This window comes from Leucopleurus acutus (genome assembly GCF_964270905.1).
Source record: "Leucopleurus acutus genome assembly, chromosome: 19".
NCBI lineage: Eukaryota > Metazoa > Chordata > Mammalia > Artiodactyla > Delphinidae > Leucopleurus > Leucopleurus acutus.
This window is the reverse complement of record NC_139161.1, coordinates 1609166-1751916: the sequence shown is the minus strand read 5'-3', so window position 1 is coordinate 1751916 and position 142751 is coordinate 1609166. Positions and strand designations below refer to the sequence as shown.

Here is a 142751-nt window from a genome sequence, read left to right as displayed (position 1 = left end):
TGAATATATAATTCAGACCTCTTTCAAGGCCCGGGGGGGAGGGGCGATGGGGAGATGGTGGGGGGATAGGGGGATGGGGAAGTGGGGTTGGGAGGAGGCCAGTTGCCAGGCCCCAGTTTTCACATGAGAGCGTGATGCTCAGGCCTGCTTAAATGTTAACCTGCTGGCCTGCCCAGCCTCTTGCCTCTGGAAGCAAGATGCCAGGCTGGATGGAAAGAGCTGTTTCTACATCTGTTCCAAGGGCTTCCTGGAAACACAGAAGAAAGGAAAAGAAAGCCCGGGCCCTTGAGTCCCAGCCTGCTTCTCTCCAGGGAGCTGTGAGTCACCCTTGGGAAATAGTGTGAAGAGCCCACCAGAGCATCCCGAACTTTTACCTGATGGTCTTGACCGTGGCATCGCCTCCCCAGCTGTCTGACCTTCCCAGGGCTGCTGCTATAACAAAGTACCAACACTGGGTGACTTCAAACAGTGGAAATGAACTGTCTCCATTCTGGGGGCTACGCGTCCTAATTCAAGTGTGGCCAGGGCCACGCTCTCTCTGACGGCTCTAGGGGAGCATGCTTCTTTGCTTCTTCCAGCATCTGGTGTTTGCCAGCACTCTGGGCACCCCTTGCTTGTACACGCATCACTCGGCTCCCATGGCCATCGTCCTCCTTCCGTCCAAATTTCCCCTTTTTATAAAGACGCCAGTCATATTGGGTTAGGGTCCATCTGACCTCATTTTAATTTGATTTTCTCTGTACAGACCGTGTTTCCTAATAAGGTCACATTCTCAAGTAGTGGGTGTCAGAACTTGGGCATATCTTTTTTTTTTTTTTAATATGCTCAATGTGATTCTTTTTTAAAAATTTTATTTATTTTTGACCGTGTTAGGTGTTCGTTGCTGCGCACGAGCTTTTTTTTTTTTCTCTAGTTGCGGCGAGCAGGGGCTACTCTTCGTTGCAGTGCACAGGCTTCTCACTGCAGTGGCTTCTCTCGTTGGGAGCACGGGGTCTAGGCGCGCGGGCTTCAGTAGTTGTGGCACGCGGGCTCAGTAGTTGTGGCTCACAGGCTCTAGAGCACAGGCTCAGTAGTTGTGGCGCACGGGCTTAGTTGCTCCGCGGCATGTGGGATCTTCCTGGACCAGCGCTTGAACCCGTGTCCCCTGCGTTGGCAGGCGGATTCTTAACCACTGTGCCACCAGGGAAGCCCTTGGGCATAACTTCTTTGGGGACACAATTGGACTCATATCACTGGTCTTACCAGGCTATTCTTGGCAAGCCCAGTAGCCAAGGGAGAAGGGGACAGGGAGACAGGGACAGAGACAGGATGGAGCAGGGTCAAGAAGGAGATAGCAGGAAACAGACTCAAGTGCACACACATGACCTATATGGGAAGAGAATCTAAATGAGAGTGGGTATATATGTACAGGCATAGCTGATTCACTGTGCTGTAGAGCAGAAACTGACACAACATTGTAAATCAACTCTACTCCAATAAAAATTAATTTAAAAGAAAAAGAGCACACACAGCTGGAGGTGGTGGCCTTGAACAGGAGAAACGGCCCCTTACCCTCTGGCAGAATCCTCCAGCCGCGTTGCCTACAGAAACAGGGGTGGAGGTCTGGTCGGGCACTAGGGAAGAGCGCTAGCGTGGAGAAGGGTGGCAGAGGGATCCGCCAAGTTCAAGGGGGGACATGTAGTTTGAGGACTCAAGTGAGCTGGCAGCCTCGGTGACAAGGCTGACGGGTGTCACAGCCGGGCTTTCCTCAGCTTCCCTTATGCTCTTGCATGTAGGTTTCCGCTCGCCTGGGGGATGTGCAGGCACGTCTGTGGGCGGCAGGGCCCACGAGGCTCTGAGAAGTCAGTTCACCTGCTGACCTGGGGCCCTGTGAAGGAGGTGGGTAGCGTGGCCGCCGGGGCCCGGTGTCCCGAGGGGCTGGGCGGGGCGTGCCCTGGCCTTTCCGGGCCTGGAGAGGGGAGCGAGGGAGGGAGAGCCGGAGGGCCCGGAAGCCGGCTCGCAGGGCCAGAAGCTGGAATCCAGTATTTGGAGGCTGCACATTTCTGGGTGAGGACAAGGTCCAGGGTGTGGCTCTGGGGGGTGGGGGGTGGCCAGAACGAAGGGGCAGCAGGGGTCCTTGGGGGTCTGTGAGGTGGAGAAGTGCGATGGGTCACCCAGGGGCCTGAGCACAAGAGGCTGGACACAGGGAAGACACCTGGCGGCCATGCCTGGTACCTGCGTGGCTGGAAAGAGGCGGAGCTGGGTGGCGCGCGCCCCCGAGGAGAGGGGCCTGTACGTCTGAGCGCGGGCGTGTCCGGCGGAGCTAGGAGGGGCCTCTGGGCCGGGCTGGGCCGGGCAGGTGGGGAGCCCCTAGGGAGTGGCCCCTCGACGGCTGCTGCCTTTCAGTGTGGAGTTCTGGGGGGCGGAAGGCAGTTTGTTTAGGAAGGGGGTCCCATGGGGGCGCGGGTGGAGAGTGTGCGATGCCGGGGCAGGATGAGGGGTCTCGGGAAGCTGTCCCAGAGGGGCCAGGGTTCCCCGGAAGCTGTGTGTCACATGCAGGCACGAGCCAGCCCCAGCGAAGGGGAAGGAAGCGTGGCTCCGACCGGGGCGCAGGGGGCTTCGGGCCCGCAGCAACGGTCAAAGATGTGGACGTGCGGGCGGGGATTCAGGCCGAGGAGGAGCAAACCAGTTCAGCTAGGCAACTGGTTCGACGAGTGCCCAGGACAAAGCCGGCCGCCTGAAATGACCAAAGAACAGTGTGTTCGGGAGGGTTAGGGAGCACCAATGGCTGGAAAACTAGCGCAGATCCTGGGCCGGCCACGAGAGGGCGCCGGCTTCCTCCCGGAGGTACGGGATGCTAGCAGTCCCCGCGGAAGATAACTTCTGAGTTTGGATCGAAAAAGAGAAAAAAGTTTGGTGTCTGCAGGGCAGCCTTGGCGTTGATCCTGGAAAAGCTGCCTACCCAAGAAGAGAAAGGAGACCAAAGGGTAGGACTGCTGCTTCCAAGGTCAAGGTGCTCACTACTGTCACTGGGGAAAGAGAGAGAAGGGGTGGAGAGGCGGGGAGAAGAGGGCAGGAACGGGAGGGAGAGAGAGAAGCGGTGCTGAGATCCACACGGGGAGCAAAGAGAAGTAAGGGCGAGGGAGGCGGGGGCTGAAACTCCGCGTCTAAAGAAAGAAAGTGAAACTGGTGGATGTGGAACGGAATCTTCGCAGGTGCCTCTGCTTTCATTTCCTTCGCTCTCCTGCATCAGTCAGCTTCCTGAGCCCTTCCAGAGGGGCTCTTCCCAGGAAAGTCAGAGCCCGAAGGCAGCCGGGTGGGAACTGGAAAATCCCTGACTTGGGAAAGTCACAGTTGGAAGGACGTGGAAATAACACTTTTCTTTCTGATAGGGGCTAAGTTGGAGACCTGAGCTTCGTCTGAGGGTCAAACGGGCCTGCGGAAGCCACAGCGAGACAGGATCTCCCACCTGGTCCAGGGCAGGGCTCCTCGGGGTGGGCAATGCAAAAGAGATGCCGCCTGGATGGGAAGGCGCGGGGGGGGGGGGGGGGGCGGGGAGCAGCAGCCTGGAGGGGAGAGGAGCCTTCTCCGTTCAGCTACGCCTCGCCTCCTGCATCTTTATTCCACAGACATTTACACCACACTTCACGGGGTGGGGGTGGGGGTGGGGCGTTGCAATGCAGTATAGCAGTTACGCTGTGGACTTTGGTGCTGCACTGCTAGGCCGGAATCCTACCTCTGCTACTTCCTAGTTCTGTGCCAGGCCTCACGGGGCCTCTAGGTTCTCCCCTGAACGGTGGGCAGGGTATCCAGTTGACATGAAGATTGTCTTTAAAAAACACACCAGTGCCTGGCTCACGATAGCTTGGCCCTATGAGTTTTGTTGTCATTATCATTATTATCATCTGGAAGGTTTCGGGGGGGGGGGGTTCCGGCACTCCAGGAACAGAAAGGCCCTTGTGCCACCTTATGTAAAGTGATTGCAATGACGTGTCCGTGCATCCAAGGACAGGCAGCAAAATCAATGGACAGCAGGGCCTATGAGAGCTGAAGAGACAGAAACTGAGACTCCTGGGCCCCGGGGTCCCTCATTTCTGTTCTCTGTGAGTCTTTCTGAATCTCCTTCTCTCACATATTGACTAAGAGCCTCCTCTACCCCAAGTGCTGGGAATAGCAATGTGGATAAGAGAATCAGGTCCCTGCCCTCATGGGGCTGAGGGCCCGGTTAGGAAGACAGACAGACGGTACCGAGAGACTCACATAATGATCAACCATGTTGGAGCACGTGCCAGATTTTCCTCCTTTTGAAGGCTGAATAATATTCCATTATATGCACGTATTACGTTTTATTTACCCATTCATCCATTGATGGACGTTTGGGTTGTTTCCACCTTTGGGCTACTGTGACTGACACTACTATGAAAGTTGGGTGTGGGGGCCTTGCCTGGTGGCGCAGTGGTTGAGAGTCTGCCTGCCAATGCAGGGGACACGGGTTCGAGCCCTGGTCTGGGAAGATCCCACATGCCGCGGAGCAACTGGGCCTGTGAACCATAACTACTGAGCCTGCGCGTCTGGAGCCTGTGCTCCGCAACAAGAGAGGCCGCGATAGTGAGAGGCCCGCACATCGCGCTGAAGAGTGGCCCCCGCTCGCCACAACTAGAGAAAGCACAGAAACGAAGACCCAACGCAGCCATAAATAAATAAATAATAAAAATAAAGAAATTCCCTTAAAAAAAGAAAAAAAGAAAGTTGGGTGTGCAAATCCAACCTTTTCCTTTTACAAGTGAAAAGAATTATAGTTGTGGAAAGTTGACCAAGAAGAGGCAGAGTTGAAGGACCTAACCCAGTCTGGGGAGGCAGTCAGGGAAGGTTTTCGGCTGAGGAAGTGTCGTTTTGGCTGGAACCCCAAACATGAGAAGTTAGCCAGGTGCAAAAGTAAATGGAGCTCTTTCCCTTCGGCGCGGTGAGTAGTCGGCGGTTGTGGCTCGTGCGGTGCCCTCGCCATTTCTCTCCTCTAGTTCAAGGCCTGTCTTCGACTGCTCTTTCGATCTTGTATGTTTTGTTGCAGCCACTGAAGATCTTGGTGTCGCCATGGGCCGCCGCCCCGCCCGCTGTTACCGGTATTGCAAGAACAAGCCATACCCCAAAGTCTCGCTTCTGCCGAGGTGTCCCTGATGCTAAGACCCGCATCTTTGACCTGGGGCGGAAGAAGGCAAAAGTGGATGCGTTCCCACTCTGTGGCCACATGGTGTCGGATGAATATGAGCAGCTCTCCTCTGAAGCCCTGGAGGCTGCCCGTATCTGTGCCAACAAGTACATGGTGAAAAGCTGCGGCAAAGATGGTTTTCACATCCGAGTGCGGCTCCACCCCTTCCATGTCATCCGCATCAACAAGATGTTGTCCTGTGCTGGAGCTGATAGGCTCCAGACGGGTATGCGTGGTGCCTTTGGAAAGCCCCAGGGCACAGTGGCCAGGGTCCACATTGGCCAGGTCATAATGTCCATCCGCACCAAGCTGCAGAACAAGGAGCATGTGATTGAGGCCCTCCGCAGGGCCAAGTTCAAGTTCCCTGGCCGCCAGAAGATCCACATCTCCAAGAAGTGGGGATTTACTAAGTTTAATGCGGATGAGTTTGAAAAGCCGCAGAAAAGCGGCTCATTCCGGATGGCTGTGGGGTCAAGTACATCCCTAATCGTGGCCCCCTGGACAAATGGCGGGCCCTGCACTCGTGAGAGCCTTGGCGCTGCCCCCTCCCCACCTATGGCCACTAATAAACTCTACTTTCTTCAAAAAAGTAAATGAAGAAGAGTTTTGGCCGCACGTGACAGCCCTGGGACAGAAGGAGGCTTGGGTTGTTCTAGGAATGGAAAGGGGGCCGGTGTGGCAGGGGCATAGTGAAGAAGGGGGCGACAGGCGGGGTGCACCTGAGGGGTCTTGCAGCACTCATTACAGACGGGCTTTTTCCTAAGAGCCTGGTGGACAACAGAAGCCCTCGAAGCAGAAGAGCAAAATGTCCAGATACGGAGTTAAAACAAAAAATGGCTCCTGTCACAGTGGGAGGAGTGAATTGGAGTTTGGCCAGGTAAGGGGTCAGGAGAGAGCACCACCCCCTTAGACAGCGTCATAGTTGCCCAGGCAAGCAGTGCTGGTGGCCCCAGTCCGCCCTTTTCCCTCCTACCTCCCCAGTCACTCACACTTCTTTTCCCAGATTAGCTATTACCAAAATTTAAAAAATTCACTTCTCTCTATTCCCAGATTTTCAGTAGTGAGCATATATTTATAGTGGGAGAAAGAGACTTGTAAAAGCAAAGGCGTCACTATTATGAAGGAGAATCCCCCTGACTCCTGTATAAGGGAGGTAGAATGTGATTTCTTATGGGGGACAGAGGCTGGGACAGTATGGCCCTATTTGTCTTTGTTAGCGTCTAGCAAGTGTTTCCGGGAAATTTCCGCCCTGGACTCACTGCAGGGACTCTACTCCTTAGCATGGTGAGGATGGAGGGAAACATTCCTTATTGGGGGGGATGAACTGGGGGCGAATAGGAGGTCTCACTTAGCTCAGATGATTGTGTGTGAAATTCCTGCAGTCCTGGCAGCCAGCCACCTCCCTCCATTCCTTCCCGCTTCCTCCTTCCCTCACTTGCTCACGCATCTCCCCTGGAAGTTATGTGGATGCAGGGGGGAGAGAGGAGATCTCAAGTTGCAGGAACGAGACATCCTTTTACTTCCCAGCCAAGCTGATCAATTTAGATGGACAGGCGTGATCTAATCAATTGTCTTGTAAGGAAAGCAAGGTGTTCATCAAATTCGAATACATTTTCACCACACTGTTCTCCCTCTCACACGTTATCTTGGGCTCGAATTAAACAGTGTAGATTGGACAAATATCTGGATAAATACAGTCACTTATCTTGAAGACCCTTGAGATTGTACACTTCTTTCCTTTCTCCCCCACCTTGTCTCTCCCACTCATTACTCATATGATTTATGTAATTAATTTATATCCCAAGTCATTCCAAAAAGGAGTTGTTGTGGCTTACCAAATGACAAAACCCAGATAATAAAACCGATGATATATGAACTCAAATAGGAAAACAGATTGGAGAAAAACATTAAAAACCAAAAGTTCATTCCAGTTACTCCAAGGGACCCTAATGCCAGATTTGAAGTGTTTTGCTGATCAGGGTGAGAAAGGAAACTGGATACACATCTCTCTTGATCAGAGAAAAGGATACATTGTGATTTTCTTTTTCAGGGAAGACTTAGCTTTTCTTGGTGCTAAACTTGGAAAGAAATTTCTCCTACAGTACCTGGTAGAGAGACAGAATGGACACTATCTTGACAACCGTTTGGGGTCAAGTCAGAATGTTTTTCTAAAAGAAATTCATATGACTTATTCCAATAATGACTTTTGGTAATAGTCAAAATCCCTGACGCTGCAGATTTACCCAGAGATGCTGATTCAGTGTGGGCATTTGAAAGCACGCTGGCGGAAGCTCAGACTGCCAAGAATTTTTGGAGGCGAAGGCAATTTTCTAATGTATTAGCCATTCTTTTATTTTGCATCTTTGAAAATGTAAACATTATGTCACCAGTGTTGTCATCCAAATCATTATGATTTTTAATAGGATGCAATTTTGGGTAAATCCTGTGACATGCAACTATAGACCTATCTCCATGATTAAGGAAGAACTGGGGATTTGATCATTCAGACACGAGTTCACTTAAGCTAATTCTCATCTGAACGATGTATTCATTTATACCATGTCTCTTTTCACAGTTGGGCCAATGGGGCATACAGGAGATGCGTAATATAAAATGGTCAGCTATAAATTAAAAATCAAGGCAAGGGAAACATTAACTATGGAGTCAAGACCAGGGTGGGTATAGGGTGAGGTTGGACAGAGTGCAGATATGATGGCAACACAATCCTACTGTTGCTACAGATTGGTTGCAAATTTGTTTTGGGCTTTGGGGGTCGGGCAGTGATAAAGTTCACTTTTCCCCTGTGGACCACAAACGTCTTGCTGAAACACAACTATACCGTATCTCCATCATTCTCCTGATCTGTAGCCCGTTACCTCCACGAAAAACTAACTAGAGACAGTGCGATTTGCTCTTTGCCAACAAGGGCCCCCGGGGCCTTCACTTACGTTTGTGAGAGCTCTTGGGGTCTGTCTGTCTTGCTCTGTGCAGCTGTTCCGTTCTCACTTCTACCCCAGGCTTCCTTCCGCTGCTCAGACTTTGTCCCCCTGCCCCCACCCCCGACTTTAGCTCACCTATGGCTTTGCCCCACCATGGGCCCGATTCCACCTCAGGGCTTCTTTTCAGATCTGGCCGCCTCTACTACTGGCTCACGTGGTTCCTCCAAGAGTGACAATCTGGTTGGTCCAGTTCATCATTTGACACTTGGCCATGTTACAGGTTGTTGGCCTCTCTATGGACTGGTGGCCTGGGTCAGGTGCTCCAGTGCCCCCGGTCCAGTTAGCCATGGGTCAAGTCACATGGTCGAAAATATGAGCCAGGGAGTGGGGGGAAGGGACGTGGAGGGACCTGTAGGTGAAACCATTTTCCTCGTGGCGACGTTCAAGTCCTGCGGTGGGCTGGCTCTGAACTCGGATTCGCCACTCCCTCTTGCATCTCCAGCCAGTTGTGGAACCTTTTCCCCATCTTATCAGTGAGGATACTGCACCCTCCTTGTGCTTCTTCTTTGGGGGGGGGCTTGGTTTTGGTTTTAAGATTACTGAGCTACTACATATGATCTCACTTATAGGTGGAATCTAAAAAGTGACACAAATGAACTTATTTAGAGAACAGAAACAGACTCACAGACACAGAAAACAAACTTGTGGTTACCAAAGGGGAAAGGGGTGGGGATAAATTAGGAGTTCGGGATTAACAGGTACACAAGACTATATATAAAATAGACAATCAACCAGGACCTACTGGATAGCACAGGGAACTCTACTTGATATTCTGTAATAACCTATATGGGAAAAGAATCTGAACAAGAATGGCTATATGTATACGTATAACTGAATCACCTTGCTGTACACCTGAAACTAACACAACATTGTAAATCAACTATACTCCAACATAAAATAAAAAATTTTTAAAAAGCACTTAGAACCAGGACTGACAAGTGTCCTAGATGAGGGGGACATTGTAGGGTGGGGGACACGAATATGACTGGGACTCAGGACACCTGGATTCTGATCCCAAATCCATTGCTGATCCACTGGGGGACGTCAGGCAAGGCACAGGTGACACAAAGTGATACAGGCGGCCACTCTAGATATCTAAAGTTCTTTTCTAGTTTACAGAGCCCTCTCACATCTGTTAAGTAACTTACACAGCATAAATATCCAATGACTAGATGATCTTAAAGTTCTAGCTTTTCAATAAAATCCGATTCTCCAGTAAACACACACACACACACACACACACACACACACACACACACACAATCTCATAATAGACAAATCACCATCTAACCTAATTGAGAAAAAAGAGAGAAAGCCCAAATCAACAAGAGAATGAGGAAACAATTACAGACACACATCAATTTAAAATGATTCTGAAATTACTTTGCCCGTCCTGATGAATTTGGGAACCTGGACGAAATGGGCGGTTTCTCGCCCTCTGTCACGCACCATCGCGGCGGCCTCGCCAGGGAGGGCGCTGCATCTCATTGCTTTCTGGCAAGTCATTTCCCTGTGAATCAACCAGACCTCAGAGTCTGGTTTCTGAAACGCTTATACTAGCACTTTAACCCAGAGCTAAGATGTCAGAGTGGCGTGGCAGGAACTCAGCTCTTCCGCTGAGATGGGAACCAGATTATCAGAAGACTTGTTTGCTGACTGCCCCTCTGACGGCAGCTGCCCACCTGCCCTCTTCTGACGTCAGCATTATCTGCCACGCTCGGGCGCCCAGCTCTACAACGAAAAACAGTCAAGTCCCTGGCCCTGAGAATCCTGCCTGTTAGACCTGGGAGGTCTCACCCTGTCGGAGACTGGTTAGCTCTAGTCCCTCCTTTATAGATGAATAAATTGAGGACAGGGGAATGATGTGGTTGTCAAGTTGAGACTATTTTCATTCATTTTGTGCTCTTTCTATTACACTATCTTTAATGATACTAATATTAATAATAGTAACAACTGATATCTATTGATTTGTATACTCCTTTACCTCCCCTTAACAACCCTGTTATGTAGGCGGTCATTGTGCCATTCCCATTTTACAGAAACTGAAGCACAGAGGGATTAAGTAACTTGCCCAAAGTCACACAGTTTGTTCATTAGTAAACAGCAGAGTTGAGATTTGATCCCACGTAATCTGACTCCAGAGTCTGTACTCTTACCTCCATTGACTACTCCAAGACTTCTTGTATTATTCTGAGATAATATAGGTCTCGGACTATGGGTATAAAGAAGACACTAGGAATGGTAATTTTTAAGAATCCCAAGAGACATAAGAGAAACTATGGTTTATTTGACATTCACCGTGTGTCAGTCACGGTTCTGTTTTTTTTTTTAATTTAATTTTTACTTTATATTGGAGTACAGTTGATTTACAACGTTGGGTTAGTTTCAGGTGTACAACAAAGTGATTCCGTTATACAGATACATATATCCATTCTTTTTCAGGTTCTTTTCCCATATAGGTTATTACAGAATATTGAGTACAGGTCCCTGTGCTATCCAGTGGGTCCTTGTTGATCATCTCTTTTGTTAATATGTATAGCAGTGTGTATATGTTAATCCCAACCTCCTAATTTATCCCCACCCCTTTCCCTTTGGTAACCGTAAGTTTGTTTTCTGTGTCTGTGAGTCTGTTTCTGTTTTGTAAATAAGTTCATTTGTATCATTTTTTTTAGATTCCACCTATAAGTGAGATCATATGATATTGTCTAAGTGCTTTTTACATGTATTAGCTCAGTAATGTTAAACCCAAATCAACCCCCCCCCCCCCCACACACACACAAAGAAAAAGCACAGGGAGTGTGCACCATCCTCATTGACAAGATAGGGAAAAGGTTCCGTAACTGGCTTGAAACCGCACAGCCAGTGGAAATTCCGGGTTCGGAGCCAGCCCATCTGAGGAGCCGGGGCAGCATTCCTCCCCGCCAACCACACTCCACTGCCGGTTAGCCCGGTTACTCATTCCGTCCTCATAGTACCTGACACGCAGGTGTCCCTTCCAACCCACTCACTTGCTTTTCTCCCGTGAGAAGAGGAGACCGATGCTCTTACGCAGTTTGCTAAGGCCCATGCAGGGAGCTGGTGGCAGCCCAGCCAGGGGGCCAAGGCCCGTGATGCACTGTTTTCGCTCCCCGGGCTTTGGTGCTGCGGTCCAAGCTCATCCCCTGCCGCAGAGCCTCCCACGCGGGTCCCGGGCGCGCGGGGCTCACCTGCGGCTCCGCGGGCCTAGGCGGAGCCTGACACCGCCCCCTGGCGGCGGGTGGGCGCCGGCGCAGAGCACGCCCGGCCCGCGGCGCGGCGCGCTGATTGGCCGGCGCGGATTCGGGCAGCTTCCCGGGGGCGCCGCAGGCCGCACCACCCGGCCCTCGCACGGGGACGCCGGCGCGCTCTCCGGGGGCTTCCTCTTCCCTCCAGTGGTGTCCAGGTTCTGCGTCCGCCAGGGTCCAGGATGACAATCCGACACCAAGGTCAGCAGTACAGGCCGAGGATGGCATTTCTGCGGAAGGTGAGCGCGGCCCCATCACCTGGGCCCGGGAGGGGCGCGGGGACCAACTCCGGGAAGTGCCGGCGGCGATGTGGGCAGGGGCGGGGGGCAGCCCTTGTGGTCTTAATAACCACAGGATCTCAGTTTCCAGGCTGCCTCTTGGTCCATGTAGGGCGGTGAGGAGCCCGTTACCAGAAGCTTCCTCCCCACTGGGGCCGCACTGTCCTGGGGGTGTTCTGCCCTCCACTCTCTTGTTCCCAGAGGCTCCCTGTAACCCCAGTGACCCACGGAGGCGGGGGGGAGCCTGCACACCTGCACAGGAATGCACGGGGTATTGCCCTTCTTTCTTTCCCCGGCTCCCTTTCCAACCCCTACGGCCACTTCTGGGTGTCAGTCCTCCCACTGACACTACAGCGATAGATTTGACAATTATCCCCATTTTACAGGTAAGGAAACTGAGGCGAGTAAGGACCAGCACTGGAAGAACGGTCGGTGTGATACAGTGAAGCTGGTCTCGCTACAATGCTAGGAACATAAAGTACAGAGTCTAGTGGGCAGGGGCTTCAGATTCTACTCCAGGAGCCGGGGAGGCCCAGCAGACCCTTGAATCTAAGACTGAAGGATGCTGCATCGGGGCTTCTGCTGGGCCCAGAAGAGGCGGAAGGAGACCCAGGCAGCGGGAGCAGCGTGCGTCAGAGCAGAGGTGTGTGCGAGTCTGGTGTGTTTAACGCAAGTTGTTCCTTGTTGCTGAGATTTTTATACACGGGGAGTGTGAGGTCAGACAGGCAGGCAAAGATACATGGTAAAAATCTCCTGTGCCTTTCAAAGGTGGTCTGATTTTTCCCAAAAGAAGCCACGGAGGAATATGAAGCAGGCAAGCAATGTCAGATTCAAGTTCAAAGGACCACTCGGCTGTGAGCCAGAGGAATGGATGGGGTCACTTTTCCCTGAGCTTAGAGAGTTTGCTCAGGGTCCTCCGGTGTCCACTCCAAGTCCAGCTGCTTAGGAAATGACAGGCTTGTGACAGGGCTGGGGGGAATGGTGCTGGTCAGAAGGGCCCTTCTTTCTCCTGTGGCTCCCAGGCTGCCCTCTCGGGCCCAGTGCCACCCCTACGTGGTCGTGACCACCAGCCCCACGTCTGATTTCTTTTTGCACAGCCTGGTGATGGGCGCCCACCACGGAGGGTCCTGGGCTTGTTTAAGATGTGGCAGAAAGAGGTGGGGCATCCAAAGCCAGGAGCTTCACCTGGTGGAGTAGCTGATGACACACAGTGTCCGCAGAATGTGGCCTCCGGCACCTTCAGGGCTCTGTTCCCGGCCTAGGCTGTCATTTCCTGTGTCCCGGCAGCCCTGACCATCTAGGGGGAGGTGGGAAAAAACTTGCTGCAGCCCTCCGAAAAGCTTTCCTCTTGATTTAGGGAAAAAGGTGGTCCTCGGCGAGGACTGCAAGGAATCGGGGTCATAATGAGGCTTTTGGGCTGATTTATTTATTTACTTATTGAAGTGCAGGTGATTTATAATGTTGTGTTAGTTTCAGGTGTACAGAACAGTGATACATACATCTAATATATATGTGTATATATATACACATGTGGCCTTTCTCTGAGCCCCCCATCATCTCTGTGTTCTGTGTGCATCCCTCCTGCGGGTCTCCTTTCATCAGAGACAGGGATGACCCCCTGTGTCTGGCCCTTTCCTAACACACAGACACACACACACACACACACACACACACACACACACACACACCCCGAACTGACCCTGCTTTTTCAGATTCTTTTTCAGATTCTTTTCCCTTACTCTACAAAATACTGAGTAGAGTTTCCTATGCTGTGCAGTAGGTCCTTGTTGGTTAGCTCTTTTATATACAGTAGTGTGTATATGTTAATCCTAGACTCCTAATTTATCCTTCCCCCCCTTTCCCCTTTGGTGACCACAAGTTTGTTTTCTATGTCTGTGGGTCTATTTCTGTTTTGTAAATAAGTTCATTTGTATCTTTTTCTTTTTTTAAGATTCCGCGTATAAGCGATATCATATGATACTTGTCTTTCTCTGTCTGACTTACTTCACTTAGTATGATCATCTCTAGGTCCATCCATGTTGCTGCAAATGGCACGATTTCATTCGTTTTTATGGCTGAGTAATAGTCCCTAGTATATACATATACATATGTATACATGCACCACATCGTCTCTATCCGTTCCTATGTCGATGAGCATTTAGGCTGCGTCCATGTCTTGGCTGTTGTGAATAGTGCTGCTATGCACATTGGTATGCATGTATCTTTTCAAATTATAGTATAGGGTTGGGCTGATTTAGAATTGCTGGTATCATTTATACAATCCTCCCACAACAAGCATTTATTAAGCACCTACTGTGTGTCAGACATCGTTAGATGCTGGATAACAAAGACAGTGGGGCCGTGGTCCCTGTCCTCAAGTGGCTTCTAGTCTAGTAGTGGGAGGCGGTCACGTACACCAAGCCTGTGGCACATCACGGGTGCAGTGGCAAATGCCTGGCGGGTAGAGGAAGCGCCCTTGCAGGCATTCACCTTATCCTGGGTGGAGTGTCACAGAAGGGTTCTGGAAGATTTGGTGGTGGCTTAGCTGGAGCTTGGAGGATGTTCTTGAGGCCGGAAGAGGACCAGGACACAGGAGGAGGGATGTGCACAGCGCCGTGGATCTGTGGCCTGTGTGTTGTTGACTGGGGCCCAATGGCGATGGCCAACAGGCAGTTCTGTTTCTAGAGGGAGGCCCTGGAAGACTCGACAGTGGTTCTCAGTGGTTATTGGGGATGTAACAAAAGTTTTATTGAGGCTGGATGCAGCTAAGAGGCCACATGGTGGGGGGCTTGGGCATTCGGGCTGTGGACGGCAGCGCTGTGGTTGGGACACGAGCCCTTATGAGGAAAGAAGGATCACTGCTTACAGCTTTGCACAGCAAAGGACGTGATGAGTCTTGTCGGCAGGGAGCCCTCTCTGGTTTATGGGAGCTCCGCTCGCTGAGAGCTCGTGGAGAGTGACAGCCACGTAATGTGAGGAGAAACCATGAGTGTGGGCAGATGGGTGTTGAAGCCATGGCTTCTGATACTTTGAGTGACTGGGTTCCTTGAAATGCTTGATGTCATACCTCAGTGAGCTGGAATCAGAGTGGAGACGCTAGGCCTACTGTGGGGTCTGACAGGCCAACGATGACCTCTTGTTACAGCCGGGAAGCTGAGGCTGTGGTCTGGTCAACTGTGTGTGTGTGTGTGTGTGTGTGTGTGTGTGTGTCTGTGTGTGTGTGTGTGTGTCTGTGTGTTGGGAAAGGGCTGGGGGGTCTTCCCTGTGTCTGATGAAAGGAGACCTGCAGGAGGGATGCACACAGAACACAGAGATGATGGGGGGCTCGGAGAAAGGCCACAGCATCATCCTTTCTGAAGAGCTTTAAAATCAAGGCAGTTTTCTGTTGTTGGTGGACAGAGTTTCTGCTTCAGAAAAGGAGGTGGCTGAGGCTGCCTCTCTGAGAGCCTAGGGGTCAGTCATATTTTGTTTTGCACTTTACATTTATTATAACTTTTTCAAAGGGAACCACTTAAGTGAATTTACCGAGGAAATTATTCTGTGCCCTAATGGGAAGACTCCTGTCTGAGTCCATTGGAGCTGCTGTAACAAAATACCACAGCCTGGGTAGCTTCCAAACAACAGACATTTATTTCTCCCTCTTCTGGAGGCTGGAGGTCTGAGATCAGGGTACCAGCAAGCAGGGTTGGGCTCTGGTGAGGACCCTCTTCCTGGTCGCAGACTTCTGGCTGTGTTCTCACATGGTAGAAGGGGCGAGGGAGCTTCCGGGTCTCCTTTATACGGGCACTGATCCCACACGTGAGGATTCCACCCTCGTCACCCCACCTACTGTGGGAGATGATTGCTTTGGGGGTTAGGTTGAATCTGGGGGGACACAAACATTCAGACCACGGTAACTCCCTAAGAACATACACGGTGCACACGTTCCCCTCTTCCTGGCAAACCCTTTGTGCAAAGTGGGCCCTCCCTGCTGGAAAGAAATTTGTCTCTGTTGCGTTTTTGAAAATAGCTCTTGTTAATTCCCTTTGAAGGGTTTCAAATTCTTTGTAGATTGATTTTTTTTAACACAAAGGGAAAGGAATGAGCCTGCTGATTTTTTTTTTTTCATCAGAGGAGGTTACATTTCTAACTGGCAAAGCAGGTAAAACGCCGAACTAGCTCCCCCTGAGTTTCTACTAAGAAGCTGGTGGCTTCACCCAGCGAAGTACAGTATTTTCAGGAAGAGTTGTGTATAACTTGCAAAGCTGTGAGGGAGAGGATGGAGCTCTAAGCCCTGTCACCAGAAATGAGCGTAACAGTTGTGTGTGTGCGTGTGTGTGTGTGTGTGTGTGTGTGTGTGTTGGGGAAGGAGTGACCCCCCTGCCGCCCCTCGGTCCCCGCCCGCGTCCGGGGGAAGCAGCCGCCCTCCGGCCACCTCCTGGGGTGTCCCGCGCCCCCTTCTCCGCTGGGAGCCGCTCGGTGCCCCCGTGGCCCGAGACGCCCCCAGGCCCCGACCTTGCAGGAGGCCAAGCACTGCAGCTCCGAGTGGAGCGGAAACGCGTCATTTCTGCTCCAGAAGGATCCCGCGAGCCGAGAGCGCGTCTGTGCGGACGGGCTCGCGCTGGGTCTTGCACGAGGAGCCCCGGGCGGCCCTGGGCCCCGGCCGGTCCCGCGGGCAGCTGAGGGGCCGGTGCTGGGCCCGGAGCGGCCGTGACCTTTGCCCCTGATCTCGGCCGCTTCTCGGGATTGTGGTTCTGCTGCCGGTGCCGGTTTAGCAGCAGGTGGAAATAGGACAGCCCAGCCCTCGGCGCTGACCTAGGACGTCGTGTGTCCCCCCTCCTCCCGCCCTGGGGACGTGGGGGGCTGCCAGCCTCCGGGGTGGCGGGTGGCGTGTCTCCAGTTCAGGGCTCCCCGCCTGACCTTTCACCTCCAGCGCACCCTGGCCTGGCCACATCGTGGGCTCCCTTCAAAGTCCACTCCCTCCAGGAAGCACCCGTTGACCATGCAGAAGATCTCCGCTCCCTCTGAGCCCCTGTGCAGTACCCCCGTACGCCCAGCTGCGACACGCTTTATCCTGTGCTGTGTCATCTCTACCTGTCTCCGTATTTTGCTGCCCCAGCTCCCAGAGGACAGAGATTATGTTGTTTATTTGTAGCGATCATACAGTTGGCTCCAGAGGAAGCACTCAGTTCAGTCGCTCTCTTTGGATTCGGTTGTCTGGCTGAGCTTTTCTCATATAACCTTATTGGTTGACCCCTAAAGGGCATCATGTGACAATAACTTCTATCACTGCCACTCACCCCAGATGTCACTGTTCCTGGATTGCCTTAGAGATGATAATGCTGTTTCACATTCGTTGTTTTCATTTGATCTTCACAACTGCTTGTTTAAGTAGATGAAGCGGGTATTGCGTATTTCTGCAGTGGATGAAAACCCTGAGGTTCAGAGAAGTTAGATGACTGGCCCAGGGTCACAGAGCTGACATAGAAAGCGTCCGCGAGGCTGGGAAGACCACTGCCCCGTTCAGACCATGGGTACCTTCATGCCTGTAAAAGGGCCTTGTGAACCGAGGGTTTACACAAGGTTACATGGAACTGGATGAACTGCAGGAAAATCGCTAGAGTGAGACAGTGAGATAAGGAGGGAGCAATCGGTCTGGACGGCTTTGGACTAGGTGGGCAGGAGTCAGGGCGTTGGCCGCATTTGGGGGGCCCCCGGTGGACGTGTAGCATCAGGAGGTAGTGGTGTGAGGGGGGGTGGGAAGGGAGACCCGAGTTCCGAGGGCGGTCGTCTGCACACACGCTGACACCTGCAGCCCCGTCCCTCTGCTTCTGCTCTGCCCTCCCCCTGGCTGCCCGTCCGCCCTCCTCCCCCGGAGCTGGGGGCGCTGTTTCCAGTCGTCCCCTAGCCATTGTGATGCCACTCCAGCAGCACGGCGCAAACTGAAATCTTCCTCTTCCAAGACAGGCCGCTGCTTTTGTGCTTCCTGTGCTGGAGCCGGGACACCTTGCAGTCATGTTCCCCTCCCCTCTCCAAGGCGAATCCAGTCTCCAGGGACCAGCATGTCTCCATCCTCCCAGTCCTTGGGCTGCCGCCTGAACTGTTGGGCTCACCCGCTCTCCGGGCTCCCACCTCTGCGTGCCCCCCTTTTTGTTGCCTTCTGTGATCTTGTGAATCAAGGCAAACTATGACGTTCCTCCCCGACAGCTTCCACGTGCCCGTTGTCATGGGCTGAATTGTGTCCCCCAGCTTCATGTGTCGAAGCCCTAACCCCCAGCTTCTCAGACTGTGACTGTGTTTGGAGACTGTCTTAGTCCGTTCAGGATAGCTACGTGCTGGGCGGCTTAAACAACAGAAATCTAGTTTCTCGCCGTTCTGGAACTTCAAGATCAAGGGGCCGGCAAGGTGGGTCTCATTCTGAGGCATCTCTCTCTGGCTTATAGGCAGCTGCCACCTCTCTGTGAGTTCCCAGGGAGAGAGAGGGAGAGAGCAAGCTCTCTGGTCTCTCTCCTCCTGAGCTCTAATCCTATCAGATCCAGGCCCCACCCTTATGACCTCATTTCACGTTAATAACTTCCGAGAGGCACCACCTCCAAATACAGTCACATCGGGTGTTAGGGCTTCAATATATGAATTTGGGGAAGATGCCAACATTCAATCTGTAACAGAGGTAAAGCCTTTAAAGAGGTGATTAAGGTCAAATGATGCCATTCATTTGGGCCCTAATCCAATTTGTCTGGTGTCCTAATGAAAGGAGATTAAGACACATGGAGAGACACCAGGGGCACGTGGGCAGAGGGATGTCCGTCTGCAAGCCAAGGAGAGAGGCCTCAGGAGAAAACAACATTGCTGGTACCCCGACCTCAGACTTTCCGACCTCCAGAACTGTGAGAACATACGTTTCCAAAGTTTAAGCCCCACGGTCTGTGGTATTTTGTCACGGCAGCCCGAGCAAACTAACACACCTATGAAATGATCGTCCAGGCCTATTGGGTCCTAGGTCTCTTTGCTCTTACGCTGCATACCATGCATTTTTATCCTCTCATGCCTTTGCACATGTTTGCTCCTCAGTCTGGAATGCCCCGTTTCTCAGTGGCAGAGGCAAAAAGTTCTCACCCAATATCCCATGTGCTGTCTTAGAGCCAACAGGCTACAAGCAGTAGTGATACGTGTGGTTTCCAGGCTAAAAGCATTGAAAGGCAGGTGCAAATTCTCCACTTTTGGTGTCTTCCCTGCACCGCGCTCGTGAAGGCATGTGGACCATGGATGGTAGCAGCCTGCATCCCTGAGTCATGGCATTGAGGGAGTGCCCTGGACATTGCCAGGACAATGAATTAGCATTTGCATAAGAGAAACAAATCTTTGTTGTGTTAAACCTTTGTTACTGCAGCATAACCCAGTCTGTCCTGACTAACTCACCTTCATTCACTGCTGGTTAAAATTGTCGTCTTCTAAGTTCCAGTTTAAATGCTGCTTCTTTCTTTAAAGCTCTTCTAAACCAACCTACCCCCAGTCAAATTAATCTCTTTCCTTTACACTTTCACAGCATGTGTAACTTATGTCAATTTGACACTTAAAGCTTAGTATTATGCTTAGTAATCCACACATAGAGTTAGTGACACAGAATAAATAAGACTATGAATTCGGGAACCAGACTGACTGCGTTCATATCTCAGCCCTGCCATGTATCAGCAGTGGACTTTTGATGAGTTACTTAATCTTCCAGGACCTTGATTGATATTTGTTTTTCTAGGACCTGCCAGAGCACCTGGTACAATAATTAATTGTTCAATAGTACCAGCTTGCTAGCCTCCTTCTGTTTTGTCTTGCAGATTGAAGCATCAGTAAAAGACATGCAGAACCAGAGATGGGGCTCAAAATGCAAAGCCAGAGGGTCCTGTAATCAGGGGTCCTTGTGACTTAACAGGTGATACAGCCTGTAGCTCAGGCCAGGCCAGGCCTGGAACAGACTGCAGTTTTCTCCTACAAATTAACTCAGACTGGAGGGGTAGGACTCAGAGGGAGGAAGGAAAGATGCATCTGATCTTACTTCTTGAAACCACTTTCCCTGAGGTCATCACTTTTAGGTGTGCACCAACATGGTTTACGATTTTTTTTTCTACTAATGTGATGACTTACCTTGACTGACTTTAGTATATCGCATCACTTGCATTCCTGAAATAAACCCTAGCTGGATGCTTGGTTTTATTTGCTAGTAATTTATTTAGGATTTTGCATCTAATATTCACAAGTGAGGTTTTTTCCCCCTCCTGACACCAACCAGTTCTCTAATTCTCTGACACCAACTGGGTGTCTAACAATTCAACTCAATTTTGACACTGTCGACTGAAAGGAAAAAACGCACAACCTAAAAGTTGTGAGTTGTGTTTTATTCTGGGACCTTACTGAGGACTATGGCCTGGGAGACAGTCTCTCACATAGCTCTGGAGAACATTCCAAAGAGGCAAGGAAGGAGTCAGGATATAGAGGAGTTTTTGCTGAAAAAAAAATTGTGTAGTCGAATGTCAAAAGATTACTGCTAATCACAAAAAACAGACGCGTCAAGTAAATGATTTTAGTCCTTTTCTATGTACGGGAAGATGCGAGGGTCTGGGCTCTTTGAAATTCCGTAGATCTGCATCTTAACCCTCTGGGGCCAGCAGCCTGTTTTTCTGTATCCGGTGTTCCCCTCAGGGCAAACCACCAGGGTGGCCGCAGTGCCGCAGTGGCTGACGACTTGGCCGCGGACACCATTCTTTGCTTGCTGAAATGGCCGGCCACTTTTTTTTGTCTGAAATACTAATTACCTGGAGTTAGGTGTAGGGGGCTCAGTCCCACAAGACCACCCCCACTTCAGACACCAGTCCCAGGCTCAGGTCGCCAGTACTTCTGATCAACTGGCCGTAAACTGGGGGCTTCCACATATCCGCCCCCCACCCCACGCACCAAGTTTAGATATTTCGTCAAACGACTCACGGAACTCAGGGAAGTGCTTTACTTACTGCTACCGGTTTATTGTAAATGACAGCGTTCTGTAATAGGCAAATGGAAGAGAGGCATAGAGCAAGATATGGGGGTGAGGTGGCGCTTGGAGCCTCCATGCTGTCTCCGGGCAAGTCGCCCTGCTGGCACCTTGATGTGCTCACCAGCCCAGAAGCACTCTGAACCCTGTCGTTTAGGAGTTTTTATGGAGGTTTCATTATGTAGACACGATTGATTGAATCATTGGCTGTCGGTAATTAGCTCAATCTCCATCCCTCTTCCCTCCCTACGGTTTAGGGGGCTGGGCTGGAAGTTTCAATCCTCTAATCAGGCCTCTTTCTTTCTGGTGACCAGCCCGAAGGGCCTCCAGGCACCAGCCACCTCATCAGCATAGAAGAGACGCTCGTGTTACCCTGAGATTCCAAGGGGTTCAGAGCTGTGTGCCAGGAACCTGGGCAAAGGCCAAATATTTATTTTTATTATATCACAACGTGAGTGACTGGCCAGTGATTTTTCCTTCTTGTAAGATTCTAGTCCAATTTTCTGTCAGGGTTATGTTGGCCACATAGAGTTGGGAAGTATACTCTGTTTTTCTGTTCTCGGGAAGAGTTTGTGCAAGATTTGTGTTATTTAAATATTTGCGAGAACTAACTGGTGAAGCCATGTACGCTTGGAGTTTTCTTTGTGGGAAGTTCTTGAATAACTTCAATTTGTTTATTAGATATTAGATATTAAAATGTTCATTTTCTTCAGTGGGCTTTGGAAAGCTGCATTTTTCAAGAAAATTTTCCATTTCGTCTGAAATTTCAAAATTTTAGTGTGAAGTTTAAAAAATAATATGTTTATTAATCCTTTTGATGTCTGTAGGCTCTGTAGGGACATTCTTTTTCATTTCTAATATTGGGAATTTGTTTTGTTTTTGTAGGACAGTATTGTTCGTTTACCATTTAACGATATTTTCAAAGAGCCAGCTTTTGATTTTGTTGATTTTCTCCGTTGTATATTTGTGTTCTACTTCACTGTTTATCATCTTTCTCATTTACTTCCTTCTATTTTCCTTATATTTAATTTGCTGTTCTTTTAATACATTCTTGAAATAGAAGAATAAATCACTGATTTCCAGCCTACCATTTTTCTAACGTGTACATTTTTTTTGATGTCTTTCTTCCAATGAATTCTTTTTTTTTTTTTTAATATTTATTTGGTCGCATCAGGTCTTAGTTGCGGCTCTTGGGCTCCTTAGTCGTGCCATGTGAACTCTTAGTTGTGGCATGCATGTGAGATCTAGTTTCCTGACCAGGGGTGGAACCTGGGCCCCCTACATTGGGAGTGTGGAGTCTTATCCACTGCGCCACCAGGGAAGTCCCTCTAATGTGTACATTTTTAAGGTTATAAGTTTCTCTCTGTGCCCTGCATTAGCTGAATCCTGTGAGTTTTTATATAAGTTATGTCTTTATTATCATTCAATTAAAAATATTTTCTAATATCTGGGGGTTTTCTTTAGTTTATGAATTATTTAGGAATATATTTTAAAATTTCCAGACAATGCATATAATCTTTTTATTACTGATTTCTAAGCTTAATTCCACTGTGGTCAAATAACATTCTCTGAGTGATTTCAATGTTTTGAAATTGGTTGAGGCTTTCTTTATAATTCACTATACGGCCAATTCTGGTATATGTTTCACTTACACTTAAAAATGTAAATTCTGTCATTGTTGAGTACAGAATTCTACATATAGCCACCAGGTCAAGTTTGTTAATTGTGTGTTTTATCTTCTATATCCTGATTGGTCTTTTATCTGCTGGTTGTATAAGCTATTGAGGAAAGTGTGTTAGTTTTTTGCTATGATTGTGGATTTGTCTCTTCTTTGTTTAATTTTTGCTGTATTTTGAAGTTATGTCATTGAATATGTACGGATTTGTGACTTGTTATCTTCTTGTTGGATTGACCCATTATGATATTTCTTTAGTTCTAGTAATGCTTCTTGCCTTAAAGTCTTATTTGATACTGGTATAGATACACTTGATTTCTTTTTGCTAGGGTTTGTGTAATCTATCTTTTCCCGTCCTTCTACTTTAATCATTCTGTCTCTGTATATTTAAAGTGTCTCTCTTAGAAGTTACATGTTTTCTTTTTCTTTATCCCATCTGACAATCTTAGTCTTTTTCTTGTATTATTTAGTCCGTTTACATATAAAGTAACTGCTGATACGGTTGGATTTATTCCTACTTTCTATTTTTTTTTCTATTTGGCTAATCTGTTTTATGTTCCATTTTTCTTTTTTCTTGCCTTCTTGTGGATTAATACAATATTATCTCTTACTCTACTCCCCACCCCAAACTTGTAGGTTATATGTTCTGTTATTATATATTATTTTCTTTTAGTTGTTATCCTAGAGATTAGACAATATGTAATCTTGTCTTATTTCTGTCTAATACAATTTATTACTTTTACCAGTTTCCCAGTACTGCTAGAACCTTAGACAACTTTACCTTTCCTAAAAGTTTCTCCCTTTCCTCTTTTTGTGTTGTTTCATACATTTTTAGTTCTACACATAAATTTAACTCCACAAGACATGATAATTGTTGGGTTGACATTTAATATTTATTACTAATTCCCCATATTTTTATCCTTTCTGGTATTTTTCATTTCTTCCTGCATTTCCATGTTTCTGACTAGGATGATTCTTTTTTTTTTTTTTTTTAATGATTTTATTTATTTTTGGCTGTGTTGGGTCTTCGTTGCTACGCGTGGGCTTTCTCTAGTTGCGGTGAACGGGGGCTACTCTTCGTTGCGGTGCACGGGCTTCTCATTGTGGTGGCTTCTCTTGTTGCGGAGCAGGGGCTCTAGGTGCGCAGGCTCAGTAGTTGCAGCACGCAGGCTCAATAGTTGTGCCGCATGGGCTTAGTTGCTCCACAGCATGTGGGATCTTCCCGGACCAGGGATCGAACCTGTGTCCCCTGTGTCGGTAGGCGGATTCTTAACCACTGTGCCAGCAGGGAAGTCCCAAGGATGATTCATTTTCATTCTGCATACCTATTGACAATGAATTCTCTCTTGCCTGTTGTGACCAGGAAATTATTTTTAAAATCTTTGCTGGTTGTTCTCTGAAATTAATTAGCAGAAAAATTGTATTTGGCCTTTCTCTTATGCCCCTTCCCTATTCAGACCGTTCTCAATCATAAAATTGGGGAACACTGTAATGCCTCTTATGGGGTGAAGGTCAAGGGCCTGAAAAACATCAATTGAGAATATATCAACAGATTGAAGGTGAGGGAGATCTCAGTAAAACGCATTTTGATTAGCATGTTATACGTACGTATATTTTAATCGAAATATAATATTCATTTAGAAAAGACAACATATACAGATCTTTCGAACATGTTTTCACAACCATGATTTTCACGGACAGAATGTGGTGCATATACTTTAAATCATTAAATTCTGTTTAAAGAAGCAGAATTTTGCATCGCAGGCACACGTTCCTCACTGTTCAAGCAGATGGCTTCCTGAAGAAACCTGTGTGACTTTGCACTGTGTGGCCCTCTCCATCAGACCTCCCTGACTGCCCCAGCTGTGATCTTGCTTCTTGTCAAGGTGCCCTCCACAATCCAGTTCACCTGTGCTTCAGGCAGACAGAGACAGGGTCTCCCAAGCAAACTTCTGGCTTCCTCTGCCCCCAGGGAGGAAAGTCTCTGTGTGACCACTCAGTAGCCTATCTTTCTGCCCCAGGTGCAACTTCACGGAGGTCCAGCTGGATGGCGGCTATAAACAGAAAAGATTGAACCAAGTCAGTTGCATTGTACTCCAGCTCGAGAAAGAATATGGGGCGAGCATCTCTGAAAGAGATGTTCAAAGAGATAAAATGGTTTATCTTGTCTCTAGCACCATGGATGAGAGTGCTTTTACCCAGGAAAAGGAAGATCTAGCTAACCTGACAGGTACATCTGTAGGGTGAAGACACCCAATGCCATTAAACTTGGGTATCATTCTTGTTCTGATTCCATGCCATGTGTCTCCTATGTGATATACCCATAGTATATGAATCTGGACTCCCATGTAGATCTTCTTTCAAGAAGGAACACACTGTTGGTGAATAAAGTTTGCCAGCTGCCTGATAGTTACATTTTTCACTAGAAAGGAATTACCTTACACTCCGGGTTTATACATTGGTCCCTTTTGAGTTTGGTTAGCATTAGTGTGTCCTCTGGAGCCTGGTTATCTCTGTGCGAACGGTGTAGGTTTCTGGACCAACAGGATGGAGGGCCAGACACTGGAACAAGGACACTGTAATGTCTTGTTACTGTCATCCTTAGGCAGGTCCTGCTTGAAACTGCAGGTTTAGTAACATACTAAACTTCAAAGTCACTTCAAAGTTCCCCTTGATAGTGGTTTGCACCAAACACATGAATCAGCAGCTCAGTCATCGTGAATAAAGCTGAAGACAGTCCCTGTACTCAATTTTATTCTATAATGTTAGGGCAAGTTTCGCGTGAACGTCACTTCATATATACATACAACATACTTAAGCGTTTCTTAGCTACATTCTATTTATAGCAGGAAATGTTAATCATGTTTTACTAGAGTAGGTCCTTCAACAAATGTCCAAGGTTTGTCATTCAGAAGCCCTGAATTGTAGAATTTCCACTTGGAACGATCTGTGTTTTTCAAAGTAATTATTCCTATTGCTTTATGAATAATATGCTGACAATACGCTGATAATACTGGCGCAGTGATGGTAAGATGTTATTTACTGTCCATGATGTACGAAGGAGGAAGGGTGAGGAAGGTTCACTTCCTTTTCCAAATGTTAACAGCTTGTAGTACTTCATTATTTATGGACCAATTTCTCCAATGTCTGTAAAACTGAAACTATCCTTACTGAAATCCAGTCAGGTGATTTTCAAAAAGTTCTGAAATGTCTTTTGAGAAGTGAGAGTGACTGTTGCACAGGTCTGCGCTCACGCGAATGATTTATGTCAGCGTCTCCCAAAAATGTGTTCTGGTCAAAACTGCGTTGGGGAGATATTAATAGGGTGTTACTCAAGTTTCTGTGGTCAGATGCTGGAGAAACGCCCGCCTACACAGAGTTAGGTGAGTTCCATTACTGCAAAGCTTCTCAGAACAATTTAATATTCTATCAGTAACTGTGGCAAGAGACCGCAGTTCAAATCCCAAACTTGTCCATCTTTTATTTTCCTCTCAGGAACACACTGCGGTGAAAATTTCTTTCTATGAAACATTCCCGCAACACAATCTTATAGTGTCAGCGAAGGTAAATCCGGTTCACTAAAGAACATATGCCACAGTACAGTCACACACAGTAGGACAGGATTACACACAGTAGGACAGGATCACATATGGTAGGACAGGATCCCACAGTAGGATGGGATCCCACCCAGTAGGACAGGATCACACACAGTAGCATAAGATGATACGTAGTAGGACAGGATCCCCCCCTGCAGGACAGGATCCCACAGTAGAACAGGATGGCCGATACCATCCTCACTTTAAAATCGAGGACACTGAAGTCAAAAAGTCTAGGCAGTCAGCACCTGTAACGAGCGCGGTCCCGAAGAGGAAGAACCGCGGCCAGTGCTCCGCAGGGGTCTAATCGCCAGGCCCACTTCCGGGCGAGAGCTCGGTTCGGAGCCTCACCCTCCCCAACCCCCGCCCAGGGGAAGCCGTGCCGACCTTCCTTCCGGGCCGCCTTGTCCCCCGGCGCCCCGCTCCTTCCAGGGCGCAGGGCCAAGTCATGCGCCCCAAGTCCTGCCCCCGCATCTGCACACGACGAAACACGAAGACACACTTCTTTGTTTTAGCTACTTGGCTGTTTTTCACACAGGCAGCCGGTGGTTCTCTCAGATACACCAAGACAAGCGTAAATCACGTATTTTTAGGGCGGGTTTCACCACGGCTCGAGGAGTTATAACGAGGAAACAAGTCCACATCGCTGGGGGTTCGAGGGGCCGACCCCGATCCCCCACTTCGGGGAAGGGGCCCCAAACTTCCGGCGTCCGCGCCCCCCACCAGCTCCCCGTAGGAAACCCACACCCAGCTGGCACCCGGGCCCGGAGGGGCGGGGCCGGGAATGGCCGCCGGCGGAAGTCCGCCTCCGGGAGCCTGCGCTTCCTCCCTAGGACTTTGGAGGTATCCGCGCCTCTATGGTCTGGGCCGGGCCCGGCCCCTCTGCGGGAAGGGAGGGGGCGCTGGGGACCGCGGAACTCTTGCCTGACCTTTCGTGTCTGTGCGCACCTGGAAGCACTGCTAGCAGAGCGGCGGAAATTCCCCTTATCACGATGTTTAAAAATGGAGATGCAGGAACGCAGTAGGGTACCCCCAAACTCCCCATCAGTTTTCTAGCCGGTTTTTTTTACCAGTGCAGGCGCACATCCGTTTTTTAATGACGTGAAGTCTAGCTTTTATGCAATCACACAGCTGAAATGACGCTAAATAATTTTTTTTAAAAAAGGTTTTACACTGAAGTGCCTTTTGAACGTGAACCCCAGCCTGGGTGCTGGACCTGCGGCTCTTGTTTTCTTCTCCCAAACGCAGCCCTCTTCACCTCTAAAACGGCAGGGATGAACGGGCACACCTGTCCTTCCCTCCCACCGGGGCCCCTTCTGGCTCACCTGTGGATTCAGAGGGTCACCTTAACAACTTTGAGATAGTACCCTCTTATTTGGATTTCCTGGTCTAAAAAGGGAAAACTGCACGTAGAAATACAGAATCTAGGAAAAATTAGAATTGTCTAGGTATAAGAAACGTAATAGCACCCAACACAAACAAGGGCGTGGTGAAATTGGTTCATTCTGGGCAAACGGAATGTAAATATGCAATCCTGCTGAAAAACTGCTTGGCGCGCTGTGTCAGAAGCCACTGAAGAAGTAAGTTCAGACTCTGACACGTGAGATAAGCATCTGTGGAAAACTCATCCCAGGCCAACAATCCGAGAGAGAGGGAAGCTGCGTTTCTGAAGCGACTCTACCATGGGCAGCTGTTGATTTTGCTTGTCCAGCACCCAGTTTTCTCTGTTTCTGGTTTTAACACCATGACTTTTCTGTGGGAAACCAGCTAGCTCTCAGTGCACGACTGAGGCGGGCACAGGACGCAGTTCCTGGCCGATCCGAGGACCCTGGCAGCGCATGGAGGTGAGGTGTGAAGTCAGAGGCCAGGCTGCCTGGGTCCCAGTCCTGGCTCTGCTCTTAATAGGGGCAAAAACTTCAGCTTGTTATTTTTTCTCTTTACTCATTTAAAAAAACTTTTTAAAATTTTATATTGGAGTAGAGTTGACTTACAAGTGAGTCATATATGTACCTCTATTCTTTTTCAGATTCTTTTCCCATATAGGTTATTACAGAGTATTGAGTAGTGTTCCCTGTGCTGTACAGTAGGTCCTTGTTGCTTATCTATTTTATATACAGTAGTGTGTGCATGTTGATCCCAATCTCTTAATTTATCTCCCTCCCCGCCTTTCCCCTCTCTTTACTCATTTGTTGCCTGGGGGTCTTAATAATAGACAGCTACTCCTAGGTTGTTGCGAGCCCTCAGTGAATGGGCAGGTACACTAAGGCCTGTTACGTGAAACCATTATGATTTAATCTGAGCAGGCTCTTACCACCTTTCTGTTCTTTCCTTTTCTTTTTTGCCTTCCACATCCTCCCACACCATCCACTGCACTATCCCAGAATTATATTTTATGTCTTTCTTTTCTACCGGAGACATCTTCAAGGCAGGACCGTGTCTTATTCACCTTTATACCACGGGTGCTTGACATGGTTCCCAGCCCAGAAACGGTGCTCAGTCAAGGTTGGTTGAACAAAACTGAATACTCCCTGACACAGAGCAGAGAGTGCTGGAACAAGGAGTGAAAATGTCATGAACCCTAGAGGAGAAACAAAAGGGAAATGGCAAAAACCACACGAAACTAGAACAGTTTTCTTAACAAAAGAGGTGTGATCCCTGGAGATTGCAGACTCCGTTTCCTCCTGGCCCTGGACTTGCTCTCTTATGGTGGGCAGGTGAGTTCCAGCAATAGACTGGTACCCAAGACTGACTTTCTGAATTCCTGCTTCTTTTTTTCTGCATTAGAACCTATTTCTTCCCTTGGCGACTGGCAGGCGAAATAATCACCGCCTTCAAGGAAATCAAATCTACCCGCAAGCTATCAGATACCACCCTGCAAGCCCAACGTTCGTGTGCAAAACTTCACACATACGATGCAGAGTGAAGAGTGTGCTTAAAAGGGCAGGCTTCCTTAGGGGCATGGAAGAGGTGGATCGGGGCAGCCAGAAAACCCTTTCTAAGGGGTGATTGCCCAGCTCTGAAGGTGATATTGGTGGAGTGATACCAGCCATACAAGACTCCCTTGGAACCACACCCATCTGAGACTCAATAATTCTCAGAGTCGGAAGAGATGCAACCATTGAGTGTAATGTAGGTCTTGTCTACAACATCCTAGACCATGGCCTCTTAAGCTGTGAATATTCCAATGACTCCCCGTTCCCTGGTCCATGAGATCACCTCTGAAGTTTCTGGAACAGTTCTAGTTGCTATAAAGTTTTTTTTTTGTTGGTGGTGGTTTTTTTTTTTTTTTTTTCGGTAGGCGGGCCTCTCACTGTTGTGGCCTCTCCCGTTGCAGAGCACAGGTTCCGGATGCGCGGGCTCAGTGGCCATGGCTCATGGGCCCAGCCGCTCCGCGGCATGTGGGGTCTTCCCGGACCAGGGCACGAACCCGTGTCCCCTGCACCGGCAGGCGGACTCTTAACCACTGCGCCACCAGGGAAGCCCGTAGTTGCTATAAAGTTTTCTGCTCAGTCTTTATGTAACGATGCTCCAGTTCAGGTTTTGCTAATCCTTAGCAGTTTTTGGTGCTGCAAAATGAATCCAACAGATACGGAAGCATCTTCACCTCCCGTCCAGTGATTCTGTGGTCACTGATGTCACATTAACAGGAGTATTTACACCTCAGAAATTGGCAGTGCCACAGTCAGGTCTACCCCCGCCAGAACCAAAACCCAAACCCAGAGACTGCTGCTCACAAGCTGCTGGCTGACCTTATTCTTGGTGAAACTCATCGATTGGCAGGGGATGTAAGATGTTCACCAATGATGTCCCACCCAAATTTGTGCGTGAAAAAGTGCCACGGGAATGGCACCAACTCAGTGGTGAAGGAATGGGGAGGAGGGAGGTGTCAGCAGAACACCTGGTGGGAAAGACCTGGGGGGAGAAAATCCACCACAGGCTGGTGAAAAAGCAGACTTCAAGGCTGGCGAGAGAAACTCCATGTTGAGGGGCAGTGACACTGCAGGTGACAGTTCAGATCGGGCCAGACTGGGAGAGAATTAATTTTATTAGGGAGGCGATAGGGAGCCGCTGAAGATTTTTGAGAAAGAGAGGGGGCCTCATAATAGCAAAACCTGGGGAAAATGATTTCTCTGAGCTTGCGCTTTAAAAAATTGAGGTATAATTCCCATACCATTACAGTTCACCGTTTTCAAGTGTACAGCTCAGTCCTTTTAGTCTATTCACAAGGTCGTGCAACCATCACCACTGTCTAATTCCAGAACATTTTGATTATCCCCAAGAAGCAACTCCATACTCATTAGCAGTCACTCCTTCCTCCCCTAAAGGTTTGCACTTTTTACAAAACACCAAATTTGGTTGTCTGTAAAGTGACTTGAGTTTGACCCCAGGAGGGCTGTGTACCAAACATAAAGAGGGAAAGGGAAAGAGCAGGACTGGCTTTTCTAAGGTTCAGGTGATGTAACCAGACATTATCTATCTATCTATCTATCTATCTATCTATCTATCTATCTATCTATCTATCTATCATCTATCTACCTACCTACCTAGAAAGAGAAGAGAGAGAGAAGAGAGAGCAGTATTAGACCCACACACAGGAGCCAAGAGCATGGGTGAAGTTGATCTTCAAATGCAGCATCTGGGTGATGTGGAAGCAATGGATGTCAGAAGAAAATTCTTTTTTTTTTAACATCTTTATTGGAGTATAATTGCTTTACAATGGTGTGTTAGTTTCTGCTTTATAACAAAGTGAAATCAGTTATACGTATACATATGTTCCCATATCTCTTTCAGAGAAACTTCTGTAGTAACGAACTATAAAAATGATCCCTGAAAGTATAGTCTTAGAAGAAAATTCTTGCATAGGCTAATATTTTTATTTCCCTGGCATCTCCTGTAGCATTCATCTTCCTGTACCCTTCCAGACATTGCTGTTCTGGGGAAACCAAGGGAAAGAGCAGACTGTGCAGGAACTTTGGAAAATCCCTTGCTTTGGAAAGCCCTAAGAAAGGCACTTGCTCTCCGTGGACAGAGGTGGCTGCTGGGGGCAGGACGAGGGGCTGGGAACCCAGGGTTTTGGAGGCTGAGCCACCCCACCGGCAGGGGGAGCACCTGAGCATCAGTAGAGGACCCTCGCTGGCACGCTTTGGGTTTAAAAATCCTTCGCGGGATGGGCATGTTTGACAGAAGAGAAGGATTTCAGTACGATTGATACAGATGGGGTGCACCAAGTAATATATTTTCTTGGGGTCTCTTCTCCTAAGGTGGGTCCCTCTTGCCCCTCTCCCCCAACCCTCCCCGGTCACGTGTGGCAGGAATGGTTGGGGGCACGTCCATGGTGGCACCCAGCTCTTCGGCTCTTTTGAATGTCTGCCACGTGGAATCCCGTTTTGGGGTGGCTGGTCTAAGTCCAGAGAGGCCTCGCTTTGTAGGGAGCGCTAAATCCCACTCTGCTAGGGCTTCCCTGGTGGCGCAGTGGTTGTGAGTCTGCTTGACGATGTGGGGGACACGGGTTCGTGTCCCGGTCCGGGAGGATCCCGCTGGGCCCGTGAGCCATGGTCGCTGCAACGAGAGAGGCCACAACAGTGACAGGCCCGCGTACTGCAAAAAAAAAAAAAAAAAAAAAAAAAAAAAAAAAATCCCACCTTGCCAGCCTTCAGGCTGATTGAGCTGTGTATTTATTTCCGTTCACTTATTAAAGTCATGTGACTTTCACATTGGAGGGGAATTTTGAATTCATCAAGTCGGGCTCTTTCTTATTACTACTGAGAAAGTAGAAACTTGGAGAGATGAGGTAACGTGATCAGAGTCACCCCTCCCACTAATTCAGGGCGACGGAAAGCAGGTCGGGGGTCGCCTGGGCACAGCGCGGGGGAGGGATCACCAAGGGCATAGGAAACTTCAGGGGGTAACAGATGTGCTCCCCGTCTTGACCGTGGGTGTAGTTTCACGGGGGTATGCATGTATCGAAACTCATCAAAGTGTGCACTTCAGATCCATGCAGTTTAGTGTATGTCAGTTATCCCTCAACAAAGCTGTTAGAAAAAAGTCTCACATCCGGTGAGAGGCAGAGCAGGGACCAGAGCACAGCCTGGAGGCCTTCACACGTCCCCTGAAGCCCTCAGCTGTCTTAAAACGAAAGCCTATTGCAAGCTGTGAAAACGCCTTTTCCCATAATGCCATTTTTTCCTTTTTTGAATTAAATTTTTTTTTTAAAAATTGAAGTATAGTTGCTGTACAATATTATGTAAGTTACAGGTGCACAATGTAGTGATTCCCAATTTTTAAAGGTTATACACCATTGGTAGTTACTATAACATTTTGGCTATTATAAAGTGTTCCCCATATTGTACAATGTATCCTTATAGTTTGTTTGATACCTAATAGTTTGTACCTCTTAATCCCCTACCCATATTGCCCCTCCCCTCATACCCCTCCCCACTAGTAATCACTAGTTTGTTCTCGGTATCTGTGCGTCTGCTTCTTTTTTGTTACATTTACTAGTTTCTTGTAGTTTTCAGATTCCACATATAAGTGATATCACACAGTATTTTTCTTTCTTTGTCTGACTTATTTCACTAAGCATAATGCCCTCCATGCCCATCCATGTCGCTGCCAATGGCAAAATTTCATTCGTTTTTAATGGCTGAGTAATATTCCATTGTACATATGGACCACATCTTCTCTATCCATTCCTCTGTCGATGGACATTTAGGTTGCTTCCATATCTTGGCTATTGCAAATAGAGCTGTTCTGAACATAGCGGTGCTTGTATCTTTTCGAATTAGTGGGTTTTTTTTCTTTTGGATAAATACCCAGGAGTGGAATTGTTGGGTCATATGGTAGTTCTGTTTTCAGTTTTTTTTAAATTGAAGTAGAGTTGATTTACAAAGTTGCAGCAATCTCTGCTGTACAGTAAAGTGACTCAGTTACACACATATCTACATTCGTTTTTTAAATATTCTTTCCCATTATGGTTTATCCCAGGAGATTGGATGTAGTTCTCTGTGTTATATAGTAGGACCTTGTTCTTCATTCTAAATGTAATAGTTTGCATCTACCAACCCCAAACTCCCAGTCCATCCCTCTCCCTCCCCCCTCCCCCTTGGCAACCACAAGTCTGTTCTCTCTGTCTGTGAGTTTGTTTCTGTTTTGTAGATAGGTTCATTTGTGTCATATTTTAGATTCCACATGTAAGTGATATCATATGGTATTTGTCTTTTTCTTTCTGCCTTAGTATGATAATCTTTAGGTCCATCCATGTTGCTACAAATGGCATTTCATTCTTTTTTATGGCTGAGTAGTATTCCATTGAATATATAAACCACACCTTCTTTGTCCATTCATCTGTCTTGGTTATTGTAAATAGTGCTGCTATGAACATAGGGTGCATGTATCTTTCAGAATTAGGGTTTTTTGGGGTTTTTTTTGTTTTTCTTTTTTGGATAAATACCCAGGAGTAGAATTGCTGGGTCCTATGGTAGTTCTGTTTTTAGTTTCCTGAGAAACCTCTATACTATTTTCCATGGTAGCTGTACCAATTTACGTAATTGTCATTTTTAAAAGACCCATAGCTCCAAATCTTCTATAATGAGAAACAGTGCTGCCCTTAACAAAAACCAGTTCCAGCCTGACCTGCTCCACAGGTAGACAGAAGTGCACCCCACGGAGTTGGGAAGAGGGTGGGGCCAGAGGGAGGCGTGATCTTGTTCTGTTTTCCTGTGTTTATCTCTAGCCATGCTTGTGGAAAGTATCACCTCTGGATGCATCCAATTCATTTAATTTAGGAGAAAAAAGATAAGGATGGGATTTTTATTCTAGGACTGTACTTGGTGGTGGTACCTGGTAGCCCCTGCTGGGCCAAAATAGTTTCCGAACAATCCCCAGTTGATGAAGAAGCAGGAAACCTTCCGGAAAAGTTCCCCGAAGTTCCTCTTTTTCTCCCTCTCTCCCAGGTCAAGCACTCAGAGCCACACCAGGTGTGGTCAGCTTCTGAGGGTCTCAAGTAGCTTCTTGTGGAGAAGGTGAAAGGCAGGGAGAAGCGTAGGTGTGGGCTACGGAGGGCTCCACCTACACTTCCTTCCCTTTATTGCTGAACTGGCGCTGACCAGTGGGTGTGCAGAGAGGGTCTGTCTGCGGGCCCAGTGTGCTCACTGCGTGGAAATTAAGGCCCTCTGAGTTCCCTCCCAGAATATGTTTTCATGAGCTATTGCCTCTCTCAGCGGAGCTAGGAAGAAACATTCATGCATCTAAGATTTTTATATATATATATGACTTTTTAGAATCGCCAGCGTAATACACACTTGTGACAAAATGCAAACGAGACAGAATTATATGAAATGCAAACATGGCCCAGAGCACGGGCAGTGGCCCAGGGAGTCAGGTGAATTCAACATGACTTCTGTCTGAGTCAGGGAGACGTCTGTGCGGGCTGGGTGGTGCTGTCACCGAGCTGTCCCGAGTGCTTGGGGACACAGAATCAACTCCAAGATCCGTGCTCTGGGCTTCCATGCTATCGAAGACATTTAACCCATGGTGCTGCTTCTTCACGATTTGCCTCCCCTAAGTCCTTCCCACCCCCAACCCTTTGCCTTTCTCTGCCTGGCTGTGTGCCCTGGGAGGCTGATCCGGACAGGCTGCATCCCCGGGCCTCTATCACCCTCTGGCTTCTGGTCAGGACCGACAGATGGGAAGCACTCAGAGGAAAGAGAGTCGGGGTATTTATTCCGCCAGCACCCTTTCTAGCCATGGCTGTGTCCCTCCAGGATGACAGCCCCTGCATGACACCCCCCACCAGGGCTCCAGCTCACCATCCCTCGGGCCTGGGTGAGGGCAGTGGTGTCCCACGGCTGCTCTAACCCTGACCCCTCTAAGAAAGTCTCTGCCTGCAGGCAGTCTGAGGCATCCATCATGGAGAGATGAACTGTTGAGGATTCTGCCCCTCCTCCCAGTCTGGGAGGAGGGCACAAGGGCTGAGAGCAGGATGTTTTAGGTTTTATCTCCTGAGCATTAAGCACGGTGGACTGAACTTAGTTGTTGTGTTGACCAGAGGTGTTGGGACATTTTCCTGGGAGGTGACCTTGGAACTGGGGTTTAAAGGGCACTGCTGTGTAAAGGACCATATCATTGTGTTTGGATGTGGTTTATCCTACAGGGGCCAGGCTCATGGAGATCCCATTGTATGGTATCCAGGGCAGCAGGACCCCCATATAGGTCCTGAATCACACCTGTGTGTTGATGAAGAGGAGGCTGCAGATGACTATAGTGATGACGATGGTGATGGTGGTGATGATGATTAGATGTCCACTTACCTGACCGAGTCACAGGAGAATTTCATTTTAGCACGATGTCCCTCTGCCGTCTTGCAAGATAATACTTGCTTTTTCGGGTCAGTCTTTTTATTGGGGTATAGTTTACAGACAATGTCATGCTCCAATTTTAAGAGTACAGTTGGATGAGTTTTGACAAACATGATTACCTGAGTATAACCATCACTCCCATCCAGATATAGAGCATCTTAAACAACAAGGATTTACTGTATAGCACAGGGAACTATATTCGATCTCTTGTAATAACGTATAACAGAAAAGAAACTGAAAAAATAGACCAGGCAGCTGGCCCAGCAGGGACTTCAACTTTCCTTCTTTATTCTTCACGTCCTTTCTTTTGTTAACCAACATCTCACCAATTCCACGTAGAATTTGCTTTTCCCCTAAACACTTCTAAACATTTTTAAAAATTTTAATTTTTTTATTGGAGTATAGTTGAGTTACAGTGTTGTGTTAGTTTCAGGTGTATAGCAAATTGATTCAGTTATACATATACATGTACTACCTATTCTTTTTCAAATTCTCTTCCCATTTAGGTTATTACAGAATATTAAGCAAAGTTCCCTGTGCTGTACAGTAGGTCTTTCAGGATTATCTATTTTATTTTATTTTTGCCATAAATGTCCTTTTTCTAAAAACTAATTTTTACTGGAGTATAGTCATTTTATCTATTTAAAATATAGTGGTGTATATATGTGAATCCCAAACGCCGAAACTATCCCTTCCCTCCCTTTCCCGTGCCTGTCGCCCTTCCTAACCGAAGTCCCATCCTCCTTAAGGGCTCGCCCTCGGCCACAGACCCTCCCACGCGGGTCCCAGTCGCGCGGGGCTCACCTGCGGCTCCGCGGGCCCCGGCGGAGCCTGACACCGCCCCCTGGCGGCAGGTGGGCGCCGGCGCGGAGCACGCCCGGCCCGCGGCGCGGCGCGCTGATTGGCCGGCGCGGATTCGGGCAGCTTCCCGAGGGCGCGGGCGCGCGGGTCGGGGGCGCCGCGAGCAGCACAACCCAGCCCGGGCACGGGGACGCCGGCTCGCTCTCCGAGGGCTTCCTTTTTCCTCCGGTTGTGTCCAGGTTCTGCGTCCGCCAGGGTCCAGGATGACAATCCGACACCAAGGTCAGCAGTACAGGCCGAGGATGGCATTTCTGCGGAAGGTGAGCGCGGCCCCATCACCTGGGCCCGGGAGGGGCGCGGGGACCAACTCCGGGAAGTGCCGGCGGCGATGTGGGCAGGGGCGGGGGGCAGCCCTTGTGGTCGGTTAGTGCCGCTTGATGTCATTAAGTGACTTATTTGCCTTGTGTTTCTGTCTGTCCGTCTTTTAAAGACTCTAATGATTAGGTTTCCTTGTTACCTGTTTATAGTGGAGAATCTGCAACCGAGGGCGACTGCCGGCTGGAGGCTGAAAACAACCTGTTACTTGGGAGAGCAGGCGCAGGAAGGCAGTTCAGCGAGGCTGGGTCAGATGTGAGACAGTCTCCTGATACTATTAGAGGCTCCCAGATGTTAAATTAACATGTTTGCTGTTTTTCTGATTCAACACTGCAGTATTTGAAAGCGTGTGTGTGTGGTGAGTGTGTACACATAGACCGTGAAAACGGTGTGATTTGCAGGCTAAAGGGACACCCCACTTGCAGCTCTCCTAGATTCCTTATTCAAGAGTGTGTGTTTGTGGATCTCAGGTCTCTCTGTGCGCAGCGGAAGTCAGGACCCTCCCCATGCAAAGGCTTTCTCAGAGCAAGTGGCTGGGCACAGGGGGTGTCCATGCTGGGGGCTTGTGCGGGGTGGAACGCACCTTGTGTGGTGATGTATTTGGGGATGAAATGGCTCATTTTGTTCTAGGCTTTTGAGATGACCGGTATCAGAAGGGGTCAGCAGAGGATTAGGTCCTGGGTCACTTGCCCGCCCTTCCTCCCACTTGCAACCACTTTTCACAGTGTGGTGTCCACCGTCTTAGGCTTGTCTTGAGTAGAATTAGCTGAATGCTTTGTGACAGTGAGAGCCCTGCCCTGAGCCCTTGGAGCTCAGCAAATTGGCGTAGTCAAAACTGTCCTGATTTGTCTAAGACTTTCAACGCTAAAACCTGGACAGTCCTGGGCACACTGGGACAGCTGGCCACCCTCGGTCCACCTACCTGAATAAGCTTGTGCGTATTCCAGGTGGTAGAGGTGTGAGGATATAAAACAGAGGTGCAGTGTTGTCTCGCTGGGAAAGAACCCTGAGAGCCTCTACTGCAGACACCACCTCCTAAAGTCAGAGAAAACTGCCCAGACTGGATCTCTGAGAGCCATCAGTCATCTTCCAGGATTTCCCAGGACTGCCTTCTTCCCCAGACAGGGCAGCTCGGGCGCTGAGGCTCTGAGAGCAATTGTCTGGAGACATTCTGTTTGCTTTTGAGCCTCACACATTGTGTTCCATCATGACTGTTACGTGGTAGACATTCCTGTCTCTACCTGGGCCTTCTGACTGGTGTCTTGGTCTCCAGCTCATCCTTTTCCACCGCTGCCTCCTCTCTTCCACCCCAGCCTCCCGTCCTCCACCGCTGCCTCCTCTCTTCCACCCCAGCCTCCTGTCTTCCACCCCACCTGCCGGCCTCCACAATACCATTCATCGGCATGTTGGGTTTCTTTCGCAAACCGACATGGATCCCCTCGCCCTGAAACCCTCCGCTGGTTTCCCCCGTGCACAGGGTGACGTCCAGCCTTCCCAGCCCGGCCACTGAGGACCCTGCTCCCACTCACCCCTCCGGCTTGACCTCCCGCCGGCCTCCCACACCTGCCCTGCAGGGACACAGAACAGAGCAGCCCGCCTCACTCAAGGGGGCTCTGGCCTCAGCGACCTCCTTGTCTTTCCAGGAACCCTGTGCCCTTCAAGCCTCAGATCCCTCCACTGGGAAAGCCCTTCTTCCCCTTCTCACCGGCCGAGCCCCCATCCCCCCCACTCCCGGGCCCAGCTCGGGGGCCCCTCCGCTGTGACGGCCAGCTCTCCCCACCCCCCCTGCCCTGCAGACCCTGCCCGCACCTCAGTGCTGCTCTCTCCCTTTGCCTTGTTGGATGGGGGGAGACCCCCGTCTGTCTGTGTCTTCCGAGGTCCTCAGTCAGATCACAGAGCAGGTCCCAAGAGCCTGTGCCAGGGGGCCCTCAACCGTGAAGCAGCTGAACGAGGTGCCCAGCCTTTGGAGAGGGACCCAGGCCTAAGGAATGTGGACTTGGGTGCAACTGTCACCCACCACTCAATGGATATTTTTGAAGTAGGCCGTGTCCCCAGTGGGGCCCTTACATGCATGTTCTCATCTATTCCATGAGACAGAGTTATCATCACCATTTTACAGAGCGGGAAGCTCAGAGAGGTGAAGTCACTCGCCCCAGTCGTAGCCGCTAAGTGGTGGAACCAGGAAAAATACAGATTGTCGCCAAATGTGATCCGGTGCTGTAAGCTTTCCTGTGATGTTGGGGGCAGGAGAGGCCATGGGAAGGCCTGCCCGAAGGTGCCTGGGGGACGCGGAGCTGAGAACTGAAGGATAAATGGGGGTCCTAGGCAGAGAGAAAGAAGGCTGTTCCAGGCAGAGGAACGGCGTGTGCTAAGTGCGTGTGCTAAGTGCGTGTGTGTGTGGGATGCCGCACAGTGGACCGCCTCCCGTGGTCCCTGTGAGCTCCTGTCCTAGTGCTGGCCCGTCCCCCCTCCATCCGCCCCTCCCCCGTGACGTCCCGCTCTCCATACCAGCCAGGAACAGCTGTTGCTGCCCTTGGACTGCGCCTCAGGTCTGACTGTCTTGGTGCCTTGTGGAGAAGCCTCCACTGCTTTGCTTTCCTGTGTGGCGTCCGGCATCTCCTTTTGCTGTGGGGCAAGGGGGTGCGGAAACAAAAGGGAGGAGACCCGGGCAGAGCACGGGAGCTTTCGCTTGTATCATTCTTTCATTCAACACGTGCACAGAGTCGTGCGCGTCTGTGCTGGGCACTGTGCCTGATGCTGGGGACACTGTGGGATTAGGATGTGGCCCCTTCCTCCTGGAGCTTAGGGTCTGATAGAGAAGGACCGCTGTATAAGTAAGAAGAATGTTCTGTAGGTCGTGGGAGACGTCATTAGAGGAGATGCACGTATATAAAACGCAGAGCAGGGAGTGGTCAGTGCCATCTAGGTTGGGGACCAACAGCCTTCACAGGAGGGCTTGTAACTGAGTGAAGGTGTGAAAAATTAGTAGGTGTTCTTTTTTTTTGCCAGGAGGATGGGAAGATGAGTGGCATTTGGGGGAATGCAGAGCTTGGAAGTGTGGAATAGCGTTGTGCCGTGGGAGAGTCTTCAGGGGTTGGGGTAGCTGGCCGGGGGGCAGGGGTGGGCAGGAAGTTGGTGATGGAAAGGCTGGTAGTGAAGGAGCCTCCAGAACTGGGGGCTTCGCACATCCAGCCGGGGGTCTGACGCTTTCTGTGTTCGCTGAGAAGCCATTTGACGTTTTAAAATCGGGTACGAATAAAACGAGTTGGTTCCCATGTTAGAAAGATGATTCTGATTAGAGGGTAGGAGTGCTTCTCTACCCGGGCTGCACTTTAAAGAACATTGTTATCAGGTCACCTTCCTTAGAGTTTCTCATTTACTTAGGAGATAATTAAGTAGTCAAGTTAGATGGAGTCCAAACATTGGTTTTTTTAAAAAATATATTTATTTATTTATTTGGCCACACCGGGTCTTAGCTGCGGCATGTGGGCTCTAGTTCCCTGACCAGGGATTGAACCCCCTGCATTGGGAGTGTGGAGTCTTAACCATTGGGCCACCAGGGAAGTCCCAAAACGTTGGTGTTTTCAAAGAAAAGCTTCCCACGGACTTCCCTGGCGGTCCAGTAGTTAAGACTCTGCACTTCCACTGCAGGGGGCAAAGTTTCCGTCCCTGATCAGTGAACTAAGATCCCACATGCTGTGTGGTGCGACCAAAAACCAATATATATATATGTATATGTATAAAATCAAATACAGAAAAGCTTCCCAGGTGATTTGAATGCACAGCCCAGAGGAAAGCCCCAGGACATTTGGTGACATCTGGAGACATTTGGGGTTGTCCCAGCTAGGGAGGGGGCTGCCCCTGGCAGCTGGAGGGAAGAGGCAGGAACGCTGCTAGACACCTACGGTGCACAGGACAGCCGGCCCCAAATGTCAACAGCACCACCACTGGAGGGCGCCCTGGAGGCTGGGGACCTGCCAGGCCCAAGGCAGAGGCCGGGTGGGCCGAGCCGGACGGTCCAGGAGGGAGGTGAGACGTGCCGCAGAGGCCTGTTAGGAGCCAGGTCAGAAACAAAAGCAGAGTCCGCAGAAGCTGACCGGGGCCGTAGAGGATGCTTCCTGCGCTTCCGGCTGGGGGGGCCTAAGCGCCGATCGAGCGTGTGTGGTGCCCCTGAGGGTCCGAGAGGCTTCGGGGTGAGATGGCCCAGGGGTCCGCTGGCCTCTGGGCGGACGGGCTCCTTAGTGGGAGCCCCTTCTGTTTGCCAGGCAGCCCCATGGTTGCAGGTCACTCGCTCCCTCCCTGTACAGAAAAGTACTGACTATCATCATCCCCCCGGGAACCTTCTCTGGCTCAGAGGAAAATCCCGGCCCGAGATCTCGCACAGGGAGCGACAGCGAGGGGCAGCGTGGGCGTGGAAGGTGGGATGTCGAGGCCTTCGGAGCCGTCGTTCCTGTTCCTTGGTGACATGCCTGCAGTCACGCAGAGGCACGTGGCATCTGACGCCCCCATCCCGCCCCCAGCTCGGCGTCACCCGGGGTTCAGCACCGCCTGGTTACCCCGCCGTCCTCGTGTGGCCCAGGATCGCGGGGAGCTGCGTGTGGGAGACGGGAGGGCGCCTGACGTTTGGGGCGGGGGTGGCCGTGCCTCCCTGTCTCTGGGGGGATGCCCACCAGGCGCGAGGAGGAGGGCGCGAGAGTTGGCAGCAGTTGGGAGCAGAAAGGCAAGGTCCTCACCCTCTGGGGACCTGGGGACACAGCTCAGGTTGTCCCGTCTGTGGTGGGCAGAGGGGCTCTTCTGCTGGAAGCAGGGCTGGAGCCCAGAGCCTGTATGACTGGGCTGGGGCCGCCACGGCAGAGCACCGCCGGCCCGGGCATGGTGTGCGCAGTGTGCTTTCCGGCGGCCTCTGTCCGGGGCCTGCAGACACCGTCTTCTCCGCGTGTCCCCACGTGCTCGCCCCCCGTGGTGTCTGTGTCCTCATCTCCTCTTCTTCAAAGGACACCAGTCACACTGTCACAGGGCCACCCTAGTGCCCTCCTTTTAACTCAGTTACCTTGTCAAGGACCCTCTCTCCCAGTCCAGTCACATTCTGAGGTCCTGGGGCTTAGGTAGGACCCCAACCTATGAATTTGAGGGGTGGGTGCCGTCCAGCCCATAACAGAGACGGGACCAGCAGCCCGAGTCCTACGGTTTCCTTGTTGGGTGCCTGGGGAAACCCCTCAGAGGAATTGACACAAGGAAAGTTCTGAGAAAACTGGGTCCAAACCCCAATGGGCCGAACGCCCTCAGAATGTTCTCGAGGTCCCTGTGGTGTTCCCTGCTGCCCCCAGCCCTTCTCTTCTGTGAAGGTGACACACTGCCAGAAAGAAATCTGACTCCCCTCATTGTGTTTCTAAAATAGCTCTCATTATTCCTCCTCTGAAGGTTATTTTCAAACTCTTTATAACTAGATTTTTTTTTTTCTAATGCAGAGAGAAGGAATCAAACCCCCTGACTTTCTATTGGAGAAGCTCAGGTTTCTAACTCAGAGCGGGGGTTTCTCTCTCTTCTCCAATATATGGGAGCCCTGACGCCATGAAATGCTGCTGTTTCAGCTGATAAAAGTTTTGGAGCAAATGTGGACTTTCCTCCGGCAGTTACCCTGGGAAAGGGGAGGCCCGGGCTCCCACGTCAGAATGGCGGGCACTTCTGGGAGGAGCAGGTGAATCCGAGGCTCACGGCCAGCCAAGAATTCCAGAAAAGCATAACGGGAGAGGATGTGTATAAAAAAGAATGTCTGTGTGTGTAACTGAGTCACTTTGCTGCACAGCAGAGACCGGCACAACACGCAAATCCACTGTGATTCAGTTAGAAAAAACAACTCCAGAAAAGGTGACCCCTGCCGCCCGTGGCCCCTCGGTCCCCGCCCGCGTCCGGGGGAAGCAGCCGCCCTCCGGCCACCTCCTGGGGTGTCCCGCGCCCCCTTCTCCGCTGGGAGCCGCTCGGTGCCCCCGTGGCCCGAGACGCCCCCAGGCCCCGACCTTGCAGGAGGCCAAGCACTGCAGCTCCGAGTGGAGCGGAAACGCGTCATTTCTGCTCCAGAAGGATCCCGCGAGCCGAGAGCGCGTCTGTGCGGACGGGCTCGCGCTGGGTCTTGCACGAGGAGCCCCGGGCGGCCCTGGGCCCCGGCCGGTCCCGCGGGCAGCTGAGGGGCCGGTGCTGGGCCCGGAGCGGCCGTGACCTTTGCCCCTGATCTCGGCCGCTTCTCGGGATTGTGGTTCTGCTGCCGGTGCCGGTTTAGCAGCAGGTGGAAATAGGACAGCCCAGCCCTCGGCGCTGACCTAGGACGTCGTGTGTCCCCCTCCTCCCGCCCTGGGGACGTGGGGGGCCTGCCCGCCTCCGGGGTGGCGGGTGGCGTGTCTCCAGTTCGGGGCTCCCCGCCTGACCTTTCCCCTCCAGCGCAGCCTGGCCATCTCTCTTTCTCTCTCTTGCGCACTCTCTCTCTTTTAAAAAAAAATTCTGTTTTATTGTGGTGAGAACACATCACACAAGAAACTACCCTCCTACATTTTTCTAAGTGTATAATTCACAATGTTGTTAATTATAGAAACAATATTGCAGGGCAGGTTTCTAGAACTTACTTCATCTTCTTGACTGTAACCTCATGCCCAGTGATTGCATCTCCCTGTCTCCCCCTCCCCCAGGCCCTGGCAACTGCCCTTCCACTGGTTCCGTGAATTAGCCGATTTTAGGTAGTGGAATCGTGCGGTCCTTCCGAGACCGCTTATGCACTTAGCATAACGTCCTTCAGGTTCATCCAGGCTGTCGGAGATTCCAGAATTTCCTTCCTTTCTTTAGGGCTAAGTCATAATCCCTGGATGTGCCACATTTTCTTTACCTGTTCATCCACCAGTGGACACTTAGGTGGTTCCACATCTTGGCTGTTGACCACGGTGCTGCTGTGAACCGGGGAGGGTCCATATCTCTTCGCCATCCTGATTTTGATTCTTTTCGATAAATACCCAGAAATAGGATTGTTGGATCATCTGGTAGTTCTGTCACTGACCAGGGTTCTTGGCCTCCTTGAGCAACAGAAATTGATCAGAGACCAGACAAGAGATTCAGGCAAGGCTTTACTGGGGCCGCTGTTGCAGCAGGGGGACTCAGAACAAACAACAGGTCCCCTTGCTGGCTGGCTGAGGCGGGGGGGGGGGGCAGCTGGCTCCTTACGTGGGGTGAGGGTAGGGGTGCGTCCGGGGGTCGGGCGGGAGTGGTGGCTCAGGCGTTCTGCCCACCCCTTGGTGGTGTCGAGTGCAGGGGGCCTGCGCAGCACCCTGCTGTCACTCCCGGCTCCTCGGAAGTGGCAGCTGGGTTCTTTGGGCCTTTTTGTATCTTGTTGTCCAGAATTTGCCCCAACTGGGCATGCGTGCAGTCTTTTCTCGTCCCTTATAGTTTCTTTGTATTTTGCTGCTTGAGGTGACGTGTGTCCAGGTGTGGGCACTGCAGCAAAGGGACCCAGGTCCCAGCCTGTCTCAGTTCTATTTTTCATTTTGGGAGGAACCTGCATACATTTTGCATTCCCACCAACCGTGCCCGAGGGTTCCAAATTCAGCCTTTCACTTTCCTGCGTCAGCCAGCGCGGGGCCCCTCGCACCGTCCCTCCCTTTCAGTACAGTGGCCGGCTGGGAAAATCCTTCTCGCTCTGTGTGATGTTTGGGGATCATCTCAGCCATCCTCTTCTCCTCCCGGCTCTTACTCCCATCCCTGCTTTCCCTGTTTTTTGGTGCATAATTCAGTCTGCAGTTGCTGTCTAATAGATTCTTTGTGCATAGCGTGGTATTAGGTGCTTTCGCTGCTTCATCTCCTTTGATCTTCACAACATCCGTCTGACGACGTAGGTACTGTGCTCATCTCTGCTTTACAGAGGATGAGCCTTAGTGAAGTTTAGTGGTTTACCTCGCCTGCTCATTGGAGGATGATATGAACTGAACTTTATTCGCACCCAGATCCCTAGTGTTTATCTTAGTTCATTTGTTTATCTTCATACCAATATCTTCCCAACTCTCTGAGGCCCGGGAGGCTGTCTTTTATCTTCCTGTACCAACCCCCCTGCCAGGGCTGGGCACCTAATACACGCTCAGTAAATATCTATGTTTGGATGATTGGTAGAGCAGGGTTTTCATTCCCAGGCGTCTAAAGACAGCTCTGCATGCACAATTTTAAAGATGCGCTGATTATACGAACACTACTGATGTTAATGATTCCAACCCACAAACACTAACAAATATCTCTCCTTATAAAGTATATATCTTTTTTTATTATGCTGTATTATTTGACCTACATGTTATTTATGATTGTATTGATTAATTTTAAATTCTTTTCCCTTTTTCTTTTTTAAACCCCACATTTGTTTATTTATTTATTTTTTTGGCTGTGTTGGGTCTTCGTTTCTGTGCGAGGGCTTTCTCTAGTTGTGGCGAGCGGGGGCCGCTCTTCATCGCGGTGCGCGGGCCTCTCACTATCGCGGCCTCTCTTGTTGCAGAGCACAGGCTCCAGACACGCAGGCTCAGTAGTTGTGGCTCACGGGCTTAGTTGCCCCGCGGCATGTGGGATCTTCCCAGACCAGGGCTCGAACCCGTGTCCCCTGCATTAGCAGGCAGATTCTCAACCACTGCGCCACCAGGAAAGCCCAAGTATATATCTTTCTGCTTCTATATCTTTATATATCTGTCCTTACAAAGCATTTTTACACAATTACTTAGATTCTGAGAGGTAACAAAATGCTATCAATTGTGAATATACTGTCATTTTCTGGTAGAGGAAGGGAATTCAGAGAGGTTGAGTGGACTCCTGCAGTTAAGAGAGAACCTTGAGGACATGAGAATCTTGGGTTCCTTTTCTTTGGGCCACAAGCACACGCAAACTCTAAAAGGACTTTGGAAATTGTAAAGGGCTGTACGGTGTGAGGATGAGTTATTTTATGAAGCAGCAGGAGAGAAAGGATCATGTAACCAAGCTAGTTAAACCGGGGGAAGAGCGGCGCAGTGAGCCATTTTGCTGTGGCTTGTGGTTGGGGCGCGGACAGGTTGGGTTTGAGGGGAGGCGCTCCGTGAGCATCTGTCCAGCTGTGCGCAGCTGCCCTGGCCTCAGGAGAGGGCTTGCAGCCGGAGGAGGACGGGAGAGTCTCTGTCTCCACTTACTCGCTCGTATTCTGTGTCTCTGCTTTTGCTGCTCACTGAGCCTTAGGGTCCTGCCCTTTCTGCCTCCTCATTCCTACTCGTCGTTTTATGGCCACTCCAGGAGCGCCTCTCCCGGCCACCTCCTCCCTGGCACAGGTGTGTTGTCAGGACACCGTGGCCTCACCCTGGTCACTGTACTTCCCGTATCGTCCTGTAATATCCTTGCACTAGACGGTGAACTCCTTAAGCTCAGGGACCAGAGCTCTTTATCTTTGGTTCCCTGAGTCCACCATGGCTGCCTGGTTGTTGAATGACGGACTGATCGTTTGCAGGCACCTGGGGGGGCTGGGGGTGTGCACGGTTTTCCCCTCGCGAGGAGTTTCCTGGAGCACGAACTTTGAAGCGTCTGCACGTGAGGCTTTGTCGATGCCTGTCATCAGCGTTGACCAGAGAAGTGCTTGGGTGTCTTTTTTCAATTGTGCCAACCCATCCAGTGTGTTTTAAAATATCCTTCAGTTAATTTTACTCCTATTAATTTTTTCAAGTGGAAAAATGTTTTGTATTCATCAATGTTAAAAAAAATACTCTAAAGACCATCAGGGCTGTCCTTGTGGGTGTCTTCCTGCAGTTCCAGCTTCCTCCGATGGTTCGTGGATTCTCTCTGGTGTCAACCCTCTCGTCGATGTTCGTGAATCGAGTTCTTATCTCTGACTGTCGTGTCCTTTGAAGTTGGGACATTTCGTTTCCAATCCCCTTCCAGATGTCGTGGCTATCTCAGCAGCCCTTCGCAGTCAGCATTCCAAAAGCAGAAGTGTCTGCTCTCTCAAAGCGCTCCTCCTTTTGAAATTTCTATTTTTGTAACTGGCAACTCCGATCGTCTAAGTTATAAACTTTGCCGTTATTCTTTGCCACCCTCACTGCACCAGTCAGTCACTTGCACGTACAGTTAATCCTAGGTAATTAGAGTCAGAACGAGGGCTCTAAAAGCCATGCGTTCTTGTTATCTTCTCTGCCCCTGCCTTTATTTATTTATTAATTCATGCTCCGGCTGTTTACTGGGTACTGTCCACGTGCTGGGTGCTGTTCCAGGCAGTCAGAATACAGCAGCAGACAGCAACAGACAAAAGATTTGCCCTCGGGACTTCCCTGGCGGCCCGGTGGTCAAGATTCTGTGCTTCCGCTGCACGGGACGCGGGTTTGATCCCTGGTCGGGGAACTAAGAACTCACATGCTGTGCAGCGCGGCCAAAAAATTAAAAAAAAAAAAGGAAGATTTGCTCTTGAAGACCTTACTTTCTAGGAGTGAGGGAGACACATGGCAAACGTTATGATCAGCAGGTAGATTATTTCGGACGTTGGAAGGTGAGTGCTATAGGAATGGGGGGGGAAGTTCGAGGTTGCAGCACGAGGGAGGATGCAGCTGGGCGTGGCTCCTGAGCCTATGAGGGGGAGATTCGGGGGGAACTGATCCCAGCCATGTAGACCAGTAGGAGAGCTTGGCCCCTGACTGAGTGGAATGGCCCTTGCGGAGCTTCAAGCGGAGGAGAGATACAGCCTAAAATAATTGAAAGTCTCGCACGGGCTGCCCTGCTGAGGACAGACCGAGGGGCGGAAGTGGGAGGGGTGGAAGCGCCATCATCCTGTGCCCGGGACGGTCGCAATGGTGGTGAACAGGCCCCTGCTTTTCTCTGTTGGGGCGGGTTTCTTCGTGCTTCGATGCTCCTCTCTCAGGTGCGGGCCCGATGACACCGCTCCCCAGCCAGAGCTGCTGGGACAGAGCCCACCCTCTGTGGCCCCCCTGAGACCCGGCCCCTCCCCTCCCCCCGTCCCACTCCCACCCTGGGCGCTGTCGTTCTCCCGTGCCTTGTAGCTCTCTCACTTTCTAACCAACAAAACCCTTTTTTTGCCAAGTCCCATCTTCTCCTAAAAGCCTCTGCAGCATCTCCTTGGCAGCATGAATCCGTCCGAGCTCTCACACCTGGGGAGGTGTTTGTGCCTCTGATGCGCGCGTTTAGTTCTCAGCTGCGCGCTGCCCACCTAGGCGGTGGGCTCCTGGTTATAAGGGCCCCGTGTTCCTCTTTGCATCTTTTGCTCCCTCGGTGCTGCCAGAAGGGCCTCACTCAGCCTTCGAGATGGTTCTGCTTAGCCAGCTTTGGCGGTTCTGTCTTGCAGATTGAAGCCCTCGTCAAGGACATGCAGGACCCAGAGATGGGGGTCAGAGTGCAGAACCAGAAGGTCGCGGTCATCAGCGTCCCTCACGCCATGACGGGTAACGTATCTTGTGATTTGGTCTTGGCCTGGAACAGACCGTACACAGAGGTTGGCAGACTACAGCTCGTGGGCCAGATGCGCCCCGTGTTCTGTATCTGTGAATAAAGGTTTATTGGAACAGATACACGTCCTCATTTATGTATTGTCTGCAATGGCAGAGTTAAGTAGCTGTGCAGAGACCGTGACGTGGCCCATAACGCCGCGTATACTTACTGCTTACCTGCCCATTCATGCAGGCTCCTTCTGGGCAAGGAGTCAGAAAGGAAAGAGAAAAGAATCCAGTAGGTCCCCTTGTGAAGCCATTGCTTCTCCCCAGGAGGTCATTTTAAAAACTTTTACTGTTGTTTTTTATTTGATTGTCTTGTTTGATTTGTTTTAATAAAATCAAGTAGCAGAAAAAATACTATTTGGCAAAATAGAATTGGCCTTTGTTTTCTCCATCCTTCCCTGTCTTCTAATTAACATTCAGACCCTTCTTGACTCCCCCAAGGGCAGGGCACCTTAGTCTCCTTTCTCTGGGGGCGGGATAAAGGGCGTCATTTCAGGATATCGGCAGAAGGGGCTGGACCCCCAAATAAGAATGCATTTTGATCCGTGCGTTGCGATGGTTTTGTGATTTTGGTAAAATCCGTGCGTTGCGTTTGTTTTGTGATTTTTGCAGTAAGGAGTCCCTTTCCCACCGAGTCGTGTTGTTGGCAGAGGGGGGCAGCTTCTCAGAGCGCGAGCCTGGGACTCGCCGCTGTGCTGAGTCCCCTGTGAGCCCTCGCTCTTGACCCCATCCATGACCTGAGTATTTGTCACTCAAGGCACTGGGGTCTCTGCAGAGGCAAGCCGGCCGGAAGGAGGCGTGTCCCAGCCAGCACAGCGTCTCTCGGGCTCCCAGAGTGTGAGTGACAGACGGCGGAATGATTGGCATGCGACAGGCTAGCTCACAGAAGAAAAGAAAACTCCAATGGTCTAGACTTGGGAAAGACTAGGACCCAGAGCAGCCTGGGCGCCCCAGGACGTTGCAGGCTGCCTCTGACCCCTGACCCCACCCCCTCCCGGCTCCTGGTTGTCCTGAATTCTGGTTGCATTCTCCACTGGATTGGGCAACCCTCGAGGGGAGAGATCTCGTCTAGCTCATCTGAGTAACCCCTGTGCTTAGTGCAGCTGGGGGTCAGGGTGGAAGTTTAACAAAAGTTTATCGAGCACATGAATCCATCCTGGTCTCGAACTGTCCAAAGGGCGCTGGACGTTGACTCAGGCGCCCTGGGATTGGATCCTTTGGGTGCCTTTTTTTTTTTTTTTCCCGTGTAGCCCTAGTCTCCATTTCCTCATTTGACAAGCAGAAGCAGTGATCCCTGCCCCAGGGGATGCCTGCAGGAACCAGACAAGGCTCTAGTGTGCATGTGGTCGGTGCTCAGTGGCGCCCCACGGGGACCGTAGCTGGCTGTGTCCCGCACTGTGTCACCCACGATAAGCGTAGGGAGAGATGTGACCCCCCAGCCCTTTCTTGCAGCCGGGGACACGGAGACGCAGAGTTCCAGCATCTTGTCCCCAGGTCACTAAACGCATCCAGGGCTGAGCGTGGGCTTGAGCCCAGCTGCACCGCTCCAGCGTCCATGCTCTCATCCCCCGTCCGGGATTGCAAGCTGCTTTCCTTCCTGGCAGGTGGGGCCCCTGGTTCCCTGGATTTGGTGGGGGGCCGCCCACCCAGCCACGTTCTGCCTTGTTCATCCTACTCGGGTGAGTCCCAGCTGCGGTCGGAGCCCAGGAGGAGCCCTGTCCTGCGGTATCGGCCCTAATCAAAGCAAACGGGATCAGTGCCACCCGACTCCTCAGAAGGCAGGCGACTCAGGCCTTAAGGGGACGACGGTGGCCGACGTGGGCTTTGAGCAGCCTGTGGTGCTGTCGGCACAGATCACGTGGTGGACACACCAGGGCCCCCGTAACCTCATTCGACCTATTTCAGGAAGCGGTCAAGTGGATGAGAAAACCTTAGCCCCTTGGTGGGGAGCGCTAACCTGTCTGCTCTCCGCCGGGGGCTCTCTTTCCTGGTCTGCACACCACCGTATAGAGACTTGGGGTGGAGAGTCTAAAACACCCAGTCCTGGGATTTTTAAGTAGGGGTTTAGGTGAAGAATTTTGCTTTTGAATAAGCAAAGCGCTGACTAAAGCCAGGAGGCACAGGGGAGCCTCTGAAAGCCATCGCGGTGGGCACGTGGGCGTGGAGAGCTGATAGCTGGATATCTGTGGCCCGGGGCGTGCGCAGGAAGGGCAGTGACAGGGGGTCCACCCTCAGCCACACTGCAGGCAGCTCCTTCAGCCCAGAGAGTGGGGGAGGGGCCCTAAGCCCTCCCACCCCCCTGCGGGTATCAGAAGAAACGCCCCTTGGCCACCCCCAAGCAAGCGAGGAAGTGTCCTGTGCGACCGTCCAGCTACAAGGACACAGGCAGCGGGGTTTCAGACCCTGACCCTCCTCCTCGTGGGCCGGTTTCCACACAGGCAGGGTACCCAGCTCGGCCTCTGGAAAGCAGGCCGGGGTGGCTGGAAAATATGGTTGTTGGCATTTGCAAGATGACGTTGGAGTTGGGGTGCATCTTTCTCCCGAGATGATCCCGCCCGCCTCCTGCAAGGAGTGTGTTCTGCCGATGGGGCCAGAGGGCCCGGGCCGAGTGGGAGGCCGCGGCTTCCCTGGGGTCCTGCATCAGCTCTGGACTTGGTGGGACCCGGCTTGCCTTGGCCCTCAGATCAATCTGAACACTTGCTGGGGGCGGAGGGGTGCACATTCCCTCCTGCTCTTGTCCCCGTGTGCCTCCCCTGGTTTCTTCCACGCCGGCCTGCAGTCTGCGTCGCTCCCAGGCCAGCCCCTCGGCCTCGCAGGGCCCAGGGCGAGAGGGCACACGGAGCCCGCATTCCACGGTCTGAAGTTGTACGTCACCTCACAAAGCGTTCCTGAAAAAGCGGCTCATCTTAACCGCTTCGACAAAAGCGTCTTTACACGACCTGGAAAGCCAGGTTTCGCTTTAGAATTCTCGGACCCCTCAGAGTTCTGCCTGGGAACTTGGGGGTGTGGGAGAACCAGCCCTGCCCTTGGCGCACCCCTTTCCCCTCCCGTCCCTGGCTCTGATTTACTCCCCTGGGTCCGGGCTCCATTCAGAGTTCCACGGACAGCTTGCTTTGGGTCTGTTTTTTTTTTTTTTCATTGTTAAGTCTTAGTCTGTTTACTTCCCACTCAGTGAATGACAGTCCAGGCACCAATTATTGTAAGGAAAGAGAATAAGTATCACAAGAGAGGTGAAGCCTGAAGGGTGTAGGGGACGTTAGGCTGGAAACCTGGCCAGAGTCGATCATGGACGGCCCTGAATTGTGGGCTGCAGGGTTCGGACTGAACTTTGCTGGGGGGAGGGGAGGAGGGGCATCCCTGAAGCTTTTGAGCAGAAGAAGGACGAGATCACGGCTGAACAGGGAGGAGGCTGGCTGGGCGACCGTGTGGAGGGGGGCATGGAGGTCGGGGAGGCTCTGACGGTGGCCAAATGCTTCTGCTTTGCAGGGAGTGATGTTCTCCAGTGGATCACCCAGCGGCTGTGGGTCTCCAGTCTGGGTGAGAGCTCGTCTTTTCCTCCGAGACCAAGGGCTGCTGTATGCGCGTCACCCTGGGGGCGGCTCTGGAGGGTAGAAGCTAAACGGGGGCTCAGCCCGCGTCTCTGAGAAATTGACATTTTAATTGGAGAGATGAGAACTTCATGGGTAATCAAGAAAGACTTCCTGGAGGGGGTGATGCATACGTGCCCTTGGTCCCGAAACAAGCGATGCCTGTGAATCCTGGAGGGAAGCTCAGAGGGTCTGTCTTCCCAGCGGGGAAATTAGCAAAGACGTAAACATGGAATGAACCAGGAATGGAGCGGTAACAGGGGAAATGGGGAGTAGTGACTTCAGCTGGGTGTGGAGGGCAGTGGACGGGTGGGGTGCACCTGGTACATTCTTGGATTCCAAATTTTATCTGGGAGAGAGGCAGTGTAACCCACGCAGGGTTTTGCAGCGTGGTGGTGTGTACAGTAATCAGATTTAAGCTGGGATGTTAGGCAGCAGTCTGACTTGCCACTAGCGAAAAGGCTGTTGGTACAACGAGGGTCTGGTCTCTGGTAGAGGGAGGGAGATATGAGGAGGGAGGGTGGGGAGGAAGCCTCCCCGCTCCTGGGAGGCTGAGCTGTGGGATAGGATGTGGGCTGGGTCGTTGGGCCTGCAGGATGGGAGGGCTGGGATTCTGTCTTGATGGTAGAAAGACACCTGCTCTCACTGGTGCCTCTGAGAATGAACCAGGATAGTTATCCTTTAATCGCTGCAAATCCAGAACCAAGACTGTGTTTCTGAGCAGACTGGAGGCGGGTGGGAGTTGAAGGGACGTGGGGAGGAGCCTGGGATCTGGACCCAGGGTGCAGACAGAGCTGAGCTTGGGGTAGAAGTTGACCATAAACACAGCCTCACCTTCCTGCCCCTCGGGATGAAGAGGTGTCTGTTGGTCAAGCAGAAGCCTCTGGACTTCTCCAGACCCAAAGGGCCCAGCGATGCTCCTCCAGGATTTCCCCACCTGTCACCCCAAACGCCTGAAGTGGATGACCTGTGGCACTGTCAACACTGGGGTCACTGACTGCCCTCCAGACTTACTTACATTCAGGGGTTGGGCTGGGGGACCCTCCTTTTAGCCTTGGCTACCCAGCTGATACCTGTCTGCAGCTAAGTTCAGGAATCACTGTCCCCACTTCTCGGCTGAAGTGCTGTTAGGATGGGGGTACCTGCCCTGAGTTTGGGGTGCTATGCGGGGGCGAGGCCGTGAGCGTCTGCGCTTGGCCCCTGCTTTTAACTGCCTTGTCTCAACCCCTTCTCCCCAGAGGCACAGAACTTGGGCAACTTTATTGTCAAGTACGGCTACATCTACCCCCTGCAAGACCCCAAGAACCTCGTTCTCAAGCCTGACCACAGCCTCTATCGATTTCAGGTGAGCCTTGGCCTTGACCTGGGGTGTTAACAGGGGGTTAGTGTCATCTGAAAAGGTAATTGGGTGGCTTCACATCCTCACAGATCTTCAGAAGCAGTGGCGGGGGCTAAGGCAGCTTTATGTTTTAAGCTAGAGGGCTGGGGGCCGGGGGTTCACAGCCCAGTGTGTAAGCCTGCTTCCCTGGTTTCTCTTGTAGACACCGTACTTCTGGCCCACCCAGCAGTGGCCGGCTGAAGACACAGACTATGGTAAAGCCCTGCCCCTCCTCCTATGCCCTGGGGAGGGCTTGCCATGCCGCTTACTTACTTGCTGCGTTTTGGTGACACTTGTCTTGCTGTCATCACGACCTTTATGTCAGTTCTCACCTGTATTGGGAGTGATTCCCAGGGGAGGGACTGGGTCAGCTGAGTGTTCTCTTCACTAAGCTGAGCACGACAGTCTCACGCCTAGAGGGGTTTTGAAATGTGAGGATGATGGGAAATGTCCTTGTTTTCTTTTCCAGCCATCTATCTGGCCAAGAGAAATATCAAGAAGAAAGGGATTTTAGAAGAATATGAAAAGGTATAGAGATGCTTTCAAGTATAGGTTCTTATAATTGAGTGGAATATAGTCCTGAGCTGTTTTCCCCTGTTCCCCCCATTAATCGATTCATAGGTACCCTCATCCATCCCTCCATCCCTCATCCATCCATCTGTCGTCTGTCTGTTGATCCCTCATCCATCCATCCATCCATCCCTCCCTCCCTCATCCATCCATCCCTCATCCATCCATCCCTCCATCCCTCATCCATACCTCATCCATCCGTCATCCATCCATGTCTCATCCATCCATCCATCCATCCCTCCCTCATCCATCCATCCATCCATCCCTCATCCATCCATCCCTCCATCCATCCCTCATCCATCCATCCATCCATCCATCCCTCCATCCCTCATCCATCCCTCCATCCCTCCATCCCTCCATCCCTCATCCCTCATCCATCATTCATCCATCCATCCCTCATCCATCCATCCCTCCGTCCCTCATCCATCCATGTCTCATCCCTCCATCCATCCCTCATCCATCCATATATTTAGAAGCAGCTGGCTGAAGTAAATTCTCCCCCATGTTGGGGTTCAGCTTCTCCTGCTGTAACTTAAGCCCTTGCCTCAGTAACTACTGGGCACAGTAGCTACCACTTTCCTCTTGCTGTCCCGCAATAACAGGACTTCGTTAATATGTGTGATAATGCATATTACAGGATGGACACATTTGAACATTTGAACAACAGGACTTCGTTAATATGTGTGATAATGCATATTACAGGATGGACACATTGAGTTTGAGATGGGGAGACACGAGTGCAGACTTTTGTTTTAGGCAGCATGAGTCATACTTCTCAAGGAGCACACCCTAACCCTCACAAGGCTAGACTTCTGGGCAGGCAGCAACAATCTTGCTGCTTTTTTGCCTTCTACAAACATGTCTGCAGAAAGCCAGTATCACAGCAACGTTAGGGCTTAGCTTTGTGGATTTGTTGTGCTCTGTGGTTGAATATTAAGTTCCCATATTCTCCTGCACACTGCCCCCCTCTTCCTTATCAGATTTGGGATATATTTATTAAAAAGAAAAACCAAGCCAACTTGTGGCTTCTGTGGTGAAGGCTTGTGGAGAGTTCGGTGCTACCCTTTGAATGACTGCCTCTGCACAGCTGGGCTGGGAGACCGTCTGGCTGGGTCTCGTTGTTGACTTAAGGCTTCCCGCCCTCTGCACACAGCATAGGTTGTGGGGCTCAGTGTTCTCATTTTGTTTTCCTCCTCTAGGAAAATTATAATTTCTTGAACAAAAAAATTAACTACAAGTGGGACTTTGTCATCATGCAGGCCAAAGAGCAGTACCGGTGAGTCAAAGATCTTGTTGGTCCCCTGGTTGTCTCTCCTCCTCCCTTCCTTCTTTGTTTCTTTTTAATAAAATAAAGTTTTATTGGGTGTTTATGTGTTAAACAGTGGGTGAGGCATAGGGAAGGTAGAGGCATCGTCTAGCGAGCCCAGCAGACAAGCAGACAGGCCATGGTGCCTCAGTGAGTCGAGAGCCCCACGTCGGGGTTTGGAGAAGGAGCTGCAGAAACAGCATTGAATCTGGAGGCTGCAGAGGGTGTATCCAGCTGAGGGATGGTGGTGGTGGATGGAGAGGAGAGGAGAGGAGAGGAGAGGTGGGAGGGAGGGTGCTCTAAGCAGACAACCAGAGTCTGGGGGCATGGGAGTGCCCGCCTGATGCCGTCCCTTGGAGCTGGTACAGAGAGTGCAAAGCCCCAGACTGGCGGAAGTGAGGCTGGATGTGTTAGCAGGAGCGGATCGGGAGAAGGTTTTGTGCTCAGGGCACTGGGGAGCCATGGAAGGATCTTAAACATGGGAGAGCTGTCATCAGAGTCACCTGTGAGAGCCCACTCACCGCTCGCCCTCATTTGCCGGTTCAAGACTGGGCCTGAAGTTCCCCCTGGGGGCCCTGCCTTGTCTGTAAGGGCCAGCTGTACATGTTGGGGAGCGTGTATCAGTCAGGACGAGGTTAGGCTGTCGTAACAAACGTCACCCAGCAATCAGAGGCATGAAACCACAAGGCTCATTTCTTGCTCGTGTCACGTGTCCACCGTGGGTCAGCTGGGGCCCTGACATGCCTGCAGCCACTCCAGGACTCACGTCACTTCTGCTCACAGTTCACTAGCCAAGGCAGCTCACGTGGTTATGCCTGCTTCAAAGGAGGGTGCACGGGGCGTGCAGTCCTCCTGTGTGTCTGAGATGCAGGAGAGTCAGGAATATCTGGGGACCAATACCTGTGATCACCAGAGCAGTGAGTCCGGCCAGCCCGGCCTCACTCACCCTGGCAGGTCCAGACCCCAGGAGGTCTAGAGTGGCTGGCACGTGGTGGAGACCCCGTCCTCCTGAAGCAGCCCTGGAAGAAGTGTAGTGGTGGGTGAGTCAGGGTTCTCCAGAGAAACAGAATCTCTGTGTATGGATCTAGCTAGAGAGGAGGTGGGGGAGGGGAAGGAGGGGGGAGAGAGGGTAGGGAGATTGAGATTTGTTACAAGGAATTAGGTCACACAGTTATGGGCACCATTACACAGGACCGCCGCCCGGGCAGACAGGAGTCCGGACAGCCCCAGAATAATGCTGACCTATCACCTGGGCGCCCCTGGGCCCGTAAAATTAACCGCACCAGGCGGTGGGCACCATTACACAGGACCGCCGCCCGGGCAGACAGGAGTCCGGAAGGCAGGATGGCTTTATTGCCCACGGCGGGGGGTGGCGGGGGGACTTGTTCTCAGGCCTGAATTCATGCAGAGGTGCATTACGGGGAGAGCTGGCTCTGCCCTTTCGCCATGAACGTGCCTCTGCCTGGGTGTTTTTCAGACAGAGCGGCGGGTGGGGGGGCAGTCTGCTAACCTTTTGTCACGTGCACTTGTGTGTGAGGCTCCACTGGGTGGGTTCCGTGCACTGTCTCATCCCGCGCTGGGGAGAGGAAATGCCGGGAGCAGTAATTCTTGTCGCCTCTCACATCTGCAACTGGGGAAACGGAGGCTTAGAGGGGTCAGAATACTTGGCCAAGGTCACTGGGTGGGGTTGTGGTCCAGCCTGGCCTAGTGCTACTTCCACTCAGTGGGCGGTTTTTAGTGCCTACTGGGTTCCAGCACTGGGCCGGGCCCCAGGGACACAGAATTGACTGGGATGTGCCCCCGCCCCACCCCTCTCCATCTTCCTCTGCCTCTCTGCTCCAAGCAGGATGAGCCCATGACCCAGAGGACTGTGGACCCCCGAGCTGCCTTGCAGCACAGAGGTACCCCCAGTGGCCCCCGCAAGCCCCACCGCTCAGGCCTTGGCCTCAGCCTGGGTGGAGCTCTGAGCTGCCCACATCACGGGGCAGCCCCTTGGCCAATCGTTTCTAGACGCCTCGGGATGGGCACTTCCTGAAAGCCACTCTCCTGCTGAGATGCTGGCTTTTCCCCACTGATTCTGTTGCTTCCCTCAAAGGCAGCCTCAGATTTCAGGTTTAGGATCTGTGATGGTTAATTTTGTGTGTCCGCTTGGCTGGGCCACAGTGCCTAGAGAGTTGGTCCAGTACCCGTCTCAGATGTCACTGTGAAGGTGTTTTTTAGGTGAGATTAGTATTGAATCAATAGACTTTAAGTAGAGCGGATGACTCCCCCCAATGTGGGTGGGCCTCATCCAAACAGTTGAAAGCGTTACGAGACTGAGGTTCCCAGAGGAAGAAGCAATTCTGCCTCTAGACGGGCTTGGACTTGAGCTGCCGCATCAGGTCTTCCCTAGTCCTCCAGCCTGCTGGCATGTCCTGCAGAATTTGGACTTGCTAACCTCCCCAGTCGTGTGAGCGAATTCCTTGAAATAGATAAATTCTGTCTCTGTCTCTCTCTATTTATCCTCCTACTGCTTCTGTTTCTCTGGAGAAGCCTAACTAATACAAGTACAAGGTCTCACCACAAAATCAGGTGGCCATGTAGTCTGGCTCACGAGGCACCCGTTTCGTTCCCCTGAGTCTCTGCGCACAGACCTCTCTCCTGAATCCCAGAGTCAGCATCTCAGCTATAAACTCAACATCTCACGTTGACATCACACCTCAGCCTAACTTTGTCCATACTTGAATGTTTTCCCTTCGCTCCCCAAGCCTTCTCTCCCTTCAGCATTACGCATATCAGTACAATGAACCCCCATTCACCTCTCCCCGACCCGTGTCCTGTGTTCAGTCATCCAGTCCCGCTGGTACTGCTGGCAGAATCCCTTCTGCCACACCTGTCCACTTCTGTCTACTTCCATCACCCTGGAGCCAACCTCACTGTCAGCTGGGCCACGGCAGCATCCTCTGCTCCCATATGCCCCCAGTTTTGAAAGACAAACAGTATCCGGTCCCACGCTTTCGAGAGAGAACCCTCAGTTCAAATGTCATGTGCTCAAAGAAGCTTTTATTTCTTTTTTCTTGTTTAATTTTTATTGGGGTATAGTTGGTTTGCAATGTTTCGTTAGTTTCAGGTGTATAGCAAAGTGAATCAGTTAGATATAGACATATATACGATCTTTCTTAGGTTCTTTTCCCATCTAGGTCATTGCGGAGTACTGAGCAGAGTTCCCTGTGCTGTACAGTAGGGCTTTATTAGTTAGCTAGTTTATATACGGAAGTGTGTGTATATCAATCCCAATCAAATAAGCTTTTCTGATTAGCTGTTATTCTGCACACAATCATCCTGAAACTCCATGGCTCAGAGTGGCAACAGTATTTTATTATCTCTCAAGGGTTCTGTGGGTCTGGAGTTTGGGACGGCTGGGCTGGGCAGTTGTGGATCAGAGCCTCTCAAGTGCTTGCAGCCAGAGGGCTGGAAGGTCTGCCCTGGGCTTCCTCACAGCACCAGGCATATAACACTGCCTACAGGTGGTTGGAAGCCCCAAGGGCAAATACTTCACTGAGGAGGGTGGCAGCTGCCCCACCTTTGATGGCCCAACCTCAGAAATCACACGGTGTCATTTGTGATATACTCAGTTGGTCAACACAGCCACAAACCCCACCTGGTCTCAGTGGGGGAAGACATAGACCCACCTGGCAGTGGAAGGAGGGTCACAGGACTGTAGACATCCTATTTAAAAAGTACCACACTGGCCATCCCTGATTCTGCACTCTAGTGCACTGAATGTGTCCTCACAGCTCACGACACAATTTGTAATTTTATATTTACTTCTTGACTATTTGTGGAATGTTTAGACCTAAAGGTACTCAAGGAAGGGCAGGAAATATGTCTGTGTGTCAGTCTGCTCAGGCTGCCGTATCAGAGCATCGTAGACTGCGTGTCTTAAACAACAGACATTTATTTTCTCAGAGGTCTGGAGCGGGGGAAGTTCAAGATCAAGGTTGTGGCAGGGTTTGGTTTCTGATGAGGGCTCTCATCTCAGCTTGCAGACAGCTGCCTTTTTGTTGTGCTCTCACATGGGGGAGAGAGATGGACAGAGAGACTCTTCTGTTATCTCCTATTACCAGGGCACTAATCCTGTCATAAGGGCCCCACTCTCATGACCTCATCTAATTACTTCTAAACCCTAATTCCTTCTTAAAGGCCCCATCTCCAGATACTGTCGCACTGGGAGTTAGGGCTTCAACGTGTGAGTTTTTGGGGGATGCAAACGTTCAGTCCATTACAGTCTCTTTGGTTTGCCCGAATTCTCCTAGTGTTTGGAACATAGTGGAGATCAGTAAATACATGATTGAGTCAAAGTGTCATCGACTAAGGGATACTGTTGCTATAAAGATCACAACATGACAAACTAAGATAATTCTTTGTTTACTGGTTCTCTTGAACGCCGTTCATCACCACTCTCCTCCAATAACCTCTGTCACACAAGAGCAAAGCCAGAAAGGGCATTGCAGTAAATTAGCGATCAACTCTATTGCCAAGGTGGTCCAGCATTATGGAAAGTCCACAGTGCCTCAGGCCATCTGCAGCCCATCTTCCTGAGGACACGGGGTAGTTAACCCGGTAGAAAATCCATTTCAGTTGGCAAGGGGGAAGTTGGAGTGACAGTGTTTATAGTTAATTTCCAGAGAATGTTGCCAAACACCCCCCTGGAAGGGCACTCTCCACCCACCTGGCTCTCTGGATATTATGTTACTCACAGTACATGAGCTGGCACGTAAATCCGCCGACTCTGTCTCGAGGAGGGCGTGTGCGTCATCCTGCGTTGCCTGGGCAAACAAGCATCGCCTAGCGGAGCGCACGTCGCCGTGGCAATGGCGCTGGATGGGGTATGATAATGAACACTCCCTCACCCCTGTCATTTCCTACCTGTAGTGGGAAAGAGGGAGACTGAGACATGAGAGGGAGCACGAATAGCCTTTCACAGAAATCACCTGGGCTCAGAGAAACCCTGCCTTGCTGTGAACTCTTTGAAGTGACAGAGTGGCACTGACGGCTAGAGAGAAACCGGAACTCCCCAGGGCCCGCGTTTTCCCCATCCCAGACTCTGGCATTGCCGTTGCCTCCTGACTCCGGTGTTGGTTATGTTGTTTATCAGAGCAGGGAAACATCCGGAAGCCAGGTGGGCCGAGAATGTCATCCACGCTCACTCCAGTGGAGACGCTGGGGGAGACGGCCTGATCCTCGGGCTGGTCATGGTGGCACGATCGCATCACACGCTGGTGCTCTCGGGGGGAGCTGGACTCGGGGACCAGATCCCTGGTTCGGGTCCCACCCCTGCCCCCTGGTGACAGCACGACCCCCAGTGGGACATTCAACCTCTCTTTGCTTCAGCCCCTGAACTGCAAATTGAGAATTGCTCACTGGGAGGGTTCGAGTTAATACGTATAAAAGTATGTTGCAGGGTGCTTAGCACATAAGGATGATATTAATGTTCGCTATTTTCATTATTCTCATTATGGCAAAAGCACAGATTACTTGGGCAGATTGGGAGAGGCGTCCGGAATGGGGCTCAGCAGGAAGGGCGTCCGTCCGTGAGCAACAGATGCAAAACCTTACTGGCCTTTAACGTGGGTTTTGGCTTTTCAGGGCTGGAAAGGAAAGGAATAAAGCGGACAGGTACGCGCTGGATCGCCAGGAGAAGGCGTACTGGCTGGTGCACCGATGCCCCGTGAGTGCCACCTCCCCCCTGGTTTCACCCGTCTCTTCCTGCGCCCGACCACTCCCAACCTTGCTCCCCATCCCCCTTTTGTGGCTCATCTCTGCCTGGAGCTAGAATTGAATCTGCAGGAGCTGTTGCTCGCTGTGGAGTAACATCCCTGGGCCTCTGGCTGCAAGAGGAAATTCACCGTCTGGATGGAGTCCGCCCGTGGCCCATCCGTTGCTGTTAGGACTGAGCGCATTTCCGTAGCGGAGGGACCTGAATGAGTCTGCCTCGTGTGAGGGCTAGGACTCGATGCCTTAGAAGGGGAGTGTAAGAAGGAAAAGGTAGGACACGTGTAGGGAACCGGAAGCCGCCTCGCCGCGGCCGTGCCGTGCGTCTCTTGCTGCCGTCCTTTTCCTCTCCGGATCCGGTCCCCGGCAGAGATGGGGGCGGGGATAAATGTGTGCTCGGCCTCATGGCTTAGAACACGTGGCGTCTCTGGCTTTGGGACGTTAGATGGCCTAGAGGCACAAGCTGGACGTTCGAGATGCGACTTGTAGCGGCTCATTACTTGGGAGGGAAGCCGCGTCCCCAGCGCGGAGAAGCGGGCTGTAACCGCCGCCCACCGCGGGCGCCTCTGCCGCCTCGGTTCCCTCCCGCCTCAGACCCGTGTGCCGCCTGCCGGGCACTGGAGGTGGGAGAAGCGGAAGGAATTCTGCGAAGTGGAGCATTCGGAACACACGTTCCCCGTCTTCCTCCTTTAGTTTTCTTGCCTGACCGGGAACCAAGTTCTCAGAACCGGAGAGCGAACTGCGTCCCTCACGGGGCCAAAGCTTCTGGAGTTTTGAACTTGGAGCCCATCAGACTTGGGCCGTTTTGCTACTTTTCTTTCTGCATCCAAGACAGGCAGCCCGTAAGGTGTTCCAGCTGCGAGGACGTTGGTCCCGACGCCTTGTTGCCGAGGCGAAGGCCCTGGGCTTGAGGCGTGTTTGGGTTTGCTTGGTCTCAGGGCACCTCCTCCAGTTAGACCACGTGGCCGACGCCCGACCCAGGTCCCCGGGGGCCTGAGCGGAAGGCTGCTTGGCCGAGCACAGGGTCCTGGAGGTCAGAGCCCACACCCGCCGTCCCGCGGGTAGCAGGAGTGAGATCTTTGTGTGCGAGGGAGGCAGGCCGTGCTCAGCCCGTATTGTCATCAGATCCTGAAGCCGGGGGGGGGGGGGGACCCTTGGTGAGGAGAATGGCGAGTGGTGGATAAGCCTCTCAGGTGGTAAGAGGCGCTGGTGCCCCGTGGCACCCGTGACCGAGGCGGTCCTGCTCCTTGTAGGGTGGGAAACGGCCTTTGTATCATGTGTGGAGACTCCGTGCTGTGGGACGCCCGTGTGCCTGCACCCCTTGCCAGGCGACAGAGTCTGTGCACGCGAGCTGCCTTGGGACCCTCTCCTCCCCTCTGTCCCTGCAGCCAGGAGGTCTACAGGGACACGACGAGAAGCAGATTATCCGCGTTGTTCCCAGGCCTCCCGGGGCAGCTCTCGGCCCCGACGCCGGGCAGGTGGCCGAGTGGCTCTTCCCTGTGTGATACAGAAGCACAGACGTTCAACAGTGTGTCCCTGACAGTGGCTTCTACCACCACCTCCCGCACGGTCCCCACTTCCTCCCCCTCCATCACCTGCGTCGTCACGGGCACCGTCACCGCAGACCTGAGTGGAGAACTTGCGGTGCCCCGGGCTGTGCGCCAAGCATCGATCTGCACGCGCTTTCTCGTTCCATCTCTGCGGCCCTACCTGAGAGCCTGCGTGATTAGTCCCGTTTTGCTGATGAGGAAGCAGAGGCCCAGGGCTGCTGCTGACTTGCCAGTGACAGCCAGTGAGTGAGCACCGGGCCACCTGGACCCACAGACTGCGGAGCCTTCCCTCCTGGTCTCCATGCTCCTTTGCCTCCGGTGACAGTGTCACGTGATGTTGTGCATTGGTCACCTCCTTGGTCACTAGAGCATCACGTGGTTGCTGCCACTCTCACGCACATGGTGCCGGGTTCAGAGGTGCCTGTCTCTCACTGGCGGCGCTGGGGGGGCCACGTGCAGAAGGAAGCCTGCTGTGCTTGGAGCAGACGTGAAGCTCCCCGGACACAAAACCTCTCTCCCCGCCCCGGCCCCCTCACTGCCGATCCCCTCGCCCAAAACCGGACCAGGAGTCGGGGCCGGGCCGGGTGGCCCTGGCTCCTTCTCTCCCTGACTTTCATAAAGCCTTCAGCCTCTCGGTGGCCCAAGGGCGCCAGGATGACGGATGCGTCCCGTTTGAAGAGCATCCGGTTTGAAGTCTGTCTCGGCTGGAAACTGAGCAATCTGACTGACAACGCAGCAGCCCAGGCGCTTGGGGGCCGTCAGACCGTCTCCAGGGGCCCCAGACACACTGTCAGCTGGGTGGGAAGGAGCCAGCCGGGCAGACAAAGCATTTCGCTGGGTGGGGTGACTGTAACCAGCTGCCGTACTTACGGAGCACATTCATCCCCTGTTCGTCTGTCTGGCCCTGGATCCGCGGAACCTTCCCGGGGCCCTGCGTCTGCACCAGCCGGGGAGCCGGGCGCCGGGCGTGATGTAACAGCCGAAGGCCGCTGAGCACCTGCCACGCGCCTGGGTTAAGCCCTGAGCCTGGCTGATCCCAGGGACCTGACGGAAATGCTGTGACATAGGGGTGTCATTGCCCTGTCGTTCAGGTGGGGACATCGAGGCTCAGGAAGCCGCAGCGGCCTGGGCAGCTCTGGGACGTGAACACACCTCTGTCTGACATGCTGCTGCCATGGAAGGTGCGCCCACGATGGGCCCCTCTCTCAGCTCAGGCAGCTCCAAGTGCAAACTGCTGACGCTGGAGAGCCACGTTCCTCTCGCACTTTTCCCCAGCGGAACAGGGTACAGATCTGGGCACGAAGCAAACGAAGGTTCATTGTGTAAACGGACAGAAGGAGAAACGGTTCCTTTAGAAAAGTCATCTCGGGGCCCCCCGTGCATTGTTGCTGTGCCATCTGTGGCATCCGTGTCTCCCCAGGATACAGGCCGCTGACACGTGGACCATGGGTACAAGGAGGATGTGGTCCGGGGACAGAGGCGGCCTGTGGCACGTGTGCTCTAAGTCAGGCGGTTGCTGGTCTGAGCGTCGAGCTAAACGGCCTTTGTTTCAACCACAAGTGCAGACACTCACCCGAGAAGATGTCTGTCCTCCACTTCCTGCTGAGGGTGGACTGAATGTCCAGAGAGGGTCAAAGTAAATTAAGTTACAGCTCCGTGACTGAACACTGTGACACTGTGAAAATAATATTTTCAAAGACCATTTATGAACCTAGGAAAGGGGTCTGACATACAATGTTTTACCATTAAAACAGGATGGGAGAGTCCATCGACTCTGATCCAGATTAAGAAAAAAAGCCCCAAACATCTGTTTTGTGAATTTCCACCCTGTGCCAGGGGCCTAGGAGGCCATGGGGGTCTTTCCACTGGGAGCCGAGACAGACGTGGCCCTCAGGGAGCTCACAGTCTGGTGGAGGGGCTGAGACTGGAACACACAGATGAATGTGCCCTGCACGGGTGTGGGGACAGCTGTGAGGGCCGGGGTCCTGCTTCAGACCAGGGGTCTGGGGCCAGCTGTGCACGGAAGTAACGTTCACGCCAAGATCAGGCTCCTCCAACCCTTCCCTCGAATTCTTGTCTCCCTGCGTCAACCTCATCTCTCTCTCTGTCCCCTGTTTTGTTTTGTTTTTAAAACTATCTGGTGTTTTATTCATTCTTTGTTTTCTGTGCCGCGCACCAAAAAGGTCCAAACTGTATGTCAGGGGGGAGAGTAATGGTGAGAAGAGGAGAGAACAAGACAAGGGGCGGGAGGGATGCGGTGCAGCCACGTGCCACCGGGACGCGGCACCAGCGCCCACCCCGGCCCTGCTCCGGATGCCGGCTCTGGGACTGTCCCCTCCTCGTGGGCAGCCCTTGGGGGTACGAGGGTCCTTTCCTAACCTGAGTTAAGGAGCCGTTAGCAAATTGTCTCTTCGGCTTTTGTGTCAGGGATGTTCTCGGGCACCACGCCTTGGCGTTCACACTTCCTCTGGCTGGAGGGGGTGGGGGTGGGCTTGGCGTCTCTGGGCAGGCGGGGCTTCCTGCACTTGGCCCCGGCTGCACGCGGCTGCACGGCTCCCTGTCTGCTGACAGCCCACCGCCTGCCCACCGTGGCCCTTGTGTCCTGTGCGCCAACGGTCAGCTCTGCGGTATCTGCGTTCCAGCTGCCTCTTGCATCCCAGAAACTGTGTCAGCGGTGGCTCTGGTGACTGTTGTGGAGAACAGAGACCCCCATGCTACCTGGTGAATGAGTGGATGAATGAATGAGTGCGTGAGTGAGTGAGTGGGTGAATGAATGCATGCATGAATGAATGAGTGAATGATGAATGAGTGAATACATGAGTGAATGAATGAGTGGATAAGGGAATGAGTGAATGAATGAATGAGTGCGTGAGTGAATGAATGAGTGGATAAGGGAAGGAGTGAATGAATGAATGAGTGCGTGAGCAAATGCAGCCTGGGAGTCTCCCAAAACAGCAGCAGGAGAAAGGCAGCCCCGTGGAGAGTTCTGAAGGCAGGGCCCCGCGGTGGGACCGCAGCTCGATGGGAGCAGCTGAGGGGTGGGGAGGGCCGGCGGGGACCGGCCGCAGGACAAGGCCCGCGGGCAGCTCCAGCTCAGGGTCCTGCGCCGGTTACACAGGTGCACCGTGGAGCAGCGGAATTCACATCAGAGTGTGGATCAAGTTCAGAGCCAAGAGTTGGAGAAGGGGTCCAAGACGCGAGCAGACGACTGCACGGAAGCCCCTGAGGCTGGAGGGCCTGCTGGGGGGCAGGGGCCCCGAGGGGCAGCGTGTGTGTGTGCGTGTGTGTGTGTGTGCGTGTGGCTGTGCCGGTACGTATGTGTGTGAGCTGCAGATGTGAGCACATGTGGCTGCGTTCGGGTGTGAGTGCATACCTGTGAGAGTACGAAAGAGTGATGATGTGAGCTGTGAGTGGGAGGGGGTGTGTGCACGTGAGCGAGTCCTTGAGTGTGAGAGTGAGTGTGTACATGTGAGGAGCGTGGGAGTATGCGAGTGTGTGTGTGTGATGTCTGTCTTCCGTCACCCTGGGGGGATTTCTTTGTACCAGACGGGTGTCCGCACCAAACAGAGGAGGTGGAAGACCCGAATCGCTGGCCTCGAGGGGCTGAGAGACCGAGCGGGGCTGGCTGGGGAGGCCGGATGGAGACAGGCACGCACGGAGGCCAGCTTTGGGCCAGGTGTTCACACACGCGCCCTTACGATGCACACAGCCTTTGCCTGGTAACGGTGACGCCCTGCTGACAGCTTCCTGCTCCATCGTGTGCTAAACCCTCACAAGAACCCGACGGGCAGGAGGGATCGTCTGCGGTTCCCAGGGGTGGGAAGGTCAGAGAGAGAATAGTTTCCAAGATCTTCCTCACAGCTGGGAAGTGGCAGAACCGGGATTGGAACCTCTGGGTGCCTGACGGAAGCCTGGACTCTCCAACACAATGGACTGTAGAGCGGGAAGGGAGTCGGGAGTCCCACGTGCCAATCCCAGTGAACTCTGATTGAGTTCGCAGGTTGTTTATCCATCTGTGCACCCACCCTCACATTCATCCATCTACCTACCCACCCCTCATCCACCCATCCATCCATCCATCCATCCATCCACCTACCCACCCCTCATCCACCCCTCATCCACCCATCCATCCATCCCTCCATCCATCCATCCATCCATCCATCACTTATCCATCCATCCATCCGTCCACCTACCCACCCTCCCTCCCTCCCCTCCATCCATCCATCCATCACCTACCCACCCTCCCTCCCTCCATCCATCCATCCATCCATCCATCCATCCATCACTTATCCATCCATCCATCCGTCCACCTACCCACCCTCCATCCATCCATCCATCACTTATCCATCCATCCATCCGTCCACCTACCCACCCTCCATCCATCCATCCATCCATCCATCCATCACCTACCCACCCTCCATCCATCCATCCATCCATCCATCACTTATCCATCCATCCATCTGTCCACCTACCCACCCCTCATCCACCCATCCATCCATCCATCCATCCGTCCACCTACCCACCCTCCATCTATCCATCCATCCATCCATCACTTATCCATCCATCCATCTGTCCACCTACCCACCCCTCATCCACCCATCCATCCATCCATCCATCCGTCCACCTACCCACCCTCCATCTATCCATCCATCCATCCATCCATCACTTATCCATCTATCCATCCGTCTACCTACCCACCCTCCATCCATCCATCACTTATCCATCCATCCATCCGTCCATCTACCCACCCTCCATCCATCCATCCATCCATCACTTATCCATCCATCCATCCGTCCACCTACCCACCCTCCATCCATCCATCCATCTTCCCTCCCTCCATCCCTCTCTCCATCCCTCTGTTTTAGGTTCTGGGGATGCTGTGGTGGTGGAACAGCCCCATGAAACTCACCAGCTCACCTGGAGAATCGTGCACACCCCTGTAGCTCCCCACAGTCTGGGCCATGCCCCTCAGCTTGGCCTCACGATCGGTGGCTTGACCAAGGTCCAGAGTTAATCAGAAACCGGACACTCTCCCAGCAGCGGTTCTTATGTCGTTTTTCTTTTTGTTTCCCCACTCAGCCAGGAATGAATGACGTGCTGGACTATGGCCTGGACCGAGTGACCGATCCAAGTGAAGTTCAGGTAAAACAGGTAGGTCTCTGCTGCATACGCTGGGCGGGGCCTAGGTCAGGGTCTCAGGCCGGGAGGGTGTCCACATGTCTGTTGTCTGTTTGTGTCTGTGGGGCACTGGTACCTCCCCTTTGAGACTGCCAAAGAGGGGAGGCCTATGGGCTGTGTGGTATCAGAGCAGGGAGGCCATGGCAGGGCTTCTGGTCAAGAGAGACCGGAGTTGGCAGCATGCAGGTCAGAGCCAATGGGATCTAGACGGCTGGCTTTCAGACTTTTCTGAGTCACTTCCCCCTTTGAAAACCCGATGAAAGTTATGAACCCATTTCACCCAGGGGTGTGCAGACAGGCATTTCAAACACAATTTCTGCCAGTCCCCCCTCCCCGCCCCGAAGTCTATAGGCCCCAGGCTCACAACCCTTGAATCAACTTTGGGTTTAAACCTTAATCCGCGTGACAGGACCTGGACTGTCCCACTTTTGCATCTCGTTGGGTGGGATCTTTGCAAAGATTCTCCTGTGCTTTTTATTTTAAAAGGACCCTTTCCCCCCAGTAGGCCACCATTGATGATGGATGGCTGATTTCCTAAGATGGGTTTTTATTTAAAGAAAGATGGTGCAGAAGCTGCTGAAAGAGTGGGCATCCTGGTTAGGGTTTCCCGACCATAGCACTGTTACTTGGGGCCAGACGGTGCTCTGGGGGCTGTCCTGTGCATTGTGGAGTGTTCAGCAGTATCCCTGGCCTGAACCCCCTGGATGCCAGTAGCTCCGAGCCTTTCCCTGCCTGCCCCTCAGTCCCAACTATCAAAACTGTCTCCAGACTTTGTCCGGTGCCCCCCGGCGGGGCTGAGAACCACAGATGCCAGTAAACCAGCCTCAGCCCACGTAAACTGGCGGTAGGTGGTTTCCTTGCTTTCCGTCTACCGTTGTCTTTGGGCAGCAAGGGGTCAGGGGCCTTGTTAGCCTAGTGTGTCACCCGTGAGCCAGTGCCTGAAGCCCTGGGCGGGAGCCAGGGGGGTGAGCCCGGAAAGGAGGAGGAAGGACGTCGAGGGGCAAGAGGAGGGCGCAGGCCAAAGCTGGCCCAGAGGCTCTGACTCGTGTGTGCGCCCACCGGGACCTGGAACTCAGGATGGCTTTGGGGACCCCCCCAGTGTGTGGGCTGGAGGCCCCGGTTTCGGCTGGAGTCCCCCTGGAGGGGACGTCGCGTCCCCAGAGGGCATCCCCCGGGGCCGTTGCTGGGACCCTCATCCGTAATTCAGAGTCACCCTTCCTTTGATGCACGCTTGGCACTGTCAGCCTTCAGCGGCCTTTCCTACGTCCCTCTCGTCAGATAACAGATCATTGCCAGGGCCTTGTCAGGCTCGGTTACCAAGGAAACAGAGTCATCAAGGAAAATGCTGAACCCGGCTGGAAGATTTGCAGTTATTATGAATCAGGCAGCTGTGGAAACCTCTGTGGTGTGGCGGGGGGGAGGGTGGAGGGGGAAGGCCCATCGCTCGCTCGGACCAGGCGCTGCTGTGTGTGTGTGTGTGTGTCTGTGTATATGTGTATGTATGTGTATCTGTGTGTATATGTGTGTGTCTGTGTCTCTGTATGTGTCTGTGTGTATGTATGTGTCTGTGTGTGTACGTATGTGTGTATGTGTCTCTGTGTGTGTCTATGTGTCTGTGTGTATATGTGTATGCGTCTGTGTACATGTGTGTATTGTCTGTGTGTGTATATGTCTGTGTGTGTATGTGCGTTGTGTGCATGTGTCTGTGTGTGCGCCTGTGCACGTGTGTGCGCGCACGTGTGCGTGGGGCGGGATCTCTAGCTTCAGCCCTGGCAGGACAGCGCAGATGCTGAGTGAGCTGCTTCCTCTCGGGCGCTATCTGGGGTGCCTTCGCAGGAGGGCGCCAGGCCCCGCCGCTGAGGAAGTGTATCCAGGCTCCCTGGCGGGCAGGCTCGGGGCCGAGATGCTCTCGGCCCGGAGTCCGCGCAGGGGCGGGGGGTGAGGCTGCGGCCGTGGCACTGTGTGGTCGGGGCGCTGTCACTGCCGTTTACTCTCTGCCTTCTGTGTCTCTCTCCCACCAGCTCTCTTTCTCCTGTCTGCACTCTGGCTGCCCTGGTGCATGAAGAAGAACAAAGAACCGTAATCCTCGTGCGCACGGGGCCCCTCCGTCCTCCCCTCGGCCAGCGCGGGTCACAGCCAGCTGTTAGGGGCTGGGCTTTACCTGTGTGACCCTCCCCACAGTGGGACCCAGTGTCCCCTGTTTATCTGGCCTGAGAGGAGAGGGTCCAGAGGACGGGGCGTGTGTCCAGGAGGTCTTGGGGGTGCAGAGGCGTTGGATGCTGCCTCGTTCAGAGAAGACCTCGGTGCCGGTTTGAAGAGATGACCCATTTCCGAGAATTCGTAAATTCGTGAAAAGATCTCTTTTTTCCTTAAACGGGCAAATGATCCAAGAGCCACAAATGCCATCGAGCACAGGAAGGAGGCTGTGGGGTTGGCAGGTGTCCACGACCCTGGGTGACCCACTTCCTCAAGCTGATGGCCACTGGCCGCTGGGAGGAGCCAGCCAGAGTCAGGGTGACACACAGGGAGCGTGTCCTCTCTCAGTCCTGATGCCTGGAGGTGGGGGGCCACCTTCCCGTTATCTCAGAGGATTTGGCCCTGCAGGGAGGGGCTGAGTGGTGGCTGGGCCCCAGCCTGCTGTGGGCAGCAGTGCCCGGGGCTGGCCTTCCCTCCCCGACCCCGACAGGGTCACCAGGGTCGTTTTGTGACGAGGGCCAGTGCCGTGTGCTCGAGGGAGCTCTGACACCAGAGTGACTACAGCTCCGCCACCGCCTGGAGCTGTGACCTTGGACAAGCTCTTGAGCTCAAGGTCTCAGTTTCCTCATCTATAAAATGGGAATAAGAGTAGTTCCTTCTTCAGGGGCCTCAGCGAGGTCATTTATGTGAAGTGTCTAGAACGGGATCCGACGTGTACACTGCAGCTTTCACTGTCATTACAACTGTCTCCCTGCTGCCAGAGAGCATTTGTGGGGTCTGGACGCCTGCTTGGGGGACTGTCCCTCGCCAGTTTCCTTCTTGTCCTTGTCTCCTCTCATCCTGCTGCCCTGGCTGGGGGTGGGGGGAGGCAGGCACACACCAGTGTCCACACCCCTGCCTGGTGCGCCCAGTGGCTGCGGAGAACAGCACTGTTTACACCGGCGGCCACACCGGCCTTGGGGCGAAGGACAGAAGTGTGGCTGCACAGTATTAAGTACTGTGCTCTGCAGAGCCCCCGCCTGGAGCCCTCCGCGAGCAATAACCCCTCCCGCCATGTATTCGCCCAGCTGGGGACAAACGGCTGTCCTCCTGGGGCTCCTGCGAGACCGGTGGTGGCAGGGGCAGGGCTGAGGCTTGCCCACAGCTCCCTGTGTGCCGGCCACGGGGCCGGCCGCTTCACCCCGGTCGGGGCTCTGTGCAGGTTCAGCAGCTCACGAGGTAGAAGCTTTAGCATCTCTGCTCCACAGTTGAGACAGGCCGAGGGACCAGGCAACGTACCCGAGTCACACGTCTCGGAGGCGGTGGAGCTGGGGTTTGCGCCCCAGCGGACGGGCCCCTGAGCCCACTCCGTGTCCTGCTGACGGGCCCTGATGTCCGTCGCGCAGCTTCTAGAAGCTCTGCTGGATTTTATTACCTTCTCCCAGCAGCTTGGGAAGCGAGGCTTATATAAGTCCCCTTCTTCAGAGGACAAAACGGAAACAGACAGATTGAGCCGTTTGCCCAGGCTGGGCCCGCCCGGGGGACATTTAGGTCCTCCGGGTACCACCTCTGCTCCCCGACCGCACCCTTCGGTCCTGCACCCAGGGCCCCTTTCAGGAGCAGACGGCCTGTGCTCAGGCCCCCCAGCTCCACGCTCAGCAGGCCCGCACCTGCCTTGATGTTCTGCTGTCTTAGAATTCTTACCACTTTTTCGGACCAGGGGCCGGGCGCTTTCATCTTGCCTCGGGCTCTGGAAGCTCTGTGGTCACACCCCCCCCCCCCCCCCCAGCCTGATCGGGAAGGACATGGCAGGACAGACCTCGTTCGGAGGCTCACAGCCTCGGATTCTCGGCTCCTTGGCCGGCTGGCTGCCCCCATCTCTTTCCTGTGTCTGCTTTGCGTTAACGGCCTCCGTTCCCGGATTTCCTGGTTTCTGGCCTTTGACCCGTTCTCTGCTCTCCAGGCCTGTGTTCCCCGGTTCCCTGTGGTTCTCCCCGCCTTGTGTTTCACTCCATGGCTTGTTGGGCTCTCAGCCCTGTTTGCACAGATTCCCGCCTGGCTGCCTGACCCCAGGGTCCCTGCCCACCCCTGTCTGGGGCTGCCGCGCCTCTGTCCACTGTCACCCCAGGGTCTCCCAGGGCACGGCCTTGAGCCCTCCTGCCCTGTGACAGTCGTCTGCAGCCTGCATCTGGGTTTCAGGGCCGGCAAGCTGGCTGCAGAGCTGTGTAAACAAGATCTGGATGCGTCCCTATGTGGGCAGCTCTGCGAGTGAAAAGTCCGAAGTCAGAACCCCGAGAATGCAGAGTATTTGACAGTCCCTTAGGCGAGTGTTCCTGCTGTAGCGACACCTGTCACTGGGATGAAGGATAAAGAAGTGAGTTCATCCCAGGTGGACCAGCTGCCGAGAAAGCTGGGGTTGTGCGTCCTTCCACGTGCCTTCCACGGCGCGACCAATGTTTATTTCTTCTTTTACCATGAGGTGGCTTTCTTTGAATCGCTTAGAAGTGTGTGTGTGTGTATTTTTTTTTTTTTTTTTTTTGCGGTACGTGGACCTCTCACTGCTGTGGCCTCTCCCGTTGCGGAGCACAGGCTCCGGACGCGCAGGCTCAGCGGCCATGGCTCACGGGCCCAGCCGCTCCGCGCCATGTGGGATGTTCCCGGACCGGGGCACGAACCCACGTCCCCTGCATTGGCAGGCGGACTCCCAACCACTGCGCCACCAGGGAAGCCCGTGTATTTTTTAATAGCTGCACTTTAATGTTTCTTATGGCCTTTGGCTAGGTGATAATCATATTGAAAGTAGGTTGTGAGGTTTAGCAAGTAAGATACAGGATGCCCAGTTAAATTTAAATTTCACATAAGCAGCGAATAACTTTTGTTGGCGTGAATATGTCCCCAATATTGCCTGGGCATCCTGTATTTTATCTCGTAATTGGGGCTAATGCCACACCCTGAATCTTCTCAGCAGCAGTATCTGAACCCTGATCAGTAGCCAGGGTACGTTGAGTCCCCGCCTTATGCCAGTCACTTAAGGATTCTGTCATTTACTCCCCCCTTTTCTCTTCCCTTTTACGAACGAGAAAACAGAGGCTTTGAGATGCCAAATATGTCATCCAAAGTCAGGTCACTGATTAGTGACAGAACAGGGATTTTGACCTCTCTGACCCCAAAGTCGATACTCTTTCTTATAACAACTCCCACCCCATCAAATTCTCTCTCCGTCTTTCAGAAAAGTCTGGAACCGTCTCCCTCACTTCCCAGATACACGTGCACTCCTAAAAGCACAGAGATACCCTATATGTCAATCCACAGGGCGCAGATCCTATGTACAGCTTTTTTTTTTTTTTTTTTTTTTTAGTATTTATTTGGTTGCACTGGGTCTTTAGTTGCGGCAGGTGGGCTCCTTAGTCATGGCTTGCGGGCTCCTTAGTTGTAGCATGCGAACTCTTAGTTGAGGCATGCATGTGGGATCTAGTTCCCTGACCAGGGATCGAACCCAGGCCCCCTTCATTGGGAGTGCAGAGTCTTAACCACCGCACTACCAGGGAAGTCCCTGGACGGCTGTTTTTAGAAATGCTGAAATCCACACGGACAATCCAGGGTGGAGGTGGGCAAACTCTTAGACTCAATCAAATCCACTGCAGTCTGATTCCCAGGAGATAGCTGGTAATTTGCGGACTCAAGAAAACCCACAGCAAACCACACCTTCGACACAGAGCCCTAAAAGGACAGCGAAGTCCAGAAGGGAATTAAAATATAAAAATTTAAAAACCCTGAAGCTTGAGATAATGACCCCAGAAATAAAGGTATTAAGCTGAAGTCAGACCACGCTAAGTAGACTAGAAATGGGTGTGCTGGTGACCGGTTTGCAAGGACAGCTCCCCGGGGAGCCCAGAGCCCATCGGACAGGCTGAGAGTCTGCCTGTCTTGTCTGTGTTCGTCCACGCAGGGTCCCCGAGGCCAGAGGCCAGTGGCCCACAGGACGGCTCATCCTGGGGCCTGGGCGCTTCAAAGGAGGGTGTTTACGGTGGTACCTGCTTTATAGTACAGTCGCCGTCTTTATACCAGTGCTCGTGTTTCCGGACTCCAGCTTCACGGAAGTATCATTGGCACAAAACATATGTAGGTTTCAGGTGTACAGTGTGTGACTGGATGCATGTAGATATTGCAGGATGATTACTGCCAATAAGGTGAGGTAACACCTTCATCCCCTGACGTAATTGCGATTTTTGTGGTGATAACGGTTAAGCTCTACTTTCTGACCAACTCACAAGTATCGTTAATTATAGTCACCGTGCTGTGCTTTAGGTCCCCAGATCTTATTTCCCTTCTAGCTGGGAGTGTGTTTTACCATCACCAGTGTTACTTACAGAGTGTCTTCTGTGTGTGTGCTTCCTCTTGTGATTGGGGCCCTAGCACTCTGTTTTGTTTTAATTTTAAACTAAATAGCCGGACAGAGAAGACATTTCCTTCGGCGGTATCCTCAGCTTCAGGGCAAGGAGGAAGGCATTGGTGGGGTGAAGAGAGCAGATCATTTTCTGTCTTTCCTGGATCACTCCTTGGCTTTGCAAAGGGCAGATCTGGGTTTGAATCCTGCCTCAGCCGGTTACTGACCAGGAGATCTCAGGGCCTTGGTTTCCTCAGCTGAAAATCAGAAAAATAAAACCTTTCTCCCTCAAACTCTGTAAGGGCTCAGAGAGGTGTAAATTGCTTTGTACTATTGCTTGGTGGTTATTGTTACACAAAAGTCCAGCTTCCCTACTCTGACCCCAGGGTTCTTTTCTACCTGAAACATGTGTCTTCTAAAACAGCCCTATGTTAGGGCTGTTAGAGAATTGGAACAGATAATCAGTGTGATTGCCAAAATATTTGGGGAGTGTTCTCAATTTTTTAAGTGGAAAAATATTGTTAACCTTAAAATACATCTCCATTTTTCTAGGCCTCCAAGCACACTGCAGTCATCATTTGTTTGGCATTTAATGAGCATCTACTCTGTGCCATACATTATGCTCAGGAAGATAAACATGGTCTTCCTGCTCTTAATGGGTGAGACATAGATTAAACAAAGAGTCACACAAACAAATATCTAATTATACTTGTGATCAGTGCTATGAAGAAGGAAGTTTGGGAAGGGGTGGCAGATTAGAGAGGCCTACCTGAGCATTACCTTTCTGAGTTAACTCTCCCTACCCCACCCAGGAAGAAGGATTTCCTGCGAAAAGCAAGCCCATAAAAACAATCTAATGATGCAAAATGAAACCCAGCGTGGATTAGAAAGGAGAGACTTGCGCATGACGTTCCAGCTCAGACCTTCCTTCATTCCTCGTTAATGGGCTCTGGGCCAGTACTTATTTTACTAACTGGCTAAGGGAGATCGTGTCCTCCTTGGACTTCTGACTCTATTTCAAGCGCAAACCTGGCTGCACTCAGCAGCACGGGTTTTAGCAGCCAGCAATTAGATGCTCAGCTTGAAGTGTAAGAGTCAGCTCCAGGCAGCCCCTGGACCAGACCTAGGAAAACTGAATTGGCATCACCCACCGTGCCCAGCCTCCAAGATTTGCATGGGGCAGACAAGTGGTACCAGGGAAGCATGTCAGATGGTAGGAGAGTTTAGTAGGAGACGGGTCTGAATGGTTTCCGGGAGCTTCCAAGACCCTAAACGTGGCGCCCCTCTTGGAGCCATCCTTCCTCGGGTATGACTCGAAAAGTCCAGAGAGGGGACGCAAACTTGCTTCAGCGGCTTCAGAGAGGACAGGGCCCGGTGTGAGCTCTTCCATGTCACAGCTCAGCTCTTGGACTCAGCTTGCAGCGGAGGCTTCTCTTGAGTCTTTTAATTGTGTGCTTTGTTTTTGACAGCGTGGCTTTCCCCCCGCAACATATGGTATTGGTCAAGTGGCTAGTTTCCCCCCCCGCCCCCTGTTCCATTTCAGATGTTCTGTAGGCGCTACGCCGGGTTGGGAGCAGTCCCGAGCTCTGTCTTGAACTCATCTTGGCTTTTAGGAGAGTAGGATAAAGTTACAGTGGTAAAGCATCCCCTTCCCTCAGCAAACCTCTTAGCCGGCCTTCTTCTCTAGAAGTTGTGTAGAATAGGGTGGAAGGGCTGGTGATGGGGAAATTCTATCCTTCAAGTCAAAAGAGACAGGCAGTTTTCTCTTGGGGAAGGGTTTTTGTTTTTCAAATGGGTAATTGGACTGTAATGATTTCATGACATCTGTTTAATGGTTTTTGCTTCTTTGTTTTACAGAAACAGACAGTGGTTTCTGTCAGAAAAGAGGTAATTAGTCTCCCAGTTTCAAGGGAATCTGATTTTTAATCCTCTTACAAATCATATGTACTTTGGCTTCATGCTCTGCACTCAGTGATGAAATGAAAACCATGTGTAACGTTCAAACAGCTGTTTCCCAATTAACGGACGGCACAGAAGCCAAAGCATCTCATGTAGATCTGGCTGGGGCTGCCGCTGAGGCTCAGGGTGCGAGATGCCCTCCGGAGGCACAGAACTGGGGGGCGTGGAGCGGATGCCTCCACCCTGGTCCCTGCTGCTACGGTGACAGGGCCGCTCAGCGTCTGTCCAGGGTGACAGGCGACCTGTGTTGGCAAATCTTGTATCCGGGATGCAAGACAGAGAGCCCTGGGAAGGGTTGGCCGTGAGGTTAGTTAGATCTGCTTCTGTGAGTCAGAGGCATTTGGGGGAAAAGCTAAGCTGCTGTGTCTATTCCCATGTCTCACTTTAACGCACCTTAGAACTTTTTTTTTCCCAGTTGGTGCCTTTTCCGAGACTAACACACGATGAGATGAGTGGAGGAGGCTCCTCATTTGGAGTTGGGGGCCACCCGTCTGCTGCAGACCTGAGCCCTGCTGGTCCTGGGGTGGCCGGCTTGAGGGAACGGAATGGGGTGCTTTGATGGGGACATGGCTCCTGGTCTGGAGCCATACGTACGTGTCGGCGTTGGCGACACCCCCGTGCGGCAGTTGGACATCTAACAACTGTTTCTCTTCCAGATCATGTATTACCGACAGGCCTTGCTGAGGTCCACGGTGAAGTCTTCCGTGTCCCTTGGCGGGTACGTCCCTGCTTTGCTGGTCTTGGTGGGGTTTGCACAATAGTTAGGAGGGGGACTGCCTCAAGGCGAACTTGACGAGTCATAGGTTGACGTAAGAGCCTGAGGGACTCACGGGGACAAAAGCAGTCTCTTGGGGGTTTAGTTCCTGGTTCTTCGCTCAGCGCTAGTCTTCAGGTCTCGGGCTAGGCAAGATCAGGGCTGGCTGAGGCCCCAGACAAGCCTGTCTGTGTGGATGGGAAAGTGGGAAGAGTCAGAAGTTCACCGGCTGGATTCTGTGTTCAATGTACTGAGAAGTGTCCGTTGTTAATGTTTGAGTTAAAATCCCGTTGGGAGAAACTGGAAATTTATGTTTGATCCTTGAACGTTCAGGCTACTTGGATCCAGTCTCCCAGAGGGCATTATTTGGAAGACATGAAAAGGTTTAGTGCCCCCCAAATGTAAGCAATTACCCTTTCAAAATGTGGAATTCCTTGGAGGCGCACCTTTCTAGCTCTGCAATTTTTCTGCACACTTGAAAATGGACTTGGATGATTTCCGGGGACACACGACATGACTAGTCATTTATTCTGCCCACAGGTACCGATCGGGGTGGGAGATACTGTGTTTTGTCCAGTGCCTTTGTTCCAGTGCGGTTAGGGTTAGGCTCTTGTCAAAATCTCCGAATATCTTTTGACATCCTCCCAAACCCGTAGTTTTCAAAACTACCGCCTGCCCGAAAATACGTGCCCTGACCTCACCCACCTTTTGCAGTGACTTCTGTCTGCGGCAGCTGAGTCAGATGGGTCTGCACGCGGGTACTCAGTGGGCGCTCACTTCGGATTCTAATGATGCTTATTGTTCTGTGATAAAGCCAGACCCATCTGCTCTGATGTTCCAGAAACCCAGTTTCATGGAACCAAATAGAAAGTCCATTAGAGGCGGTTCAGAGGCTACACTGGATACCTCGTAGGCCCACTTTCCAATTTTTCTTTGTCTCAGAGCCTCATTACCATAATTTTGACATCATTATAGTGTTTGGACCTGTGGATGCATTTTTTCCCCTTCCCTTCAGCTGCTCCACTGTAAGGGTCTGATAAGAATAAGAAGGTCGTGGGGGAAATGGAGCCCAGGGGCTTGAGTTCTGCACGGAACTATAAACCGAGAGCTCTGGTGTATCTCTCGGGCATGGTCCTGCTCTATCAAACTCTCATGGCTGTGGGCAGACTTCGTGGCAGGTGCCTTACGTGTATACTACGGATGCAATCCCCACCTGTAGGGTGAAGGCATGCCAGGTTTTTTCCAAACTGCCAGATACCAGGACACGTGTTGACTCAGAAGGTCTAACCCGACCAGGAGGAATTAGCTCTTGCCCACGTTTGTCTCAGTGAGACCACCGCTGTGAATACTGGGTCTGAGTTCCCAAATGCAGGCATTATTTGACCAAGGGTGGACCCCAGGGTGGCACAACAGAATCTCACCGAGTCCGTGGCGACCTTGTGCTTCCAAGATGGTGCCAAGACACCTGTTTGAACACGTGCAAAGAGTCAGCTTTGCATTTTGAAAACTCATGATCAGATGTAAAGAGGCTGTATTTTAGTGAAATACGTACGGAGAAGTCACAAAGAACTGGTTTGGGAGACGACGTTTCACTTCACAACTAGAATAGGACAGATCTTGTTTAACACCTGCCAATCCCGAGGGCTGTTAGAGCGTTTTTCTAAGAAGACAGTAACAAGTATGTAACTAAATCCGTCAAGTTGAAGGAGGGCAGGCTGGTCGATCAACCTGACTGTTGATTTGGTCTCTGGGGTGTTGAACTTCTAGGGAATCGCTTTCCGTTTGCTTTTCAGGATCGTCAAGTACAGTGAGCAGTTTTCGTCCAACGACGCCATCATGTCGGGCTGCCTTCCTAGCAATCCTTGGGTCACGGATGACACCCAGTTCTGGGATTTAAATGCCAAACTGTATGTATTCGAGATATCGGGGTCCTTTTAAAAGTAACTTTTTGAGTTAGAATTCACACACCGTATAATTCACCCACTTGAAGTGTACAGTCCAGCGGTTTTTACTATATTCGTAGACTTGTACAGCCATCACCACAATTTTAAAATATTTTCATCACCCAAATAGGAAACCCCTCCCCTTTAGCTCTTACCCTCCAAATCCCCCTCCCCCCAAACCCTCCAGTCCTAGGCAACCGCTAAACCTTCTGTCCCTACAGGTTTGCCTATTACGGACATTCACATCAACGGAATCACACAATCTGTGGTCTTTTGTGATTAGCTTTTTTCACTTAGCATAATGCCTTCAAAGTTTATCCATGCTGAAGCAGGTATTCATACTCAGTCCCGAGTTATGGCTGAAAAATATTAATGTACCTGCACACGCCACATCTCGTTTATCCATCCATCAGCTGAGGGACATTTGGCTTGTCTCTGCCATTTAGCGATTGTGAATAATGCTGCTGTGAACATTCGTGTGCTAGTTTTTATGTGGACATATGTTTTGCATTTCTCTGGAGTATGGAACTGCTGGGTCAAGTGGTAACTCTGCTTTAACAATACATAGATCGTTTTTTTTTTTGCGGTACGCGGGCCTCTCCCGCTGCGGAGCACAGGCTCCGGACGCGCAGGCTCAGCGGCCATGGCTCACGGGCCCAGCTGCTCCGCGGCATGTGGGATCCTCCCGGACCGGGGCACGAACCCGCGTCCCCTGCATCGGCAGGCGGACTCTCAACCACTGCGCCACCAGGGAAGCCCATAGATCGTTTCTGAAAAGAAAACAATCATCTTCATGGCTTTGCACTTTTGACTTCTGACTAGACTAAAAATAAGTTCCTGGAAGGCAGAGCCCTAAAGCTGCCTTGGGGATTGCACCACTCACTCCTTTGCTGTTTATGAAATTTGAACAGTTGTTGCTGCTACCTGTGCCGGCATAAATCTGTCGTCTGGAAGAGGGGGCAGAGGCCAAGATGCAGGGGGGCAAAGCCCAAGCTAACATAGGGGGCAAGAAGAGGGGGACAGCTCAGGGAAAGCTGGAGCAGGAGGGGCAGAAGGGGCTGGAAGGAGCATGTGGGGTGGGGTGGGGGCTGGAAGAACAGAGAGCGTCAGGTGCATGCCCAGCGGGGTCAACGCCAAGGCCATCACCGCCTAAGGCGTGAGGAACACCCAGGTGGCACAGATCCAGCCAGGTGAGCAGGCGTAGCTGCGGAGGCCTTTCACCCCTCCGCGTAGCCTGCTATGGGTAGCGGACAGGTGAAGGAGGGCGCTCACCTGGAGTCGGGGGTCAACCGCAGAGCCCAAGACTCTAGAACCATCTTCTGGGGAGTCTTCCGGGCCCTCTAGTTATTCGGACGGTTTTCTGGAGCTTGTGTCTCTCGCGCAGTTATCAGGGAGAGGCAGGCTGCACCTCCCTGTGCACAAGGACGTGCAGAAGTCGGCTCTTGTGGGGGAAAAGGCAGGGCCACCTGGCCAGGACAGGGACCGTCCTGAGAGGGTTTGGGAAGGAGGCGTGGGTGCTGCCGGAGGCTACGTGCAATGGAGAGTATGGAAGCTCGAGGTAGAGATTTGCTGGTGAAGAAAAGAGGTGATGCTTATGTAGGAGCCCTTGATCGGAGGGTACTGGGCGGATGCCAGATGAGCCCCGCCCCCCAAAAGCGGGAGGCCTTCTTCCTAATGGTTTAGATTTTAGAACGATATTAACATTACCTGGGAAGCTTAAAAAAAAACAAAAACAGGGACTTTCCTGGTGGTCCAGTGGTAAAGACTCCACGCTTCCAGTGCTGGGGACGCGGGTTCAAACCTTGGTCTGGGAACTAAGATCCCACATTGCCGTGCAGTGCGGCCAAACAAACAAAACATAGCAGACAGAAACCCAGTACCCAGCCCTTATCCCCAAAGCCTCTGGTTAATTGGCTGGCTTGCCTCCTGAGCCCCATTAGCCCACTGATTTCAGTGAGCAGCGAGGGTTCACAAGACCGGCTCGGAGCGTCCGCTCCCAGGGTTGGCCATGGGCCGGCTGCATCAAGGTCCTCCAGGCGCTCGTGGGAGATGCAAGCTCTGGGGCCGCACCCGAGCCTGAGTCAGGAAGTTGGGGGGTGGCGCCCAGCAGCCCGTGTTTTAATGAGTCTCCCAGGGGGTTCTGCTGTCCGCTGAACTTGGCACACCCGTTTGATGCCGGGCCCTGCTTCTTACTGTGTGGGCCCGGGCAAGGGTTTACCCTCTCTGAGCCTCCGTCGTCTTGGAAGTGTTATCCAGCTGGCCGTGTTCCCTTAGGGACCCGGCGATGTGTGTGTGTGTAAAGCACAGTGCGTCACAGGTGGTGACTCCGTAAGTGGTAGCCGTTATTCCGGGGTCCTTATTGTTTCCACGCTGACGTTAGGGACGCGTAAGCTCGCCTGACCGACTCGAGATCCCACAGACATCACTTGTACCCAGTCATGGTCTCAGCTGTGGCACCAGTGGGCAACGTGGTGTCTGGGACTTGGGAACCTCTGTTTCCCAGGGGCTGTGTTGGGTTACGGAGAATTCCATAAGGAATAGGAGAAAAGCCAACAGTTTTCTGGATTTTCTAGACCGTGAGACCCACCCCATGCTAGCTGGGCTCGCGTGTCCTTCCTGAGATCAAAGCGTGTTCAGAATGAGCGGCGGTGGAGTGGGCCTGGCGTCGTAGGGGAGGCTCTGGGAGAGGGTGCACGGCCAGCAGGGCCTGTGGGGTGTCTGCCTGCGGGCACGGGGCCTGAAGCAGGGCAGGAAGGGTCACCAGATGTTTCCGTGGGAAAGGGGTGTGGAGGGGGTGGCCGTGGCCGCAGCACCCATCACCGGGGCCGTTCTGGGATTCTCTCTGGTCTGGTGTGGCAGGCTGGCCCCCTGGTCTCCACAGGCCTTCGAGGAGGCGTGCATGTCCCTCTGCCCTGAAGGGTTAGCGTGAGGCTCTCTGCTGGGGGCCTCCTTCTCCCCGCTGGGGAGGGCAAATCCTGAGACGAGGCCCAGGGGACGTGTCCGAGGCTGCATTTTCCAAGCAAGGGGTTACTCGGCTTGTTTGTGCGGGTACGGAGGAGGGGAGGGTTGGGTCGCGCCCTGGGCCGGGGGACTCGCGGAGGTTAGCAGGGGCTGAAGCCCCCTCGCCGCACGCAGGCCCCCTGGGTGCGGCCTGAGTACCGGAGCATTTACAAACTGTGGTCCTTGCAGGGTGGAATTCCCAACCAGGATGCGGGTGGAACGATGGGCTTTCAACTTCAGCGAGCTGATCCGAGACCCCAAGGGCCGGCAGAGCTTCCAGTACTTTCTCAAGAAAGAATTCAGTGGTGGGTCTCTGAGTTTTTAAATAAAGCATTTGCTTTTAGGAGTACTCCTGAATGTCCAGCCTGGGGCTCCGAGGTCGCCCGGCAGGTGTTTGCATCGCTCTGCTTGGGCCGACTCCATCCCGGACCCGGTCTCTCCACTGGCTCCCGGGGACCCGCAGTCGGGGGAATCGCTTTGCTCACAGAATCCACGTGGGCACGACTCAGGTTTCCAAGGCTCCACCCCCTCTGGCTGCCCTCACCGGCTCACCCTGATCCCTGGGTCTCCCACCCCCGAGCTCCCGGGTCTGCTGCCGCCATGTACCTGGTTCTCTTCAGCTCAGGGCTCCTCTGCCGTGGCCGCCCATGCAGTTCACCTGGATCCCATCCCCAGAGGTTCCTTTTTAATTGGTTTGGGGCGGAATCTCTGAAGTCTTGAAAACTCCCCAGGTGATTCTGACATGCGGCCATGATCGAGAGCCACCGTCTCAGCTCCTGGTCTGCTTCCTTGGAGGATTTGAATGGAATGGGTGGGGCCACATTTTATACCCCAGCCGTCCGGAGGCCCCTGCAGCCTCGTAGATACACTGCAGTGGGAGACACCTGGGAGAAGCAAAGGCCAGAACGGGACCAGCTTCCCTATAGGCGGAGCATTCCATGGGCTTCGCCACCTTCCCTGAAAAGTTTACTTTTATGGGGTTCCTTTATTTCTCTCCAAGTCCCCAGTCGTGGGGAGCATCGCATTTGAGCCTTGACACGGCCTGGCTCCCCAGGACCCACTGGTCTGTGAGGGTGCACCTGAAGGTATCCCACAGGACTTGCCATAAGCCTGTTTGACTGCCGGATGCACACATTACATGCTAAGATGGATTCTTGAACATCGCTTTTTTCTGATTAAGCCTAACTGCCGCGAGGTGATAAAGCCCAGAACAGTTGGATGGGAAAGGGAGCTGCTTTTAGAACAGGCCGGAAGCCACTGGTGAATAAGTGGATCCGGCGCCATCTAGTGGTCGGCTAACAAACTACACTCTGAGCTTATCCCACCCAGGCGTTACTTAGTGTTGGTAAGAATCCATCCCCAAGATTTCCCTGCGTTATTAAAAGAGCGCTATTGGTGATCTCGGGATGAGATTCCCGAGGCTTCCGGTACGAACAGAACACGTAAATAATCAGTTCATTTAATTAAAATTTTAAAAATTGAGATATGCTTCACATGCTAGAAATTCACAGACCGTGTCATTCACATGCCCTTTTAAAGTGTGCCGTTCAGTGCTGTGTCGCAGATTCACAGAGTTGCACAACGATCACCGCTATATAATTCCAGAACCTTTTCACCACCTCAGAAAGAAACCCCTGACCCATAGAAGTCACTCCCTATTTCTCTGTTTTCCTCTGCTCCCAACTCCCCAGCCCACACCCCCAGCCCTAGGCAACCACTAATTTACTTTCTATTTTCATGGACTTGCCTGTTCTGGACATTTCCTATAAATGGAATCATACCATATGTGGCTTTCTGTCCTCTTTCATTTAGCATAGTATTTTCAAAGTCCGGCCACGTTGGAGCATGTAACGATGCTTCATTCCTTTTCATGACCAAATAATATTCCATTCTGTGAAGATACCACATTTTGTTTGTCTACTTCTCAGGTGGTGGACATTTGGGTTGTTTCAACTTTTTGGCTATTATGGGTAGTACTGCTATGAACATTCATGTACACATTTTTCTGTGCTCATTTAATTTTTTTTTTTTTACCCTGGTAAAATATTCATAACGTAAGACTTACCATTTTAACCATTCTAAGTGTAGAGTTCAGTGAAGTTAACATCATTGTGCACCTGTCACCACCATCGGTCTCCGGAACTTTTTTATCTTCCCAAACCGAAACTCTACCCCCATTAAACACTAACTCCCCAATCCTCCACTCCCCGCCAGCTCTTGGGAACCATTCTACTTTCTGTTTCAATGAACTTGACGACTCTGGGAACCACATATAAATGGAATCAGACTGTAATCGTCCTTCTGTGTCTGGCTTGTTTCACAGTGCACGCTCTCTGCAAGGTTCGTCCACATTGTAGCTATGTCAGAACTTCCTTCCTTTTTAAGGCTGAATAATACTCATTGTATGTATGTACCACATTTTGTGTATCCATTCATCTGCTGATGAACGTATGGGTTGTTTCCGCCTTTTGACTAGTGTGAATAATTGCTCATTTAATTTTACCCTTCAGCAATTAACCATCTTGCCGTGGGCAAGGTGGTCTACAGGGCACTTGCTGTAAGACCAATGGCTGTCACTTAAGAGCACTGCTGGCCTGTTTACTCATGCTTGTGACCTCGGTCCCAGGAGCACCCTGAATTTCATGCTGAAGAGGAAGGATCTCTATGGAGTTATGGGACAGAGGTCAACTAGCTTAGGATCGTGCAAACTTTTCCAGTCTAAAATACCTGGGAGCCTTCCAGAGAATACTGGGAATGGAGAGGAGGGGATGGTCTGGTCCATTTCCGCCCACCGTGGCATTCTGTGATTCACCTCCCCCTGCCCCACATGCACACACAGGCACACACACACATGCACACACGCGAATACACAGACACGTGTGCACGCACAATGTACACACACACACATGCACACATAAGCTCTTGCTCTCCCATTGGACTGACCCCGTTTATTTTCTCAGGCGAAAACTGGCCACCTGGGATGGCGCACTGAGGCGTTCCCACTACTGGGGGCTGGGAGAATCCCCCTTCCAGTTAGAGAAGTTGGAAGGAAACGGGGTGGGGCAGAAGCTGGCTTTCCTCCTGGGCCCAGAGGCGCAGACTCTCCGGCTCAGGTGACCAGGCCTTCCTGAGAGCCAGCCCGTCAGCATCGCTGCTTCGGCAGCGTCTCCGTGAGGGTCTTTGGCTGGAATATGCCCCGCGAGGAGCCCTAAGAGACGGGCTCTCTGTGCACAAAGGAGGTGGGAGTCACGTGCGTCATCGACCAGGCGCAAAGTCACCAGGACCCTTCACGGAGAAAACCTACAGAGCAGAGACGCATGCGTCCCAGCCTAATCAGATGTCACTTGTCCAAGCAAGGTGTGCGACCTCCTGGATGAAGAGGAACGAGACCGCCTCTGGCGCTTCATCTGAGCTCTGACTTGTGTGCCCCGGGGGAAAGCGCAGGTTCCCGGCAGACACGTGGGCTGCACACACAGGGCACGTGCCCCCCTGGAGCACGTAGGTGTGCTCACCGGGGTAACAAGCCTCTCGGGGCCCTGGACAGAGGACGTGTGGTCTCGCCCCCGCCGTAGTCGCTGCTCCAGGATGGGATGTACCCCAGCTGACCCGTTTCTCTTCTTTCCTCCCTTCCCCTCCCATCTGGACTCCTGTCCGGCTGTCCCCGTGGACCCTCCTCCCCTCCCCCTCCCCCTCCCCTCCCCCCCCCCACCCCGCACAGGGGAGAATCTGGGATTCTGGGAAGCCTGTGAGGATCTGAAGTACGGAGATCAGTCCAAGGTCAAGGAGAAAGCGGAGGAGATTTACAAGTGAGGATGAGCCAGATTGGTGGGGAGGTCTCCCCCCGGCACCCCAGCTGCCCCCCCCCGCGGTTACGCTTGAGGTCGGAGCCTGGATAGAGGCCCCCCACGCCTCGCGTGCCCATGAGTCACCTCACCTCGCGCTGTGGACCCCTCACCCCTGCTCCGGGAGGCTGGAGGTCCTGGGAGAAAGCTGGGGGAGGGTCAGCCCACCCACTTTTTGCTCTCTCTCTGCCAGAGGTTGGGAATTCCAAAGCCAAACACAAGTTCACATTCCCGATGCTGGCAGGGCTGTTTTCTTGCTTCTAGGAAATGTTGCTTGATGGCCTGTTCAAATGCTTTAGTGTCTCCTAAAAAGACCACCTTCACCCCGGGGGACCCAACCCACGACTGTCAATCCCTCGCTCCCAAGCAGCTGTGAAATTTTCATTCACTAACCTGGTCTGGCTACTTTTGCTGACGTCTTCCTCCCCGTCTCAGGCTGTTTCTGGCCCCAGGGGCAAGGCGGTGGATAAACATAGACGGCAAAACCATGGACATCACAGTCAAGGGGCTGAAGCATCCCCACCGCTACGTGCTGGACGCCGCGCAGACCCACATCTACATGCTCATGAAGAAGGTAGGCGCGGCCGCGGTGAGGGTGCGCGGAGGCCTGGAAGCGCTTCCCTCCCCAGGTACCGGGAGGGTTCTTTAGATGTGGGGAAAAGGGGGAGAATGCGTGGTTACTGCTTTGCGGTGTTAGATGCAGGGCTGTCAGCTGTCTCTGCCTCCTGCCCGCTGGGCTGGCCCCTCCTTGTGCTCCTGGGCCCTCTGGCCAGGGAGGGCTGCCTGCAGAGGCTGTGTGCCCTGTTTGTTTTTTTAAAATCTATTTTTTAAATTTATTTATTATTTTTGGCTGTGTTGGGTCTTTGTTACTGCGTGCAGGCTTTTTCCAGTTGCTGCGAGCGGGAGCTACTCTTCGTTGCGGTGCGTGGGCTTCTCATTGCGGTGGCTTCTCTGTTGCAGAGCATGGGCTCTAGGCATGTGGGCTCAGTAGTTGTGGCACGTGGGCTCAGTAGTTGTGGCTCGCGGGCTCCAGAACGCAGGCTCAATAGTTGTGGCGCATGGATTTAGTTGCTCCGTGGCATGTGGGATCTTCCCGGACCAGGGCTCGAACATGTGTCCCCTGCATTGGCAGGTGGACTCCCAACCACTGTGCCACCAGGGAAGCCCCTGCGTGCCTTCTTAAGGCTTCTCACTCTGCAGTCGTCGCATAGACCGTCATGACATAGTGGCTGCACCAATGTACATTCCCCCCACCGTGTAGGAGGGTTCCCTTTTCTCCACGCCCTCTCCAGCATTTGTTATCTGTAGACTTTTTGAGGATGGCCATTCTGACCGGTGTGAGGTGATACCTCACGGTGGTTCTGATTTGCATTCTCTAATGATTAGCGACGTGGAGCAGCTTTTCATGTCCCTGTCGGCCATCTGTGTGTCTTCTTTGGAGAAATGTCTATTTAGGTCTTCTGTCCACAGTTCTCATGACCTTGACTGCTACTGCTTAGTCTTTAGAATGGTACCGTTTCAATAAATTTTTAAAAATTCTCAATTGGTCGTTGAGAACTTCTCCTAGATGTTTCTGTGGGCTTTGTCCCATGGATGTTACGACTAGAGTTTGCAGTCGGCTTGCGGGGAGCAGGCGTTCAGGAGGCGGCTTCCCTGAACCTGCCGAGGGTCCCAGCAAACAGCCACACAAGAGGAGTCTGAGCCTGGGGCTGTTTTAGGTTGGACTGGGTTTGGTATCCTCTTGCCTTTCTACTGAAATTCAGGGGAGAAGGGCTTGTGAGTGGGCTTCGAAGTGGAGGTAGCGGGTGGGCAAGGTTGGAAGCAAGGGTCTGCTGTTTCGTGCGTACTTCGCCGGAGAGCCCTCGAGATTCTTTGGGGGCGGCTGTGGATCAGGGTTCTCTAGCGTGAGGGGCGGCAGCATGTCCCACTCCCCGGGTCTCCGAGAATGTGCATTTCTAGCAAGTGGCCAGGTGAAATGGTTGCTGCCGGCATGGGGACCACACGTGAGCACCGTGGCTTTAGACACACGTCTGAATGCCTTGCACACAAGGATACAAATCCTCTTCACTTTGCAATCTCACTGCCGAGGGGAGGCTGGGGAAACGGCCAGTGGATTTGTTTGATGTGACACTTTCCCTCTCATGATAACTGTTTTTCTCTTGTTCCCGCTAGGACTCTTACGCCCGCTACTTGAAATCCCCAGTCTATAAGGAAATGCTGGCCAGAGCTGTTGAACCTCAGGAAACGACCAAGAGAAGGCAAGTGGAAGGGGCTGCAGCCACTCATGGCCTGCTGCTTTGTGTACAGGGAAAGGAGGGTCTCTTTCAGCCACACGGCTGTTATCAAGATATTTGCTGGATGAAAATATTGGGGACTGGGAAGTATTCCTCACCATGCTCTGAACTCATGCTGGCGAGATGCACACAGTAATTACTGCCAATAACTTCTGTTTCCCTAACACTGGTTTCAAAGAGTTTTGATTATGAGCTGGGATAATGACCTTTATTACAGATGGAAGCATCTCATTGGCTTTTTAATTGCTACGCTTCTCCGCCTCCAAACTGATGTGTAGGAAATTAATTTAGCTGCATCCTGGTAATGTCCTTTGTAATGGCCTAAGACCATGGAGAGGAGAGCAGATTGCACCCCAGGAAAAATACAGACTCTTAGGGAAAATGTACAGGGAAACCCTAAGTATTCTTGCTGAGCCGGGGGGACGGCCTTCTTTATTCATTCTCACCTTCCTCGTTGGAGATATGGAGCCTATCCCATCTGGCAGAGCCCTTGGGCAAAGGATGAAATGTTCTGAGGGGCAGTTTGAGCTCCTTTTTTTGGGGAAAAAGAAAACTCAACAGGGACTGAAGATTCAAAAGAGTATCCAAACGGCAGCTTGAACAAAGACGCAGGACTTTGGCGGAGGTTTTCCCAGCGCCAGCGCCTGTCCTGTCCGCCCCTCCCCCGGCCCCCCCTTAGTAGATGTTCCCCGCCCCGTTTGCCAGCTCAGCCCACGCTGGGCTCTTTTTCCAGAGTCTCCAGTCAATTCAAAAGAGGGGTGGTTGGACCAGAGCCTTTGTCAAAGGAGCTTAAAAAAAAAACCCAACTTGGTTTCATTCTTGAGGATAATGGCCCTGTTATGAAAAGGAGAGAAAGGAGGTCTTTGTGGTGCTATTCTTCTAGGTTCACGGGGTAAGGAAGGGAGTTCAGTGTCCCTGGGGACTTGAAAGCTTTTCTTTAAGCCACAAGAAAGGGTCATAATAGCTCCAGAAGTTCTGCCAGGAAGTAGTGGGGAAGGGAGGAGAGCTTCGCCTGTCTCTCTCCAGATGCTTTTTAAGTTGGCGGGAAGGGAGGAGAGCTTCGCATGTCTCTCTCCAGATGTTTTTTAAGTTGGCACAGACCTGAGAAATCAGCTGAGATCTTTTGTGGGGCATCCGGGTGCTTGGCTGGGGCGGCACTAGACCACAGGTGCAGTGCTCGGCTGTGAGGTCGGGTACCGCTGTCCGGTGATGCTGTCACCGCTACCGCGAGTGAGAACACCCCCATGGGACGTGGGAAGCCTGGCCTGGAACTCTGTGGGGATGGCAGGGCGGGTATGAGTTTGCCCCGTGACTCTCAGGCGTGAGACAGCGCACAAAACTTAATTTTTCCAGAACAAGTTAAATGGAGCTCCAGGCAGGCAGGGCTGGTGGGAGCCCTGACTTACGGGTAGGGGAGCCCTCTTCCTCCCTAGAGTGGATGCTAGAGTTCCAGGGGCTTACGTGGTCCTGAAATTTGGGGAGGTCCTAGGTTTTAAGTCTCCCCTTGCTGCTGAAATGCTCATTTTCCAAGCCTGCTTTCCATCACCTGCCTCACTCAGAGCTTTGTCGTGGCTCCCGAGGTCGTGGTGGAGAGTTTGGGGTCGGAGATCCACGATTGGCTTTTGTGGGTGGGGGGGGGGGAGAGAGCGCTGACGGCTCGCGCATGCGCACAGTGCTTTGGAGGAAGGGTCCGCCGGGTCTGGTGCAGGCGCACATCGCACGCCTGCTCATCAGCCCTCTTCAGGACCCGTCCCCTTGCTCTGCCCGTGCAGGCTCGCTCTTCGATGGCCCTGCTCTTTCCTTCCTTTTTAGAACCTTGGCTTTTGTGGGTTTGTTTTTTTTTTTTGGCGGTACGCGGGCCTCTCACCGTTGTGGCCTCTCCCGTTGCGGAGCACAGGCTCCGGACGCGCAGGCTCAGCGGCCATGGCTCACGGGCCCAGCCGCTCCGCGGCACGTGGGACCCTCCCGGACCGGGGCACGAACCCGTGTCCCCCGCATCGGCAGGCGGACTCTCAACCACCGCGCCACCAGGGAAGCCCCAGAACCTTGGCTTTTGAAAACAAGCGTTCCAATTCTCCCTAGGGGCCAGAGCCCCTGGGTTTCCAGTATCCAGACCCTCCTTGTCCGCTTCTTTCTGGAAGGGCCTCCAGGAAGATAAGATGCCTCGTTGATTTCTAAACCTCATGAACGGTAGTCTGTACTTGGCACCATCTGAGTCTTCCTGGCCGCGTCTAAGCCTAAGATATGATGGCAGCTGGTCCTCAGTCTGGTCCCATCCTCCCAGCGGGGAGAAAAGAGCCACGGCTGGATGTGCCTCTGAGGGCCCCCCGTGAGGTTCCCCGCGGGGATAAGGGGCCAATCCGGAGTCCGGCCTCACCTCCCGCCAGGTGTGCCAGTGTCGCTTCGGGGAGCGCGTGGCCCTCCACCAGCCACTGTTCTCTCCTCCCTTTCAGCTCAAGCCTCCGGTTCATGCGGCGTACCCTGCGCTCCAGCCCAAGCCCCGTCATCCTCAGGCAGCTGGAAGAAGAAGCCAAGGCTCGGGAAGCGGCCAACACGGTGGACATCACCCAGGTCATGAGCAAACTGGATCGCAGGAGCCAACTCAGAAAAGAGCTGCCTCCCAAATAAATGCACAGTTACTTATTTATTCCTGGGGGTGGGGGAGAGTCTAGAGGGTTCTGCGCCCCATTCAGGGGGCGGTGGGCCAGTCGGGGTCACCCCCGATTCCTCGGACCCCTGTCTTGGGCTTCCTCCTATCCCTCCAGATCGCCAAGGGGCCGGCGGGCACGGGGGAGGGGGGAAGAGGGGGGCTGCACCTGACTCCGTTGCTGTGACATCGCCTGTCTTACCCTCCGGAGTCCTTGGGGGTGAGAACCAGAGAGAAAAGCTGCTTCGGGAACCGCCATTGGCGAGAAGGGCGTGGTTAACTACCCCCAGGGCGTCGTTCTGCATGTTTGTTTCCAGTAGCGTCCAGAAGCTCCTCCTCCCGTCTCTCCAATTTAGACTCTGCCTCTAAAGCAGCGGGACGGGGCGCCCCACCCAGGGGCTGGCTGCAGGGCTCCGCTGTAGATGCCCTTTCCTGGGGCCCCTCTGTCACACCTGCCTGGAGAAACTCTGCAGAGACATTTCTTTTGAGCTTGTTCTTAGTCCTAAGTTTTGAGGGTTGGCGGGCTCTCTCCTTCGCTTTCGCCTCCCCATCCCCCTTTTACATGATGCCAGGGGAATTAGTAGCTTGGAGGAATGAAGGACTGAGGCCAGAGGCCTCCAGAGAAGTCCAGGTAAAATGGAGCATCTTTTTGGTTAAAGGACGAAGGGGCCGATGTCTTCATTCATGGGAGGAGGGATGGTTAGAGGTCTGTGACATTTTCAAAATGAGTCAGGGTCAAAGATAGTACTCTGGGATATTACCTAGATGTTGGTGCTTCCCTCCTCCATAGCTTTAGGTTAGGCCAGCCTGTGGTCAGGGGTGGGGGGTGGGGTGGTCAGGATAGTTCCAGCTCTGACCTTGGAGTCCTAAAGGTAATTCCTGAAGCTGGGTTTGCTCCTGTACACCTGTGTAAGAATGCAAAAGAGATGAAGCAAGCGGATGAGCAGGTCCCGACCTTCTACATCAAAAAGACTCACTCAGCAAATTAACTGAGCACCTATTATGTGCCAGGCATTGGTGAATAGACATGTTCCCTGCCTCATGGAGCTTATGGTCCAGGACTGACACAAAAATAAGGAAGCCAAGTGTATCAGGTAGCTGCTGCTGTGTAACAAACAAACACACAGCTAGAGTGGTATAGAAGAATAAGTGTTCATGGCTTATGCATATGGGGTCATCTCTGTGGTTCTGTTGATCTAGGTGGGGCTCATTCCCACGCCTGGTGAGGGTTGATCTGTGGCAGCCTAGGCCGGGATGAGTTGAAGGATTCTGCTCACGTGTTTCTTATCCTTCAACAGCCTGGCCTGGGCATGATCCTATGAGGATGGCAAAATTGCAAGGGAGTCGGGGGAAGCACATAAGATTCTTGAGATGAAGGCCTGGAACTGGTGCCTCCTCTTAATAACCGAAGCACGTCACAAATCCAGCCTAGAATCAAGGGCTGGGGAAATCGATTCTACCTCTTCCTGGCAAAAGACAGGGAGAGGCGGAGGGCTGAAGAACTGAGGCCATCCTTGTAATCGGCAACTCAAACAAAAATGTGATAAAGCCCACAGAATGTGCTTTAATGCATACAGTGCCGTAGTAGGGAGGATGCGGCGTGTGTGGACTCAGGGGGACTCTCTGAGGTGGCGGCGGATAAGCAGAGGATGAAAAAGATTTGGCCGTAGAAGGAGTGCAGGTGAGGCAGGAAGAACTTTCCAGGCAGAGGGAGCTGCATGAGCAAAGGCCCAGAGCTGGGAAATGGCTCAGACTGAAAGGCCAGATGAAAGGAGCCTGGTAGACAAAGGGGCAGTGGTACAAGATGAGGTCCAAGAGGTGGGCAGGCAGGCCATCGCGGGCTTTCCAGGCCATTGTAAGAGGTTTGAGGCTCTTGGTTACATGTTAGCAAAGGGATTCTATTACTCTCCCCGTCTTCCCCAGTCATAGACTAGTTTACACTCTGGAAGAGCAGCTACAGAGATGCTTTGTTCATCTCTCCTTTGAAGAATGCTGGAGTCCTCCAACTCAGGGGGAGCGCCTCAAGCAGAAATTTCAGGTGATGAACCATTGTAAACTGAGTGACATGAGGGAAGGGACCGTATCTCACTCACTATTTGGAATCTGATGCTTTATACCTAGTGAATTCTGCATAAACATATTACATGGATGGATGGATGGATGGATGGATGGATGGATGGATGGATGGATGGATGGATGGTGGGTGGAAAGAGCCCTGGGTTTGGACAAGGCCTCTTAGGCTCTTGTCCTCATTCTGTCGCTAGCCATGTGGTCTTGAGCAAGTCACTTCACCTCTCTGCTTCATAATTTTTGAAATGAGGGGTTGGGACCAGATCCATGTTTCTCAAACCAGAGTCAGTGAATTCCAGGAGCATACCCAGCCTGGGCCATCAATTTTACTTGAAGATTTGCAACGGGAGGGAAGTTAGTTTTTTAAATTTCACATTAAAATAATCATGAATATATTACGAATTAGACTGCAAGCTGTACATGCATTTTTTAAGATAAAAGCTGAGACATCAAAGATATCTCATGCCTGGCTGTGGCGGACTCAGGCTTTTGCCCTCAGACTCCTGGGAGAGCATGGTTGCCCAGTTCTCCTGCTGTTTGGCCTACTTCTGTGGGAAAGTTTGAGAAGCATGGAACTGGAGGTATTTGCCCTCCATCCTAGTTACCCCTGTATGAGCTGAGGTTACACACCTAGCAAAATGGTGGTAGGGTGGTGGGAGAGTTGAAATGCACCTTGAATTCTTCAAGACACAGAGTATGTCTTGTTCATCTTTGACTCAACGATTCACCAGCCCACTCCGCACTCATGAGACGTGTCTGCTTCATGTGCCTGTCATCCTCCTGCAGAGTACCCAGTGCTCTGTGGCAGACGCATAGTAGGTGTGGCGCACGCATTGATGGAGACCTTCTCAGTGTCAGACACACAAGAATCCCCAGTCAAAGGAGAGGCACAGACATGTCAACAAAGTAGGTTATCGTTCCTTATCGGACGGATGAGTGCTTCCACATTACCCTTCTGAAGGAAGGGAGATGACACATGGCTTCACTTCTGGATGTGTTCCACAAGTGTATGCTATATATTTTTTATTATGAAAGTATAGTTGGTTTACAATATTATATTAGTTTCAGGTATACAACAGTGATTCAATATTTTTATAGATTATACTCCACTTAAACTTATGATAAAACGCTGGCTATATTCCCTGTGCTGTACGTTACATCCTAGTATCATTTCTTTTATACCTAGCAGTTTGTACCTCTCAATCTCCATCCACAAATGTATTTTAAACACCTGTTTTGTGTGAGAGCCCATGGCACAGATGCAAAAATGGACGAGGTGTTCTCTGCCCTCAAGGGGCTGACAAGGGTACATGGAGGCGATATAGGCTGGGTGGTGTGCAACACACTAGCGGAGCACAGAGGTGGGGGAGAATTGTCTGGCCTGGGGGGTCGAGGGGGATGCACCAGGAAATTCTCATGTTTGGTAGAAAGGAGCCCTACCCAGTTTTGAGGTTTTGGAAGTGTGTCTGCTTCTAGACTCCAGCCACTGGTATCTGCTCCTGCCAGCTTTGATGCACTAACAGTAGCCCCACAGGGTCCATCTGAATCTCAAATGGTGTAAAAATAGTATGTATTTGGACAATAGTATTGATACATTTAAATTACTATGATATTCTCTATCCTGCCACATACTTAGGCACCATCTTAATTCCACTAATGCCATATTGTAAACAGCTTGAGTTTCTCTACCCATGTGGTGTATATCTGATGCTAGAATGGAAGTTATGCCATAAGGTACCAGGATTCATTTTCAGGCTTGGCTTTTAGAGAAAACACTGCTTTTGTTGTGAGGGTTGAGTGGAAATACGAGGGCTAGGGAGCAGAGTGCTTAGGAAAATGCCTGGCATATAAGTGCTCAGTAAATGCTAGCTGCCGTGATCGTCATCACAGCCATCATTATTATTACCATCACCACCATCATCCCCATCATCCTTACCATCACCATCACCACCATCATCATCACCATCATCACCATCACCACCATCATCACCACCATCATCATCACCATCATCACCATCATCATCATCACCACCATCACCACCATCATCATCACCATCATCACCATCACCACCATTATCACCACCACCATCATCACCATCACCATCATCACCACCATCACCATCACCACCATTATCACCACCACCATCATCACCACCATCATCATCACCATCATCACCATCATCATCATCACCACCATCACCATCATCATCATCACCATCATCACCATCACCACCATTATCACCACCACCATCATCACCATCACCGTCATCACCACCATCACCATCATCATCACCACCATCACCATCATCATCATCACCATCACCATTACCACCATCATCACCACCATCATCACCACCATCATCACCACCATCATCACCATCACCACCATCATCACCACCATCATCACCACCATCACCATCATCATCACCATCATCACCATCACCACCATTATCACCACCACCATCATCACCACCATCATCATCACCATCATCATCACCATCATCACCATCATCATCATCACCACCATCACCATCATCATCATCACCATCATCACCATCACCACCATTATCACCACCACCATCATCACCATCACCATCATCACCACCATCACCATCATCATCACCACCATCACCATCATCATCACCATCACCATTACCACCATCATCACCACCATCATCACCACCATCATCACCACCATCATCACCATCACCACCATCATCACCACCATCATCACCACCATCATCACCATCATCATCACCACCATCACCATCATCACCATTACCACCATCATCACCACCATCATCATCACCATCATCATCATCACCATCACCACCATCATCACCATCACCACCATCACCATCATCATCATCATCACCATCAACACCATCATCATCACCAACATCACCATCATCACCATCACCACCACCATCATCACCATCACCACCACCATCATCACCATCATCACCATCACCATCATCACCATCATCGCCATCACTGTCGTCATTGTTGTCATCAGTATCATCATCACCAACCCTAGTAGATTAATGGTCTTAAAGTAAGCTTGTTCTTCCTTGCATTTGTCAGTGTTGCCCAGTACAGTGGTTCATTATTCTTTAGGGCATTTCCTGAGGTGTATTTAAAGCCTTGTTGACCCAAACCATCTTACTTTCTCTTCTCTCTCAGAGTCTAGCTCTCCAGGGACCATTAGGATATATTTGAGGGGAAGAGAGTGGGGAATTGATGTCACGTCGTATGTCTGCAGTTCCTAGGAGAGGGCTGACCAGCAGCAGTGTAGTGACTGGTCAGTCCATGGGTCCCCAGTTTTGTCTGTTCAAGATGGGAAGGTCTTGTGCTGGGCGGTGGCAGATGAGCTGACCGGTAGGAGAAATGGGGTGTTTGCCCACATGCATTTTTCCCCACGGGGCCAACTGTGCTCATTCGCTTTTGAGGGCAGCAGGGAAAGGGCGAGTGAGAGGGGCTGGGAAGGGGGGACTGGCATGGCATGTGGCCCCCGGAAGGTGGCCCTCTCCACCTACCTGCTCCCAGGAAGTGGCCACAGGGTCTCCTGCAAATTCTCAGCCAGTTTCTGTACGGAAAGTGAGTCGCGTCTCTGCATCATCTGCTTTGCCTTTCATTGAAAGCCTGTGCTCGTGTTCTCGTGCCACTGAACACGCTCCGTGTCATGCTCCTTCTGCAGCAGAATAAAACAGCAGCACAAAACAAAGCCAAGCACTGCTTCACTGTGTCTGTGTTGTGTCATTTCTTTGCCACGTGCCTTGCACGCCGCTGCTTTGCTGCTTCACACCCGTGGTGGGTATGGGGGGGGCCGGGGTCGCGGTGGGAGTGGGTAGAAAAAGGCATCTTGCTCAGAGTGTCCAGGGCCAGTCGGGCTGATGCCTGTTTGCCCAGAAGAAGGGACTTTCTCAGGCCAGGTAAGTGAAGCAGGACAGTTGCCACCTTCCTAACGTGTCCTGTCATTCATCCTGGAATAAAGCAGGTGCTGGGCGGAGGAGTGGGGTGGAGAGGAAGGGCCAGAATTGGGTGGGGGGATGTGGCAGGGCTTGGCTGTCCTAAGCTGTATCGTCTTGGTCGAGCTGCATCATCTCCATGAGCCTCTGTTTTTTTATCTGTAAAGTGAGGATTATTAGCAGGAGTTGACCGCAAATTCTGAGTGAGTGGGATTTAAGGTAATGAACTGGGGGTGGGTGTGTCCTCGCTTAACTCGATGGCTCTCCATCTCTCTGAATAAAGCCTGGTTCCTAGTTTGGCATTTTGGCCCAGGACCCCAAGTCCCGTACAAAACCCCCAGGCTATGGGCTGGCAGCGTGGATCAGTAGGAAAAGCAAAGCCTTTGGGGTTACACGGACCTGGAGTCAGAGTCTCATTTGGTCACTGTATTAGCGATCCCCGAGGGACAAATTAGCACCAACAAGCACCATTTACCGGCTCATAGGTGGCCAGGTGAGACTGGGCAGGTCTCTCTGTTCAGGGTACACAGTCAGGGTGTCGCGAGGCTGTGTGTGTTCTCCTCTGGAGGCTCTTCCACGCTGTTGGAAGGATTCCGTCTCTTGTCACGGGACTGAGGGCCCCATTTTTTTTGCAGCTGTCGGAGGAGGGCTGCTCTCAGCTTCCAGAAGCCGCCCGAACTCCTTGCTGCACGCTCCCCACCCTCCATCTTCCAAGCCAACCATGAACTCCTCCCTCGTTGAATTCCTAATCGTGCTCCGCACCTCTCTGACTTCTGTCTCTCTGGCTTCTAGACTCAGATTTGAAGGGACCAGGTGATGAGATCAGGGTCGCTGGGATAATTCCTTTTAGAGTCACCTATGCCGTATGCCATCGCCTGACCTTGGGGATGACTGCCCGTGGCATCCATAGCTCACGCCCATCCTGAAGGGCAGGGGCGGGCATCTTGGTGCCCCCTTAGAGTTCTGTGTTCCACACTCACTGGTTTGTGGTGGGAGCCTGGGGACGGTACTGAACCCCTCTGGTCCTCAGTATTCTGGTCTCTAAAATGGGGTGGTAATAGATGCTTTGCGCACCTGGCACATCGTAAGTGCTTCATAAGCTGCAGGGCCGTACACCTGACAGTCACCTCCCAAACCCTTCATCAGGGCCCAGCCACCCCTCTTGTTATTCTCCTTTGCAGACTGTGCCCTGTAGGACACAGGTGTCGGAAGCGCAGTGCACAGCTCCGCGAACTTACTGGGTCTTGCTTACTTGCAAAGCATCTCCTTCTCACAAGCAAAGTTTGCGAGACTTTGCTTCCCTGAGTGCCCCCCATGAGGTTCTCCTCCAGTGGGTCTGGGGTGGGCCTGGGATCTGCATTTGTAACAGGCACCCTGCGTGATTCTGACCTGCAGCCTGCACTGAGACATCTGACTGGCGTGACACACGCAAACTACGGAGCCAGTGAGCCTGGTTTTGCACCGTTCCCCGCATTCCTGGGGCTTAGCTTCTGGAAGCCTTGGTTTTCTCATCTGTAAAATGGGCATAATAAGAGTTGCCTGCCTCACCGAGTGGCACTGGGAGATAAATGCAATAGTCCACATAAAGTGCTCAGCCCAGAAACTCACATTTGCTAAGTTGTCACTGCGTGTTAGCAATAATCACAATGGTGATTAGTGTAATAACCCAGTGGCCTCGGCTCCGGCCTCAGCTCTGGTTTGTCGGCCTGTCTGAGCAGTGGAACAGCATCAGTGCCTCCGAGCTGCTGTTTCAGAACCGAGTGTTGCTTGAGCTTCAGGGAGCTGGTGGGAGAGAGTGGAGACCGCCCTCCCCAACCCCGGCGGCAAAGCTCCCTGTGGCCCCCGGCCTTGCTTTTCCTCTCAGGGCTGTTCTCGGATGTGCCCTTCCCTCTTCAGGTCGGGACCAGCACACCCCCCAGAAGCCAGCAGACTCCAGCTCAGCGCCCGGAGCTGCCCTCCTTGGGCCCCAGGGCAGTGCCCAGGCCCCCGGGGGCAGGTGGCTCCCTCTAAGCGGGACATCTGTGTGGCTGTGACAGTTTCAAAGAGGGTTTTTCTTCCCTGGAGGCATTTCTCTCTTGGAGGCAGTGTCGGTCCAGCTGTCCCAGGAGCCTTCTCCCCGCCAGGACCAGCACAGCCCCCAGCTCCATCCACACTGGGCTTTGATGTGGCACATGGCCAGGGCAGGCCTTCGGGGTGACGGGGGGACACAAAGCAGGCCGAGGAGAGGTGAGAGCAGAGAGCTTTCCTGCTGAGGATTCGGATTCTCGCTTCTGTCTGCCGTTAGCTCAGATGAAGCTCTCGGGCTCCTTCCCGACAGCCTGCCTGACCCCACGCTGCTGCCCCCTGGTCGGCCCCCGTGGCCCAGGGAGGCTGATCTGCTGACCTACTTCCCCTTTCCCCACCGATAACCTCCTTGTCTGTGTTTCCAGGCTCCTTCTCCGCGGAAGGTCCAGGTCCTGCTGCGCTGCCTGCGGGGAAGGGCATGGGAAAGGGTGGGCCCAGTCATCCCCAGGGGTGACCCGCGGACGTGGGTCGGGGCTCAGGACAAGACGGGTGGTCTTAGGCCTGGAAGGATCAGCTCTCCTCCTGGCACCTCCGCTGCTCTGTGAAAAGGGTGTTAGATGCCTCCAGACTTCAGGCGGTCCCGAGGATGGAGCAGGGAGGGCATGATGGACGGTGGGTGCAGGCGTTGCTCGTTGGGGGCGGAGTCCAAGGCCGATTGGAAATCCAGCCTGGCCACACCCCGTGTCCCAGGCCTGGAAGAAGGACCGTCTGTGCCCTGGGATGCAAACCCCAGCCCTGGGGACGTGGCCAGGGCTTGGGGACGGGCAGGCCCCTTGGTGGGAGGTCTGTGTGCGGCGTGCCGTCGGCCCAGGTGGCTGAGTCAGCCGAGCGCGGCCCGCGGGCCGTGGACCGGCCACGCCGCTCACTACGCGCTCTCTCCCTCCTTCTCCGCAGCCGGACCAGCGCGCGGCCCCCAGCCCTCACCTGACCGTGTACACCGGGGCCCCCCTGCCCCCGTCTCCGTCCAGCCCCCGCTCCCCGCGCTGCCGCTCGCCGCGGAGGCCCTTCCCCTCGCCCGGCCGCTTCCTCCGGCGGCCCAGCAGCACCGTCTGCCCCTCGCCCATCAAGGTGGCCTTGGAGGGCTCCCCGGGCGAGGAGCCGAAGCGGGAGGCCGCCCGCGGGCGCTCGGATGCTGAGACCGGCGGGGCCTCCGCGGACCAGCCCCGGCCCCGGGCCCCTCCCAAGGCCCGCGTGGCCCTGTCCCTCGGCCGGTTCCTGAGACGAGGCTGTTTGGCCTCCCCGGTCTTTGCCAGGCTCTCCCCCAGGTGCCCCCCTGTGCCCCACGGGAAGGTGCAGCCGCTGGGGGAGGCGGGTCGGCAGCTGCCACGACCGAGGTCCCGGAGAGCAGCCAAGTAAGGACGGAGGGGTGTGTGTGTGTGTGTGTGTGTGGTGGAGGTGTGTGTGTGTGTGCACGCGTGGGCGTGTGTGTGTGTGTGTGGTGGAGGGGTGTGTGTGTGTGTGTGTGTGATGGAGGGGTGTGTGTGCATGCGTGGGCGTGTGTGTGTGCACGCGTGGGCGTGTGTGTGTGTGTGTGGTGGAGGGGTGTGTGTGTGTGTGTGATGGAGGAGTGTGTGTGCACGCGTGGGCGTGTGTGTGTGTGTGTGGTGGAGGGGTGTGTGTGTGTGTGTGTGTGAGATGGAGGAGTGTGTGTGCACGCGTGGGCGTGTGTGTGTGTGTGTGGTGGAGGGGTGTGTGTGTGTGTGTGTGATGGAGGAGTGTGTGTGTGTGTGAGATGGAGGAGTGTGTGTGCACGCGTGGGCGTGTGTGTGTGTGGTGGAGGGGTGTGTGTGTGTGTGTGATGGAGGTGTGTGTGTGTGTGTGAGATGGAGGAGTGTGTGTGCACGCGTGGGCGTGTGTGTGTGTGTGGTGGAGGGGTGTGTGTGTGTGTGTGTGATGGAGGTGTGTGTGTGTGTGTGAGATGGAGGAGTGTGTGTGCACGCGTGGGCGTGTGTGTGTGTGTGTGGTGGAGGGGTGTGTGTGTGTGTGTGTCTGTGTGTGTGTGTCTGTGTGTGCACGCGTGGGTGTGCATGGATGTCTGGTGAGGACTGAGGCTCTGTGGTCTGGGGGCTGTGGGGGCTGGGCTAGGGGGGCAGTAGGGGGCTGGGTAAGGAGGATTCTGGGAGAACAGATACAACCCACAGGCCCATTAAACCCCTCGGCCTCTGGGTAGTTTCCAGACACTCAGTGCTGCCCTCTCCTGTCTTTCTGAGGAAAAGGAGAAGAGTGTCTTTCTTTTCCATCTTCTTTTCCTCTTTTTATACTCTTCCACCCACCCTGCTCCACCCCTAAAACGTTAATCTAATGAATCCATCGCATTTTTTAAAGGGCCAGAAAGCTCAGTGGCAGCAGTGGGACGCACAGATGGTGCTGGGGCCCCGCACTCCCTCCCCTCCCCCACCCCCTCCTGCACACACCTGCCCGGTGGCTCACAGGGGCTGCAGGGGTGCTGACAGTGTCCAGTCTCTGCGCAGGGGCGGCCCCTCTAAACCCCATCGTGGGTGCTGCTGTTCCCACCTCTGAGGACCCCCTGCCCCTAAGCAGCTCCTGGGTGCAGAACAGAGGCTCTGAGGGGCGCTTGATCACTCCCGGACCAGGGCAGAAAGAAAAGTTACAGACAATGCAAAACAAAGAATCAGCCCCCGTCTTTATTTGGTTTTGGGGGGAGACAGCAGGTGGGGGGGCAACCTTGCACCAACGAACAGGCTCCTGCATTGGGCCCTGCCAGGTCTGGTTGAAAGAAGGCGCCTGCTGAGGTCCTAGGTTGCCATGGATACCCAAGTATCCGGCTTCTGCTGTGCACTGTGCATCCGGGGATGGGGGAGGGGAGGGGTCAGGATCCAGGGCGAACATATCTGTTGATTCCTCCCAACTGGCTCTGCTGAGGGAATGTTCTAGCTTTGTGGCCACAGCCAGGCCACACATACAGGCTTGGTGCTTTTAAAACCTCTGTTCTCAGTGGCCACCACTTCATGAGAAGGCAGTTTAAAGGGGCTGAGATTAAGTCCCAGCATGTTCTATTGGAACATCCTGAATTCATCAAAGCCATACAAACTCAAAAGCCCCTTGAAAATGAAAGTAAAGCATTTTCTGAATTATTCTTCATTCAGCAAGAAAATAGGAGTCTCCCTCCTTCCCCAATGAAAGGGATCCGCCCAGCCAGTCCCTGCGCACACAGCCTTTGGCAAATGCACCTGTGTCCACGGCCCTTCAGGGATGTCAGGGTGAGCTGGGGACTTGGTGACCTCCTATCCCCACCCACCTGCTTTCCTCTTGTGCCTGAAGCTTCTTCCAGATCAAAATGGATGTGCCTTCGGGGAGCGGGACCTGCCTGGTGGACTCAGAGGACACGAGGACGGGAGAACGGCGTGACCAGGCCGTAGAAAAGGAGGTCATCTGCCCCTGGGAGAGCCTGGCCGAGGGCAAAGCTAGCTGAGCCCGGGGCCTCGGGCTAGGCAGTCGCTCCTGCACACTCGGCTGGATGGGGCCGCGGGACATGCTTGCTCTAAACCAAAGTGCATTAAGATCGCATTTGGGGACTGGAGAGACAGGATGGTTGGATGATGGAGAAGAGTGCTCTGGCTGGGCTCCCCCTGGCCAACCCCTTCCCTCGACCCGGACCCTTGGTCAGAAGAAAGGCATGTGGACCAGAGGACTTGACTTGCCGCCTTAAAACCGATAAAAGGTTACCTTGTCAAAGTGTTTTTGGATTGGAATGTTAGTGTGTGTCTGGTTTTATTAGCTATTTATGAGATAATCTCAAGTCTTCTTTGGTTTTCTGGACAAAGGGAACTGAATCACTTCAAAGAACTCCCTCCCTGTCTAAAATGGGTTTTATGTGATGCTCTCATCAACGGACCCCCCCCCCCCCCGGGAGGAAGCCCCAGGCTGTGGCATCACACAGGAAGAGGAGGCTGGGGAAAGGCATCCTTCTAGAATGCCAGGTGTGCTCCGATCCCCCCAGAAGCAGAGGCCAAGATGGGATGAGGTGGGCAAGGGGATTGCTGGGGGAGACACCTGTGAAGGATGATGGGTGGAGGCTGGAGAACAGGCTGAGGGCTCTCGGCCCGTGGCGCGGGGCTGGCCTCTGGGGAGGCGGTGGGCGGGGAGTCTCAGACGGCGGAGCATTTCCAAGAAAGCTTTGGCCAGGCTGCCCGGGTGTCCTTGAGCCTGTGTCTTGTGAGAATGGTTCTGCCTTAGGACCCCCACCAAGCAAGGTCATTGGCTGGGAGCCCCTGTGGGCAGCCTGGCCGTGGTGTGGACGTGCTGGGGACCCTCGGTCCATTTGCCACCCGAGCGCACATTTTCACGGCCGCTGCACGAACATAGGAGGCACTTCTGGAGGTTTGCGCCTCGGTGCGCCCCGCCCACCTCTTCTCCAGTTATTAACTCCACACGCCTTGATGGAGCCCCAACGAGCATTGACGGAGCGCCCCTATCGGTGCAGTCTGCGCTGAGCCCTTGTGGACTCAGCTGTGACCTCTCAATTCGTGGGATTCATCTAGAGCACCGGTTCTCAGCCAGGGTCCAGCTCTGCCCGCAGGGAACCTTGAGCAGGGCCTGCAGCCATTTTCAGACGCCATGACTAGGGCGGGGAGTGATCCCGGCATCGAGTGGGCAGAGGCCAGGGACGCTGCTAAACATCCTACAGTGCACGGGGCAGCCCACACCCCATGACAGAAGACGTTCTGGTCTAAAATGTCAATGCCGCCGTGGAGAAGCCCTGGAATAGGAGTTACGGGTGACGCCCTGTGCTGCTCGACACTGCCATTGGTTTCTGCCCAAAGCCCTGAAATGTTGCCCCAAAGGGTCCCGCTGGGCTCATACTTGGATTGGACAGTGGGTTGAGATTAAGGGTTACATGGTGAATAAAACATTTCTTAAAAGTTGCCTGGAAAGTCCTCATAGGAAAAAAGATAGTAAGTGATTTGCCAAACCCTCATGCTCTCTTCACTTTTAATCGTCAGCTTCATCAGAATCCAATTAGCAGGTAGGAGCCCCTCACTTGCTTTTAACCTCAGACAACTTACCTTATTTAGCCCATAAGTACTGGGGCCGCTGAGCCATCTCTCTGCACGCCTCTAAAGGTGAATGCAGGTAGGTGTGTGCCCAAGACCTCGACTCACTGCCCCTGCAGGGAACACAGATGCTTCACCCCTGAAAGGGTGTCTCATCTTAGATTCTGCAGAATCCACTCTTCGGGGCTCACAAGAGTCCCTCGTCTAAGGGAAAGGAAACATTTCTCCCAGAGAGTAAGTGAAATCGGCCAGATCTTTCTTGGAAGGCGAGCAGGCCAATTAATTTGATGCCTTTACTTGCCAAGCTCGTCTACAGTGAGATTAAAGGCAAATCCATACCCTACCAGCAGCCAGTGTGTCTCGAAATCAGGAGGATTTCAACCCTGGACTTGCATACTTGTGTTAGGCGGCTGTACTCCTAGGCCCCCAGGGTCCCACGGAGAAACAAAGCCCACACGCTCCCAGCATCAATGATGGGAGACTGGAGGATTCCCGGGTTGGACTAGGTGAGGTCCAGGCCAAAGAGCAGTAACAAAGAACGCTGGAAGGGAGGCAGTGGTTCACACGTGGAGGAGTTTCTGTCTCTGTCACATCCTTGCTCAAAGGCAGGAGGCGGCCCAGGTGAGTGGGCGTCAAGGGAGAGCAGAAATCCAGGGGCCGAGGTGTTTCCACCTTGCTGCTCCACCCCACCCCCACCCCCGGCGCTGGTATGATTATTCTCTGTCTTGTCTGGACATTAGAATCTTCTGGTCCAATCAGGTCAGAATCTGGAAGTGGAGCCCTGGCATCAGAGGGCTGTTTTAGAGCCTTTGCCCAGGTGATCCCAAGGTCCAGACAAGGTGGACAACCACGGCCCTGGGGTAGTGACTGAAGCTGATTCACCACCCCCATGTCCATGGTCATGCCTGGAAGACAGTGGGAAGAGAGGAGGGGAGGGTGTCATTTCCACCCACCTGCCATTGGCCTGTACTTGGTCACGTGGCCACACCTGGGTGCAAAGGAGGCTGGGAATTGTAATCTTTCGTCAGTCCAGCTTGTGGCTAGCTGAACTTCCGGAGGTTCTAATACTGGGAAGGAAGGTGGGGAGAACGGATATTGGTGGACACATAGGCACTCCCACACTGGAATGGTTACACTGGCATGGTTGGGGGATGGGAAAATGGGAGGATGCAGGAGGTGGGGCAGGAGAGGATTGGAGTGCTGATTAGTTTTTAGGTAGCCAAATAGTTTGTAAATATGAAATGCAGCCATGCTCTATCCCATGGCTGGGTGGCTTTCCATTCATTCAGATGCAATGCCTGTGAGGTGCCAAACACCACGAAAGGGGGTAGGAAGCCTGCTTACCTATGGAGCTCTGTTTTTGCTCAGGAGAAGGGGGGGAAGTTGGGTCTGTGGGTCCTTGGTGGAGCGTAGGGTTGGAGATGCTGGAGTTCCCCCTGCGCCTTTCCAGCTTGGGACGGCTCCTTGATTTCTGTGAACCCAAGGTGATCATTTGACTTTCTTCCTAGGGTTATTTGGAGATACATAAAATGAGGTGAGACATATGTAACTTTTTGACTGTTCAGAACTTTATAGGGTGCAAGAAGAAAACAACTGTATTTCCCCCCCAACACCCCCCCCCCCCCATTCTCCCTTTAAACCTACACTGTGCATTCTTTCTTTTCCTAACCCTGAATGAAAGGTCTGGTGAGTCCCGTATCTTTTCTGGTCCCTTTCAGAAAACAAATCCTCCAAGCACTGTCGGTGACAAAAACCATCTCGATCTAATTCTGTTTGCAGTTCAAACGTTAACGTAATGAGCAAACTCAGCACTTCGTCCAGAGGCCCAGCTCCTTCCTTCCTGCAGCCTCTGCGCTGCTCCGGGCTGGGCCGCCTGGGGTGCCCGGGCTGCGGAGACAGGGTTCAGCTTCTTCCCTCTTGTCTGCCCTGCGCTTCTTTTCCTCCTTTCCTGCTCACTGTGGAGCCTCTGGCCCCTGGAGCAGGGAGGTGGGAGAACAGGGAAGCACTTAGTTGACTGACCGCAGAAACCACCCGTCCTGCTGACTCTTACTTGGGTGGGGGGTTTCCTCGATCCTTGAGGGCTTTCTGGCTTCGGCTTCCATAGTCAGAAGGGACCACGAGTCCCCTTGCTGGTTGCATGAGGACCTCTCTGGGCCCTTGAGCGTTCCCTGGTCCACATCTTAGTTGTGGTCACGTCTCCGGTTGCCTGGGGCGAGATTCAAATGGCTGCAGCCACTCCCTTCAGTGCAGCCCCTCCAACGCCAGCATCCTTTTGCCCCAACAGGGCACCTGGTCCTCCCTCCGTCCCCTCTGCTTCGTGGCCTCAGCTGACCTTCACTTTCCTCCAGTCCTGCCCTTCTCACTCTGGAGCACAGCCAAGCCCCCTGAATGGCCCTGTGATACCCCCTCACTTAACTGAAGAGAGGGCACAACCGCTCTTCCCCAACAGGCTGGACTGCAAGGATGCCTTTTGGTCCACCAGGTGGGCACACCTGTCCAGCACCTTGTCTGGACCTGGGCGAGTGGTGGGCACCTACCGGTTTATTCTCAGTCTTTGGGGCCACAGCAGAAACAGAGACAGAATCCCGTTACCTTTGTCAGAGTTTTGGGAATGTGCTTATTTTCCTCCTTTTGACAATTGACCACCAGGGCCATTTCTCCAGGAGTCCTCAGGCGTTCGTCCCTTGGCCCTCTGGGGAGGGGACCATCAGTGGCCCCCTGGAGGCTATGAAATCGTTTATCCTTAGAGGAGACAATGCTGCCCGTTGCTAGTTTTAGGAAACGGAAGACGGACCGTGACGTCTGCGTCAGCCGAGGGCTCTGGGGTCCCAGGGTGCAGAGAAGGCAAGCTGGGGGTCTGTGTGTCTGGGGACACGGGGCCTCCATCCCCTCAGCCTCAGAGGCCCCGCCCTTCGCTCTGGGGACAGTCCCCTCCCCACACTTCACCAGAAGGGGGCGTCCCAGGCTCATGGCTCCCCAAAGAGAGGCGGCTGGGCTTTCCCCTTAGGGATTCAGGGACCTGTTGTGGAGAAAGTCCTTTGCTTGTTGGAAAGCCGGATTGGGGTGGCGTGGGGAGCAGAGGGGACTGGGCTTCCCCACGCACCCCGTCCTCAGCCCCAGAGCCCCCGGAGCCGGCGAGGTGGGAGCTGATGGTGGCTGGGGGGTGGGGGGTGGGTCGCCGCACGGTCTCCTGGCTGCTGTGCCCTGAGGGGATGAGGGGCCTGTGACCTGTTTCTAGAGGCTTCGGATAAGTGTTGAGACTCTGCCGAAAACCTCGTGCAGAAAGAAAACTCCCTCCCTGGCCTGTGGACCACGCCAAGAGAATTCCTCCCTTTGAGGGTCATCTCTCCGTGTCCAGCTCCAACTCCTGGCACCGCAACCTGATTAAGCCCCCTTCATCTCCCCCTCCTCAGCCTGAGTGATTCGTCAGCTCCTCCGTTGAGCAGGTGAGGTTGGAGGCTGGGGCATCCGGAGGCGCCTGCGCGGGGTGATGTACGGGGGTAATAAATGGTGTCAGAAAACAAGCTTTTTCCACTTCTGGTGGGAGGGCGCTGTATGGCCACACGTTGATGACGAATGCCTCTGTCTTCCTTCGATTCTTTCCCTTCCATCCTTCATTATTTAATTAATTTATTATTATTATTATTTCTTGTGGCACGCGGGCTCCGTAGGTGTGGTACGTGGGCTCTAGCGCGCAGGCTCGGTAGTTGTGGCGCACAGGCTTAGTTGTTCCGCGGCATGCAGGATCCTCCCGGACCAGGGATCGAACCCGTGTCCCCTGCATTGGCAGGCAGATTCTTAACCACTGCCCCACCAGGCAAGTCCCTGCCTCTGTCTTCCTGATAGCAAATGTTTAGGGAGAGGGGGCGCTGCGTGTGAGACAGTGTGCTGGGGTCCAGTGAGATTCGACTGACGTGACCAAGCCCATGCTCTGGGCTGGTCCTGGGCAGAATTCCTGCAGGACTCTGCTCAGAACTTTGAGAAAGAAATCCTTTCTCCATCTTCTAACCGGCTCTTCTTCCTCAACCCGTAGGCAGCCGCCAAGCTGTGTTGTCCTGAAGTTCCCTGTCTTGGGGAATTAGGGCTTTGGACAACCACAGCTTCCAGGCTTACCTGAAAGAGTCCCTCCATGAATTCTTGCTTCATTTCATTCTCACTACAGCGCTGTGGGGGAGAGCACCTCTACCTTCATTCTGCAGGTGTGATTTCCCCACTTGTAACAGGTAGAAGCACTCCAATGGAATCTAATGCACCTTATTTTCTTTGTGGGTGTGTTCATTAAAATTCAATTTTGGAATTAAAAATCCATAAAAATACAATGAATACCATGACCAACATCCATATGCACATGACCCAGAATTAACTCATGTTAACATTTCACCCAGATTACTTCTAATACTTAATAAAGAAGCAGAACAATACTTCTATACTCCTCCCTGCATCCATCCTCCCTTCCATCTTCTGTGTCAGCAAAAATGAACAGACAATAAAGATATGAACGGGTGCTTAACACCACTAATCTTTATGTAAATGCAAGTTCAAACCACAAAGAGGTGCCGCCTCACCTCTGTTAGGAGGGCTACGATCAAAGACCCTGGAAAACAACAAGGGTTGGCAAGGATGTGGAGAAATGGGAGCCCTTGTGTATTGTTGGTGGAAACGTAAAATGGTGCAGCCGCTCTGGAAAACAGTAGAGTTGTTCCTCAAAAAATCAAAAAACAGAATTGCCATATGGTCCAGCAATTCAGTTTCTTGGTCTATACCCCCAAGAATTGAGATCATGGATTTGGACAGATATTTGCATATTCATGCTCATAGCAGCTTTAATCTACAAGACCCAAAAGGTGGAAACAACTCAAGTGTCCATCAGTGGAAGAATGGATAACTGAAATATGGTCTACCCATACAGTGGAATTTTTTTTTCTTTTTTCTTTTTCTTTTTGCGGTACACGGGCCTCTCATTGTTGTGGCCTCTCCCGTTGCAGAGCACAGGCACTGGACGCGCAGGCTCAACGGCCATGGCTTACGGGCCCAGCCGCTCCGCGGCATGTGGGATCTTCCCAGACCGGGGCACGAACCCACGTCCCCTGCATCGGCAGGCAGACTCTCAACCACTGTGCCACCAGGGAAGCCTGATACAGTGGAATATTATTCAGGCTTATGAAGGAAGAAGACGCTGACACAGGCCACAACATGGATGAACCTTAAGGACATTACACTGAGTGAAGTAAGCCAGTCGCAAAAGAACAAATACGGTATGATTCCAGTTATATGTGGTCCCTGGAGTCGTCAAATTCATAGAAACAGAAAGCAGAGGGGTGGTTGCCAGGGCCTGAGGGTCAGAGGGGAATGGGATAGAGTTCCAGTGTGGGAAGATGAAGAAAGTTCTGGAGATGGATGGTGGTGAGGGTTGTACAACAACGTGAATATACCTAATGCCACTGAACTGTTAAAAATTGTTAAAATGGGGCTTCCCTGGTGGCGCAGTGGTTGAGAGCCCGCCTGCCGATGCAGGGGACACGGGCTCGTGCCCCGGTCCGGGAAGATCCCACATGCCGCGGAGCGGCTGGGCCCGTGAGCCATGGCCGCTGAGCCTGCGCGTCCGGAGCCTGTGCTCCGCAACGGGAGAGGCCACAGCAGTGAGAGGCCCGCGTACCGCAAAAAAAAAAAAAAAAAAAAAAAAGGTTAAAATGGTAATTTTTATGTCATGTATTTTACCACCACACAAAAAAATGGAAAAACCATTTGTGTCACAAGGGCCATATGAAAAGAGGCTGTCGGCTGGATTTAGCTCCAGAGTCAAAGTTTGCCAACCTTGATGTTATTATTAGTACCATTACGGTTTTAAACAAATGAGTCACTGTGATTGTTATTATTGTTTATTATAGTCAATGCTGATTTAGCTTCAACTGCATGTTTACCCAGCTCTTTGCTCACCGTCACCCCTAGGATCCCACTTCCTCTTTCCAGGTCCACTTTCTTTTTACTAGAGTGCATCTTTTAGTGATCTTTCATCAATGGCTTTGATTAGGAAACTGAGTTTTTTGTCTGAAAATGTCTCTGTTTTACCCTCATTCTTATTGTACCCTAACACTATTTTTTTCTTTGAGTATTGCTTTAATTTATTTTTTGTATTTATTATTATTTTTTATTGAAGTATAGTTGATTACAATGTTGTGTTAATTTCTGCTATACAGCAAAGTGATTCAGTTATGCACATATATATATATATATTCTTTTTTTAATATTCTTTTCCATTATGGTTTATCATAGGATATGGATATAACTCTCTGTGCTATACAGTAGGACTTTGTTGTTTATCCATTCTATTTGTATAATAAAAGCTTAAATCTGCTCATCCCACCCTCCCACTCCATCCCTCCCCCAACCCCCTCCCCCTTGGCCACCACCAGTCTGTTCTCTATGTCCACGTGTCACGATTTTTATCATTACCATTAAATGATTATTTAGCGGAATAAAGAATAAGTTGAGAGTAATTTCCTCTCTGCATTTCAGATATTATTTCATCCTTCTTCCCTGTCTTGCTGCTGATGAGAAGTCCAATTGCTGTTATTTTATAGATTTTCTTCCCCCTTTCACTTCCGAGAAGAGGTCTTTATCTTGAGGTCCTGCAGCTTCCCTGCCGTGTGTCTAGAGGTGGGCACGCTTCTGTGTGTCCTGCTCAGGATGGTGCTTCTTCAAGCTGAGGAGTCATGTATTGTTTCTATTCTCAAAATTCTCATCCACTGTCCTTTGAATAAGGTTCCTCTGCCCTCTTTTGGCAGCTCCTATTATATGTTTGTTATACCTTAGGGAGAAGTCCTGTTTTTCATCTGATCCCCCTTTTCCTGTCCTGGGCAGCCCTTCAGGTATTCCAGCTTGATGGAGGGAACCTAGGTCTGATCCGCCAAGTCTCTGAGCCTCCTGTTGTTCTCCCCCAGGGCCTATGTAATTGTTATCTTCATTTAGTATTATTTCTGCATTTTATAACAGAAGGGAGTCTCTGTTAGCTCAGCTGTCCTGTTGCTGGAACTAGAAGTTCATCCGGGGTCTTCTTTTCCACTAGCACAGCTGTCTGACATATATATATATATATATATATACACACACACACACACACATATAGACAGATATGTATATATATTGTATATATGTATATATACAATATAACATATATAATATACATTATATATGTATATATACAATATAACATATATAAAATATATTATTATACACATATATTTATAAGTATACATTTCATATAAATTCTCAAATTATACTATTTCCCTCTCTATCGTAGTTCGTTTAAACAGGGATCTCTGGCTCAAGAAAATGCATCTCCAAACTTAGAACTGTAGGCACCTCAGCGAGCTGTGGATGCGATTTGGTGGCAGGGAGAGTTATACGGAACGTCTTGTGAGGCTGACTGTGGCTCTGGCCCTGCTGTAAAATGCCTCTTTACTCTCCACCCCAAATGCACAGATGAGTTTATACCATCCACTTTCATCATTCCATCCACCCACCAATCCACTCATCCATCCATCTATCCAACCATCCATCTGATAGCATCCACTTGGACCCACCAATGTGATATGAAGCCTATTTTAAGCTGAAAATATCTGAACAAACAGCAGTAGCAGCAAAAACCTTACCTGATTTTTTTTTCTTCCTGACTTAACAAAACCTCAAAAATACAGCTGCCATAAATCCCCTCTCTGGGAGGTTTACAGCCAGAAGGGAGATGGACCACTTGCACCTGCCTGAGAAATCACATAAGCAAAGCCTTATCGAAACTTCCCATACCCTTTGCTTGTTTCTCCTATTTGTTTCCGTTAGTTTCCCACCATTTGCTTCCCCTTGAAGTCCTAGCCTCCCTTTTGATTAAGATGACATGTAGACCCTTAACTAGCTGTTCAGGAGCCATTTCTTTGGGTGCTCTCATGCTCGTGAATAAACTTTGTCTTCTCTCTGTCAATCTGAGAATTAACCTCCCTTAATTAATCTGTTAATCTGTTCTTTTGTCAGTTAATTTGCAGGCCCCCAAGCAATGGACATACATTGGTAGAGGGAAAAGGTTTTTCCTTCCTATCATTTCCATCCATCCATCCATCCAATTTCATAGGCCAACTAGGCATTTGGTATGTTGCCATGAATAAAATTAGGTCCTGCTCTCAAGAATTTATAGTTTAGTTGGGAAACATACTTTCAAACTAAGAATTAGAGTACACTCTATTAAGGGGGGGGGCAGAGCATCACAGCTAGAAGCCCACTGCCTGGTGCACAGCACCTCGGGCAGATCCAGGTTCTACCCTTTCCTAGCTGAGTGACCTTAAACATTTGATAAAACTCTCCAAACTTGGTTCTCTCATCCATAAAATTGGGATCTGTGTAATACCTGCCTCATACAGGGGTATGAAAATTATGGGAAATGTTATGTAAAAAAAACCTCCGTTCAGTGCCTGGTACCTAGTGAATGCTCAATGACTATTTGCAATTTTTACATGCAAGGTTGTACTGACGCAAGGAAGAGCCTTCATAAAGTCTTTCTGACCCCAGAATGTGGCTCTCTGTGAGTTGGGCTTCTGTGGGGAAGGATTTCGTTCCCTTCAGGAACATGTGAAACACATCAAAATAATCTCAGAGCTCTGACCTTCAATAAAATGCAAAACAACGTGGTGAGCTGTTATCCATATAAAATGAGAAGGCATGGAATGAAGGAGACACCCATCTCGGTGAGGAGCTGGCATAAAACACCTTCTGGGATCCAGTTTCTAGAAGCCCAGGGAATGAGGACAGACCAGAGCCCATTTCAGCCAGCAGGGAAGCATGGCTCCCTATTCTGGGAGGAGGGCAAGCTTCATTCCCAGTAGGGCGCAAACCTTTGACCCAAGCCGTTAGCTTCTAGTATGTATTGATATGCTATTAACTAGACGTTAGAGAGACTTAGGTTATGGGTTTCCACTTTCCTTGCAGCATCCCTGGTGCTGGTCCTTCCCTGTATTAATCCTCTACACTCTCTCATTCTTTGGCTTTGAGGCAAGGAGAACTTGAAGCATTTGTACTGCATATTACTCTCACCTCAATCAGTTTCAACAAAGGGGACTTCTCCAGGGCAGGAGTCACGTCTATAACCTCATCTTTGTACAGCCCCCAAGGCAGTACCACACTTAGTTTGGAGTTTAGGGGGTTGAGGATGTCGGGTCACCTATTAAAATAAAAATCTCATGATTACACAGCAAATGTCCAGATACGTCACTATACGTTGAGACTCATACTGTGAATTGGTGGCCCTATTATTACCTCACTTTTACATCTCATATTACTTTCTATTATTTTTGTTGAAATAGGTGAAAAGTCAATGACTTCACAGCAGTTATGGGTGTCCAAATTTTTATGTCTTAAAAAAAAAAAAATCCCGTGACTTCTCCGGTGGTCCAGTGGTTAAGACTCCACGCTTCCAATGCAGGGGGCACTGGTTCGATCCTGGTCAGGGAACTAAGATCCCAAATGCTGTGCCATGCAGTCAAAAAAACAAACAAAAAAAATCCCTAATGGTGAATTTACTGAAACGTTAGTCATGCTGGATTCGGTTGGGCCCTAAATGCAATGAATGGAATCCTAAGAAGAGGAGATGATACACAGAGACACACCGAGGGAACTTGAAGACAGAGGCAGAGATTGGAGCTATGCAGCGACAAGCCAGGGGATGCTGTGAATTGCCAGGGCAATCAGAAACTGGAAGAGGCAAACAAGGACACTCCCCAGAGCCTTCAGAGGGACACTCCGCTCTGAAAACAAGGACGCTGCCCTGCCGGCACCTTGATTCCAGACTTCTAGCCTCCAGAGCTATGAGAGAATGCATTTCTGTTATTTTAAGCCCCCTAGTTTGTAGTACTTTGTCACAGCAGCGCTGGGAAACCGATACATTTAGTTTGTATCATGGTTTGATTATTCTCCTGTAGATGAACTTTAAGTTGTTTCCAAGTTTTCATGAAAACAAACAATGTTGCAACCAACACCCTGGTGCATTCCTCTCTGGGCACATCTGCAAGTACCTCTCCAGGACAGAAACAAAAAAAGAATCCCTGAGTTAAAAAGTATGCATATTTTAAAGACCAGTCCACCATAACAAATTGCCTTTTTTAAAAAAATTTTTTGGCTGCAGTGGGTCTTCGTTGCGGTGCGCGGGCTTCTCATTGGGGTGGCTTCTCTTGTTGTGGAGCACGGGCTCTAGGCGCACAGACTTCCGTAGCTGGGGCGCACATGGGCTTAGCTGCTCCGCAGCATGTGGGCTCTTCCCTGGACCAGGGATCAAACCTGTGTCCCATGCATTGGCAGGTGAATTCTTAACCACTGCGCCACCAGGGAAGTCCCCAAACTGGCTTCTTAAAACTCTGTACTAATTCAGATTTCTACCGACCTGAAGGTCTGCAGGCAATCATTTCCTTGCACGCTAGCCAGAGCTGATATTGACACTGTTACATTGTCTGTGCTGCATCTACTCAGCGCTGAGACCACCTGGGCTCCAGCACTGTTTTCTAGAGTCTAGGGCACGAGGCTAAGTGTGCTGGGGCCTCAGTCTCTCTGAGCACCCCTGACCCTTGGGGGACAGGACAGTGGGGACGGTCACAGAGACTGAAGGACATGTGCCTCCCTGCCTCTCCTCTGGGGCATCCCAGCCTCGCTGGGGCTGTGGGTGTTTGTTGTTTGGTGTCACTGTCACCCGGGGTCCCAGCCTACAGCTAACAGGAAGCGGAGGAGCCTTTATTATGACCTCAGTTACAACGCATTTTGTGTTGTTTCAACATGTGGTTTATTTTCCCTAGAAGCAGCGACGTCCTTGGGATCACGTACACGTCAGTCATCTTTGCATGGATGCAAAAGATACAGAAAGGTCCGGTTCCTGGAGGGCAGAGGAGTGAGAATCTGTTTCCAGCCTTCTTTCGGGTGTGATTCCCTTGAGGCTGCTGGTGCCTCCACATCTTCCCCAGCAACAACCTCTATGTCTGGAGACGTAAGTGTGATCCAGACGTCACACTTAACAGGTTTCAGGGTATCAGTTACCAGGTTGGGCCGTCCTGACCCCAGAAAGTGACTCAGGTCCCTCGAGTGCACCCGGCACGCTCATAGTGGGAAGACCCGCCCGGGAGAGGCTGGCTCCAGGGTTGCTGAAACAGGAGAGGCGGGTTCTGCGATGACTGCTTAAAATTCATGTTGCCATGGCAGCGTGGCATTAGGCCACGGGTGATCCGGCTGCACAGAGCTTTCATCTCGGGGAAGGCAGGGTTTCTTTTGCTCTCGAGCTGGTTCCGAAGGGACCCTGCCTTGGGGTCAAACGAGAAGACAAAGAAAGAGGCCCTAAGAAGTCATCTAAGCCCTGAGACTGAGATTCTAGTCTGGGGGTGTTGGCCGGAAACCCTCAGGGCAAGAGATCTGGGTCTGAAGAGAGAGCAGTTGGGCGGGTCTGTAATGAGGGATGCGTCTGCGCTGCTTGACTTGTGAGGAAACGCCAGTGAGCTGGTGTGTGTGTGCGCTTAGCAGCAGAGCCAGGGAAGAGTTCTTTATCCACACATGTGGCCTGGCTCGGCGAGTCTCAACAACCTGAGTAATTTAAGGGTTCACTGAACACCCGTTACGAGGATTTACTGCATGGCTGTTGCTGGAAGGTGCAAGAACGGATCGCATGGCCTCAGCCCTCAAGGGCTTTCTGGGTAGTCAGAGCGCTAAAACCTGCATTAAAATGATACAAAGCAGAATGTGATCAATTGCCTGGAGAGCACAGAGCTGCAGAGACGGGAGAATCACCCCCCTGGTACCATCAGGGTTTCCATAGATGAGCTTAGGTTGAAACTTACATGATGGGAAGAGGAGAAGGAAAGGGTTCCAGTTCTAGAGGGACCCACAAGGACAATGCGGTGGCCAGAGGGTAGAGGGGGGAAGCATTCCAGAACAGTGAGGAGCTCAGTTTACTGAAGGGCCAGGAGGAGATGATATTGTAACTTAGTTGGACCCCAGAGCGGAGCTCAGGAGGATGGACTTAACTTGATAGGCGATGGGAGAGTCACAGGAAGCTTTTGAGCCTGACAGCGGCTGATCAGAGCCACACTTTGGAAGAATAAATCTGGGGACAGGGTTTGAGATGGATAGAACCACAGCAAGCTTGTGAAATCTCCATAGGGCTGGAGAGGTAAGGGGACTGCACAAGGGCGACAGCAATGGGACTAGAAAGGAAAGAGCAGCCCAGAGGTCAAACAGGCGTGAAACATGTCATCAGGGGAAAGGAGAGGGTGAAGGCAAAGGCGCTGAGACTGGGAAACCCTGTGAGTTAGAGAACGGAGCTGCCTTTGATGGGACCAGGAAACCAAGAGGAGGAAGTGGTTTGGGGGAGATAAATTCATGACGTTGAGTCTGAAGACGCCGAATGGGTTCCTGGGAGAGGAGACGGGAAGGGTGATGTAGCTTTTGTGGGCTTACTCAGAGACATGATGGGAGCATTGAAGGCCTGGTGTTCGATATTGATATTGAGGGACAGAGAAGAGGGAGAGAAGAGAAGAGATTCAAGCACAGAATCTGGAGGAGAGTGAAGTGAGAAGGGGCCAGAGGAATGCGGAGGGTGCCTGGCAGCATTGAGGACCCACTGGTGGTTAGAGACCATGAGGGCACGTTGATGGTGCCCAGGGAGGATGTGTGTTGTGTGGCCACTCGATGTCACAAGAGTTTTCATAGGCAGATGCCTCAGCCCCACCACTTACTTATGTGTCTAAATATGTGTTCGTTAGTCCTTTCTCCCTGTAGGCTGACTCTACATATCTGACCTCATAAGCCACATTTCTGGTGACTTTCAACTCTTTCTTCTTTTTCCCAAGACAAAATTGAAATTCCCTGGTGTTGTCACTCCTATGTAGAATACAGAAAAAAATGCTTAGTCCTCAAACAACTTTTTCTTTCACCTTTCTCTTCACCCACGTGACCCACCATGTATGATGAGGGGTATACAGGTAATAATATTATTTTTTCCTTCCCTCATTGGTATTTATGATCATCTATGTTCTGTGTGTATCTCAGTGGTTCTTAAACTTGGCACTAAAGACCTTTTTATTATTCCATCAACATCCTGGTGTCCATCAACAGGAGAATGAATAAACAAACTTTGGTATATTCATACAGTAGAATGCAATAAAAAAGCAATAAAAAGAAATGAACTATTGATATATACAACAGCATTTCTAAATCTTGATATGAATTTAGAGCTTAAAAAAATTTCTTACAAAGTAATTCCACACCTAGGAGTCTAGTTGGAGGAAATTATCTGAAATGCAGTGTTATTTCCTAAAGTAAAAACAAACAAACAAATAAAAATCCCCAAACAAACAAACAAAAACTCCCTAGCACTTTAAGTACTTCTGTAATATTGCCATTAAAATTATTTTCATAGGGCTGCCCTGGTGGCGCAGTGGTTGAGAGTCCACCTGCCGATGCAGGGGACGCGGGTTCGTGCCCCGGTCCGGGAGGATCCCACATGCCGCGGAGCGGCTGGGCCCGTGAGCCATGGCCGCTGAGCCTGCGTGTCCGGAGCCTGTGCTCTGCAGCAGGAGAGGCCACAGCGGTGAGAGGCCCGCGTACCACAAAAAAAGATATATATATATATATTATTTTCATAGGTGACATTTAATGGTGTTAGAAAATGCTTGTGATAAATGAAAATAGAAGATAAAGCTGACTGTACAATATGCATTTAGCAATAGAAAAATGCAGTTAAAAGGTAAATTGTGCGAGGTAGCTTTTCGGTTGGCTTATTTGAAGAGCATGCCTCATTTTTCCCTTTCTCTGCATTATTTCCCCCCGTAGAACAGTGGTGGCAAATTGTTAGTCATGGGTTGAATTTGGCCCACAATCATATTTGTTTGGCCTGGTGTTTTAAAAACAAAAAAGATTTCCAGTATTTAAAAATTGAGATATTTTACATATAAATTCTGATTTTCAGGTCCTCTTGAAGATCTGGCAACAATGTTCCCACATGGCAGCTCCTCATTGGAGCTGTGTAGTGGCTCCCACAGGAAATGCGCCCTCCGATCATTTTTGTTCTCACTGGTGCCTCGTGTGCACCACCTTGCCTCCACAGGCGTCTGCTTGTGCCATCCCCGATTACATGCTGAATTTAAACCTTGGATTGTATCAGTGCATCTTTTCCTCAGCCACACCACTTCAGCCCTTTGCCTTCAGCTATGGACTTTGTTACTGTATTCACTGCAGGCAGTTGTTGAGAAGGTGGCTGTCTGCAAGTCACAGGGTAAATGTTTCTCTGCACTCAATGCTAGAACATACCTCTGCTTCTTTCCAGCTATGTTTTCTTTTTTTAATCCCATGGATGCCTTGAATCATGTGACCAATCATGGCTCTCTCAGCGCTGGCTTCTGGGAAGATCAGAGCCAAGTTGTCCGTAAAGTACAGCGTGTCAGAGCTGTGCAACATGTGCTGTATGTATAGAGAAAAGAAGGGAAGGAGGTGCATTTGAGCTTCAACAGCAACAACATAGCTGTTTTCCTAAAAGCAGACCCTGAGATGGAGATTCGTGTGCAGGTGATTGACTACGGAAGTGCTTCCAGGAGAACCTGGTCAGGGAGGGGGAAGCAGGATAGGGATGGGGAGGAAGCCAAGTCAGAATGCAGTCTCAGGATAGTTAAGAGTAGCTGCAGTCTCCTCCCACAGGGAAGCTCAGGAGTGTAATTTATGCCTCACCGCATGTTCTACTCCTTCGCATATAGTCTGCCCAGCCACCTCTCCCTCTCTGCACACTCGGGCAAAGCAGCTGCAGGATCCTGAAGGCAGCCCTTCAGAGAGAGTCACAGGTGCTGGTGGTGAGAAGCAAAGCCACACTGGACCCAGGAGAGGAGCTCCAGAAATGGTTGGAGGAATCCGTGGGCTCTCAGTGGAGCACCAGAGTCCACTCCCCAGTGATCATTTCTGAGAAGCAGGCTTATGTGTGATGATTACACTTTTTGTACATTTTAGTAAGGTTCAGATTTCTACATGATTAGAATATATTATTTTAGAATTGGAATAAAGACTAAAATAAAATGTTAAACCATCTCTTGATACTATTTTCCTCTGGCCACTGGTCTTTCTTCTTTCCCTCTTTGATAAGCTCGCTTTAAAGAACATTTAAGATAAATTTAAGATAAACTTTATTTTTCATATTAAAAGCGTGACAAAAGTACTCCACAGTCATTGTAGAAAAGATAGAAAATACAGATAAGTAAAAAGAAGAAAATAAGTGCCCCTGATCCTACCACACAGAATAACCACTAGGATCACCTTCAAATATATTCTTCAGTGTGTATGTCAAATATCAGTACAAATAAGACAGTGCTGTAAATATCTGGTTTTTAAGGTATTTAGACAAACTTACATTTGAGAATAGTTTTAGATTTACAGAAAAGTTGTGAAGTAGTACAGAGAGTTCCCACGTACCTTTCACCCAGTTTAATACCTACTTTTTTCACTTAATTTGTCATGAACACTTTCCCATGACAATAAATATTCATCTCAACATCATTTTAAATAATCAGATTGTATTCAATTGTAGGGAATATAGCATATTTATTGAACTAATCCCATTTTGTTGGCTATTTGGGATATTTCTAATTTTTCACTTTTACAGGCTTTTCTTACCAAAAAATTCCTAGAAGTATTGCTTGTCAAGTGAGCAGAAAAATTCAAATGCTCTTCATACCTGTTGGTCATTTGCCTTCCAGGAAAGTACTCTCAGCAGAATATGTAAGCACCCATTTCACCTACTGTGGGTACTACAATTTTAAACGTACATTTTTTAAAAACACCACTTTAAATATAGTTTGGTTCCCTAAACCCATCATGCCACTTCCTACTTCCAGAAATTTCCTCACACTCTTCTATCATCCTGCCTGGTAAACACTCATCCACTTTCCCAAGACTCACTTCCAGCAGCACCTTCTCTAGGAAGATCTTAGGTACCCCTCTTCTCTCCCCTTCCAGCCCCCTACTTGGCCTTCTTCTCCTTTGTGCTCAGCTCTTGAGGTCACCTCAGGCAAGGTCAAGTTCTCAGCTTCCAGTCTGCCAACATGTAACCCATGTGCTGTAGGTCCCTAAGGTGGTGGGAAGACAGAGTCTGGTTATGTGTTGAGTGCAGTGATCCAGGTAAGAAGATGGCGTGGATGGGATGGTGTGGGTGGGAAAGAGGGATTGATTCTGGAGATCATAGAGAGGTGAAAGCAAAGAGTTTGGTGACTGGGTTGTGGGGGGTTGGGGGTGAGTGAAAAGGGAGAATCTAGGTGTCATTAATCGGTGTTCTCCAGAGAAACAGAACCAAAAGGAGATACACAGATAGGTGTGCAGGTAGGTAGATAGACAGATATCGAGAGAGAGATTTGAAGGAATTGGCTCACATGGTAGTGGAGACTTGGTGAGTCTAACATCTGATGGGGGAGGGAGGCCGGGGAGAGCTGCAGTTTGAGTCCAAAAGCTGTCTTCTGGCAGATTTCCTTCTTGCCCGGGGGAGGTCAGCCTGTTCTTCTGAGGTCTTTGATGGGATGAGGCTTACCCACATTATAGAGGGCAATCTGCTGTACTCAAAGTCCACTCGTTGCCATGTTCATCTAATCCCCAAACACCTCCACAGAAACATTTAGAATAATGCTTGACCAGATACCCAGGTACCGTGACCCTAAACATCACACAGGGGCAGGTCCCACTTCCTGACTCGGTCTTTGACCGGCTGTGTGATGTTCTCAGGCTGGCGCCTTTTGCTTCGCCTTGTCTTCTAATCAGATCATCAGTACCTCGATGCCCTGATTGCCCACAGCACCAAGCGCCACGTCAAGCATCCAGTAGGTACTCAGTGATCCCTCCGCCCCCGTGGTTCATAAACTGGTTCCAAATTCAACTCACCCTTTGTTGAGTAGCCATTCCAGGCCAGCACTCTGCTGGGCTCACTGACCTACGTGGGCTTCTGCTGTGCCAACGTCACTACCTTGTAAGGTAAGTGTAGTGAGTCAGGGAATGTAGTTGATACAGAGCTTTGGAGAAAAGTCTAGAAGGCTTAAAGAATACTCCAGGGGTATGGGTGATGGATCGCTGACCTTTACCTTCTAGGGCAGGGATGTTCGGACTGTTCTGACTGCCATCCACGATACAAAATACATCTTACGTGGTGGAGCAGAGGAGGCTGTGCTCCGTGTACATTCCCTTGGTCTCCCCTAGCGTCATCACAGACCGTTTCTCTCCACTCTGTCCCATCCCTCTGCCTGAAGGGGCTCTCTGGCCACGGGGGCATATTTGGTCTATGTATGGAGTGTCCTAGAAGCGACAGGGAGCTAATATCCAGGCGAGACCCTGACCGATGGAGGACAAGTATTTGTGGACCAAGGTTTCAGCTCCCTCATTTTTGGTGGGACAACTCAGACTGTCCCCAGAGGGACGGAGCTCCAGTGGCCCATGGTGGCAGCCCAGTAATTAACTTGCAGTTCATTGGCTTTCTTCCTTCTTCTCTCACTTACCCTGCCTAGCACAGAACTTTCTGGAATCACCCCCCCCAGATAAGCCACTTGCCCCCAGATCCTTGTCTCAAGGTTTTTCTGGTGAGGAAGTGGTGGTGGTGATGCTGTATGTTGACCCAGGGCACTCAGATCTGAAATAGAGTTTCAAGGAACAATACTTAGCCTAATACATCCCATGCATTCTGACCTCTCCTTTTCTTTTCTCTTCAGTTCTGCTGGACACAATCCACTACATTGATTAGACGACTCGCTCATGGGTCTCAGCCTGCAGATGGAAACATCACCATCCCAGAGGGCGGGTGTATTCAAAGGAACTGGGTCTTGATCAGAAGGGTGGTTTGATAGCTGACCTCTTCCTTGGGGGGTACAGCAGGCAGCTGAGGTCAGCCAGGGCGGGGGTGTTCTAACAGCCTGGGGACGCCTCCGTTTCATCAGATTTCAAACCAACACTTCTTGTCAAGGGGCTACTTCACTGGCCTCTGCTGACCATCCTGGCACGAAGCCAGATAGAAACAATGCCCCTGTTTTCTCTGCAGTCCTCCGGGTCACCTCGAAGAGGACCAGGGCCCCGAGTGAGGGTGGGGAAGCAATTAGTGAGGAGGAGATGTGACCTTTCAAAGGTCATCAGCTGGGGTATGATTAGCAGACGCTCGGAGGTTTATTCCAAGGGCCTTTCCTGACTGGAAAAACAACAATAAAAGAAAAAAAATGCCCCAATCCCACAAATGGGGTGGAAGTTGAACACTTTAATTCATAAGGAAAAGGACTTGAATAATTGATGCTGCTGCCATGCCAAAGATAATTCCAGCTCGCTCTCTATCTCACAAAGACACTTAGCATTGATTGAGATCAAAGCCCCTAGAACCCCTGCTGCTGGGCTGAATGGCAGAGCTCGCCGCCGCCTTTCTCCGCTCTGATAATGTCGTCTTTATGTACTTAATAAACTGCACACTTCAGTCAAACGACATCATTACAGAAGACTTAGGGAGCTAATAATTTAAAAGCAGAGAATTGCCTCTGTTCCTCACTTTGAACCAAACAACATTCTGTTGAATAAGGAGCACATCAAAGTCTTGTCACTATTACCAGTGTGGATTGAGCAGAAGGCCGTACAGAGTGGGTACTTCAGTCATCGAGGGGGAGAGAGACAGAGAGAGAGAGACAGAGATAGAGAGAGAGAGAGAGAGAGAGAGAGAGAGACCGAGACAGAGAGAGAAACCGAGACAGAGAGACAGAGAGAGACATAGAGAGAGACAAACACAGAGAGAGAGATAGAGAGAGAGAATAAAGATATTGGTTGATCTACCCAAAGGCAGTGCCAGGTGTTTTATTATTATTTTTCCTACCATGCAAGCATCAGGTGGTTTGCGCATTCAATGAGCATCTTTGTTGCACGGATGTACTTGAGCGAGGTCACGGTGCCCGCTTTTCACCTTGGCCCCATTCTGGACTCCGTCTCAGCTGCCTCCGCCTGCCCACCCCCTCACGCTCCTGGACGCCCAGGTTCTGTCTGCTGGCTTCCTCGGCCTCTCTCCGTGAAGGGCAGTGAAGCTCCCTACCGCCTTCTCGTAGCGCTGGCTTGTTTGTTACTGCACGGCTTGTCTGTTCCTACTTCGCCCCGAGGCTCACTGGCTCGCTGGGTGAGGGCAGCCCGTGCACGTGTGTTTGGGGAGATGCGTCCATTCGGAGCAGGGTGTCCTGGGATGGAGACCCCCATTCTACCAGCACACACGCTCGTGCTGCCTAGCTGTGTGGTCACGCGCTTTAAAGAGTGACAACCACACAAGGCACCTAAGACCTCCCACCTGACGCCCCCCACTGCTATTGGGTGGGTGTTTCAAGATGGATTCTCTGTAAGGGGTTCCCAGGGAAATGATCTACTGATCGAGGAAGGCTCTTAGGAGAAAAGCCTTTAAGGAAGTGAAGGAAGCGGCTAGAGCCACGATGTGGTTCAGCTGAAGTCCGGTCTTAACCTGATCCCGTGCGGAGCTTGGGAGCAGGAATGGAAACACGGGTTGTCCCACCTTGAGGCCGGGGAGCTGGCCTTTGCACCCCGTGTCAGTCAGCCGCTGGCTGCGGCCCGCCCTGGGGGCGGGGCTAACCTGCCAGGCACGTCTCACGTGGGTGGCTCCCATAGGCCAAGGGCGACGCTCCAAATGACGGTGCAGCTGTGAGCCCTTTGCAGTCAACGCGCCCAACAGGCGGGAGACAGGTGCACCAGGCTGGCAACGGGGTTCTGGGCAGGGACCATGGAGGGTAAATCAAAATGGTTCTCAGAAGATGTTAGAAAATGTACCTATCGTTTAACCCAGGCGTTTTGTTTTCTTGGCCCTTGTTTATCTATTTTACATATAGTAGTGTGTGTCTGCTGATCCCAGACTCCTAATCGATCCCTCCTCCCCTCTCTTTCCCCTTTGGTAACCTTAAGTTTGTTTTCTTTTTTAAAAAATTTATTTATTTATTTATTTTTGGCTGCGTTGGGTCTTCGTTGCTGCGCATGGGCTTTCTCTAGTTGCGGCGAGCGGGGGCTACTCTTCGTTGCGGAGCACGGGCTCTAGGCGTGCGGGCTTCAGTAGTTGTGGCGCGGGGGCTCAGTAGTTGTGGCTCACGGACTTAGCTGCTCCGCGGCACCTGGGATCTTCCTGGACCAGATATCGAACCCGTGTCCCCTGCATTGGCAGGCAGATTCTCAACCACTGCGCCACCAGGGAAGCCCCATAAGTTTGTTTTCTATGTGGATCTATTTCTGTTTTATAAATAAGTTAATTTGTAACATTTTTTTAGATTCCATGTATAAGTGATATCATATGATATTTGTCTTTCTCTGTCTGACTTACTTCACTTAGCATGATCATCTCTAGGTCCATCCATGTTGCTGCAAAAGCGTTATTTCATTCTTCTTTACGGCTGAGTAATATTCCATTGTATTTATATACTACATCTTTATTCCTCTGTTGATGGACACTTAGGTTGCTTCCATGTCTTGGCTATTGTGAATAATGCTGCTGTGAACACTGGGATGCACGTATCTTTTTGAATTAGAGTTTTCTATGGATATAGGCCCAGGAGTGGGATTGCTGGATCATATGGTAGCTCTATTTTTAGTTTTTTAAGGAACCTCTAACCCAGCAGTTTTGTTTTTAGGTTTTTATCTGAGAAAAATAGAGATGTGTAAGAAGTCGTGTGACTGTCATCACCATCATCACCATCTTCATCATCCTTGAACGAACACGTTTTTGTCGCGCACTTTACATCTACCATCTTATTTAATTCTTCCAATGACTCTGTGAGGTAGTGCCAGTGTTTTATAAATCAAGACACTAAGGCTTAGAGAGATAATGACCCTTGTCTTAGAACCCACAGCTGAGAGTGGCCTGCCCATGGGACGTGCGTGGCAATGTTATTTACGGTAATAAAGATTTGGAGATTCAGACAGTCCCCGACTTACAGTGGTTTGACTTACGATTTCTCAACTTTAAGGTGGTGCGAATTTGGATCTTTTCCTGGGCTGGCGATGTGAGGTCCGATCCTCCCTTTTGAACCTGCGCAGAGGCAGCCCCTGCGGCGCCCAGGCAGCCGGGGGATCACGAGGGTAAACAGCCGACACACCGACAACCACACTGGATCCAGACAACCATTCTGGTTTTTGCTTTCAGTCCAGGATTCAATAAATGACACGAGATATCCAACACTTTATTATAAACTAGGCTTTGTGTTAGATGAGTTTGCCCGACTGCAGGCTAACGTTAAGTGCTCCAAGCGCTTTTAAGGTGGGCTGGGCTAAGCTAGGATGTTTGGTAGGTGAGGTGATTTAAACGCATTTTGACTTAAGATGTTTTCAATTTACAGTGGGATTATTGGGATGTACACCCATCATAGCTCAAGGAAGATGTGTCATGTGTTTCTCCAACGCTGGGTGCACTAAGGTAAGTGACTGCAGCCCATGCAATGGCACAGCATGAAGTCAATAAGATGCCATCATGACACAGGCATGGGTCCATACGGCATCGCTAAATGGAAAAATTAGGCTGCAAAGCTGCGTCCTCCTGGGGTGCGTGCGCGCGCACGTGTGTGTGCAGACAATGTCTTTTAAGCATTAAGGGATATTTTTGCGTCTTCAGTTCCTTTTACCCTTTGCTGAACCTCCTCGCAGACACTATCTCGGAATTAAAGTTCAGCTCTTTGGTGCTTATTGCCTCGGGGAAGGGATGTAAAACAGGAAGCAGTGGAAAAGGAGAGGCTCAGGGTTTGGAGCTTGAAAAACAGAAGGGTCTTGAGGGCTGCAACAACAGAAGGCATGATGGATAAACTTTCCCCCATCTCCACCCCAGAAAATGTCCTCTGGGGTTAAGATTGGAGTGGGGGAGGGACAGAGGGATGTTGGGGAGGGGGTAGAGGGAGAGAGGCTGAGAGTTTAGAGGCTGGAGGGTTCCTGAGAAAAAGTCTTGGGACTCCCGCAGTGGTCCAGTGGTTAAGACTCTGTGCTTCCCCTGCCGTGGGCACGGGTTCGATTCCTGGTGGGGGAACTAAGATCCCGCCCTGAGGCACGGCCAAAAACAAAAAAAGAAAAAGCCCTGAGCCTTGCTCGTCACTTAGGTGGAGGCTGCCGGGGGCTGCAGAGGTGGCGTATCCTTCAAAGGCTCTGAGAACCAAGGGCATCGGAGGCAATTCCTCTGAGGCCTTTGACCCCAGAGAGAGGGTGCTTTGCGGAGAGGATCCTGGGATGGGACCTCAGACCGCCTCTATGGCATGCCCCGGCTTGCCGCCAGCTCTAGGGGACCTGCGGGGCCTGCAGATGGGAGTGAGCGGCAGTGGGCAGCAAAGCACATAGATGGATGCCCAGACCCATGGACCAGATCCCCCGGCCCCCAGTTCTTCCTCATCTCCCTCCTTCTCTCCTCCACCCACCCTGAGAATTTGGATACGACGCCAGGGAAAAGAAGGGGATTGAACTGATGAGGTGAATTCCTGCCTGCAGGGGGATGGGCTCATAACAGAATTCAAGCTGAACTAGAGGAAATCAACATCTATTTCTTGCCCACCTGAAGCTGGGGACCAGGGTGTATGGACAGGAAAGGAGTAAGAGGACACACCACAAAATTACAATCTGGGGGTTATCGCTGAGCGATTTCTGTCTCCTTCTGGGTGCTTTCCTGTGGTTTTCATGTGTTTGGCAACAGAACATCCTTAATTTTGAAATTAGAAAAAAACTTATTTCAGATCCTTCTCCAACAACAGTAAGAGTTCACATTTACTCAGGAAGTTCAATATGCCGGGCATGGGGCTGGCTACTTTATATCATCCCATGCGTTCCTCACAACTGCCATGATCACATTTTACAGATGAGCAACTTGAGGATCAGAGAGGTTAAGCAACTTACCTGAAGCGGCAGAAATGTGTTAATCGTCCAGATCTGGCTCCACGGAAGCAGATCTGGTTCTCTGCTCTTTCCATCGTACCCTGTTGTCTATCAGACAACTTTTTTCCCTGCTGGACGCAAAATTAGCCAAAGCATCTGGGATGGGGTTAGAGGTTCCAAGAGAGCACAGGTGCTGAGCAGAGCTGGCCTTGCCAATAAACAAGATGAGTCCGCACAAAGGGCCGACCAGCATGGGGCCTGAGGACACAGCTGTCTGTACAGTGTGAAAGGAAAGCTTGCCATGATGAATTATACTGATGCAACAATGAAAGAATCGTTTTTGAAAGAATTGAACTGTTTTTAAAAGACAAAGGCACATGAATCTCATCAACATTGATCTATTCAGTGTAATTTTTGAACCAGGCAGTCTTTTTCTTTTTTAAGGTACATTCTCATTGAAGTTTGACATAAATAGAGAGGCTCACACGGCGAACCAGGGGACAGCTCGATGGGTTTTCACAGGCATTTCAAGAACCCCAGGAGCCTCCCTGGTACCCCCTTCCAGTTTGCTTCCCCTTGATAAAGATAATATCCACCTTGACTTCTAACACCTTAGGTTAGTTTTGCCTGATTTTAACTTTATGTGGGTGGAACTTTCTGAACATCCTATAAATAGATCATACAGTATGTTTATGAGATTTGCCCATGACGTTTCTCTAAAGTTTGTTCAAGCTCATTGACATACAGGATCCACCGAGTAACTACATTTATCGACTGGGAGTCTACACGGTAGATCTTACCCATCCTCCTGCCGACGGGCATTTGATTGTTTCTAATTCTTTTCGTGTTGTTTGGTGAATGTGTTTCTTTGGGGCATATACCTAGGAGTGGAATTGTTGGGTCGTAGGGTCTATGTGTGTTCCGCTTCGGTAGATTCCACCAAACAGTTTTCCAAAGTGGTTGTACCAGGTTACATCCCATCTCACAGTGTGTAAGAGTTTCTCGTTCTCTGCTTCTTTGCCAACACTTGGTATTTTCTATTTCGATGGGCACGTAGTGGTATGTCATTGCCTTATTGAAGCTGAGTACCTGAATGCCTCTTCATGTGTTTATTGGCCATTTGGATATCCTTTTTTGTGTGTGTGTGTGAAGTCCTGTTCAAGTCTTTTGTAGAGAGTAGTGCTATTTTAAAGAATAACTACTACAGTCCTTCGTGGTATAATTCTGGTTCTGTCGATTAAGTTGGACACTGTGGTCTGTGTGGTATGATTTTTTATGTTTTCTTACTTAAAATATATGTACCAACTAGTCTTTTCACTAATGCCTGAAATGTCTACATCAAACTTTCTTTTGAGGTAAGACCTGCACATGTTAGGCAGAGAGAAAGGTATGATAGGTTCTTTTAAACTGTATGGAACAGGGGTGTGCTCAGGCTGTGTTAATGGGGTTTATGATAAGGGGACCCGGGGAATCTAGAGAGATAGCAAACATCTTAGCAGCTGCATAGCCATGCCCCACAAAGAACGGGAACATCTTATACCGTAACAGGAGTTATGGGATTTTGATAGCCAGGTTTTTCAATAGGGCATTTCAAGAGTTAGGGTATTTCCATGGCAACGCCGGTCATCCAGCAGAGTGACCTGGTCCTCCTATTGCCCTTTGAGCAGAAGGCATCTGTTAGCTCCTGGCCAGTAGGTCCCTGCTGCTATTGACATAGTGGCATCAGATTTCTTTCTTCCCATTTCCTGGATGTTGCCATGTGAAGTTTCTAAGTCTCAGACCATCTATGACATCTCCCGTCTTCTTCTCTCTGGGTGTCTTTCAGTGGCTTCCCCCACCCTGTAATCACACCTCTCTCTCCTTTTCTCTACAAACCTCATTTTTCAGTGAGAGGATCTGATTGGACGGCCACTGTAGGTCACTCCCGGTGAGTAGAGCTCTTCCACCAAAGCACCACAAGGGCCACCGGCCAGCCAAGACCACTGCTCATGTCAGTTGGCTGTGGCAGCATTGGTTGGTTCAAAACACAGCAACACACGCATAAGCACCACTTCTGACCACTCTGCTTGGAAGGCGATGGTGGCGGAAGCTCCAGTACACACAAATGCCTCTCCCATAGGCCAAGACATCACGAGGCATGGACGCTGCTCCCGTTAGTCAGATCAGCTGGGCCCACAGGGAGACAGATATGGCAGAAAGAATTCTTGTGAGGCCCTTGAGGCTGGGAGACTAGTCATATATGTTTATGTTATTTCTAATAACAGTCACAGGAGGGAAGCAGACAGTGTGTTATTTCCATTTTAAAAAGGAGGGGGTTAAATTCCGGTACGTTTCGGTGGCTCCTGTAATTTGCATCTTATAAACAGTAGATCTGGGATTTGAACCCACCTCTGTCGTATTGTCATCATTCATTCTATGGCATCCTTGCAATGGCTCGGGGCACCTTTCTGGGAACTGGACACATCAGTGAACAAAGCTGACCTACTGGTTTTCAAAGAACTGAGCCCTGCGGAGGAGGCCAAGTCTAGACAGGGGGCTGTATTAGTCAGCATTGTAAGTGACAGAAGCCAACTCGAACCAGCTTAAGGGAAAGCGGGTCTTGATTCAAAGGATACCGAGCGGGTAACAGGGCAGCTCTGAGGACCTCAGAGTCACAGACTCTCACTGCTTCTTCCTGGGGGGGCATCTCCTTCCTCTCAAGCAGAGAGCACGGCTGCTGGTAGCTCTGGGGTCCCATTTATCACCATGGTATGGGGTGTATGATTAGACCATCCTAGCAAACGTGTCCATCCCAGCAACCAGGGAACTGGCATTTTTCGCGAGAAGTTGCAGGTAGGGAACAATGCTGAGAAGACAAAAGCTAGTTCCCAGGTGCCTCGGGGGCCCCTGGGCAGCCGGGAGTAATAAGAAGATGGGTTCGCAAGGGATTTGACTCCAAGATGAACTTGGTCTACATTCAAGCAATACTCATTGAGTTCCTTAAAATATCAGGCCCTGGGTGTGCTGCTCCGAACAAAGGGGTAAATCAGATATCGTTCTTCTCCTTGATAAACTCAGTCGGGCCGGAAGATAATGATATTTGTCTCACAAGTGATAACAGACAAAAAAAACTCTGCTGTGACCACATGGGAGACCCAAGGGAGAAACCGTGATTGGACGAAGCCAAGTGTAATCCCCAGTTCTACAGATTGGCTTAGGGGGTGGTCATGTGACCAGATCTGGCCAATGAGACGCTAGGAGAACTTCGTGCCGAGCGCTCGCGTGTCTTTGTGACTTGAGAAGGGCTGTGTATAGAGACGGCATTGGGAGAGGTCGCAGCTAGATTGGGATCAAACCAAGGATGGAAAGTCAAATGCTGGGTTTCACAACATGGAAAGAGAGAAGCTGATTCCTAGAGGGCCTCGTAGAAATGCTGTGCCAATCCCAGAAGCACCTGGATCTTTTCTCGGGCACGGTGATCAGATCCCTTTGGCCACTGTCAGGCACTGTACACTTGGGAGCAGGACAGATCATGGACAGCTTCTTGGGGAGGAAATTTTTGAGGTGAACCCCGCTGTATAAACAGATGTGTTAGAGAAGTGGGGGGGGAAGGGGAAAGAAGGAGCACCCCAGAAGAGCAAAAGGCAGACTGCACGGCATTTCTATGACTTAGCCTTTGATATCACATGGCGTCACTCCTACATCCTCTACTGGTCAGGCAGCCCTCAGGCCCACCCTGGTTCAAGGGCAGGGGGATGCCAAGGGTCTAGAAGAGCATGTGGGGAAAGAAGACATTATTGGCTTCTTTGACATTATTGGCTTGAAGGCTTCGAGATTTGGCCAGTCACCCCTTTGGTCCATGGTGATCCGGCGTGAACACACCACGCTTGTCAGTTTGGAAAGGGGACGATGTGTCTGGCTGAAACTAACATAACATTGTAAATCAACTGTACTCCAATATAAAATAAAAATTAAATGAAAATAATAAAATTTAAAAATAAATAGCCGGCAGAAGGTGTTACGAGGGAGAGGCTCGAAGCACTAAGTCCCAGTCAAATAAGCCTTCCGTGCCTGGAGGCTGGGACTCAGTCAGATGCACGCTTTTTCATCAGAGAAATGGGAAAATCTCACGAGATACCTGCTCACATCCCTCTGAGGCTATTCCACGACGATTCAAATGGTTTCCAAAATGGATGATAATTTAGAGTGTTATCTGGCCCGATTTTCTCACGTCTGCGGCGAGAACAACCAAACTTTCGGAACCCAAAGACCTGACACCCACTCCGCTCCCTCAAGACTCCTCACTTGCTGATGGCTGGTGGGCGGGGAGAGAAGAAAGGCTGTGACAGAACCGCTGCTGGTTACAGGCAGCAGGGCTGGTTAAAGACCAGCGGCAGCTGCTGTTGTGATGGTGCGGAGAGGGGCGGGGGGAGCCCGCCCAGGCAGCAAGAGTGGAAGAGAAGAGCTGGGAGCCGCAGAAAAGCTGCTTTGGGGTTGCTTCCCCCAGCAGTTGAAACACAGAGCATCTCTGCCTAGACTGGGAAAGGAAACAGGCCCAGCTGCCTTGCGGGACGCGATTTCTGAGCGGTGGCCCCGGGAGCATGTGAACTGCCACTCCGGGCAGGCTTGCGGGGATGCCAGGCTGCTCTACCCAATAGCTGTTGCCCTGACTCCCCTCCTTCAGAAAGGAAACGGCAGGCTTGTTACTGCTTTGCTCAGGACCGGGGATTATGGAGCTTAAACTCTCTCCTTCAAGCCACGTTCAAGTTTTTGACTTAAAAGGGAAATGTTTCATTTTAGGCCAAATGCATCCCCCTCTTTCCCCCTTCCTGGACCAAGAACAAAGCAATTCAAATCAGAAAACAGAGGGAACTCCGTGTGCACTGTCCACAGGGACCCGGCTCCCAACTGGATCTGACGGAATTTGATTGAAGTACAACTGAACCCCTCCGCGTTTGTTCAAATGTCATTTCAATAGAAACGTTTCAAATCTCTGCCAAGGAACTGCCCAGGGGGTGGCGGGCAGCTTGGGCCGGAGACCGCAGGGGCGGGACGCAGGCGAGGCTGACTCAACCCAGCTCAAAAGGGTGGGGGGGGGGAGGAGGAATGGGAAACGGGGAGGAGGGGAAGGAAGGAAGGGGGTAGAGGTGGGCTTTCTGGGCAGGTCTTACACTGCAGAGGCAAGATATAAATGAGACACAAGATGCCTGGATTGTGGCAATGTATTTTCCTTTTTTTTTTTTTTGATACAGACAGATTCAAAGCCTGGAAGGATTCATGATCAGAAGAGGGATGAGGCTTCAAGACTTGGCTGGTCACCCCCTTGGTCCATGGTGATCCTGCGTGAACGCACACGCTTGTCAGTTGGGAAAGGGGATGATGTGTCTGGCTGGCCTGGGCTTGTCAAGGCAACTGAATAGGATTTGGTTTGAGGTTGGGGCGAGGAGGTGACTCTTGGTTTCTTACCCGCGTTTTTGGTAAAGGCGGCCGAGGTCAGGGGCTTGATGGACAAAACAATCTTTAAAAAGTAGACCTAGGGGCTTCCCTGGTGGCGCACTGGTTAAGGATCCACCTGCCAATGCAGGGGACACGGGTTCCAGCCCTGGTCCGGGAAGATCCCACATACCACGGAGCAACTAAGCCCGTGCGCCACAACTACTGAGCCCACATGCCACAACTACTGAGCCCGTGTGCCACAGCTACTGAGCCCACGTGCCACAACTACTGAAGCCCGCACGCCTAGAGCCTGTGCTCCGCAACAAGGGAAGCCACCGCAATGAGAAGCCCGCGCACCGCAGCGAAGAGCAGCCCCTGCTTGTCACAACTAGAGAAAGCCCACCCGCAGCAACGAAGACCCAACGCAGCCAAGAATAAATAAATAAAATAAATAAATTTAAAAATAAATAAATAAAATAAAATAAAAAATAGACCTAAGTTGGAAGACTCATGCTTTCTCGATTTCAAAACATAGAGTAAGCTACAGTAATCAAAAATGTATACAAAGCTATAGGAATCAGGACTGCTTGGTCCTGGCATGAGGATAGACCTGCGGATCAATGGAATAGAATTGAGAGTCTAGAAATAAATCCATATACTCATGATCAGTTGATTTTAGACAAATGTGTCAAGACAATTTGGTGGGGAACGAATAGTCTTTTCAACCAATGGTGCTGGGACAATGGGACATCCACAAGCAAAACAATGAAGTCAGACCCCTCCCTCATACCATATACGCATATGACCTCAGCATGGGCAAAGGCCTCAATGTAAGAGCTAAAACTCTTAGAAGAAAACATAGGTGTAAGTCTTCATGACCTTGGACTGGGCAACAGCTTCTTAGATATAACACCAAAGGCAAAGAAATCCCCCCAAAATTGATCAATTGAACTTCATCAAAAATTGCTTCAAAGGACACAATCAAGAAAGTGAGAAGACAGCCCACCGAATGGGAGAAAATATTTGCAAACCATACATCTAATAAGGGCTTCACATCCAGAGCTCTTGTAACTCAGAAACAAAAGGACCACTAACCAATTTTAGAAATGGACAAAGGATTTGGGCATTTCTCCAGAGAAGATGTGCAAAAGCCAATAAGCATATGATTGACACTCAGCAACAGTAGCCTTCAGGGAAATGCAAGTAAAAGGCACAATGAGGTAGCCCCTCACACTCACTAGGACGGCTGCGATAAAAAAGACAGACAGTAACAGATGTTGGCAAAGATGTGGACAAATTGATGAATAGATACAAATTATTCCTACGAGGGAATAGTTTTCAGCCATAAAAGGAAGGAAGTACGGATACATGCTACCACAAGGATGAACTTTGAAAGCATTATGCTATCTGAAAGAAGCCAGACACAGCAGGCCACACAGGACACGAGTCCATCTATGAAATGCCCAGAATAGGCAAGTCCACAGAGACAGAAAGTAGACGAGTGATTGGCAAGGCCTGAGGCTTGGAGATGGGGTAGGAAGGACCGTGGGTACAAGGTTTCTTTTAGAGGTGAGGAAATTCCTAATTTTAGAGGAATTATATAGTGGAGATGGTTGCACAACTTTGTTAACATACTAAAACCACTGAATTGTCTACGTTTAAAGAGTGAATTTTGTGGTATATGAATTATACCTCAAGTGTTTTAAAAGGCCATGGGGATGAATTTGGGGGGTGGCTTAGGAAAGCTAAGAGAGCACGTGAGAGCTTAGGAGGTAACAAGACTCACTTCTCTTGGCTACACTAGGGTTTTTCCTTAACTATCAGATATCAGTGAGACATGCAGGAGGTCACTCATGCGTAGGGACAGCGGCCCAAACTAAGTGACCGAGACATGCATGTTTTGGTCTCATTTCTTCCGCTGCTGAGGGACTTTAATCCAGTCATTGGACATCTGATTTTCTCTTATACACGTAGGTGACTCCGTACAGAAGAAGGAACTAGAGCTTCAAAGCCAGGCAAGGTTGTGTTGCATCTTGGTCCTGCCCTTTGCTCGCTGGGGGACCTTCGGCAGGTTACGTGGCTGCCCTCACCTGCATTTTCTCATCTCCAACGTGGGTTGCTGGGAAGATGCAATGGCAGCTCCGGGCACCTGGTGCATATACGCAACATGCCTTGCTTCCCTCCTCCTTAACTTCCCAGAGTCTTGTTTACACGTGACAGAGCATGAGTACAGGAAGGCTGGGCGAAGGGACAAATTATACTCCCCCCGACCTCACGCACCCTATCCAATAGGAGGGGAAGCTGATTACAGCCAAATCCCCCAGGTCTACATTTTGTCTGAGGGCAATGTCAGAATTCAGCTGCCTGTGCTCTCTCTCTAGGGCTGCCCCCAAAGGATGGTGGACAATCCCATTCCAAATCCCTCAGGTGTAGACTTTAAGGGCAACTCCCCATGAGCCCTACAAGAATTCAGCTGGACCACAAGGCTCAGGGCTGGATGCAAACCACTATAAACTAGATAACACCCATGAGTTTTCAGGAACCCAAGCTTCTGTTGCCCCCTCTCCCCACGCCCCTGGAGAAATTCAGATTCCTTGTCAGGTTCCCAGGTGCCTGCACCACCGCAATGGCTGCCATGCTGTCACTGGACTTGCCCTCGTGGCCTCCCTGCCACTCCCTCCTTAACACCAGAGGGAGCCTTCGGTGGACGTGGAAACTGAGTCAGACGGTTCCTTCCAGAAGCCACTTCCGCCTCTCCCCACCCTCCCTCCCCACTCTCTGACACGCAAGCTGGTTTTCCTTCTCCATCTCTCTCAGGCTGCGAAGGGTATGTCTTCCTAACACTTGTCAGAAATTAAAGTGAGACCTGCTTTCAAACGTTCTGTCTGTGCTTGCCGCCAGGAAAGCACGTCTGTCTCCAAAGAATTTGCATCTACGGTTCCAAATATGCACTGGTGCGCAGACGAAAGAATGTCCTCCCGCTTTCAAGCTGGGTTTGGCGTGACCTCTAGGTTTTAATATTTTCAACAAAGTGTCATTTGACAATGCCACCACGCTCAGCAACAGGAGAAAAGTGAATGTCCTTTCGTACACGTGTAGCCTGGCTTGAGAGTCAGACGAGAAGAATTAGCCCAGAGCCACCTACTTGATTTTATCTTTTGCTTTCACCCTTTATTTAATTTGAAGAACCTGCACAGAAGCAGTATTGTTTTCATTTCTGGGTTTTAACTGTTGTTTTGGTGGAGGGGGTCAACGCGAGTTTTTTTAAGAAGCCCGAGGCGTCTGCAATTCCTAACACAACAGCGGCAAGTCAAGCCCTTTCTCCTGTGTCTCCATCACCACCCTTACACCCAGCCCCCTGCCACGCACCCTCTCCCCAGCTCCAGCAGGAGGGGAAGCCGATCACAGCCAAACCCCCCAGGTCTAGACTGTGTCCAAGGGCAACGTTGCACGAGTCCTGCAAGAATCCGGCTGCCTGAGCTCTCTCTAGCGCTGCCTCTAAAGGATGGTGACCGGGGCGGGGGGGGGGGGGTTCCCACTCAGAGTGGTCGGCTCTGGCCACCCCCAGACAGGGAGCCCCACAGGGGCTGTGACAGGCGCAGTCCCCCGGGTGGCCAGGAGGAGGCCATCTTGTGCTTCGGAAGGTCCTCCTTCAGGGCCACGGTCCCGGCTCTCTAGCTGTTACTCCCTCTGCCCTTCATGCACGGAAGGCTCCATCTTGACAGAAGCGGCGGCCACCGCACGGCTCTGCCCGTCCATCAGCTTGTCAAAATAATCCGCGCTGCCCCAGGCCACGCCGCCCAGTTGGACTTAGAAGCCGGCCCAGCGGTGGGTTTCTCAGCTTCATTCAACACCCCGACAGGCCTGGGGGCCCAGAATGGGCAGGTTGACACAGACGTGAGCCCCTCCAGCGCCCGAGCAGGTGTCCGATAACCTCATTCACCACCCTCCCAGTGGAAAGCCCCCTCCTGCCGGACGGAGGAGAGGCCAGTCTTTGGAGAAGACTCGGGGGGGCCCATCCGCTGCCTTGTGCTACGGGCTGGCTGTGGGGAGTGGGAACTTGAGCTGAGGCTGGGGGCCATGCGTCCGGTCCAGTTTCGGGAGAGCGCATGCATGCTTTCCATAAGCCCTCCATCGATTCATCATGGCCGCCCTCGAGATGTTAGTTTTCCCATCTACACCCCCGAAGACAGGCTCAGATTCACGAAGTTCTTCGCCAGAGGTCACAAAACCAGGGGGTCTGGGAGCTGGGCCTGACTGGAGGCCCTCTGAGCTCTCGGCCCAGGCCTGTCCTCCTGCCCCACCTGTACAAACAGACGTGACCCTTCGGAGGCGGAGGAAACAGCCAACCATCATCACGTGCTTTCAACCCGTAAGAGCCTTTCCACATCTACTTCCGTGACCTTGCGTGCTTCTCCCGGGAGATCTCTGATGCAGTGGTTGGGGGAGACGCCAGTCCTGGCTCTGCCTCTCCTCCCTGCTGACCTGTCCCCCAAGGGACCCCACCCACCAGGTCGGGCAGCCTGTTCCCCGGCGCCCTCTCCTGAGAAGCCCGCTTGGGCGCAGTGGCCTTCGTGGGCCCCATGAACCGAGGGGACCCGCCTCGACCAAAGAGGAAGGAGAGGACATGACTCCCTCAGAGCGCCTGGGACGGCTACCACGTGACCCTGGATGTGCGGTGCTTGGGGACAGCTTCCACCCACCTGTGCGTCCTGGACAGCAGAGGAGAGGGAAGACGTCTGGAAGTTCTTTGAAGTGTTCTATTTTCTCTAAAGAAGAAATTTCCCAGAAAATTACGTTCAACTTCATCACCTATCTGCTTCCCTCTTTTCTTTCTTTTTTTAAAAAAATTGTAATAAAACGCATATAATGTAAAATTGACCATCTTAGCCGTTTTTAGCTGCAGCGGCATTAAGTACGTTCACACTGTTGGGAAACTGTCACCATCACTCACCTCCAGAACTTTCTTGTCTTCCCAAATTGCAACTCTGTCCCCATTAAACACTAACTCTCCCCCTCCCCCCTCCCCCCAGGTCCTGACAACCACCTGCTACTTTCTGTCCCCATGAATTTGACCCCTTTAAGTACCTTACATGAGTGGAATCATACGGTGTGTGTCCTTCTGTGACTGGATTTTTCACGTAATGTCCTGAAGTTTCATCAATGTTGTAGCACGTGTCAGAATTTCCTTCTTTTTTAAAGTTGAAGAACATTCCAGTGTGTGTGTGTGTGTGTGTGTGTGTGTGTGTGTGTGTACACACTATGTGTTATCCATTCATCCATATCTGTTTCTTTCAAATAAAATGTCTTAAAATGACTGGTTAAACAGATTATTTGCACCGTAATAAAGCCTGGCAAATAGGGCCAGGGGTGAGCAGACGTTTCCTTAGCCGCCAGATAGTAAATGTTTTAGGTTTTATAGACCATTATGTTCTCTACCACAATCACGCTACTATATAACTGCCGTGGTGGTATGACCACCATGGACCAAGCAGAAATGAATGGGGTGGTTTGTGTTCCAATAAAACTTTATTTACAAAGGCAGGCAATAGGGCGGATTTGGCCTGTGGTTTATAGACACCTGTTCTGGGGGTCAATACGGTATCTCATTGAGATCACAGGTTAGTGGGTTGATTGAGTTCACACAAAAAGCTTCCCTCCCAGGCTCACATGGTCAAGGCCTGGCCAGCACGCTCCGTCCCAGCCACGCTCAGCCCTCATCTTCAAGTTCTGTGGCCTCGTCTGCCACCCTCTGGCCAAAGTCCTTTTCCCAACGCGACTGATTCTCAGATGACCCAGTCCTTCCCAGCACCACTGCCCCATGTTTGCCAAATACATCTGCCAATGACTGAACGACAGTTGTGTACAAGAAGATTTTCCCCAAGAGGCCCTCAGTCCCTCAGGTCCCAGATGGAAATAGACACCTGTGGAGTTGGGTGTTGCATCTCCAGATGCCAGGAGAACCTGATGCCCAGCACTGGCCCAAACAAGAGCCCTAAGTCACTCTGTCCCAGTGAAATCTTTGTCGTTTCTTGCCAAGTATCCCTGTCTGTCTTCCCTTCCTGGGAGGGCTTTCACCTGGGATACTCGGCCCCCGGACTGGGCCTCTTAGAGATGCTCTCTCTAAACCAGGAATGTCTCAGGAGCAGAACACAGGAGCCTGGGCACCAGGCTGATCGTGCAGCCGGGAAACAAGATTCCCAGGGGAGACTTTCTCCTCTGCCTTCTGGAAAGCCTTAAGATATATATGTATATATATATATTTTTGCAGTACGCGGGCCTCTCACTGCTGTGGCCTCTCCCGTTGCGGAGCACAGGCTCCGGACGCGCAGGCTCAGCGGCCATGGCTCACGGGCCCAGCCGCTCCGCGGCACGTGGGATCTTCCCAGACCGGGGCACGAACCCGCGTCCGTTGCATCAGCAGGCGGACTCCCAACCACTGCGCCACCAGGGAAGCCCCTTAAGACATTTTAAACAACAGCTTTCTTAAGGTGTAATGGACATATAATAGGCTGCACATAAAATGTACAACTGGACAAATTTTGACGTACATCTATATCCATGAACCATCATCACAACCAAGGGAGTGAGAAGCTCTCTGTCCCCCTAAAGTTTCTTCATGCCCCTTGTTAATATTCCCTCTCTCTCCTCCCCACACCTTTCTCCCCAAGTAACCACGATCTGCCTTCTGTCTTTATAGATTAATTTGCATTTTCTGGAGCTTTATATAAATGGATGCATGGACTTCTCTGGCGGTCCAGTGGTTAAGACTCTGCACTTCCACTGCAAGGGGCGTGGGTTCGATCCCTGGTCAGGGACCTAAGATCCCACATGCCATGCGGCGTGGCCAAAAGATTTAAAAAGAAAAAGGATTCATAAAGTATGTACTCTTTTTTGGTTCACTTCTTTTGCATAGCATAATAATTCTGAGGTTCATCCGTTTCATTGACTGATTCATAGTTTGTTCTTTTTTGTTGCTGATAGCATTTCACTCCAGGTGTATGGCACAATTTGTTTTTTCATTCCCTGTGGATGAGCCTTTGGGTTACTTCCAGTTAATTAGGTCAAGTTGGTTGATAGTGTTGTCCAAACCTACTACATCTTTGCTGATTTTCTGTCTACATGATTTATCAATGATATAGAGAGGAGTGCTGGGATCTCCAGCTATGATGGGAATGTGTCTACTTCTGCTCTCAGGTCTATCAGATTTTGCTTCATGGATTTTGAAGCACTGTTATTAGAAGCAAAAATGTTCAGGACCGTTATGTCCTCTTGATTCACTGATCCGTTTATCACTATGAAATGATTTTGTTTATCTCTGGTGCATGGCCCACAAGGCAACATTTTTGCTGCGTATACTCGGTTTCACCAATCAAGGCTGCAGTGACTGAGTCAGCCCCTGATGGGAGGCTGATTCAGCCTTATACTTGGCCCGCCTGGACGGGCTGTGCGAGGTACCATTTCCAGTTTCCTTCCCGTGTTTCTCCACTGGGAGGGGCTTCGTGAAAGCCAGACCCAGGGTGGGGCTGGGTTAGGGCTGGGGGCCCAGGACTTGGAATTGCTTGGTTTATCACTGGGCACGATCCCCAACCTGATGACGTATGAAGACCCGGGGGTGGCAAAGAGGTTCTGATGACCCCGTCTAGACTCTGAATTTATTTTTAAGAGACAGTTTTGCTGGAACCAGGTCCCAGACTGTTCCGTGTGTTCTGAGACGGTGTTCAAAGGACCGTCTGTACGGGGGCCATGTCCTAGGTTTACAGTTTCCTGACTAAGTCCGCCATAAACTTAACTGTCTTTTCTTGGGCTTTGAAGCCCTAAGACTCCCCTTTTGGCACGGGGCTCCCACCCCCCGCACACACCCAGATTCCTGGCAGGAAGCACCGGCTGAGGATCCAGTGCCAGGGCGTTGGCACCCTTCCTCTTCAGGAGGTGACGTCAGGGAGAAGCCACGTTGCCAACAACATGCTAGAGCGTTTGGAAGCAAGTGCCCGGGCGTTGCTGCTTCTAGGCCCTGTCCCGAGTGCTGTCTTGGGCAGCAGGGATTCCAGCTCATCATCTCGTCTGCCCAAGCCCACCCTTCTATGGCGTAGGAGCTCTGCCGAGTCTGCCAGGTCTTACCCATGTTGTCTTAGATCTCGTGTTATTCTCACTACAACTCTGGAAGCCAGGTATTAGTGTACCCATTCTACAGAGGAGGACACTGAGGCCTGGGTGAAAGGAAAGGAGTTGAGCGAAGATACACAGCTAGGAGGTGTAGAGCCAGGGCTCAAACCCAGGTCATCTTGTTCTAAATTCAGCGTTCGCTCCATTATGCTGCACGCCTGTGTCTGTTTCCTATGGCCGCCATGAATATTATCTCGAAACTGGTGGCTGAAAGCAACAGGAATCTATTCTTTCTATGGTCCTGGAAGTCAGAAGTCCAAAATCAAGGTGCTGGCAAGGTAGGTTCCTTCCAGAAGGAGATTCCATGTCTCTCTCCAAGCTTCTGGCGTTCGATGGCTTGTGGGTGCCTCGCTTCAGTCTGTGTTTGTCTTCACACGGGTCTTGACATGACCACCTTCTTTGGATAACAAGGAAATAAGTTGGAGAGTTGGAGGCCCGGTGGGAAAGGTAGTCCAAGACGGAAGGAGGGTATGGAGTCAGGGACTTCTAGGCCTGGGCAATCAACGCATGCTTTCCACAGCTGAGCCTCCTTCCTCATCTGTAACATGAGGCTAGTGGTCTCACACCTCAGGGGCTCTCGTAAGGGTTAATTGTATGCCAAGTGCTTCGCCCCAGGCCTGGCACCAATGAATTGAGTTGTGAAAAAAATAGGATTGGTAAGATGGCTCGTATTTCACTGCAGATAAAGCCCGCAGTCTTTGCCGTGGTCAACAAGACCTTCCATGATACGGACCCAGTTCTTTCCGACCTCACTTCTGACCCCTCACCCCTCTGTTCTTGGCATTTCAGCTGCTCTGACCTCACGGCTGTCCCCTGCATCTGTAGCTGCTTCTGCCTGGCTTGAGTCTGGTCTCTCTTTAAAGGTCATCTGATCTGAGACCTGCCCTGGTGTCCCTATTTAAAATGCTACCCAATCAATCAATCAATCAGTCAATCAAATTCCACCCCGGTCCTCCTATGTGTCCCTGTTTCCAGCTCTCTGGCCCCCGTGGGCTGCTCTCTTTCTTCTTAGCCCTTAGCATTAATTGATGTATGAAATACTGTTGACCCTTGAACAACACGGGGTTTAGGGGTGCCACCGTGTATTAACTTTGCAGTCGACTCTCCATATCCTAGGTTCCTTATTTGCTGACTCAGCCAACCGCGGACTGTGTTGTACCGTAGTATTGACGGAAAAAAAACCCCTGCATGCAAGTGGACCCACGCAGTTCAAACCTGTGTTGTTCAAGGGTCTATCGGATTTATTTATCTGATGATTTATTTCTGTCTCCCTCCATCAGAGTGCAAGCTTTTAGGGATCCTGTTTTGTTCACTACCAAATCCCTAGCGCCCATGACAGTGATTGGCAGGTAGTAGCTCTCAATCTATCTGTGACATGCATGCACGAAATCCGATTGGGCGGCCCAGTCGGTAGTGTAATTCACGTATACAGTCTTGCCCCACGAGCCATCTTCTGAAGAGGAAAATGACATTGAGCATCTACCACCTACTCCAGGCACTATACTCAGTGTCTCAATCTACTTTTATAGGTGAAGAAACAGGATCAGAGAGGTTAAGTCAGTTGCCTAAGATCACACAGCTCATCAGTGGAGAGATGGAATTCGTGCTCGGGTCTGCCTCTTTCCTGCCCCCGGCCCCTCAAGCTGAGGTGTCCCTCAGCTTTTGATTCTAGAGGAAGAAAATGGGGGAGAGATGGAATCTGTGCCTGAGAGGGGCTCCCTGGGAAACTCTCCAACCTCGGCTCCCAGAAGAGGGTCCTGGCCTGTGGAATTCTTGGCAGGAGGCAGGAGGCAGGAGATGTGCCTGGACCCTCCTGTCACTGACCTTGAAGAACTGTCTTCAGAAACTCTTTTAATATAAAATCCCCTGCAGCTTCCAGCCACCCACATCTTGAGTCCTGTCAGCAGAGCCTCTCATATTTGAGATTCTTTCCCCGAGTTCCTGACCCCAGCATTCTCCAGCACTGCTCTCCCCTGCTTTCTCCCCTCCGTGGTTACTGGTGCATCGGGGAAGGAGGGGGGAAGCCCGGGAGGGACCAGACGTTAGCGCCCCGCCCCCATGGGGGACGGGCCGGGGAGCAGCAGGTCGTCTGGGGCTGTGCCGCAGAAAGCCCATCTCTAGGAAAGTCTCCAGAAGCTGCCACGAGAGGCTGGGGTCCTCCAGGGGATGTCTGGGGTCAGGGGCCATGGGACTGTGGCTCAGCACGTCCTAGTCCAACGTCAGAGGCACGGTCCCACAGCACACGGGCCGGCAGAGTCGTCCTCAGACAGCAGGACCGCGCACCCTGGGCCTCTGAGGCCACCCCGCACGGCTCCCTTCCCGCCACGGTGTCTCCATCCGGACTGAACCGAAAACGCGCACGGAGCCGACGTACAACGTGTTTGGGGCTCTGGGCCTTCCGTGCCCACCTTCCCTCCCCATCCACTGCCCGCTCAAGACCTAGCCCAGATCTCAAAACCATCCCGAAGGCTCCCCAGCTTAACCTGCTCCCGATTTTGACACCGATGCCAGGATGTGGGGTTTTCCCCCAGCCACAACCAAGCAATTCTCTGCGACACCAGCAGGGTGTCCTACAGTTCAACTCAGCTCTGGCACGGTCTGGCCGGAAACAGCATCAGATCCCACAGGCGCAGGGCTCGGTCCTACAAGACCGCCCCTTGCCCTTCAGACACCAGCTGCAAGTCCAAATTGTCGCCCGCGTGTCTGACCGAATTGCTACAGATCCGAGGGTCCAACGACCCCCGCCTTGGGTTCCACTAATTTGCTAGCGTGGCTCACAGAACTCAGGAGACATTTTATTCACTAGGTACCCGTTTATTGTAAAAGGATGTGA

The 142751-nt window shown here is 51.5% G+C and overlaps 2 protein-coding genes across 2 annotated transcripts; both read left to right on the top strand.

Annotated features, from left to right (window-relative positions):
- The first annotated feature begins 4519 nt into the window (after window positions 1-4519).
- On the top strand, window positions 4520-5805 carry LOC309975302 (large ribosomal subunit protein uL16-like). The gene is given in 3 exon segments (XM_082860321.1): window positions 4520-5121; window positions 5123-5615; window positions 5618-5805. Coding segments are annotated over 3 exon segments (639 nt in total). The 5' UTR covers window positions 4520-5070; the 3' UTR covers window positions 5713-5805.
- A 30612-nt stretch (window positions 5806-36417) lies between these two features.
- RGS9 (regulator of G protein signaling 9) lies at window positions 36418-90308 on the top strand (the record flags this gene model as incomplete). The annotated part of the gene is made up of 17 exons (XM_082860888.1): window positions 36418-36474; window positions 47856-47952; window positions 51490-51540; window positions 52829-52935; window positions 53132-53183; window positions 53438-53496; window positions 54738-54814; window positions 60473-60554; window positions 67228-67290; window positions 75746-75775; window positions 76504-76565; window positions 78395-78508; window positions 81734-81849; window positions 85263-85350; window positions 85822-85960; window positions 87559-87644; window positions 90134-90308. 17 exons carry the CDS (start codon window positions 36418-36420, stop codon window positions 90306-90308), a joined length of 1455 nt encoding a protein of 484 aa, XP_082717014.1.
- Window positions 90309-142751: the final 52443 nt, after the last annotated feature.